The sequence below is a fragment of the Nelumbo lutea genome, chromosome 1, assembly GCF_056320005.1.
Source record: "Nelumbo lutea isolate HS-2025 chromosome 1, American lotus-T2T, whole genome shotgun sequence".
Classification (NCBI taxonomy): Eukaryota; Viridiplantae; Streptophyta; class Magnoliopsida; order Proteales; family Nelumbonaceae; genus Nelumbo; species Nelumbo lutea.
In genome coordinates, this window is record NC_142684.1 from 196,142,555 (window position 1) to 196,286,733 (window position 144,179).

The 144,179-nt window shown below is 38.3% G+C and overlaps 5 protein-coding genes and 1 pseudogene across 12 annotated transcripts; 3 read left to right on the forward strand and 3 right to left on the reverse strand.

Annotated features, from left to right (window-relative positions):
• Positions 1 to 13,803: 13,803 nt before the first annotated feature.
• LOC148880174 (AAA-type ATPase family protein) lies at positions 13,804 to 55,399 on the forward strand. Of its 6 annotated transcripts, XR_016104487.1 has the most exons (17): positions 13,804 to 14,157; positions 14,274 to 14,613; positions 14,695 to 14,786; positions 14,928 to 14,947; positions 23,140 to 23,193; positions 23,328 to 23,568; positions 23,652 to 23,747; positions 24,079 to 24,194; positions 24,321 to 24,401; positions 25,147 to 25,270; positions 39,378 to 39,427; positions 46,279 to 46,369; positions 46,618 to 46,708; positions 51,112 to 51,147; positions 51,234 to 51,331; positions 52,659 to 52,751; positions 54,938 to 55,399. XR_016104487.1 is itself a non-coding variant. In XM_088961995.1 (16 exons), exons 2-15 carry the CDS (start codon positions 14,276 to 14,278, stop codon positions 52,713 to 52,715), a joined length of 1,494 nt encoding a protein of 497 aa, XP_088818121.1. In that variant the 5' UTR covers positions 13,804 to 14,157; positions 14,274 to 14,275; the 3' UTR covers positions 52,716 to 52,751; positions 54,938 to 55,399. The 6 variants fall into 6 exon arrangements, 3 of the variants coding, with proteins under 3 accessions (XP_088818121.1, XP_088818119.1, XP_088818120.1); XR_016104486.1 differs by lacking the exon at positions 52,659 to 52,751; XR_016104485.1 differs by lacking the exons at positions 46,279 to 46,369; positions 52,659 to 52,751 and adding an exon at positions 54,553 to 54,674.
• A 610-nt stretch (positions 55,400 to 56,009) lies between these two features.
• Positions 56,010 to 70,403, reverse strand: LOC148880175 (Peptidase family M48 family protein). Its single transcript, XM_088961996.1, has 4 exons — positions 70,273 to 70,403; positions 69,061 to 70,025; positions 68,789 to 68,940; positions 56,010 to 56,518 (listed from the first exon to the last, which is right to left on the reverse strand). Exons 2-4 carry the CDS (start codon positions 70,006 to 70,008, stop codon positions 56,269 to 56,271), a joined length of 1,350 nt encoding a protein of 449 aa, XP_088818122.1. The 5' UTR covers positions 70,009 to 70,025; positions 70,273 to 70,403; the 3' UTR covers positions 56,010 to 56,268.
• A 6,391-nt stretch (positions 70,404 to 76,794) lies between these two features.
• On the forward strand, positions 76,795 to 97,355 carry AUR3 (ataurora3). Of its 3 annotated transcripts, none has more exons than XM_088961990.1 (7): positions 76,795 to 78,272; positions 78,368 to 78,610; positions 78,707 to 78,802; positions 79,324 to 79,538; positions 79,625 to 79,697; positions 79,774 to 79,867; positions 97,072 to 97,355. In XM_088961990.1, exons 1-7 carry the CDS (start codon positions 78,114 to 78,116, stop codon positions 97,113 to 97,115), a joined length of 924 nt encoding a protein of 307 aa, XP_088818116.1. In that variant the 5' UTR covers positions 76,795 to 78,113; the 3' UTR covers positions 97,116 to 97,355. The 3 variants fall into 3 exon arrangements, with proteins under 3 accessions (XP_088818116.1, XP_088818117.1, XP_088818118.1); XM_088961991.1 differs by lacking the exon at positions 97,072 to 97,355 and adding an exon at positions 85,591 to 85,901; XM_088961992.1 differs by lacking the exon at positions 97,072 to 97,355 and having other exon boundaries at positions 79,774 to 80,161.
• A 6,390-nt stretch (positions 97,356 to 103,745) lies between these two features.
• Positions 103,746 to 104,156, forward strand: LOC148880177 (uncharacterized). The gene has a single exon (XM_088976240.1). It carries the CDS (start codon positions 103,746 to 103,748, stop codon positions 104,154 to 104,156), a length of 411 nt encoding a protein of 136 aa, XP_088832366.1.
• An 11,062-nt stretch (positions 104,157 to 115,218) lies between these two features.
• GT18 (glycosyltransferase 18) lies at positions 115,219 to 117,329 on the reverse strand. Its single transcript, XM_088961997.1, has one exon. It carries the CDS (start codon positions 117,130 to 117,132, stop codon positions 115,672 to 115,674), a length of 1,461 nt encoding a protein of 486 aa, XP_088818123.1. The 5' UTR covers positions 117,133 to 117,329; the 3' UTR covers positions 115,219 to 115,671.
• Positions 117,330 to 118,200: 871 nt separating this feature from the next.
• On the reverse strand, positions 118,201 to 119,699 carry LOC148880179 (NADH dehydrogenase [ubiquinone] flavoprotein 1, mitochondrial pseudogene; annotated as a pseudogene).
• Positions 119,700 to 144,179: the final 24,480 nt, after the last annotated feature.

Below are 144,179 nucleotides of genomic sequence, written 5' to 3' on the forward strand. Positions count from 1 at the left end.
TGATGTCCAAACTATTGAACTCGCTGGAACCTATTTTTTTGGTATCCCTGTACGGTCATCTGGCCCACTTGTTTATTTAGCTCGGCTGGCTTGTCGTCACGCTAGTCAAATATGGTTTTGTAATTTTAACTTATCGAATTTTTCTTTATATGATTCTTGGTCGAGTTGTCGATTGATCTTTAAAGAACTTTAGCAAACTCGTAATTACAGCTTGAAACACTTTGCTTCAAAGGTAATACTTGTGCAGGTTATCTATATTCCTGTCCTGGGGTACTGCCTTCCCTTCGAGTGTTTTGAGCTTGTACGCATTTCCACCTATAATTTTGGAGACCCTGTAAGGGCCTTCCCAATTCAAGTTGAGCTTTCCTACATAAGGCTCGAGTACCATAACTTTCCTGAGTACCAGGTCGCCAACTCTAAATTGGTGTCTCTTTACTTGGGCATTATAGTACCAGGCTATACATTGTTGGTATGTTGCAATTTGAATCTAGGCCAGGTCTCTCACTACTTCTACTAGGCCGAGATTTGCTCGTAGATCTTCTTCATCGGTCTCTTTAGCGAATGCCTCAAACTACAATGTTGGTACTTCCATCTTTGTTGGTGTTACTACCTTGGTTCCATACACCAAATTGAAAGGTGTTTCACCAGTTGTTATTTTAACAATTGTTCAGTAGGCCCATAATACACTAGGCAACTCATCCACCCACAAACCCTTAGCTCTAGAGAGTCGAGCTTTGAGGCCACAGAGAATCGCCTTATTGGTTACTTCAGCCTAATCATTAGCTTGGGGGTGAGCAACTGAGGTGAAATTCTGCCTTATTCTCATTTGTGAGCACCAATCCTAGAATTTGATGTCTTCGTACTGCTTCCCATTGTCTAAAATCAATGCTCTTGGTATGCCAAACTTGCAGATGATGCTCCTCCAGAAGTAGGTTTGGACATTGCGAATTGTTATGGTGACGAGCAGCTTAGCTTCCACTCACTTTGTGAAGTAGTCTACCACCACCACTAGGAACTTTTTCTGACCTTTCACATGTGGGAAGGGACCTAGCAAGTCTATGCCCCATTGTGCAAAGGGCCATGGACTTGTAAATTATTTTAAGTCGGTCGTAGACTGGTGCAGAATGTTGGCATGTCGCTGGCACTTATCACATCATTGTACTAGCTCATTGCATTTGCTTTCATGGTGGGTCAGTAGGTCGCAGGGCTCTGCCCCACCAAGTGTCCTCCACATATTTGTGACGCCGAGACCATGTACCTAGAAGTGGAGAAGATAGCCTTCGTGTTTCAGGTAAGGCCTCTAGTAAACACATAAGTGTTGGCAGACTTGTTGGTCGAGTGAACTTTTATTCCCATCCTAGGCCAAGCCCCCGAAGAGGATGAGAGGCCTCAGCTCACCTAGACTTTGTTCGTGGATGGATCCTTTAATACCAAAGGAAGCTAAGCTAGCCACATACTTCTCACTCCAAATGACAACAAGTTGGAGTATGCGCTGCCATTCGAATTCCCTGCCTCCAACAATGAAGCCAAGTAAGATGCCCTATGTGCCAACCTACAACTTGCAAAAGATCTCGGAGCCAGGTATATTGAGGTCTTTAGTTACTCACAGCTAGTTGTGAACCAAGTGAATAGTTAATATGAAGCCAACGAACCAAATATGGCTAAGTACTTGGTTAAAGTCCAAGAACTGATGAACCATTTCTAGCGCTTCACCCTACACTAGGTCCAACGGGCCGAGAACACAAGAGTCGATGCCTTATCCAAACTTATAAGTTGTTCGGGATCGGCACTCAGCCGCATAATGCACGTTGAGAACTTAGCACGGCCCAACATTGAAGAGAAGCAAGTGTATCCCATCCAAGCTAAGCCCTATTGGATGGACCCCATTCTCGTCTACCTACAATGCGAGCAACTGCCATCCAACAAGAATGAAGCAAGGAAGGTCTAATGACAATCAACCCACTACACCTTACTTGAAGACAAGCTATACAGAAGATCCTTCACTCTGCCTTACCTCATATTCCTCTACCGAGAGGAGGGCGAGTACATACTCCAAGAGATCCACGAAGGCATTTGTGTCAACCACCTGGGGGGAAAGCCCTAGCAAAATAGGAACTCAGGCAATGATACTTTTACCTAACCATTCAAAAGGATGCTATCGAGCTAGTACAGAAGTGTGACCGATGCTAGAGGCACTCTAACATCCTCCATCGCTTGCGATGACCCTTTCGACTTTCAATTGCCCCTAGCCCTTTGCAAAGTGGGGAATGGACCTCCTCGGACCATTCCCCCCAGCCACCAGGAATAGGAAACACCTCGTCATTGTAGTAGATTACTTAACTCAAGTGGGTTAAAGTCAAGCCCTTGACAACCATCATGGTTAAGACAATCCAAAATTTCTTCTAGAAGAATATCATTTACCATTTTGGCACCCCCACATGCTCATCACAGGCAACAGCCAATAGTTCAATGACACAAGGTTCAGAGAATAGTGTGGAAGTCTGGAGATAAGACAATAATACACCTTGGTCGACTACGCCCAAACCAACGAGCTAGCTGAGGTCACCAACGGAACCATTCTGGATGGACTAAAGGCAAGACTAGACAGAGCTAAGGGACTTTGGGCAGATGAGTTATACAACATTCTGTGGGCCTACTAGATGACACCTTGGACTGCCATGAGTGAAACTCTCGCCAACATGACATATGGAACAGAGGTTGTCATCCCAACAGAGTCTGGCTAGCCAACGCTTCGAATCGAGGCATACCAAGAAGCTGGGAACAATGAGGAGTTAAGGAACAACCTTGATTTGTTGAAAGGCGTCCGAGAGCAAGTTCAAATCAGGACCGTGGCCTAACAGCAATGAAGATACTACAACTCCCGGTTTAGAGAGCGTCACTTCAAGGAAGGTGACCACATCCTCAAGAAGGTTATGGTTCTCGAGCTTAATGTCGGAAAGCTTGGCCCTAAAGAATCAAGCAATTGATTGGCCTCGATACCTTTTCAGCTGGAGTACATGAATAGAAGACCAGTACCACATACTTAGAACTCCAAGAACCTCTGGATGTAATACTAGTGATGTAAACATGGCTAGTGAAACTTTTGTGAATAAAATGTTCAAGTTCCTCTTACCTCAGCTTGATTCACCCTAGTGTAAACGTTCTCATTTTATCCAATCACTAGGACCCTTCAGTCGAACAACTGGCTATATCACACAACCTTCATTAAGGTTATACGCTCGGACTAGACGTCGGCCCAAGGCACACAACTCTTTAAGAGTCATATGCCTAGTCGTCATTTTAGCTAAGGCACAGACATCCAAGACCTTAGCCATTACTAATGAGAAGCCTACGACATTGGCCTCGATCTCAAAGACCTTCAAAAGAAGCAAGTCTTTGTGTAGGCAAAAGAGCTAATATTGGCCCATTACTTAACACAAAACACGATTAACAACACACTAAGCAAATAGCGCTACTCCATCAAGGCAAAGGCACTCTGCGACCTCAGCCGCGTACCATTCGCTGGGATCAGCCATACGTGAGTTTGGTCTCTAAGTCCCTAAGGAAGAACACGCTAGGCAGGTTAAGACAATCATCTCCCTTCCTTTTTGCTAAGGAAGAGGGTCCTTTGACATCGACGACAAGAGTCAGCCTCGGCATAAAAGCCTTGAGATGAAATGCCTTAACGAGTAGCTAAGTCAAGATTTGCGAATTTCTTTGCAAAATCTACCCCTTTGGGGGAGGCATCGACCCCTTGCATGAGAGAAAAGAAAAGGCAAGAAAAAGAAAGAAATGACATAGTTTTGACAAGAAACTCAATATGGAAAAAAGTTCATATATTCATTCAATTTTCTTTAAAAAAAGATGGGGAGGTTGAGCCCTTACAAAAAGTATATCAAAACAAAAGAAAAAGAAATAAAAACTATCCAAAGGTCACTGAAGAAGGGAGCCTCGGCCATATGCAAGCATCCTTACTCAGCCTCAATGTCAACATGCTCGCCGGTCGCTACCTCCTACTGCATGGGTTTTTGAGCACCACCCTAGCCCTCCACCTCAGCTGCCTATTGGCTTGGAAGGTGAGGACCCACCTGGTTGACGTCGAAGTCGAGGGAGAATGCCAACACTTGAGCCCAAGTGTCCTTGATCCCCTCTAGATAAGAAGAGGCACCGAACTAGGCTAGTTCCTCCTTGTGGGCCTCCAAGGCCTTCTACTCCTCCATTGCTCCAGCAGACACCTCTTGAAGCCTCTTCTTTGCCTCGTCCAGTGAGGCCTTGATGGCCCTTAGCTGCCCCTCTTGGCCACCATGTTGGCCTCAAGCTTGTTATGGTACTTGTGTTCCCCACAAGCTGTCTCAGGAGTGGCCTCTCAGTCGGCCCGCACCTCAACCAGCTGGCGTTACTAACCTTACCTCGGCAAGCTTGTCAAATAGCATGTCTCAGACAGCCTAGGGGAAAACTTGGATTCACAACTAACGATCCCAAACAGGAAGCATGCCAGTGATCAACGTGTGACTGACGCTTGCATTGCTCAAAGAGTCAAGTCTTCTCAGCCTCGACATTCCCCTTAGGCCGAGGTGGTTCCTTCTCGCTCGATCTCCATGAAGGTCCCTCGGTCGGGCCCTTCTTGGACTTTGCCATCACAGCTTGTAGAAGTCTCTCCTTCAAGTCGTAGTCCATCTCCACAACCTAAGAAGACGACGAATGTTAGAAGAATGACAATGAACATTAAACAAGTGACACAACTAGTCGACAACAGGAGTACCCATACCAAAGGGGCAGGACTAAGGCAAGCCAACACCAAGGCCTCCTTTGCCACTAAGGGTCCCACATGAATCATCCCAATCAGCCAAATCCAATTCATCACGGTCAACTCCTCCTCGTTGTTGTACGACCTGATCCTCTCGGATAATGAGTTTGGCATTCCGCAATCATATTGGAAGGATCACCCTTGTGGATAGCTAATTAGGATAAACTTCTTCTTTTAGTTGTGGACAGACGATGGGTTTTCCACTTCCCTACCTCGTTGGCCTTGAAAGTACCACTAACCTTCCCCATTAAGATGCTTCCTCAATGCGAATAGACCCAGAAGACTTTCAAAGTCACAGACACATCTCGAAGGCAGGCCATCACCAAAACAGGCACTATGGTTCTAATGAAGTTTGGATCAAGTTGGCTAAGAGAAACGTTGTAGTAGTAAGGCAAGGTTATTTGTAAAAGGGGGTAACTCACCTCAAGGTAAGCATATTCAGAATCCTAAGAGAATGATCCTTGGTTATTAAGGACTAAGCTTTGAGCTCTTGTCTCTTTCCTGGTTCGAGCCCTCTTAAGCACTCGACTAACTTGACTGTTAGAGTCTTCGCCCGTGAGATAACACCAGGGCCACTGACGTGTGCTCTTCTCTTGTTTACAGATTGAACATGTCGGCCTTAGACACTAGTGAAATCACCTTCTTTCTGACCTCATATTTGGTAGCAACACTCCTCATTCAATTTCCTTTCACTAAGTCTTATATTTAGGGGTTTAGGCTATTAGCTCCATTCTTTAATTAACTATATTAAGAAAAAAAATAAGTGTGATAAAGAATAATTATTTTTATTGATGAGAGAAATAAATTATAAATCTAATATTAACCAAAAAATGGAATTGTTTTTCCATTTGGCAGCAGGTCAATAATTCAAACTTTTGGGTTATATATATTAATCTTTGATTTCATAATTAAATAATAATAGAAATTAAAAAGGATAAAAATATACAAAGTACACAAGTACAAAAAATTATAAAATACATTTTAAACACATATCTAATGTCATATATTTATCATATTAAACAAAAATAAATGTGACAAATAAAAATAATTTTTATAAACATCAAAATATAAAAAATTACAAACATATCATTTAATATTATCATCATGAAAAATGGCATATGCATAAAAGAGATACTTACTAATATCTAATATACACCCAACCATGAAGTGTTCTTTTTTTTTTTTTGTAAACAGCTATGGGTGTCTTCTGTTTTTTAAACAACTAGTGTCGTAAAATGACCCAAATTTTGAGCTTTTACTTTTTCATCCATATCACAATTATTGTTTTTGTCCTTTCCATTATTTCCTTTTCAAGGCACTGTGAAGAGTCGATGAATTTTAAGTGTCTATAATCAAACGTATAGTTAAATTAATAAAGAATACATATTGTATTGTTTTCTTTTGGTTCCACACATTCTATTAAATTATTTTTTTACTTATCTAAATATTCCATAGCCTTTAGTCATACCAACTTTTTGGGAAATAAGAGAATAATTAGGTCCCAATTTTGAGGGTTGCTTTTATACGTGCGACAGGTCGTCCAAGAGTTTCATGCTAATAGGGATCTGGGGTGTCAATTGGACTGGATTTGGTCCAATCCAATCCATCCAATGTGAGTTTATTACAAATGGATCAGGTCTAATCCAATTTAATAAATATTTTAAATTATTTTGGATTGGTCCAATTCAACGCTTGGACTGTCCAATCCGTTCAAATTAATTTTAATTTAGATTTCTTTCAATCCAAACCTGGTCCATTGATACCTATACTCTCATCTTATATCAATGAGCCAGATACTAGCTTAATCCAACCCAATCCAATATAAATTTATTATGGATGGACCAGGTCCAATCCAATCTAATAAATATTTTGAACTGGATTTGACCAATCCAATATGTCTTATTGGTCCATCCAATCTATTCAAAATGATTTTGGATTGGACAGGGTCCAATCCAAAACCGATTCATTGACACCTTAGGGCCCTACAAATAGACCCAAACCTTGAAAATATGTACGTCCCCCCAAAATATTGAAAGTCCCACTAAAATAAAAAATATATATTTATTTTTTCTTTAAAAAAAAAAATTGTAATAGACCCAAACCTTTCCACCCATTTCTATCAAACCTTAGCTTCTCTACTCCGCATCTCATTTTTATTGTTTAGCTTGATTCCCCGCAAAGAAAATTCATGACTCTGCCATTGTGTGCCGATATATGGGCCTAGTGGGTCGTTCTTGCTTGGCCCAAAACCTCTCAAAAGGGAAATCTAACATGATCCACGACACAAGCCCACTCGTGCTGAATCATGGATGGCACGATTTCTCAGAAAAATTAAAAAAATACAGAATGTAAAATAAATTAACAACATAAGCAAGAAATTTAAAAATCTTAATTGCCACCATGGCTCCATGGTGATGGCCAATCCGTCGCGTAGCCCCATGAAATAAAAAACAAGGACCATTCGTATGCTTACTCACAAGTCACAACTAGCCATTTGATATATGCATTGATAAAACCTGTCAAAGAGTAATGATTAATAAATTGAATTAAAAATGTTTTAAATAGCAAGGGCTTATATTGAAAAGAAAAGTGTGATGTCTTTTTATTAGTAAATGGGGGAGGATAATGTTGGACAGTTTTGTATGCCCTTAACTTCAATCAGAATAATGTATATTATGAGTTTATTGTAAATGAATAAAATTACATATTTGATTCATGTTCCCTTTGTGTGTTTTTATGTAATACCCTTAAACTGGACATATAATGAGACTCGTGTTAGTTTAGATTGTTCACAGCTAGTGGGCCGGTCTGGGGAGACCTATCCTGATAAGGCTGACACTGATGTGCTACTAAGTCGGTTGGGGTGGTCTGTCTCAGCTGCTAGGGTGAGATCCTAGGCACATGTAGTGTATGATCAATTGAATCTTTGAACCGGACTAGATTTCCAGTATTGCCCTGGACCTTGGAGATTAATGGGCAAAACTGGAAAGTTACACCTGACTAGTATGTGGTCACTCAATCCTAGTAAAGCTTAAAATTCTTTTATTTAAAAGCCAATTTTCATCAATAAAATGGTCGGTAACACAAATATAGTTTATGTTAAATTTACATGTCCAAACATTAGAAATAATTGTAACTTTAGAATTAAGATTTGATAGCAAAAGAAAATAAATTTTATTTGTATGAATAAAAAAATTTTAAAGCACCCGATCTAATAATATTCCTATAAACTTTTTTATATTGTAGATTTACAGAATTACACAACCATTTTTCATGCTTAGTATCTTCAACTAATAAAAATGGTTGTTCTACATGTACAAAATACTTTGTTAATTCTTGTCTCATTTTTTCTTGTGAATATTTAAATGTACCAAAACTCCCCCTCCCAATTTGTGTTTGTGTTGTTCCTCTCCCTTCTTCTTCTTCTTTCTCATGTGAATATTTAAATGTACCACCCTTGCTACAATAGCTAAATTCTTTTCTACATTTTTGGCAAACTGCTCATTTTCCCTTCCCCTTAATATCCTCTACTTTAAAAATTTTCCAAACTAGGCTACTCAACTTAGAGGCCCTATTTTTCTTTTACCTAGCACAGTACCAGGGGTGAAAGTTCCACTTTCATCAATATCAATAACATTAGTGCTAATACTATAATGATGCCATTGCATATCGTCAATAGTGAACATATTGGGAAATCGGTTTTGGGAAGAGCCAACCATTATTTTTTAATTCTAAAAAGATAAAAACTAATTTAATTGGACTTGCCCGGATTGTCGGTTCAAAATCCCAACTTGATTTCAACGACTAAAGCCTTTCAATGTCTAAGCCTCCTAAATTAAGATACTTGAGCTAGTTGAGCAAACTTTCTTCTAGTTGAAACTTCAATAAAGTTGAGACTTGAGAATTGAAGAATCAAACAAACAACCAATCAAAGTTACTCAAATTGCAGAGAATGTATGAGTATCAGAGAGAGACACACACAAAAGAGATTAAGGCAATTCTTGAATTGGTGTGATGAGATTGGTGGAGGAAAGGGCTATTTATAAGATTTGAACATAATTCAATTGCCCAAAATACCCTAAAAACTAGTTGTTGGGAGGGGTATTTTGGTTATTGTAAAGTTATTTATAACTTTACCCAAAAAGCCCCCATACACTAGTTGTTATATAAATACTGGGGGGCATTTATGTCATTTTTCTCCTCTCCATAAGCAAAATACATAAATACCCCCTATATAGCTATTTATAGCTATTAAGGGGGGTATTTATGTAAAACCCCCCGAATTGGGGGGGAGGGGGGGAACAACTAGTTTTTGGATGGGCCGAGCATAGCTCACTACGAGCCTTGCGAGCGGCATTGTTCTTGTCGTGTCGTGTCGGCCTGTGGACTACGAACCCCTAACCCAGCACGACACGAACCATACTATCGTGTCGGGCTGGGCCAGGCCGGTCCAATTTCATGCCGGGCCGCGGGTGGCCCAACCCAATTTACACCTCTACCCATGCATGGATGGATTGGGTTCAAATTCTCCCTTTCTTTCCAATCCATCATTACCTCGTGGTGTCAATACTTTAAATATAATTACCAAGCTATTCTCTTCATTCTACCAATGAAGTGAAGAGTAAGGAAATGGCTCAAAGATGGAGACCTTCGTTGATGTCAAAACTCAACATTGTTCTTAAGGTTATATTTGGTTGCAATGAGAAATTATTTCAAAATTTACCATATTTTATTTGATTATAGTGTATATATATATATATATATATATATATATATATTTTAAAACAAAGCGGTCAAGAAATTTTCTCCTTTTTTGATTTTTTATTTCATTATTCCATGTCATTTTTTAAAATAATCAATGAGATGCACTCTCCGAATAACCTAAATAATCTTTTCTCCTAAAATTTCTCCTATTCTATTTCCCCCACTTTCTCCTAAATTATCTCTAATTTCTATATATTTTCTAAATTATCTCTAACTCCTATTTATCTCCAAAATTATCTCTAATTTCTATTTATCCTCTCCCCAACTTTTTATTTATATCTATCTAGAGAAAGTTTTAATTAAAAAATTTTAAAAATATTTAAATATTGTAACAAAATTATATAATAACTATAAAATATTTATTAAAAACACAAAAAATAATTTTATATTTTTACAAAATATATCACAAAATTATGTATTAACTATTTAAATTATATTTTCAGAATTATCAATTTTAATGTTTTTCAAATATTAAATAATATTAATAGATTTAAATAAATAAAATTCACATAACAAAAACTTTTAAATATTTTATAGATTGCCTAAACATTTAAATAACTAAATATTTATCATAACTAGATTTTAAATAGTTAAAATAACAAAATTATGTAATAAATTTAAAAAATTTCTTCAAAGTATAAAAACAATTATAACATAGTATTCAAAAATATAATATATTACAAAATTAATAATGAAATTATGTAATAGTAGTATAAATTATGATTTTATGGATAACTAGATTCAATAAATAATTAATATTTTAAATTAAATATTTTATATATTATTTAAGTATTTAAATAACTAAACATTTTAAATAACAAAATATCTAACATAACTAGATTTTAAATAGTTAAAATAAAGAAATTATTGAATAAATTGAAAAAAAATATGAAAAGCAGAAAAAATAATTATAACATAATATTAAAATTAATAATAACTTAATATTTTTATATAATATTGTAAATAACTAATTTCACTTATATCAAGTAATAACATGAGAATATAACTTTCAAAAAAATAATATTTATTAATAATAGTTTTAAACTCTTAATCTGCATTTATTATATAATTATATACTAAAATTAATATTTATTGTATTTAAGTAATTTATTGTTTTTTGTGATAAATGTATTTTCAATGACTTTGTATAAATTTATTTTGTTTTGTTATTTAACAGAAAACATTCAATAATTCTTGGAGACTAAGCTACTATTATTGAAATTTTAAATTTAATTTATTGTACTTATTGTATTTTTGTTATAACTTATTGATTAAAACTTATTAGAGATTAAACTATTATTTGAGATTATACTATTTAGTGACTAAGTTAATATATTTTTAGTACTTATTGTATTTTTGTAATTATTGTGTTTTTTTATTATCAATATATTTTCAATAATTATGTGTTTTCTCTATAATTATTATAAATTAAATAATTGTTAATTATTAGAGATGAGGCTATTAACTTAGTTAAAATTATGAGTGTTCATGAGTTGGTTCGATTCAGTAGTAGGTTATTTGGCCAACCAAATTGACCTGGTCAGGTTGTGGAGTTGGTCAACTAAAACTGACTGACCTTTTATGAAAATCAACCCACTCAAGTTGTATCAGTTTGGGTCAATTTCTTGGTTTGTCTAGTTAGTTCAAAGGATTTAAACTTAAAAATTAAATTAAATTTTAAAAATTATAGCTCAATTATTTTTATGATATAAAATATTTTAGACTAAGAAATATGGGAAATTTCCTTTTCCATATTGAACCATAGTTAGGTCGTTCGGTTTTGGTTAGTTTAGAAATGAAAAAAGCGAAATTGATCCAACTTGGTCGAATTGGGAAATTTTTGAACCATAGCTGACCTAAAATCGTAGAAAACTAACCAACTCGAGTTGAGTTGATCGGGTTGTCAGCTTCATCTGTTTGATGAATAAACCTAACTAAAATTAATTACTGTTATTTTTGTATTATAAAAAGTTTATTGAAAGTAATATATAAAATATGAATAATTGTTAATTATTTAAAACGTTGAAAATATTATAAACAATTGTATAATCTTACGTGTTTCTATTTGGGTCATTTACTAGAACACACCTTATAGTTTTACATATTTACTTAAACCTATTTTATAGTTTTCATTTTACTAAAACATACCATATATTTTACAGCTTATTTACTTAATCAACCTTTCATTAAGGAGTGTTTGTTTTGCCATTAAGCCCATGATTTTTTTATTCCATAAATACCCTTAACACTTTTTTTGTATAGAAAAAAAAATTGACCAAATATTGCCAAGAGAGTGGTTGTTCGTGTCTTATTAAGGGCAAAAATGATATTTTATTTTTATTTTCTTTTGATTAAATTTATTTAAATGAACAATGGGGTCAATACTGTCATTTTCCACCATCATCTAATGGAAAATTGATTAAATCCATTGCAAATTATAAGTGGTGTTTTAGTAAAATGCTAACTATAAGGTAGATTTTAGTAAATCCATGAAATAATGAGGGGTACTTTAATAAATGACAATTTCTATTGTTTAGTTTTTGCTTAATAAATCCTATGCATAGCATAGGTCCCCGCTAGTAAATAAAGTAAAATAAGACCTAAAGCAGAATAAAATATAACCCAAAACAAAATTAAACCAAAATTTGTATTCTTTTCATTGCACTATCATGCATTTATACTTGTGCAAATAAAATTGCATTGCAACCAAACACAACCTAAGTTACTGGTTTGTTTTCACGTGCTCCTTCTCCTTTGCCCCCAATTCTTGTGTATGCATAGTTTCATATCCAAATATTGCATACAGACATGGTTTTAAAAAACAAACCGGTGATCGGACTAGTCAGGGGTCTTGTTATCGGTTCGAACGATTGGCCCGTTCTGACAAAAAGAATAAAAATTTGGAAAACGGTCAAAATCGTTCAAACGGTTTGAATGGCTAACCGGCCAGTTCAACGGTTTGCTAACCAAAATCAACGGTTTTGGGGAAAAACAGAACCTGTCAAGTGTTTGGTTCCCGGCTTTTCCGGTCCGATCGTCTAGTCCAATCTTGTTTTGAAAACCATGCATACAGAACGATCTTTTACAGAAATATCTCCTTTATTGTAATCATTAATTTCACTCATATAACTTGTGTTTGGATTGTTAGATTGGAATTTATATATAAGTTCAACCATGTAGTAATTGAAATTAGGGTTGCCGGCTGTAGATCGGGTTGCCCAACTTAAAACGAGACCAAGAAACAAACAATAGAAAGTTGTATGAAATAACATTTCTTTTAAGACATTCCTTTGTAAGGAAGTTGGGCTTTAAAGCTTTTGTTTTATTTATATAGGAGTCTTAATGTTTCGGTCAATAATAGGGTTCATTAAGAGTCACATAAGCTAAGCAATAAAAAAATGCACAACTGTTGGAGGATCCTCCAACTGAGGAGATTCATACAAATTGAGAAAATAGTTTTATTAATAAACAATTTAATCAAATAATTGGACGGATTAGGCCGGGTTTATAGTCAACCCAAGCTCGACCCTAAAATTTAGACTTAAAGCCCAAGCTTGAGGTCAAGCCCAATCTTCTTAACTCGAGTTTAGCCTGCATTGTAATTTGATGCACTTGGATTGGTCAATAAACCCACTCTAAAATCATATATGTATATATGCATTTATGCAAATATGTATATGGATATATATGTGTATATCTAAATGCATATGCAAATATGTATTGACAATATTGGAGGTTTGGGAAGGAATATGGTCGAATGGATTTGTTTTGTTTTTTAAGCTCTCTCGCAGACCTAGTCCTGGTTCCTTGCATTCGTCGATTAAGCGAGTCAACGAGTTTCTGAGATTGAGCCATGGTGGCGGTTCAACTATCCTTGTCTCGTTGTCAGTTTAGGTAGTTATTAGTTTTTACCGGTATGAAGTATGAACCATGAAGATCCTGAAATTTGAAATTTTCGTCTTAGCTGCTAGCATCATCATGTCTGCTGCCGCCGTTGCACTCCAGAGAGGGCGGCCCCGCATGAGATTTGGGAGTTGAGACTCGAAACTTCTTCAAGCGTCCAAAGTCAAATAGATCCGATGGCCATTATTGTCCTTTCACCGAATCGTGTGGTGAGATTACTACACGATTGAGAGTTAGGAGCTTACCGTGTATGAGTAGGAACGATGGGAGGAGTACGAATCTACGATCCTAACAACGAATTAATGGTCAGTCATATTCGTCTCCGAGAAGAGTTCGCAAATCGAAAGCGCTGAGAATTGAGAAAACGAAACGTAAGAAGAGGAGGCTGTCAAATGACATAAATGCCCCTTACAAGGATACGTGTCCTCGTTGCAGGGCATTTCCAGGATAATTCACTCCGTGTAGAGTACTATATACGCGTCGCAGAGGATCCGGATTCCGGACTGGCCACGCAAAAAAGGTGGCTCGATGTAGTCATAAAGAAGCCCTCAGAGTCCCACCGTCGGCTCTGTTCTTCTTCCCTCCTCTCTTGATTCGATCGCTTCTGCTTCTGAGTGAATCTCACTGACATTTCATAGAATGAATTCTTCTGGAAGTGCTCACAATTTGTTATTTTTTATGCGGTAAAGATTTTTTTCCTTTTTCCTTTTTGTCTTCCTTCTTGGTGATATTCTTTTTCATTTTTTTCCCTTCAATTGTTTCTTCTTGCTCGATTTCAATCTCAACCTCCATGCCACAGAAATGAGTTTCTTCAAAGGGTTTATTGATTCTCTGGGTGATATCTTCTCTGGCCCGGGTTCTGCTAATGAACCTCACTCAACTGCACCTGCAATCGCCCCTGCAACTTCCGACGATCAGAGAGAGAGCCCCATGGAAGGCGCCGCTTTACCTACCGCTTCGAATGAAAGGACCGCATGCAAGCTTAAAGGCTACTTTGATCTAGCCAAGGTTGAGATCGACAAAGCCGTTCGAGCCGAAGAGTGGGGTTTGAGCGATGAAGCTATCCTCCACTATAATAACGCTCAGCGTATATTGCTTGAAGCCAATGCCACCAGACCACATTTGTACATCTCCTCCAGGTTAGCAGCGATTCCAATTCTGCGTAGTGAACTTGATTTGTAGGTTTGGTTTTTTACTCTGTTACACTATTCATGTTCCAGTGAGCAAGAGAAGGTGAAGACTTATCACCAAAAAATATCCAAATGGCAGAAACAGGTTGCAGAGAGACTTCAAGTCTTAAATCGTCGAACAGGTTCAGTGTCATGCCTCACTATGATTATTTCTATTGCCATTTTGTTGTGCTATCTTTGTACTGTAACACGATATGGGACCAAGAGATGATTATATTTCATTTTGTTGTGCATTTTCCCTCTCTTCGGATTTTCGGTTTCAGCTGGGATGTCAACAAACAAGGTATGGATCAGTCTCAAGGAATCCAATTATAAATCTTTTAGCTCCTTTTCATTCCGTTGCCCTCAAAGTTTTTTTTTTTTTTAAAATAGAAAACCAAATTCTTAATCATTTGGCGAGAGTGCAACTGAAGAAGTCACAACATTTGGCATCGTCTTTCATATAAATTTGAATTTTTCTGTGTCTATGTTCTTGCACTCCAAATCAAGAAGAATTCTGGAAGTTGTTAAAGGAAACCAAGTGAGCTCACAATTTTGTTAGGAGAAGTTTTTGATACATGTATATATCACCTACTCCTATCAAGTATTTGAATGATCATATACAATTAATCATGAGTTAGGTTGCAAGATAAGCCATTAACTCACGAGTCATGGATATTCTGAGGTTACATCCACCAACAAGAAATTTAAGATTTATGTAAATAATTAAGTTGTGTCATCATTATCTGAAGAGTGCAGCTTAAGAAAGTATTCATGATTTTCTTGATTGTCAAGGGTTTACTGACAAGAGGTAGAAGTTGAAGAGGGAATGCTGTTAAACCATTCAGGGGAAAAGAAGGGAAAAAAGCATACTTTTTATTGATCTACAAAGGGAGAACAGCAGAAAAAAAAATAGCACTAGAACATGACGAGTGTGTTACATTCACAAACTTACAACTTTCTCCACACTCAACAAGCATAATGCACCAATAAACATCTAATGATGTCACTAATTGGGAGACAATATTTAGATACTTGGTACATGAAGCTGAAGCATTATACTTCTTTTGAGGTAAGATGGGTTTGGTTGGGACCTTTTTGGTTTATTGGAGTTTTGCTTTTTTTAGATATTCTACATGGAACAAGAATGGGATTCATTTCAAAAGGCAAGGAAACAAACTTGCGGGAATGTGGTACAAAAGAAGGCAACTGATTTGTGGTTGAATGCAAGAGGAATAGAAAAGGTTTCTTCATAGCTTTGGCTGAGCACTTCAATAGGGAAAGAAGGCAACTAGTAGGCTACAGAGCCATGGATGGGGGGAAGTTAACAGATTACTCCATGAGTTTTTAGGTCAAGGATGTCAAATGAAAAAGCAATCTTTGTAAGGGAGGAGGTACATTAGAGCAACAACAGGGTAGAAAGGAGTATTCATAGTAACCCCCTTTGGTAAATGTAAAGCCCTCATAGACCTGGTAGAAAATGAAGTGGAAATATTAGCTCTCAATATTTGGTCTGAGATTGGATCCTTCACAGTATTCAAATGGAGTCCAACGTCTAACTCCAAGGACTTCTTTGTTGAAGATGGTGTTGTGGTGCGTGTAATAGGCCTGCCATTCCATCAGTGGAAACAAGAAGTGGCAGAGTCTATAGCTTTATTGTGTAGAGGACGCTTAGAAGGAGCCTTCTGCGATGATCTTCATTTTGTGGCAGTTCTGCTAAGTGGTGTGAAGCCTGAAGATATCCCATGAAAGATAGAGCAAAGATCAAAGGGGAACGTCGTGTCCATTTGGGGGGCCTCCTTCATTGAAGCAGGGTTGTGGAAGGAGGCTCATATGGAGGGAGGTGAGGAGGAAGAAGAAGCCTTACGTGGATACTCGAGATTGGATAGTTCAAATGGGAAGGAAATTTACACTAAAAAGGGCCAGCCACTTTTGGGAAACCAAAAAGACTTGGGGCAATTGGAGGGTCAAAGGCGTAGAGAGTAAGGAAACCCCCTAGCACATGACAGATCTTATGTGCAGGTGGTCTCAGAGGAAAAGGACAAAGACCTTCAAACGGGTAAAGTTGGGGAGATGAACCGATGACCTTAGGCCGAACCAAAAGACAAGGTGTGTGGTTCGATGACTAAAATAGGGGGCATGACTTTTTAAAAAGTCATGTGTGCGAACAAACACATATGAGTGGGCTTACTCGATTGGAGCCCAATTCTAGTGGGTCGAGGACAGACTTAATTGCAACCCACACAATACCCATTGAGCCTTTTAAAACTTTCGAGCCCAAGGCCTAATCTAGGTTAATGGGCCAAGGGCATCCTTAAGTAATCATGTCACTGGTAGGGTGGACTTGTTGATGGATAGTAGTAATCATCTATCTTCTTCTCCCTTGAGTGCTCCCTGTTGGTCACACAACCTAGGTGGAAAATCTTAGTCCTAAAGCTCAAAGCTCTCTGCAATGGATCCCTTCTAAGACAATGAAGCATCTCTCCTCTAACGGGCACAATTCAAGGTGCATCAAATGAACTGATATCAATAAGATAGAGGTCGAAGACTGGTTGAATGAAGAAGATAGTAGTGATGATTCCGACGATGATGAAACTATAAGTTTGAGTAGTATGATCTTGAAAAGCAACAAGAATCTACTCGAAATGGAAAGCTTGCATTACAAAACTTCTGTTTGTAGATGAAGAGCTAGAAGACGAAGGTTGCTGGGAAGCTCGAAATGGCGAAGAAATTGCTTCTAAAGTTGCACAAACTACACTCCCCTTCGCCGAGGGAGCTGGCCCTGATTCCAAGCAGCCACAAGGTTTATGTGTAGAGGGACAAAACTCTGTTGAGGGTAATCTAGATAAGAAAATACTGAGAAAGGAATTCCAAGTGGGTAGGTTAACCAAAAGTGTTTCTCCCACCATTCCCACTTTGCAACATTTTCCCGAAAGGGAAAAGGCCTCAAAACCAAATGAAACCTACCAATATTTCAATTCTAGTGTTCCTTGTACTCTTCCTGTCTTACCAAGTATGAATGTCAATTCGTTTTTGGGTATTGGCTTGTATGCTGTGCTTGAAACAGATACACTAGCTTCTCACCTAGGAGGAGATGACGCAAGAGAAAGGGTGATAGTGGAAGGAAAAGATAAGGTGGTGGAAGGAAAATAGTAAGGGGACAAGTGAGGAGGCAGATAGAATTTGAAACTGATTTAGAGGAAATTAACCAGAAGGAAGGGTTTGTGGAAAGCTATTGCGGCAAATTGAGAGCAAGTGTTGCAAAAACTTATCTCGTATAAATAGGGAAGGAAGTAAAATAGTAGAATCAACACCACAAACTGAGAAGGGGGATCAAATGGTTGGAAAGGTTGGAGAGAAGGAAGAAGCTAAAACTTTTATTAGGAAGGGTGAGGGAAAAAGGGAAAAAAGAAGAAAGAAGATCTAAAGTGGAAAGGCTAATCTCGGACGTCGAGGGAGATTTAGAATTTAGTGGTAGAAGGGATAGGAAGAAGGGCCTAAAATAAGGAGACTGAGGCTTCTTGTTGGGTGTGATGCTATTGCATTGTTCCCATGAAAATTATTAGCTGGAATGTAAAAGGCCTAGGGAGTGCAAGAGAGAGGAGGGTAATCAAAGATCTACTTAGAAGCGGAAAACCTAAGATTTTGCTATTACAAGAACCCAAACTGATGGAACTAGATGGAAGATGGGTTTAGAAGTATTTGGAGGTCTAGAGGTGTAGGTTGGACTTCAACACCCTCATGGGGAACTTTAGTGGGTATTGTCACACAGTGGAAGGGTGATGCAGTGGAAGATTTGATAGGTAGGTTCTCAATATCCATTAAGTTCAAGAATGTAGAGGATGGTCGTGTATGGGGTTTGACCAATGTCTATGTCCCTAACTCCTATAGAGAGAAATGAAATGTGGGAGGAGTTATATGCAATCCAAGGGGCTATGGGATGACCCCTGGTGCCTGGGTGGGGACTTTAATGTAATTAGATTCTCTAAAGAAACTAGTAATCCCCAACAGGCAATTACAATTAGCATGAGGAAGTTCAATGGATTCATTGAAGATTATGAGTTGAAGGAAGTCACACTTTTGCAAACCAGATTTACTTAGTCCAACCTTTAGGAAACCCCCATGTGTTCGAAATTGGATAGGTTTCTCTTTAACTTAGCTTGGGAGAGAAGTTTGGAAAACTTAGTTGCCAGAGATTTGCCTAGGGTCACTTCTGATCATTGCCCTATCAAGATAGGTATGAAGTTCTTCACTATTGGACCTTAACCTTTTAGATTTGAAATATGTGGCTAACCCACTTGGATTTTGTGAATGAAGTGAAGGAATGATGGGGTGAGGAGATGAGGGGGGTAAGATGGAAGGGGGTTAGGTTTCATAAGAAACTAAAGAGGTTACGATCCAAAATAAAAAAAAGTGAAAGGGATCATTTTGGAAGACCCAAGGAACAAAAATTGAGGATGATAAAGGACTTGGATTTGAAGGAATATCAAAATGTTTTGACTAAGGATGATAAAGGACTAAGGAGACAATTGAAGAAGGATTTGGAAGAGGTACTACTGAGGGAGGAAATCAATTAGAGACAAAAATCTAGGCACAAGTGGATTAAGGAAGGTGACGGGAATACTAGATTCTTTCATGACCTGGCCAATGGGAGGAGGAGAAAGAATTTTTTGACCAAGCTAGAAGTAGATGAGGAGGTGATTACCAATTAGGATGACACAATTGGGAAGTTTGTTAACCATTTTAAATCGATTTATAGAAGGGGTTTGATTGAGAGAGCAGATGTGGGAGGGATGGAATGGCCAAGGTTGGATAATGAAAAGGCAAGATGCTTGGAAAGGAATTTTGAGGAAGAAGAGATCAAGAAGCTGTCTTTCTAATGGATAGATCCAAAGCTCCAAGCCCAAATGGTTTAACAGTGGCTTTTTATCAAGATTGTTGGGAGGTGCTAAAAAATGATTTATTTGAAGTATTTAAGGAATTTGTAAGCAACCACCTACACCTAATAGCCGTGGAGCCAATGCAACAGTTTTTGCTCTAATCCCTAAGAAGATTGATGCCAACCACCCAAAAGATTTTCGGTCTATTAGTCTGGTGACAAGCATCTATAAAATCCTGGCTAAAAGTTTTCCCTTCTATCATTAGCCAAACCCAAGGGGCTTTCATTCAAGGACGACAAATAACAGATCAAGTTTTAATTGTGAATGAATGTGTGGAGGAGATGAAAAGGTCTAGGCCAAGAGGATTTGTTTGTAAATTGGATTTGGAAAAGGCCTATAACTCGGTGGATTGGTAGTTCTTATCAAAGGTGATGAGGAACTGTGGGTTTGGGGATAGATGGTATAGATGGATACTTGGGTGTATTAGTTCCTCTTACTACTCTATCTTGGTTAATGGTGTGGTGAGGGACCTTTTTCCAGCATGCAGGGGTGTCAGACAATGGGATCCCCTCTCTCCTTTCTTCTTTATTTTAGTAGCTGATGTGCTTAGAATCATTACTAAGGCCGATAGAGAAGATTTTGTTAGGGGTTGGAGAGTAGGGAGGAGCTAGATCCCAGTCACCCATCTTCAGTTTGCAGATGATTTGATGATTTTTTTTTTTTTTGTGAAGGGGCTGTGAGTGAAAAGGTAGCTAACTTAAAGGAGCTAATCAAAGGTCTTGGAAGAATTTCTATCTGAAAATAAATTTGGAAAATAATTGCATAGAGGGTATTAATTGGAGGTTAGGGAGGTCGAAGCTATTGCGGAGTGTCTTGAGTGTTCCATCTCTTCTTGTCCTATGTCCTACTTAGGGCTCCCATTAGGGGGCCTAGGGGCAAATCCTAGGGAGAGTAGATTTTGGACTCGAGTGCTAGAAAAGTTGGAGAAGAGATAAGCTTCGTGGAAGAAGAATTACATCTCTTTGAAGACAGGATCACCTTGATAAGAGCTACATTGGCGAACTTACCCACATACTTTCTGTGTCTGTCTTTAAGATACCACTTAGGGAAGCTAGGAGGTTGGAGAAGCTAACGAGAGATTTCCTGTGGGAACCAAGACAAGGAAAACAGGATCATTTGGTTAAGTGAGAAATTGTGTGTAGAAGTAAAGATGAGGGTCTTCGGGCTTCGGGTAAAGGAGGGGTCCAAAGAAATAAGAATAGCAACATTATTTCCTTATTTTCAGGACCAGTGGGAGTGGGTGACTCCACAAGAGTAGAGATACTAGCTGCTGTATGAGGGATTCAGATTGCAAACCAGCTTGGGGTGGAGCATTTATTAATCGAAGGTGACTCACAGGTGGTGGTGGGATGGCTTCTGAACCCGGATTCTGCCATTTGGAGTTATAGAGACCTCTTTAAAAAAGTGAATTGGCTGACTAGCAACATGACAGTTAGTGTTCAGCGGGTGAGCAAATTGGCAAATGCTATAGCTAATTCATTAGCCGAACAAGGGGTTTCTTGGGACTGTTTGTTTTGGACTACCTTGTAACTTATTCAAAACGGTTTTTAAGAATTTTCTTTAGGCTTTTCTGAAGAAGATCGTACCCCGTGCCTCTGCTCGGGTCACTTGTAACTCCTATTTTCTGTGATTAATAAATATCTTCATTCATCAAAAAAATAAGTAAAGAAGATGGGGGTTTGGGGATATGGAGGGTGATTGAAAAAAATCGAGCTTTGTTGGGGAAATGGCTGTGGCGGTTGCTTTTGGAGAGCGGGAACCTTTGCATGAAGTGGTGGGAAGCATTCATGGTTGTTCAGAGAATGGGTGGTACACTAGTGTATCAAGGCGGGCTAATTTGGCAGCACCTTGGAAGGCTATTCACAACACTCTTCCTCAATATCTCAGGTTTGTCAGGTACAGAATTTATTCTGGTAATGCTGTCTGATTTTGGGAGGACATTTGGGTGGGAAATACCCCCTTACAGGACCTTTTCCCTTTGTTATTTTTTTCTGTTTCATTGTATAAAAAGAGGCGGTCTCAAATTTTTTCTCACTTTTGGGAACGCCCTTTTCTCCTAATTGGGATTTCAGGTTTTGTAGGGGATTAAGGGATGATGAAATTGACTCCGTCTTTAATTTTCTTTTCTCCTTAAGTCAGGTTTGATTGGACCCTTCCAAGCCAAACAAAAGGGTGTGGGCCCATAGGCCCAAAGGGACTTTTACTTGTGTTTCTTACTTTAAGTCCATTTCTCAGTCTTCTATTCAACAAGTGTTTTCTTCAAAGGAAATTTGGTGCAGGTCGGTTCCCCTAAAGATTATGGCTTTGTGTTGGGAAATGTATTACGGGAAAGTTAAACACTTTAGATAACCTACAAAAGAGAAGACCATTCCTTTGTATTTCTCCCAACTGTTGTACCCTTTGTAGAGATCATGGGGAGGATTGTTACCATCTACTAATATCTTGTCCATTCTCTACAGAGTTATGGGCTTAGCTACTCTCATTGTTTGGGTGTAGCTGCTGTGGAGATGTGCTCAAGCAGCCTTGATTTGGAATTTATGGGAAGAAAGGCATGCTAGAATCTTTTAAGAGAAGGAAAGGAGCAGCCAGGAATTGAAGGCTGTGTGTTGAATAGGGCAATACTTTGGTTGAAGACATAGGAAATGTTTCATCAATTCTCCTTAAATGACTTTTGGAGAAACTGGTCAGCAGTAGCGAGGTGTTCTTCCTTTCAGAATAAAGTAGTTACAAGGTGGTTTCCCCCATTTGAAGGCTCATCGAAGCTGAATTTTGATGTCTTGGGCAATCATAAGTTATCTGGAATGGGGGGTGTTCTGAGGAATGAGTTTGGAGAGGTTGTTCTGCTCTACTTGGGTCCTCTAGGATTTGGTGATTCTGTTAGGGCAGAACTATTAGCTTCTGTGCAAGAGATGCAATTTGCAAACCAACTGGGGGTAGAGCAACTAATTATTGAAGGGGATACCAAGGTGGTGGTTGGATGGTTGATAAACCCTGAGGATACTGTATGGTGCTACAAGAATGAAATTAAGAAATTTAATTGGCTGGCAAGGAATATGTTGGTTTCTATACACTGGGTGGGGAGATAAGCAAATGCTTTGGCTGATGTGTTAGCCAAGCAAGGGGTAAATAGGGAAGAACTATTTTAGGCTCAGCTGTGGTTTATGTAATCTATTCCTAGTTTCCTTGTAAGCTATTGGGAGAGGCTGCAGCTTGCGCCTCTCCAAGGAATGTTGTATGAGATTACAAATCTAAATCAGCTACTGAATTAATAAAATTTCACTATTACTCATAAAAAAAGAGAGGGATAGCTTATTTGCATTGCATGATATGCAAGAACCTATGTCAAACAGGATACAGGATTAACTTCGCTTTGTGAGCACTTGTTTAAGCAAGAAATGTCAAAACCAAAGTTTCTTTTTATCCATGATATTCCATGTCTTTCAAGAGGTAAGAGAAATCAGTGCTTGTTCGCAATGAGATTTATTTTATACATCTTTGATTACTGTTAACTTGTTATTCCGTTCCCTGATTGTGTCCAATGTTAAATTCTTCACAGAATACTTTAACCCCTTCTCAAGCTCCGGTGATCACTTGTGCTCGGAAAGATATAGTATGGAAACCTCCCTCTTTTAATAGAATAGTGTAACAGTGACGAGGATAGAGGATATGGGATTACTATTAGTGTTGACTTGTTAGATTTGATTATTCTGTTCCCTAATTTGTTTACTGTTATATTCTTCACAGAATACTTTAACCTCTTCTCAAGCTCCAGCAGTTTCATCAGAAATCTCTTGTGCTCGGAAAGATATAATACGGAAACCTTCCTCTTTTAATAGAAACAGTGCAACAGCTAAGAGATTGACAAATAATGCTGGAAGCTCAAAAGCTGTTCAAGAACCTGGTAATGGGTATGATGCAAAACTGGTTGAAATGATAAATACAGTGATTATTGACAGAAGTCCTTCTGTTAAATGGGAAGATGTTGGTAAGAAAAATATAAGTTTTCATCATCTATTTATAGCTATAGATATCAAACTTACAAATTTATAAATTCAATTTCTTGTACAGCTGGCCTTGAGAAGGCAAAGCAAGCATTATTGGAAATGGTCATCTTACCAACTAAGAGAAGAGACCTCTTCACTGGGCTTCGAAGGCCAGCTAGAGGTAATTGTTCAGTGTCACTTTTAGATGCTCCCCCTCTCCATTTGAGCAATATATATATATATAAATAAAAAGAAATCAATAACAAATCTAAATGTATGAAGGACAAAAGGAAGATAGAAACTGAAGTGCTAGGTTCGCAAATGCAAAAAGAGGAGAAAAGCCATTTGCAGAGTGAGAGAAGTCTTACGGTTTATCATTGCCCTGGTGACATTGCTCTGGGAAGAGCATCAACCAAGACTTTGGATGATTCATCGCCAAAAATACTATATTGTAGGTTTATTACACCTAAGTGTTCTTAGACTTTTAGAAGCATTTTTGGTTTGCTTTTCAGGTCTGCTTCTTTTTGGCCCACCTGGCAATGGGAAAACGATGCTTGCCAAAGCTGTTGCATCAGAATCAGAGGCAACATTTTTTAATGTTACTGCTTCTTCTCTTACATCGAAGTGGGTAAGTTCCTGTCTAGATTCTACCTTGCCTCCATCACCAATAATTTATACAGTTGGAGCAGTGCTTATATTTTTCTTTCTTCAAATTGGAAAAGAAACCTAATAAGTTTTGCTTGTACTTGAAAAGGTAGGAGAGGCTGAAAAACTGGTCCGTACTCTTTTCATGGTTGCAATTTCCAGGCAGCCATCTGTAATTTTCATTGATGAAGTAAGTTGTATACTCTAGATTCTTTTTTCAGGACCAATTCTTCCAGAGTTTCTAACTGTTATTGTTCTCATCTGTTGGTTATTTTGAAAGTGGTTTTCTAATTAGCAAGCAAAAGGATTATTACCTGTTATTTGAACAATCTTGAATATCTATTGGTATTTATTTGTATTCTTGGATGTCTGTTATTATATTTGTCCTCTCTTGATTAAGTGGTCAACATGTGTTCATTATTTTACTTCTGTATTTAGTTGCCAGTGGCAGTCCTTAATAGATAAAATAGGTTCCCATTCACTTAATTCAGCTAAGCCTTGCCTCAACTGCTTGGCATCAGCCATAGGGATCCTGCTTCACTATTCCCCCCTGTCCAGGTCATATTTTCATAGATCCTCAACTAGGCCAGCCAAATCTGCCTAAGCTTGAATATTATAAATCTATTTTCCCAATCTGGCAACTCTTCTCTTTCCTCTTCTTTGTGTGGTACCAGTTATATCACTCTCAGCTTTATGCTTATTTTGTTCTTAACTTATGGTCTTTCTTGGTTGATTTTATTTCTTAGACTTGATGTGTTACCTTTCTTGCTTCTACTTGAACAAAGGCATCAAGTCTTATGCTGTTTCCAATGATGAATTGCATGCTTATGATATCAATATATTCTTTTGGAAATAATAAGATGATTTCTTGTGTTTGTATATGGTCTTTATTCAGCATTTGCTGGCAAGAGTTTTCATTTTCTATTGTTGTACAGATTGATAGTATTTTGTCCACAAGGTTGGCTAATGAGAATGATGCAAGCAGAAGGTTGAAGTCAGAGTTCCTAATCCAATTTGATGGTGTGTCATCTAATCCAGATGACCTGGTAATTGTTATTGGTAAGATACACTTCTCATCCCTTGCCTTCTGCATGTTAACTTTAAGCATTTCTTGTACCGATATTAACAGGAATAGTTGATCTTTTATTACTTGAAGGATAAGTGCTTTTACAATGCTTTGAGAATTCACAAGACTCACAATGAAGAATCGATAGACTAATTCCTTTAAATAGCTCTAGAAACAACTGACTTAATGAATAAAAGGACAAATGACCCAAACGACTATGACATAACATAATACGACTAGTGGACTCTGAAACAAATGCAGCTTTTTTAAGTTGTACTTGGCTCTACTCAGGCATGTCTAACAGTTAGATCCCATTCGCCTCATGGCCACTCCTAATCACCTTCTGAGATTCCATGTCCTGAAAAACACAATATGAAGGAAAAAAAGTCACATTGCAATTCAGGGATTTAGTCAAATTACTAACTGAAAGCAAATTGGTATTAAGTTTAGGTACATGAAGAACATATGATAAGGTCAGGGCATTAAAGGTCTTAATGTTTCCTTTTCCCATGATAGGAGCTAGGGAGCCATTAGCAAGTGATATCTTGTCCTAGCTAGAAAGAAGTTCGTAAGAGGTGAATAACTATGAAACACTAGTCATATGGTCAGAAGCACTAGAATCAGTTATCCAAGGGGTTTTATGAGTACCTGAGTCAGAAAGATGATGTGCAGGGGCACAAACACCTGAGCTGAGTGAGCATATGCAAAGGAAGGAATAATCTCTAAAGGAAATGTAGCAGTGGAGTCCAAGTGATTGATGATCTAGCCATACTTTTCATATTCAGCCCTGGCAGTTGCAAGTTGTTCTCCCACTGAGTTCTCTCCACCTTGTCCTTGTTCACCTTGTAAAGAGGTGGCTACATTTGCATTTCCACCTTTTCTAGTTACACCCCTTTTTTCCACTATTTTCTTTCTTGAATTTGGTAGGAACGAGCTTTGGATGCAGCTTCCAACATGTCTTTAGTTGTGTCTTTAGTGTGTTTAGGCTTCCTATAGTATTTGCAGATAACATCTTTCTTTCCAGTGCTAACCTTCGGCTTCATCCCAGCATTAGCATAGTGATCAGCCTGTGGCTCAACAGACTGAACCTATCTTCTGCTCTCCTCACTACTCACCATAGCATATGCCTGAGACAAAGTCACCTCATCCTTTGCTAAAACATTCTGCCTCACAATACCATACTCCGAGTTGAGTCTAGTGAGGAACTCAAAGACCCGATTTCTCTGCACCGACCTCCTATATGTTTTTGCATCCTTTGTGTAGAGAACAGTGATGTGGGCCCCACAATTGTGGTCCCACTCTGTCCGTAGGGTAGAATGTAGCTAGTCACAGTTGTGGTTATTTTTCTATTCTGTTATCTCTAGTTTCAGTTTTATATTGTTTGTTATTTGTTAGCAGTTATGATGTAAACACCAAGGGTAGATATGTCCTTTCATGTAACTAGCATAACCTATATATACTAACTTAAAGTGGTGGCGGCAGAATATTGACATTCTGTCTTCTCCTAAAATTCTGTGTTCTATTGCTCTTCCACCACTCTTTCCTCTACATCTTCATCACATTCTCTTCTCATCGAACCTGAAATCTCTTAGTGATCAAGATTGAATAGCAGTCTTGACAATCTACATGGTATCAGAGCAAAGTTAGGGTTTTTCATGTGATTCTAGTACCAGCCGACCACATGAGAATCTCCTAGGACTGAAAGCTGAAGAGGAGTTTGCAAACTGGTTCTTGGAGATCGCCAGAGGTACTAGCAGCTGTTGGAAACTTGCTAGGGTTGCAGAGTGTTGGTGGTCAGGAAGGATAAGAGAAGACTAGGGTTCAGGTAACCCTAGAAGGCAGCGAACAATTTTTCCTTGTAAGTTGTTACTTTTTTAACAAAAGTTTCCGAACCATTCTATCTCTTTCTCTCTTCGATTTCCTAGGGTTTTACAGCAAACCCTGAACTGAACCGTGTTCTCTCTACTCTAGGGTTTGAAAGTGATTTGCGACAAGCCCTAGTGGTTGACTGAACCCTGTGATCTACCTAGAGCTACTCTTAAGTTGATTGGTAGGTCCGATCAGATTCTAGGGTTTCTTATTACTGCAAGCTCATCTATTCAGTTTGGACTGTGCGACTGAATTGCTTCCTTTCAGGACTGATTAAAACCCTAACTTTCCCTAGCATATCAGTTTTGTTTTAAAGCTATTCTCAAAGTTCTAAGAGGGTTAGAGATCTACGGACAGCTACTGCTGTGTTGGCTAGTTGGTTTCAGATCAGAATTACTTCGGTTTTGTGCACATACACTGACAATACAGATCGGGCCTATACTGTTTTGATTGTGATTGGTGACTCAAGTACTGTTTTTGAGACTTGACAGAAATGGAGTCTTAAGATTCAAGCAGAAGGCAATTTTGGGAACAGTAGTTATGGTGGTGTTTCTGAGATGGGTGGTCAGATTACGACCGTAAAGTTTGATGGATCAAACTATTTGGAATTGGCCCAATCAGCCATGATGGCTATTGGTGGAAGAGGTAAATTAGGGTACCTCCTACGAGATATGAAAGAACCTTCCAAGGGAGACCCGACATATACAAAGTGGATGCAAGAAAACTACTTGGTTATGACATGGCTGTGTAATTCTATGCAGCCTCATATTAGCCAGAACTATTTGTGGGCAAAGACAGCCAAGGAGATATGGGATGTTACGAAAGAAACTTACTCCCAACCCCTTAATGTTGCCAGAGCATATGAATTGAAATGTGAAGTGAACACCCTTAAACAAGGAGAGAAACCGATATCAGTCTACTTCTCTACCTTGAAGTCCCTGTGGCATGAGATTGATCACTTAGAGACTCGAGTGGGAGAGTCCCAGAGATGCTTAGACCCATAGAAAGCACATTGAGACAGAGTGTTTGAGTTCCTGGCGGGACTGAACCCAGAATATGATATTGTGAGGCAGCAGATTTTGACTAGAGACAATGTGACTCTCTCTCAGGCCTACTCATTTGTACACAGTGAAGAAACCAAAAGGAAGGTTATGATGCAACTTGTATCAGCCTTTGTAGCGGCTACACCCAAATCAGGGGGTGATTCAGCGATGTGGGCCCCACAGCTGTGGTCCCACTCTGTCCGTAGGGTAGAATGTAGCTAGTCACAGCTGTGGTTATTTTTCTGTTCTGTTATCTCTAGTTTTAGTTTTTTATTGTTTGTTATTTGTTAGCAGTTATGATGTAAACACCAAGGGCAGATATGTCCTTTCATGTAACTAGCATAACCTATATATACTAACTTAAAGTGGTGGCGGCAAAATAATGACATTCTGTTCTTCTCCTAAAATTCTGTGTTCTATTGCTCTTCCACCACTCTTTCCTCTACATCTTCTTCACATTCTCTTCTCATCGAACCTGAAATCTCTTGGTGATCAAGACTGAATAGCAGTCTCGACAATCTACTCTTTGTACAACCCCAAACAACAGTCTCCATTAGATCAATCTCTTGCCAAAGAGATTTCAGTATAGAGAAGTAGATTGCTAAGGGCTTCTCCCCCCCGTTTAAGATTATTCACATCATGCTTCAATTTGTAGGCTCGAGCAACATTAAGCTTTTGGGAATAGGTCTCTGTGACATTGGCCCACACTTCTTTACAGTTTCCATCCACAGGTAATGCTGACTAATGTGTGGTTGCATAGAATTCACTAAACAACCCACTACTATGTGGTTTTCCTGCTTCTACCTTTCATAGGTAGGATCATCCTCCTCGGGTTTCTTCTTGCTTCCGATGATATAACCCCATTTTCCTCCACTACACACATGTATCTTATTAGATTGAAACCAAGCTAAATAATTGGTCCTGTCTAGCTTCATAGTAGTAACAACCCCAAAAAGATTCTCCACTGACCCCCATGTCTAAACCCAGAATATGTGAAATATTTGGTTTCTCCTCCAGTTTGCTCCATTGAGTAAATGGATGCAAATGAAAATCAAATTAGGGCTTTACTAGGCTAGATTTATTGTTCTAAGGAAAGAACAACCTTTCAACCCTCAAAATTAGGGTTTCACAGGGTCCTATGGGATGGAGAGAAAGAGAGAAACTTCAACCGCCACTTCCAGAGGTTCTAGAATTCAATCCAAACAAAACCGTCCTTAAGAGAAATCAAAAGGCTTAGCTCTGATCCCCAAGTGCCTGGTTCAAATTGTCTCTACGACCTGTAACAAGGTTTCTCCAGTTATCTAGGGTTTTTGGGAAAAATCTCCAAGAACCTGGCCTGAGCTTCAACTAAGGATGAAAAACCTCCACAAAACTCTCCAAAAACCTTCCTAACTAGGCTGCATAAGTAGCTGATTGATCAACCGATCAGTTGCCCATACACACTATGTATGGGTAAAGAAAAGAGAAAAAGTCTAAAGTGAGAACACGCTTTGATACCAAGTTGAAAATTGCACCTGCAGTAGTTCAGATAATGCAATAAAAGAAGAAAAGAGAGAGAGAAAGAAGAAGAAAGAACTTTCAGCAATAGGTTGTGGAAGAAGAAAAGAAGGGAAGAGAAAAGAAGAATTTGGACCTCTCTCTCTAGCCCCCTTTCATCACTTTTATTAATAATTCTAAGTCTGAGAACAATTACTTAGATGCCCTTAATGGGGTGACCAGCACTAAAGAAATAATTAAAGAAAATAAAAGAAGGCCCATAAGGCCCATAACAGAGAAACATAACTTTTAAATAGTATTTAAAAGAAATAAAGAACACTAAGGCCCATGCGGCCCAATCTCACTGCATTAATGTCCTAAGTTTGTTATTTTTCTCATTTCTACTCTTAAAGGATATTTTTTCTTTTTAATAATAATAATAATAATAATCATGATGATGATGATGATGATGATGATGATTGTTGTTGTCGTCGTTGTTATTGTTGCTGTTGTTACTATTTGCATAGATCAAATCAACTAAATTGTTTCCTTTCTTTTTAACTATTGGATAGCCATAAATTTAATATCAATTATGTGGATGATTCTTCGTATGTGTGAGCTTAGGAGCTGTATTCGAAGTAGTAGGGAAGAGAAGAAGACCTCTGAAATACTGTGAATGTCGAACTAAATAGCTCAGTCAACAATACTGTTATTTATATTAGAATGTAGTACAATGATACAAGGAATTACTGGAATGCCCCTGATTAGTGATGGGACACCCAGACAACTTAAATCATTAAACAGGCTTAGGCCCATTAACACAGGTCCAGTACAGGATAACTTAAAACTTAAGTATAGGCTAATAAGAACTCTTATAAGCCGAACACTCATACATAAAGAGACTTCAATCCAACACTCCCCCTCAAGCTAAGCATGGATATCAATCATGTTTAGCTTGCCAAGTATGTCCCTGAACTTTGCTGCTGCCAGCCCTTTAGTCAATACATCTGCAATTTGCATCTCAGATGGAGTATAAGGCACACAGAGTTCTCTCGAGACAATTCTCTCTCTAACAAAGTGTCGATCAATCTCAATATGTTTTGTCCTGTCATGCTGCACGGGATTGTTGGCAATGTTGATGGCAACTTTATTGTCACAATACAGCCTGAGAGGACCTTCAGCCTTAATGCCAAGCTCATTAAGAAGAGTTCTGAGCCATAAAAGTTCAGCAACCCCGTGAGCCATAGCTCGATATTCTGCTTCTGCACTTGATCTAGCCACTACATTCTGCTTCTTACTACGCCATATGACCAGGTTTCCTCCCACAAATGTATAGTAACCTGAGGTTGATTTTCTGTCTCCAACAGACCCAGCCCAATCTGCATTAGTGTAGGCTTCAATTTCAAGTTTACTGTTTTTTCTGAACATAATTCCCATCCTTGGGCAAGTTTTCAAGTACCTGAGAATTCTTTCAACTGCTCTCATGTGAAGGATCTTTGGTAGATGCATGAATTGACTGACAACATGTACTGCATAGGCAATATCTGGCCGAGTAAGGGATAAGTATTTCAGCTTTCCTACCAATTTTTGGTATCTCTCTCTATCACAGTAGTCCTCACCCATTGATTCTTGTAGGCCATGGTTTTGTTCTATTGGAGTGTCTGCTAGCCTGCATCCCATCATGCATGTTTTCTCTAGGAGATCTAGCACATATTTCCGCTAACATATGTAGATTCCTTCTCTTGATCTAGCAACTTCAATCTCAAGAAAATATCTCAGATTTTCCAAGTCTTTGATCTAAAATTCTAAAGCTAGGAACTCCTTCAGTCTCTTTATCTCTTCCAAGTCATTCCCGGTAATCACCATATCATCCACATAAACAATGAGTGTCGTAAGCTTTCTATCCTGTTTCCTTGCAAACAAGGTATGATTTGCACCACTCTGAGTGTACCCCACTTTCTTCATGGCCATACAAAGTCTCTCAAACCATGCCCGGGGAGACTGCTTCAAATCATATAATGCTTTCCTTAGTTTACACACCTTGCCAACATCATAGCCTAGTGGAGGTTCCATGAATGCCTCTTCATGAAGATCATCATTTAGGAAGGCATTCTTCACATCCAGCTGATGAAGTTCCCATGAGAAATTTGCTGCAAGTGACAATAGAACCCGGATTGTGTTGAACTTTGCTACTGGGGCAAAGGTTTATTTGTAGTCAATTCCTTCCTTTTGAGTAAATCCCCTTGCCACAAGTCTGGCCTTGTACCTCTCGATTGACCCATCCTCCCTGTGCTTTACTATAAATACCCACTTGCACCCAACAATGTCTTCCTCTCTGGCAGGTCCACTAATTCCCAAATTCTTGCTTTCATTAGGGCTTTCATCTCTTCATTCATAGCTTCTTTCCACCTTGGATCAGATGTTGCCTTTGAGTACCTAGAAGGAACACGTACAGAGGAAAGAGCAGACACAAAAGAGTGATAGGCATGAGATAATTGTGAGTAAGAAACAAAATCAGCTATGGGATGCCGGGTGGTACAAGAACGGACAGGCTTACGAAGAGCATTAGGAAGACCCAAATCCGAAGTATGTGAGTCAGAATTACCTTGAATTGCAGAGACAGATTGATCTGAGTCTAATTGGTTGCAGTCATGAGGTTGAGAGCCCTCTTTTCTTCTGTTGTAGGTAAGTATCTCCTTCTGTTGCCTACTGGAATCTTCAGGAGCAGCTACTGCATCAGGTGTAACTGGCACATTTGGAGCCTTACTAGGATGACCCGGAATGTCACAGCTAGGAGTATTGGAAGGTGATGGAAGACCTGAGTCGGATAGGGGAACAAAAAAGGAGGGAGAATGAGAATCCTCTTCCAATCCACTAGTCTCCCCTTGAAGAGGATTCTGAGAAGACTGGAAATAGGGTTGAGACTCTAAAAAGACTACATATCTGGTGACATAATTTTTCTTGGAGACAAGATCATAACACTTGTAACCCTTTTGTGTAGGAGAGTACCCGAAAAATATTCCCTTTGTAGCCTTAGGATCCAACTTGGTTTTCTTTGGATCCTTCACATGTATGAAACATATACAATCAAAAACCCATGGGGGAAGAGGAAATTCTAGAAGAGTGGGACACAAAATAGAGAAAGGGGTCTTCATACCCAATACCTTAGATGGCATCCGATTTATCAGGTATGATGCAGTGAGTACAGCTTGGGACCAGTATTGCTTGGGCACTTTGTGCTGGAATAGTAGGGATCTAGTTGTTTCCAATAGATGTCTGTTCTTGCGCTCAACAACTCCATTTTGCTGAGAGGTGTTAGCACAGGATGATTGGTGTAACATGCCAGCATCTTCCATGAATGAGTTTAGGGATTTTTCAAAGTATTCAGCAGCATTGTCTGACCGAAATTGCTTAATCTTCTTATCAAATTGTGCTTCAATCATCTTGCAAAAAGCCATAGTTATCCGTGGTACTTCATCTCGTCCTTTTAACAAATAAATCCATGTGCACCGAGAATAATGGTCAATAAAATTGATAAAGTAACGGAAGCCATCAATGGAAACAATGGGTGAAGGTCCCCAAACATTAGAATGAACCAAATCAAAAGGAGCTCGAATTTCATTACTGGAAGTTGGATACACTGTTCTACATTGTTTTGACATTTGACACATCACAAATTAAACTCTGACTTGGAATGCCCTTAAACAATTCGGGAAGCAACATTGCTAATGAAGAGAAAGACACATGACCTAGCCTAGCATGCCACAGGTGCAACCTAGCTATTGACTCCACACTTTCCGGACTAGTAGCAGCAGAAGCTTGTAGGGCTGAGCCGATGTCTGCATCAAAATATTAGAGGCCTCCATACTCATGACCACTCCCAATCGTTGTCCTCGTCAATCTATCCTAGAAGACACAATGAGTAGGGAAAAAAGTTATACTGCAGTTTAAATTTTTTGTAAGCTTTGAAACAGACAAAAGGTTAGAGGTAAGACTAGGAACATGTAGGACTGATTTAACAGAGAGGTTCTGGCTTAGGTCAACCACCCACTTTCCAGAGATGGTGGAGAAAGACCCATCAGCCACTCTCATCTTATCTCGGCCAGACAACAAATGATATGAAGAGAATAAGGACATATGGTCATATGGTCGGTTGCTCCGAAATCAATCACCCAAGAAATGGAATCAATGGAGCTAGTTGCACTAAAGGTAGTGACTGTACCTGATCTGGCAAGAGAGGTGGAAGCAAAAGAATTGTTTTTTTAGATGGGCTAATGCTCGGCTGAGAACCTCTACCTCACTAGCCGTGAAGCCCAAAGTACCAGCTCCAGAGGAGTCGGCAACCTGCCCTATGGAGGAAGAAGACACTGTTGGAGTACTTTGTGAGTTGTCACCACTGTTGTTGTTGGTGGCAAGATTCCCACTTGCCGTATGACCCTTAAGTTGTCTCTTGTCCTTTCTCAATGCAGCTGGCTTCAGATGAGGATACGGGACCCAACATTTTTCTTTTGTATGTTTCTCACCACCACAGTGGGTGCACTTGAGGGACTTCTTGTCTGGATATCTGTTTCCCTTAGTGGAGACTAGGGCTGAATGTTCTCTAGATAGTTCAGTTGGCTGTGTCTAAGAATCAACTTGCATCTCCTTTCTCCTGACTTATTCATTTCTCACCAGGTAATAGACATGGTGTAGCTCCTGTAATTCATCTCTCTCTAGAATTTGTGACCTTATACCCTCATACACTGGGTTTAGGCCAGCCAGAAACTTGAAGGCTCTGCTCTCTTCAATTTGCTTATCATGTCTCTCATTGTCCCTGACATTTTCCCAATCCAATATCAAGTGATGATCAAGATCTTCCCAAAGGCCTTCCAGAGTTGCGAAGTATGTTGCAACCGTCATATCTCCTTGCCTTAGAGCTGCAATGTCTTGGTTCAATCTGTAGATTCTAGCATTGTTCTTCTTCTGGTTGTAGGTCTTAGTTACCTTTTCCCAAATCTTAGCAGCTGTAGGGAAATGATGAACAGTTCTGGCAACCCGAGGAGTCATGGAGGCCAACAACCAAGACATGACTGTGGCATTTTCCTTGCGCCACACGGCATGCTCAGGACTGCCGACTTCAGGTTCCTTCTTGTCCCCGTCTAAATAGCCTGTGAGATCACGGGAAGTAATGAAAAGCCTTGCTGAGACGGACCACTCTCTGAAGTTATACTCATCTAGCCGCACACTTGTAATCTGCAAGCTATGCTGATTAGGGTTTTCCAGGTTTGAGAACCTTGCAGCAAGTCTGTTATCTCTAGAGGAAACTTCTCCGGATAGTGAGGACATCCTGACTTCAGTCTTAGAGTAGATGGCTCTGTTTAGAGCTGGCCGAAGTGTTCATAGTGCTGGACAATCAGGTGCTGGTAGCTCGCTAGGTAAACTTCACTTGAGCTGAAGCAGTTCGGGTACAGCAGCGAGATGTTCTGGGCTGATAACCGACCTGAAATTAGGGCTCTTTACCACTGTGCTGTGCAAGTCTTGCTGGAGCTTCGAAGCTGCAACTGTAGAAGAAGCTCTCCCCCTTTCGGCTAGTGCTAGGACTGCTGAAATCAGTCCTCAACTAGGTCTGTCCTATAAAGACCTCTCTTAGTAGTTAAATAGCTACTATTTGCTGGAAATAACCTAGTAGGACATCTGCTTCTGGGTCTTACTTCCCTTGAGCCCTACAACCAAGGGAAACCCTAGGTTCGAACTTGCTTTGTTCTCTGTACAACCCTAGGTTTTCACTGCAGCAACCCAGAAAAGAAGAAAGAAGATGAAAAGACAGCAAGAGAAGAGAGAGTGTGCTGGTTGAAACTAGGGAGAAGTTAATTCTCTTATACCATCTGAGCTTAGGAGCTGTATTCGAAGTAGTAGAGAAGAGAAGAAGACCTTCGAAATATTGTGAATGTCGATCTTAATAGCTCAGTCGACAATATTGTTATTTATATTAGAATGTAGTACAATGATACAAGGAATTACTGGAATGCCCCTGATTAGTGATGGGACACCCAGACAACTTAAAACATTAAACAGGCTTAGGCCCATTAACACAGGCCCAGTACATGATAATTTAAACTTAAGTATAGGCTAATAAGAACTCTTATCAGCCGAACACTCATACATAAAGAGACTTCAATCCAACAGTATGTTTCCTTTCTACTAAATTGGTTTTTTACATGAAATGTAAAATGTTTATAATTGTTAGTTGATTAGTTATTATTTTATTTAATGTTTAAATTTCAAAACTTATTGCTTATAAACTTTTAGTTTATGGATATGTGTAACTTCTATCATTTTAATTTAGTATACTATACGCTATTTTCATTGATTTACAAACTTTAATTAATTGTTGTTCTTTGTTTCATTAATAAAAGTTCTGTTACTGATCAAACTTCATACCTAATAAAGGATTTGTTCATTTTTGGGAGGATATTTGGGTAGGAGACACACCGTTAAAGGATTTGTTCCTTTCGCTATTTTCTATTTCTTTGTACAAAAAAGAGGTGGTTCAAAATTTGTCTCACCTTTGGGAACACCCTTAGATCCTACTTGGGATTTTGGGTTTTGTAGAGGACTTAGGGATGATGAAATTGATTCTCTTTCTGCTTTGCTTGGTTGTCTAAATCAGGTTTGTTTGGATCCCTCCAAGCCAAATAAGAGGGTTTGGACTCCTAGACCCAATGGAACCTTCACTGTGCTTCTTTCTTCAAGTCCATCTCTCAACTTTCTACTCACCAACCCTTTTTGTCAAAAGAAATTTGGTGTAGGCCAGTTCCCCCAAAAATTATGGCATTTTGTTGGGAAGTATTCCATGGGAAAGTAAACACTTTAGATAACCTACAAAAGAGAAGACCTTTCCTCTGTATTTCTCCTAATTGGTGTATTCTCTATAGAGCTCATGGTGAGGATTGTTACCATCTATCAATATCTTGTCCCTTTTCTGCAGACCTTTGGGCTTGGCTACTTTCGTTGTTTGGGGGTAGTTGGAGTCTACCAGTAGAAGTTCACATGCTCTTCAACCATTCTACCTTTTATTGGCCTACAAAAATAGGGAGAATTATGTGGAGATGTGCTTGTGCTGCCTTGATTTGGACTCTTTGGGAAGAAAGAAATCTTAGATCTTTCAAGAAAAGGAAAGGAGCAGCCAGGATTTGAAAGACTGTATGTTAAATAGGGCAATACATTGGCTGAAGACTTTGGAAATCTTTCATCAATTCTCCTTTAATGACCTTTGGAGAAATTGGTCAGCAGTAGCGAGGTGTTCATCTCTAAAGGACAAATCAATTACAAGCTGGTCTCCTCCATCCGAAGGCTCACTAAAGTTGAACTTTGATGGAAGTAGCATGGGTAATCCAGGTTTATCCGGAACAGGGGGGTGCTTTGAGAAATGCGAAGGGAGAGATTTTGTTGCTTTACTCAGGTCCCTTGGGATTTGGGAACTCCATCAGGGCAAAACTTTTAGCTGTTGTACAAGGGGTGCAATTTGCAAACCAGCTGGGGGTACACCAACTAATAATCGAGGGGATTCCAAAGTGGTGGTGGGTTGGTTAAAAAATTTTGAAGAGGCTATGTGGCGATACAAGAATGAAATGAAGAAATTTAGTCGGTTGACAAGGAATATGTTGGTCACTGTACAGTGGGTGGGGAGATCAACAAATACTTTGTCAAATATGTTAGCTAAGCAAGGGGTAAATAGGGAAGAATTATTTTGGGCTCAGTTGTGATTCTTGTTTTTCTTTCCTAGTTTACTTGTAAGATTCAAGGAGGGGCTGCAGCTCACGCCTCTCGCTGGGATGATGTATGAACTCACTCTAAATTTGCTTATGAATCAATAAATTTATTATCATTCATAAAAAAAAAAGTTCAGTTACTGATCAAAAAGAAAAAGGTCATTGTTTGAATCTGAGCCAAACTCTATACATTTACAAGGATATTATATGAAATGTTGAGAGCATAGAAGCTATCTCCCCCATTTTAGAAACAAGTACCATAATACAAAACCACCCAAAATAATTGACTCATAAGGCCCCTTGCTTTGCTAAAGTACCAACCATGTTATTGGCTGATCTTTGCACGCATTGAATTTGCACTTCCATTCTATAGACCTCGTTAAAAATTTGAACCTTTTCATTTCATTTCTGTAGATCCATAGAGTTTCCTTTCTATTCTGTAACCACCCCACCACCATCTTTCAATGTCCCCCCATGATCAACTTATTAATGTTTAACTCTTTCTTTCTACACTCCATTCAATACATTACTTTCACTACACCTCTTACGTCCCTAATAACTCCCACTCCCGATAGCCCTAGATTTCCCAAGCTACTCCCATCAAAATTAAACTTGATATAATCTTCTTCAAGAGGTGGCCAAGATTTGGGTATAGTTTCTTTCCTGCTGAAAGGTCATCAGTAGAGATGGAGAGAAATATCCATTGTTTTGATCCAATTTGCTACTCTAACTGTAACACACTCAATTACTGCTTCTCTTGTTCTCTCTTTCTTCTAAAAATCTTTGCATTTCTTTTCTCCCAAATTGTCCAAACTATTGCTGCCCTTGTTGTTCTCCATATCACCTTTCCTCTTTTATTTGGCCATCTGAAAGTTGAAGGGGAAAAGAGTCCAGCCATGTTGGTTGGGACATCCCACCTGCACCCAAATAAGGAAAAGATCTGAAACAGTAGTAGCAAATGAGCAGAAGATTAGTAAATGGGAAGAAATCTCATTGCCATCCTTGCAGAGAACACACCAGTCTAGGGACAAGCACCAAGAAGGCCTTCTTTTTTGGAGAGTATTGAAAGTTTTAATCTCATCATATTCATAAAAAAAAAGGTTTTAATCTCACCATGAAACATCTCCCAAAAAAACACCCAACCTTGGGAGAAATTGGGTCACACCAAATTTCTTTAACAGGAAAAGGTTGCACTAGAATGGAAGGAGAGCTCAACACCCTAAAGGAGGCACAAGAGAAAGAACCCGGAGAGGGTTAAGGATCAAATCCTATTATCAGGGCTAGAAAGGTCCAAACACTGAGTCTAACAATTGCAGCAAGAATAGTGACAGAAGGAAGTTTTGAATCATGAATACCCCTTTCTAAACCTAAATCAACTAGTCTCAGAAGAAGGGACCACAAACTTAGGAACTATCTCCCCATTTGAAGCAGATAGGGGAAACAACCTTTCAGTAGAGAGTCCCCCAGCCATGTATCCTTTCAAAACCTCACAGATGTACCAACATAAACATTGGGAGTGTAACTAGAACTTGGGTTTTTATTAACTAGATTTAAACCTCCATTATCTTTTCAAACATACCAATAAAATCAACAGATAATTTATCCAATCCCACTAAACATCCTTGTATAATTTAATCTTGACCCCTTGAATCTACTTGGAGGAAGAAACAAAAGGGATAATGTAAGTATTAGATATCCAGGGACAACAAATAGCAACTTGATTGGCAAGTTGAAAGCCCCTACCTACGATATTCTACAAGCTTTAGTTTAACGGTTCTTATGTAAATTACCTCTTCGAGTATAGTGTATATTTGCTTTTCATTACTTGTCTTGGATTTGAACCTTGTTCTTTAGTTGTTGACTTGCATTATTTTTATTTTTGCTCATTGCCATGAATAATCCCATTTTACATGAAAGGAAACTTATTTGAGGTTATTTGTAAATATGTTGTGTTAATCCAGGTGCAACTAATAAGCCGCAAGAATTGGATGATGCAGTTCTTCGGAGATTGGTTAGTATCATATGGCTTTTCTCTTAGCTTAGACAACAAGACCTTTAACAAAAGACAAGAAGACCTTTAACAAGACCATATAAATAACCACACCACTTACAAACCATAGACTTGACAAACAGACTCGAGCAAAGAACAAAAAAGCCTCGAAAAACCTAGCACATGGGCTTAGTCTTCACCCACATTCTCTTGGTTTGAACAATCCTTGTTCCAAGCCTCGCCTCCTCTCCCCAATGCTTTTTTTATTCAGCTTTTCTTCCCTTTTTTCCTCTCAAACTCCTCAAAGGCCCTTCTAGCAAACTCCTCACTGCTCCAAAAAAAACCCAAACTCTTACCAATCATTATCTCTTTGTCTACTAACTTCTGAAGAGTCATGCGTCCTGAGACATTATCCTTAATCTCATTACTTTGCACCTTCAGAATTGTCCCAGAATCATGGCCAACACTGCTCTCCTTGTTGTCTTTGTGATAGAACAAGAATTAGAAGAAATTGATGTCTTTCTATTGAGAAAGTAGTACATATATATACAACCTTGTAGATACTAAAAAGGAAGAAAATCGTACAGCCTTGCAGATACAAAAAGGGAATAAAATCATACAGCCTTACAGATACAAAAAAGGAAGAAAATCACACAGCCTTGTAGATACTAAAATAGGAAGAAAATAAAAGAAAGAATAATTCCTATAATCAAGCTATTCCTAATTGGGCTAATACTACATATTTACAGCCTATAATTTCGTAACACTCCCCCTCAAGATGGAGCTTAGATGTCAATCATGCCCAGCTTGTTACAAATATAAGAAATCCGAGCTATATTAAGAGCTTTTGTAAAGATATCTCCTAACTGCTCTCCAGTCTTCACATATGCTGTAGAGATCATGTTTTGTTGAATTTTCTCACAAACGAAATGACAGTCTATCTCGATATGTTTAGTTCGTTCATGAAAAACTGGATTCGAAGCAATATGAATCGCAGCTTGATTATCGCACCATAGCTTCGTTGGAACTGTGACTTTAAGACCGACCTCAGTTAAGAGTTGAGAAACCCACATAACCTCACCCGAAGCTTGTGCCATTGCTCTATACTCAGATTCTGCACTAGATCGGGACACCACATTTTGCTTCTTACTCTTCCACAAAACCAGATTACCACCAACGAAAACACAATAGCCAATAGTGGACCTTCGATCAATCTTGGAACTTGCTCAGTCCGCATCAGAAAAACACTCAATGTTACTGTGACCATGATTCCGATACAATATCCCTCGTCTAGGAGCTCCTTTCAAGTAACACAAGATTTGTTCTAAGGTTGCCCACTGTAGGAGAGGACATAAATTGACTTACAATACTAACTGAGTAAGCAATGTCTGGACGAGTCACTGTGAGATAGTTCAACTTTCCAACTAATCTTCTATATCGTTCAGGATCATCAAAAGCATCTCCATCCTTTGTGAGTTGCTGGTTAGGAAGCATTGGAGTACTGCATGGTTTGACTTCCAGTTTCCCAATTTCTGTTAACAGGTCCAAAACATACTTCCTCTGAGACAGGAAAATGCCTCTTTTACTCCTTGCCACCTCAATCCCCAAGAAGTATTTTAGGTGCCCCAAATCTTTAGTATTGAACTGGCTTTGCAAGAAGGATTTCAAGGATGAGATTCTCTTCGTGTCACTCCCAGTGGTAATATCGTCTACGTATACAACAAGTAGAATGATGCCAAATGTGGACTGTTTATAGAAAGCAGTATGGTCAGATTTGCACTTCCTCATCCCAAACCTCTCTATTGCCTGATTGAATTTTCCAAACCAAGCTCGAGGACTCTATTTTAGTCCATACAGCGATTTTCGAAGACGACAAACTTTCCCAGACTCCCCTTGAGCAACAAACCTAGGTGGTTGCTCCATATAAACCTCCTCCTGAAGAACTCCATGCAGGAAAGCATTTTTAATATCAAGCTGGTAAAGTGGCCAATCATATGTAGCTGCCAGAGAAATAAATAATCGATCTGAAATCAATTTTGCCGCAGGGAAGAAAGTATTAGAATAGTCCACTCCATATGTCTGTGCATAGCCTTTGGCCACCAGGCGAGCCTTTAGGCGAGCCACTGATCCATCAGAATTAAATTTGATTGCAAAGACCCACTTGCATCCAACCGCTTTCTTCCCAGCAAGTAAATCGACCAGATCCCAAGTACCATTCTCAGTCAAGGCATTCATTTCCTCAAGCATGGCATCATGTCACCCAGGATGGGATAAAGCCTAGTGAACAGTTTTGGGAATCCCTACAGAATCAAGAGAGGCAACAAACGAACAAGTACAGGACAAACGATCATAGGTAACATAAGAGGAAATTGGATAAGTACACTGACATTTACCTTTCCGAAGAGCAATAGGTAGATCAATATCACTGGGCATTGGATCTGATGACGAAGAAGAGACCGGTGCCGGACTTGTCACAGGAGGATTAGGTCGTCGAGAATAGACTTGAGTAATAGGTAGTTTTGGTTGAGAAGGTGGTGGTGGGGGTATTGGAACAACATTAGCGTCTGGACCGGTGACATGATACACTAGTAGATCATCATCCTCTTGTGGACACACAGGTGTAGATGGGGCAGTAAAGAAAGGAAGATGTTCATGGAATGTAACATCAGCAGACACAAGGTACCTGTTCAAGAGAGTAGAAAAACACCTGTACCCTTTTTGGAGACGAGAGTATCCCAGGAAGACACATTTTAATGACTTGGGGTCCAATTTGGAAACCTGTGGACGAACATCACGAGCAAAACAAGAACATCCAAAGATACGAGGTTCAACAGGAAACACAGATTTATTAGGAAACCGAATCTTATAAGGGATCTGATCATGGCATGCGATTAATCAAAAAACACGCTGTAGAAACAACATCAGCCCAAAACTATTTAGGAACATGTGTTTGAAATAAAAGAGCCCTGGCAGTTTCAAGAAGATGTCTATTTTTTCTCTTAGCCACTCCATTTTGAGATGGAGTATCAACACAAGATGATTGATGGAGAATTCCATTCTGAGTCATGTAAGTTTGGAAGGAATCAGAGAAATATTGTTTGGCATTATCACTTCGTAATGTTTGTATAGACACATCAAACTGGGTTTTTATTTCAGCACAAAAGGTTTTAAAATGTGAAAGCAACTCAGAACGAGATTTCATTAAATAAAGCCAAGTCATACAAGAAAAATCATCCACAAAGGTAACAAAATATCGAAATCCAGTCTTAGACATAATAGGACAAGGTCCCCAAACATCTGAATGTACTAACTCAAAAGCATGACTAGACCTTTTATTAACTCGAGAAATAGACGATAGACGATGATGTTTTGCAAACTGACAAGACTCACAATCTAAAGAAGATGCATCATGAAACTGAGGAGATAACTTCTTTAACAAAGGTAAAGATGGATGCCCCAAGTGACAATGAGCTTCAAAAGGAGATAAAGTACTGGAACAGGCAATGGTCTGAGGTTCCTGGGTATCCAAAATGTACAAACCTCTTGATTCTCGTCCTTTACCAATAATCCTCTTCGTCATAAGATCCTGAAACAGACAATGATCAGGAAAGAATGAGATACAACAGTTAAGAGTACGAGTGAGTTTGCTAACAGATACCAAATTAAAAGAAAATTTTGGTAAACTCAATACAGATGACAAAGAAAGTGTTGGTGTGGGATTGATAGTGCTAGAACCAAGGACAGAAGGAATAGAACCATCTGCTAAGGTGACTGAAGAAGGAAAAGTGTGATTGGAAAGTGGAAAATAGACTAGGATTACTTGCCATATGATCTGTTGCACCAGAATCAATGACCCACTGAGAGGAAGAAGAAAGAAGACATGTATTGGTTTTACCTAACTGAGAGGAGTTCTTTAATGCCTCTTGATACTGGGTAAATTTCGCATACACATCTGCAGAAATTGTAATGGTCTGATTTGACGATGGATGAGGAGCATGACTCGTAATTACAACATGAGCTGATTGAGACCCAGAAGACTTCTGGTTTTTCTTTAGCAATTTCTGGCAAGTCCTTTTAGTGTGTCCTGGTTCATGACAATAGTAGCAAACTACTCCCCCTGTGGCCTGAGTTCCAGCATTCCAACCACTATTACTGCCACCTTTGCTATTATTCTGAGAACGAGACCAGCCAGTTGATCCACTATTCTGACTGACAAGTGCACTAGGTTGTTGTACAGGTGAGGTATGGGAACCGGTATCTGTACGAAGGACCCTAGTAAAGACCACTTTTAAAGAGGTAATCTCAGGATTAGACAAAATCAGTGACTTAGCACCATCAAATTGACTTCATAAGTGCGCTTGAAATTCATGAAATAGGTCTGAAGAGACTGATCCTGTTGTTCAGCCTGATAAAATGTCTTGCAAACATAAAAAATACGGGAAATATTTTCTTTACCAGAGAACAAAAAAGCCAAATATTCCATTAGTTCTTTTACAAACTTGAGAGACATGACCGATGTACTCATTCTCAATAGAATTGAGGATTTTCAAAAACAATTGAGCGTCAATCCTTAGCCATTCAGTGCGTGTCTCATCAGTAGGAGGGTCCTTAGTCAAATGGTTGTCCTTAGAGATACTCCGTAAATACAAACGAACAGTCTTACTCCAGTCTAAATAATTAGTTTCGTTTAGTTTTTGTTTAGTGATCTTAGACAGAATGGGGATAACACTAGGCATAGCCAAGTTCTTTTGTTCAACCGCCATCATAAACACAAGAAAATAAATTTTTAACAACTAGCAAAGCTAATAAAACAAAATCGGCAGCAGATGCAACACCCAAACAGCAAGAAACCACAACTGGCAGCACCGAAATATCAACTGTATAAAAAGAACAAAGAAGAAAGACTTTCCTGATGGGCAAACAAACACCACAGGAGTAACACCGAGGCTGCTGTGCTACTCTCCGACCTGTTGCAGACTTGAAAGCTCTCTCCCGATCGAAGTGAAGAAGAGATGGGCGAAGGTGGGTAGGCCGATCTGGGATTCCGCTTCCACTGGTAGGGGTGGTGAGATGCAGATGTCACTCGGAATGGGTGACCTAGAGATCGCAGCTGCTGCTCACTTGGGCAACGTAAAGAATTCCAAGCTGCTCACTTGGGCAGCAGAGGGAAGAAAATCAGAAATTAGTTTCAGACTGAAATTGGTGTCTCCAGCTCTGATACCATGTGATAGAACAAGAATTAGAAGAAATTGATGTCTTTCTATTGAGAAAGTAGTACATATATATACAACCTTGTAGATACTAAAAAGGAAGAAAGTCATACAGCCTTGCAGATACAAAAAAGGAAGAAAATCATACAGCCTTGCAGATACAAAAAAGGAAGAAAATCATACAGCCTTGTAGATACTAAAATAGGAAGAAAATCAAAGAAAGAATAATTCCTATAATCAAGCTATTCCTAATTGGGCTAATACTACATATTTACAGCCTATAATTTCGTTACAGTCTTGAATCTCCTTCCCCAGGTGGGAGTCCAAAGGTTTTACCTTCTTAGTCACCCCCCTAGAATCGGCTCTAGGAGTCATAAAGCCTCTCTTGCCTCTTCTCCTGTAGACCCATTTGTAGTTTTTAGTAGGTCCTACCCCCACTAGACCAAGCTTCAGCCTTGAGAAGGTTTTCATTACATGCACTACATTGGGATTCTTTATGCCGCACGGTTTCTTGCAAATCTCTTCATTAAGTGACTCCTTCTATTCAATCTTGCCCCTTCGACCCAAATCAACACCCAATCTTCCAACCTACACCTCCTCAAAACAGAAGTCACCAACTTTGCTGTCAGAGACTGTCTCCCCTATTTTTCCCAGCCTTTCTCCGTCCTCAATTTCTTCAGTGACTTCAGCACCTCCCTCCCAAACTTCCTCATCCCCTTCTATCAATTACTCGTGCTTGACTGAGGTGATTTCTTTAGATACCACCAGTTCTGCTGATTCCAAACTGTGCCTGGATTCTTGAAATGCCGCATCCACAACCTCAGGTTCATGCAAAACACAAACCACCCTGTATTTCCTTCAGCCTGAGAGCAAAAGTCCGTACCTCCATCTGAAGAAGAAGACTGGTGCCTAACATTCTCCACCCCTGTTTGACCAACTATCCTCTTATTTCCATTTTTATCAAACTCGGCAATCATCCAAACCCACCTTTCCCCCTTTTTCTCAGTCAAGCCACTCCTTCCTGAAACCCCGCTTCTTTTAAATCTTGGCATAATAAGACCCAAACATTTTCTTGTGTACCTTCTCAATCTTCCTAATCTGATTGGCCTTCCCCTTATCAATACACTTGACATTCAAGGCCTGGGTCTCACCTAAATCTCCAATGGGTCTAGCCTTCAAATTGGATTTTCATATTCCACCAACATTTTTTTTTTATCAGCAAAATTCCACCAACATTTTTTCCTTAAAGCCATTGGTGTGTCTCGCCTCCCCTATCTCCTTATAGACTTTACTTCTGAATTAACTGATCCTTTATTTTGGTTTATTTTAACCATCTTCAACTGGGTCCCATCCAGTTTTTGATTTTTCAGATTCTGCCATCCACCACCTTCATTATGGCCCCTCAAAATATTCTCTTTAATTTTTCCTAAAATTACCAGGAATTCCCCCATTGTCTTCCTCTGTCTCTCCCTGTCCTTTCGACTTCTCACTCTGTTCACCAGAGCAAAATGCTCTCTTACAGTTAGGCTCCTTCCAGTCTTGGATCCCCTGCTAAGCATAGAGAAACCCTTTATGCCACTGAAATTTAGTTACTAGATGCAACTCTTTTTTCTAATGAATCATATTAAGTATTAACTAGTATAATGCTCTGAATTTGACCAGGCAGAGGGGGCGTACTCCAGGACTCATCAAGGCTGTATCAATCTCCAATGATGGAAGTTCTGGCCAATAAAATTATTTAAAAAGACAAAAAGTAAGGAAAAATAATATTATAGTAAAATCCATGACTACCTCTTATTTGCTAATCCAAAATTTCAAATCAAGTTCAAAATTAAAAGGAATGTTAATTGAGAAGAAAAGTGATACACACACACACACACCAAAATGTTATTGTTATTAATTTATTATCTGTAATTTTTAAGTACTTTTATGGGTAAATTGTCACTCCCAATATGACTTGTATTTGCAATTAACACATAATTTCTGTAAATATTCAACCAGGTGAAGAGAATATATGTACCTCTCCCTGATGAGAGTGTTAGGAGGCTTCTTCTCAAGCATAAACTCAAGGGTCAAGCATTTTCCTTACCTGGTAAGAGTGCTTTCATCCATGACTAATGTCTACTTTTCTAGTAAAATTCAAATACAGTGAAGCATAGTAGATAAATAAATCCTTTTCCAAATTCAGAACATGAAGATGGACATGATGCCTTCCGTAAGTTGACACCATTATTCAATTTCTAACTTTAGGGATTTGTTTGTTGGGTGTTTTCTAAAACTCACCCGCTTATAAGAATAGATGACGCCTAAAGGCATATCATATACATTTATACTCCTTGCCAGTTGGTTCGTCTCTTTGTAAGCATGTGGGTATCTAACTTAAGTTCTTCTTCTACAATGTTCACGCAGTCTTTGCAACAACGATGCAAGAGACCTTACCAGCAAGCTAGCTGGCACCTTCAACTTCCCCCACTTTACTGAAATACCTAAAACTACCATTGATTTTTCAATAGCTCCAGGGACTTTGACAAAATGTTTAATGTGTTGTATACCTCCCTTGCATCTAGTCTCTATATAATTCCAAGACAAAGTGGCATACATGACCCATTAATAATTCCTAAATGTCAAAATTTGTCCCGACTCACTTCACCATCCTTGACCATTTTTTTGCAAGACAAAAAATGCCCCCCCCCCTAGTATATGGTGCATGCTAATCCACCATCTGCCATTTGTCCCCCTCTCTATCAACTAGTCTCTTTATCTTTCTCAGTCCACCTTTTATCCCCTTTCTTTTCTCTTCAACACAATAATTGACAAAGGTTGAGGGCAATCAATCTACAAGAAGCTCTAATAGCTGTGGAGTCTTAACCAAATTTTATCTTTATCCTTTATGGCTTCCTTTGTTGAGTTCATCCTCTCATTGGTCTTTTAAATTGCGTTTAGGAAACTGGACTGGACCGGCCAATCAGACCAATTGAATCGTGAATGGGCCTATATCTGGTTTGATCATACACTACAAACCTGAATAGGTAGAAATTAGAAAACTGCTCAAAACCAGCTAGCCGGCCAATTTAACCAGAAAACTGGTGAAACGGTCCTGGTTTCCTAAAACTGCCCAGGTGTCAAATGTGTGGAACTTTCAAAATGCAAATGGCAAGATTGAAGCCCATGACCTTTTGATCCTTGGTCAATTACTTTAAAAATTAAAGAACTGGCCATCTATCCGCCACATTCAAGTTAAACTTTATTTGTATAATATATTATTTATAGTATTTATGTGTCTTGTGGTATATATATGTATATTCCATGTCATCATGATTCGATCTTCTGGTTTGACCGCAGCTGAACCTCTGACATGTGAACCTCTCCCCTTTCTAGTTCTATATCCAGTCTAGTTCTCTGAACATTGGTTATAAAAAAGAAATCCTAAAACAGAATAGAAAAAAATGGTTGCTGCCGCTCTTTGGTTTGTCTTTTCTGATCGAATTGGGCTTGCCTATTATTCTTGTTAGAACTGTCAATGGGTTGGGTCTACCCAACAGGCACTGATACCTCTGAGGCATACGCCTCATGCACATTCATTTCATATAAAAAGATAGAAAAAAAAAAAAAAAAAGAAAGGAAAGGAAAAGAAGAGAAAGGGAAGGGAAAGAAAGAGAAAGAGAAGAAAAAAAGAGAAAGAAAAAAGAAAAGGGAAGGGAAGAAAAGATAAGGGGAAGGAAAGTGGGCGGGGGCAAAGCTCCCGGGCCCCCTTTGACAAGGCCCTCCCTTTCAACTAGTGCTATGCATCTTCATTATTCTTAATATAAAAGAATTTTATTAAAAATAATCTTAAATGAGATCCCCCTTCCTCTTCTTCCTCCTCTTTCCTCCTCATCCCCCTCCTCTTAAGGAGGCTTACACCTTGTTCGGGAGGCTTACGCCTCTTACGTTTCGAACTACACCTCATGCCTCTAGGTAGTGAAATGCCTCGTGTCACGCCTCCACATTTTAAAATATTGTTCTGAGCCAATTAAGACCCAAACTAATTATATAGTTAATAATATACAAAGATTAGTTGGATTTCATGTAATTTTTGTTATATTCATATAAAGTATATAAGATAACTTTGGTTAAAAACACTTTTTTTTTTTAAATTATAGGGACCTCATAAAAAAAGTTAAATACCTGACAAGACATATAACTCTTAGAATTCAATGGGTGGTCAGGTTGGCAAATACTTTGGATGACTCTCTTGCTAAACAAGGGTCCTCCAGGGATGGGTTAATTTGGGCAGCTATGTAATCTGTTTTTATGATCCTTTGTATTGATTAGGAGAGGCTGCACCTTGTGCCTCTCCAAGGGAAGCTGTAAAGTTCTATTATGTATGCTTGATTGATGAAATTAATTCTTCAACTATAAAAAAAAAACACTTTTTTTCAACATATAAACAGTTTAGTATTGTAATGTTATTTTTATTTAGTTTATATTACTAAAAATGAAGTTCTGAGTTGTCATTATTATAGGTAATTATAGATGTCAAGTATAATTGGTTCGGACCCAATTATCCTGATTAATATTTGGTACAAAAAGTTCTGGTTCTATCTTATAGAACTGATTAATTAGTTACAAAATGTTCTAATTCTTGTTCATTTCTTTGTTACAAATACATGATTCCTTTCTTAGGTCAAGTAGTTCTTCACGGAACTTGGGTTCTATGATTTCATTTAGTAGCTGCAACTGTAAAATTCCAACATTGTTGGTTGAGAATAAAATTGATGAATTTACATTTGCTTGGGTCGATTGAATTGGACCACTTTGTCATGAGTAACAACAAGGATGAAATGAGTTATAGATTTTTTATTGGTAAAATGAATGATAGTTCTTTCAAGCAATTTTATCAGCCATCTACCTGAGAATTGCAGGATTACTGGTTTACTTCTCTTAGAAAGGGATGAAATCCTGGTATCTGTTGGAGTAGTTTGAGTTATTTGCTTTGTAGGAAAAGCAGCTTGGCAGACACATTTATATATATATTTTAAAGCCCCTTTCTGTGTGACTCTGCCAGACTGCTTATATGGTGGCAGTCAAGATGGATATATTACTTTAAGGTCTTTACATATGGCTTTTACCCAATTTACTCACCTGATTTTAGATAAAAATGGAGCCATTGCTTGGTGATGATAAAACATAAAACCTCAGGCTGGCAAGCATGAGACTGTGGTTTAAGTCTGAGAATAGCCACTTTGTGAAAAAAAAAATGCTTAAGGTTAGGTCCATATCTAGTTCACACCTCTCAAGACCCTGGATAGTCAAGGCCAACAGTGGGTGATGGCCCTTTTTAGAACCAAAAAGGGAAAAAAATCAAAGGGTATTGTTTATGAGGGAAAAAAGTGCAGTACACGGTGATCATGTTCCATTTGGTCCTCTGTCCAATAGCTTTTTCGTGGAATAAAAGGAAATTCTCTGAATCTGATATAAAAGGATTTAGCCCATTCTTATTCAAATTGCTTTGATGATTTTGTCACTTGGTTAGTAAAGTTGGTACACAGGGATATAGCCATAAATTCATATTTTCTGTTCTACATTTGATGAATCATCTCTGATGCTGAGTCCGGATATGCTCTTCACAGAGTGCTCCTCACAGCATGTACCAGTCACACATCGGGAACACCTCCCTTGTATGTTATTATTCATGGGAGATGTTCCCAATACAGGGCCAGATGTGTCTGTGAGGAGCAGATCCCAATTCCTCTGATGCATGGTCCTTGGAGGAATCCAAGGGAAATTTTTGCAAAGTGGGGTTGGGGGGGGGGACCCAATTTATCATGTCAAGATAGTGGAGCTTTGACAAGGTGTTAATAAGGTGTGCTAGGATCATCATGATCGTCATCATCTAAGCCTTGTCCCAACCGGGTCGGCTACGTTCCTGTTTCAAAAATTTCACTAGTCCATTCTGTTCAGTGTCATATCCATTGTTAAATTATGGATGCTTAAATCATTTCTTCTAACCCCTTCAAATGTAACAGATCACTTTTTCTAACAGGTGCAATAAGATGTGCTAGGATATACCATATTAGATTTTTCTGGATAAAACAGCATCAAGAGTTGAGAAAATAATCTGAAGTAGTGGTATGTTAGGAAGGTGGAATTATTTGGTATCAGAGTTTTTTTTTTGGATGAAACAGCATCAAGAGTTGAGAAAATAATCTGAAGTAATGATGTCAGGAAGGTGGAATTATTTGGTATCAGACTGTATTAATTTGCCCTTTTTTGATAAGTAACTGTATAATTGCCTTATTCTATAATTCAGTATGTCCAATCCAGATTTTAGAGTTACATCAACAAGAACGATCATGGAGAAACCCTATATTTAGCCTTCTACTGAAGAAAAACCCTGTATTTTTATCTTTTGTAGATGACACTAATAATTATTTCATGCTGTGGAAGTGGAAACAGTAAATACTCTAGTATAATCTCTGACCATAATGGTTTTTATTTCTATTTTTTTAACAGGTGGAGATTTGGAGAGACTTGTGAAAGAGACAGAAGGTAACATGCTTTCTCGGTTAAATGTTTTTTAAATATCTACATCTTCTCAAATTCAGGACCCTATTAATGGCCTTTTAAATGCACAGGATATTCTGGAAGTGACCTACAAGCCTTGTGTGAAGAAGCTGCAATGATGCCCATCAGGGAACTTGGTCCAAACATTCTCACTGTCAAGCCAAATCAGGTAGGACTTGGAACTGCAGTTAACTATTCTGGTTAATAAAAGCCTAAAAAGGCAAGCAGGAAGAATGGATGGTGATGAAGGTCAATTCTAAGGGGATTTTTTTTTTTTGGGGGGGGGGGGGTGGGGGGGGGGCGGTGAGTAGAACAGATAAGCTAGGTAGGGGTTTTTTTCCCGATAATTGTTAAGGTAGGTTGTTTGGTGAGAAAGTCTAGAAATCCCAAGAATCTTCCACATGGTAATTTACCTTCCATGCTGAAAGGGATTTCTATTCTTCTCTGCACCCTTAATTCGTGGGGAAAATTTGGGCAAAACAGCACCTGGCAGAATTAGGATCATCCATGGGGCTTCCTTACTTGACCCAAACCTCCCCTTCTCTCCGGGGGGGGCGGTGAGTAGAACAGATAAGCTAGGTAGGGGTTTTTTTCCCGATAATTGTTAAGGTAGGTTGTTTGGTGAGAAAGTCTAGAAATCCCAAGAATCTTCCACATGGTAATTTACCTTCCATGCTGAAAGGGATTTCTATTCTTCTCTGCACCCTTAATTCGTGGGGAAAATTTGGGCAAAACAGCACCTGGCAGAATTAGGATCATCCATGGGGCTTCCTTACTTGACCCAAACCTCCCCTTCTCTCTTTCTCCCCCCACCTGGAAGCCCAATCAATGGTCATCCCTGTGTTGATTTTAAAGGAAATAAAATATTCTATTGGAATCATGGGAAGAATCATAACTTCTCTATATATATCTAGAATCAAAGAGCATAGATCAAGTCTTCCTTTTCCTACATTGGTCAAACTGGGCATTGCAAAATGGTTGTAACAAGGAACGTCTTCAAACTGGGCATTACATCGGGACCCCACTACTAGCTTGGGGTCCCCTTCCTAATAGATTGTTGTAATGTAGGGATTTCCCCAGTCTCAATCTTTGCAAAACTGGCATCAACTCTGCCCTAATGGAGTCCCCAAACCAGTAGGGCCTGAATATAAAGCTAAAACATTGCCATCCTTACCTCTAAGCACACCTCCAATACCAGAAGTCCCTGGACTATAGCAAAACAGTTCAAAACATTGAACGTGCCTGAAGCCTTATTAGTCATGAATAACGATGGCATTGTCCATATTGAGCATTCTTTCTAGTCCCTCTCTCCCCCCCAATCACCACCAAATTATTTAAATGGAGTTAGTAATTATACTGAATGATTTCAGTATTCATATAAACCCATATCTTTATTATGGATAGTCATTATATTCTCAGATCACAAAGATATGAAATTATTTGACAAAACCTACATTCCACAATGTTCTTGACTTATTCATCTGTGGTTTTTGAAGATGCAAACAAATTTGGTGGTTCAAACATGGAAAAGTTCTTGCATCTTTCACTCCTGATCATTCTTACTCCATGTGTGTAGACTCTAGTGTAAGGTATTGGGATTACATTAAGAAAATTCTTCTATATTTCAATGTCAAGTTATCACTGCAACTCTTAGCTGAGATGTTAATACCATTGACTGTTGTTGCCTTCATTAATTGACCAGATTCTAAAGCGGAGATCATTTCAAAGAATTAACCAACCAAATGATTACAAAGAAAAAAAAAAGTAATTGTATAGTTCCAATATCTGCTAAACAGTTAACCAATACAGGAAGGAAAAGAAAAGGAGGATAAAATACGAGGGATTCTGTTATCAAAAAACGAAGGGGTTTTGACAAGGAAAGATAAAAAAGGAAGGTTTGTTTGAGTTTGGTGTACTGAGTAATAATATGATTATGTAAGTGGATAGGTGCATCTAGAGTGTTGTGTGTGTGGGAAATGCTTGAGTAAAAGGTAAATTTTATAGGATGCCTAATCGCCTATGAGACTAGAGATTTTGTATGGAGCAGAGTGTCCAATACATTAATAAAATGAGTAGAAGAGATGAGGATAGTGAGATGGTTGGGTGAGGTTCTCCCCAGACCCCGAATTGGCTGAAGCCTTGTGCACTGGGCTGCCCTTTTAGGACTAGCTGCAATAGATGATAAAACAAGATGATCTAGGCATGTATATGGAAGGCCACCTACTGTACCAATGCAAGACTGCAAATTGATGGTTCTAGTGGAGCTAGAAGAAAACCAAAAGCACAAGGTTGAGGTACTAAGAAATAATTCTAGGGGCTCAAGATTTGTTTGGGTGTATGGCCTTCAATATAGTAGGATGGTGAAACAGAATTTGTATGGCTAACCCCATAAAGACAGGATTAAGTTTTCATGTGTTGTGTTGATGTGGTTACTCAAGCATAGCTTATATTGCAATTTGATTATTAGTTTTAATAAATAACCAACACAGGTGGTAGCTGAGGTGGTTTCTGCTTATTTTTAGTAGTCAGGTGCATGCCAGATCAAATGACCAGTTTGTAATCAAGATAGCTGAAGCAAATAATGGCATTTGCACAAGAGCCTAAAACCATGGAAATGTCGGAGATTATTGCAGAAATGATATATAGCACAACTGAACAGCTAGACAAGTTAAACCTTGTGCAAATAACTTTATTTGGACCAGGCTTCTCTGCAACATTCATCTGTTTGGAATATGTTCATCTGTTTGCAGAACATGATAAAACATAGTACCATATTTATAGTTATGCATTTTGCTATGTTTCAGTTTTTGTTCTCTGTATTTGTGTTATACACCAGCATGTGTCTCACACATACCCCCTCCCTGGGTACATTTCTCATATTTACTCAGTACCTTCATCATGATGATCATTGGTTGTATTTAAATCTATGAAATTCTTCACAGCAATACAATGGAATTGGATCATTTTAATTAATGTAATGGGGTTTATTGTCTTTCAAGTAAATGAAGTGGTGCAAGAGAATTCAAGGACTAGTAATTTCTTAAGCCGTTGCAATTTTCAAGGCTTGAGTTTGATGAGGAGGTAATTATGGTGTAAGCTTGTGAGGTGGGTGGGTAGTTAGCAAAGTAGTTTTCTAGAGAATTGTTACTTGAGTTTGAGAACTCCTTGCCTTGATTGTCTGTCATCTCTTTACTTTCTCACCCTCTCTTCACCTGCACCAGATAACCTTAAGTTTCTCCAACTAGTGTATTTCCCCCATTCTCATGCAATTAGTTCTTGTTTGTGACTGTATTTTAAGGTATTTGCATACATATCAGCCTTCTGTCATTCTAAATTCTGCTACTTGTTTTAGGATTTAACTCAATAATAAAATTCTTATTCTTTTTTAAGGTTGATACTAGAGTGAGTACTCACTAGCGATGGTGGGCCTCGGTGCAACAGTTGGATTGCTCCATTGCGACCTAGGTGACCAGGGTTCAAATCTTGGAAACAGCCTCACTGTATGTGCAGGGGTAAGGCTGTGTACATCAGTCCCTCCCCAGACCCCGCATTAGCGAGAGCTACATGCACCGGGCTGCCTTTTTACTAGAGTACTCACTAGCATGGCTTTTTCCAGGGAGATATTCATTTTCAACCTTTCAAGGAACCTTTGCTTGCAATTCCAATGCCTATATGGTTTTAATTCATTTATGTTTTCCTATATATAAATAAAGTTATTCGTGCGTACTGTGTTTATTTTATAGTATTTGCTAATATGTTTTCTGACTTTTTACAGGTGCGCTCATTGAAATATGGGGATTTCAAGAAAGCAACGACTGTCATCAGACCTAGCCTACAGAAAAACAAGTGGGAGGAACTTGAACGGTGGAACAAGGAGTTTGGCTCTAATTAAATGCTGAAGATTACGTAGAAACTTAGATTAACATGAAAATCCGAAATTGCAACCTGTTGATGGATATACAGTAACACATTATTACTCATTAGATGAGATCCTAATCGACCCGAGAAGAATGCAAGTTGAGCAAGTTCAACTACAATTGTTCGTTGCTGTGGAAGTTCGACTTGTTTTCGAAGGGGGTTTTTCTTAAAAAAAAAAAAAAGAAGAAAATGAAAAGGAGGGTTCTGATTCAGTTGCATTATGTAAATGCTGTATGTACTGCAATTGCCTCACGATATTACATTTTTTGTATCTTTTGGGTAATAAAATGCAATTCTAAGCTGTCTATGTCCGTCAAAACTCAAGCATCCTCAAATTCCATCCATTATATTCCACGTTAAGAAAGTCAAGTCGCGTGGAAATTAGCTTGGTTCCATTTTGAATTTTTTATCAAAAAAGTTGAAAGGAGGGAAATCCGAAAGAGATGATTCGTCGGTCACCTTGACCTTGAATCGGCCGATACATATATCGTATTGGGGCCTTTTCGATACAACTTATAGGGTGCAAGTAGTTCAAGGGGTAGACTGGCCTTAAACTGGTCCATTTGAATCAGATTAAAAAAGATTAAAAAAACCCAAAAACTACAATACCGATCGATATTTTGAACCTTGCTTGAATCAAGTCATCAAGTCAAATATCAAATCCTACATACAGAAAACTTCTTGTTTCATTTTTCTTTGGAATTTCTTTGACTTATGCTGCTCATTGTTTGGATCACCGGAGCTATCTGAAGGGCAAATAAGATTGATGACCGACAGGAACTCTGGACAACTATAAAGTTTAAACTTAATCCAGTGTGGCCGGAAACAAACATCCATGATCTATCATCTGTCTTTTCCCTAAAAACAGAAGAGAATTTGGTTGGAGGCTTTATCAGAATTCAGAAAGATGGAGAACAGGCTAAAAAGAATTCACAGGTCGCAATCGATGATTACACTTGATAATAAAAAACCACGTAAATACACATCTTGCATGAGGAAGAAAAACTGAAAGTAGCACGCGATCTATACTGGTTGATCAGAAACTCATAAACACATAATTTGACTCCCACAGAACTTTTTTATCCAGAGCCTGCTCCCTCTATGTGAAGATTACCATTTTCATGGCTTTTATTTTGAGTAAGTTGATTGGACATGTTACTTTTACATCACCCGGATGAATACAGAATTTCATAGGAAACCTTCAACACCACGTCCTGCTCTAACTTCCCTGTAAATAGACATTGCCTCTTCCATCACTTTGGCTTGGGTCAGCAATTGCGCTCTTTTTCTTCCAGATGGGTGAGTGGAAAGATAATCTCTCAAAGATGATTCACCTGTGACCTTTCCCAGTTTCTCATACACTTTAGGTGCCACTCGTGGGTCATATCCAGCTGAAGCAACCAATAGTAACCCAATGTAGTCTGCTTCCATTTCCATCCTGGTAAACAAGCAATATTCAAATCAGTACTCAGGCAACAATTAACTTACAAAAAAAAAAAATTGTAACAGATACCTTCTAGAATAACAGAGGAAAGAAAAAATATACGTGCATCAAAAGAATAGGCTGATCGCATAGGTTAACAATCATCTCCTGAAAAGAAGAGGCAACATAATATGATTCCCTAAGCTTGTGGGAAAACTTTCTTGTTACTCTATTTCAATTGTTTAGTCTGACAAATGGAGGTTATAGCGTTTATCTCTCATCATTCATTGCTTCCATATTCAGTGATATATTTTAATCTTCACCAATCTCTGTCTCACTGGAGCAACTAAGGATAACAATTCTCTGGTACAAAATTTACCATTGCAAATAACTAGAAGGTCTCTTCTACATTTTCTGTTTCAGTGCATCTCCAAATCTTGCTTCTCTAATAGTGTCATCTCAACCCCTCCCCACCACTCTTTTCCACAACGCCCATATACTATCTTGTTTATTTTTCTGTTAAAGTTGAAGGTGAATATAAACAGAAAGGGCCTATATTGGCTCACTTTTCTGAGCCAATTGGCTATGCTGAATCTTTAAGTGCAGAAATTTCTACAGGAGCTAAGATTAACAAAGCTAAAAGCAATTGGGCAGCAGAAACTTGGTGGGAAAAGGTGATTCCCAATTGGTGGTAAACTGGATGAACAAAAATAGCATTGATGTTGGAGTGGCAGGCAAGCCTTGAGGAAAAACAGATGCATTGCAAGAGAAATAGAGGTTACTTTCAGATGGGTTAATCAATCAGCTATTGGGTGGTCTAACACCTTAGCCAAACAAGGGGTTTCTAGGAAACAATTGATTTGGGCACCATTGTAAGAATGATATATGAGGGATTCAGGGCTTGGTGTGATCCAGCCAATTTAGTGGGATGCAAGCAAACTTGTAACTATAATATCATTCTGATATAATAAAATTTTGCAGTTGATGATAAAAAAAGGTGAATATAAGAAGAAATTAGTTTAAGAAACAGTTGCAATTGCTTCAAATATAAATAAGACAGGCAAAGTCAATAGATAGGTTAACGAAATCCAACTTCTGATCTAATGATCCAAAAAAAAAAAGAAAAATCGAAGTTCTCATTTACTCTATATTCTTTCCTCATTTTATATTTGGATGCACATCAAAAGTCTGCCACATTTGGTATTTGAATAAACCATCCAAGTCCATGCTGCCTAATGTCCATTTCTATGTCTCATATCCATCTAGATTTTGTTATAGTAATCATTTTCTGTTTTGAATTAAATTTGAGGCTAAGGCTGTGTTTGGTTCAATGCAAATAAATTTGCACTGATGCAAAACCATGGCAGTGCAAATGATTTGAATGTAAATTCTGACCTATTTTTGTTTCAAAATTTAACTTGTTTTGTTTGATTGCAGTACAAATGAAGTAATTAAGGCATGGAGCAGAATAAAGTAAAATCTAAATCAAAATTAAACAAGAATTTGCATTTTTAGCATTTGCACTCCCATGCATTTGTACTTGCTCCATTTGGAAGGAGTACAAATACAAATATGTAGAGTGCAAAACCTTTTATTTTATATTATTTGGTATGTATTTGTACAGTACATATTTGTATTTGTACTCCATCCAAACTGAGCCACTAGTGCAAATAAATTTGTACTGCAACCAAACACAGCCTAAGTAACAATTAAACAAGGTAAAAAGATGAAAGGGATTTTCCAAATTGGAAGGGTGAATAAAAATGAAAAAAGAACCCAAATTCTGGTAAGAGATAGTAGAATACCATTATGGAACATTTAGTCATGCCCTGTGTCATAGAGATTCAATTTTGTCACACTTGTTAGTCCAATATAATACCTGTTATTTTATGACAATTATTTTTCTGTACAAGTTAAATACACAATTGGAGCTTGGGCTCATGAATCCTATTTTTAAGGTATATCCAATTTGGCACACCATATTCATGTCAGAATCTAAGGTGGCCTTTGATAAATCTGAAATCTGAAGTCTGAAAAGTTAAAAAGATATTATTTATGTCTCAAATCTGAAAAGAAACATAGATGCTTTTCTACTTTTTAGAGGCTCTTAATAGACAAGGTTGTTTGTGTTGGATCAATGCTTCAGCATCTGAAATTCCCTGATTTTACTATTTTACCCCTAAAACAGACTATTTGGTAATTTTGAGTTCAATTTGCACTATTCCATAAAAAATAATTTATTAAATTCAAAATAATAATGAAAAATATGAATAAATTATAAAAAATAAAAAATAATTTATTAAAATAAGAATAAAATTGGAAAGTATATATAAATTTATAAATTAAAAATAAATTATTAATAATTAAAATAATAATAATAATAGTAATAAAATCTATGAAGCAATTAAAAAATATTTAATAATTAGCAAATTAATATCTTAAAAACTAATAAAATATTTAATAATTAATAATTAATTGTACATCAGTTGCAGCCATGTTTTGTTTTACATTGTTGCAGTGGTGTTTTGTTTTACATTAGTTGTAAAGGCAGAGAACGGGGTGGAGATGACAACAGTAGCCGGAAGTGGAGGAGAGAGAGAGAGAGAGGGATAGAGAGGGAAATTGAACGATGGAGAGTTGCAATGGATTCGATCAAACAGCTCAAGTGGCTAAAGACAGGGGTGTTAACCGCCACTATTGAGAGTTGCAGCGGCAATGGCAGGAAGATAGGGAGAGAGAGAGGGTACACCTATACGAGCAAGGATGATGAGGACAGAACCGACGATGCACTTCTTTGGTGTAGAGACCACGATTAACATTATTTAGGCAAGTTCTCCATCGCTGTCTACCCTTCTCATTCGATGGTAACATATCAAATGGGCTTCTATCGGGTTTATGGGGATATAATATGTCATTATTAAAAATATTAGGGATATTTTAGACTTTTGGCTAGGTCTGAAATGTATCTGACCGCGTTTAATGCATGGCCTGGGTCTTACGGTTTCAAATCTGAAAATGCATTTCAGATCCTTTTTTCAGACTCAAACCCAAACATAGGTGGCGTCTGAAAAGCAACATTTTCAGACTTTAGAGATTTGAAAAGTGTTATCAAACGCCACCTAAGAAATGAACCCAGAACAGTGCAGCATGGCATTGTGAAAAGCTGTTACAATATCAAACTTTTTGAAGGAGCCTAAATTTCTAGCACATCCAATTTGCTTGATCAGTAGCATATAACAACAATAAGATATAATCATTAACATCAAGGAAAACCTAAAGCACAAGATTGGCACTCCATTACATTTATCAAATACAATTAACCATTTCAAATCCAAGGGTCTTCCACTAGAAGAACCGGTTATACATATGATAGGAATCGATCAGCACCCTTGAAGACTTATTCTAGAAAGAAGGCCTTACAACAGATCCTGATATGGCATAGTGATGGTACTTGGGATTTGGACTGAATTGAACACCAAAGGTATTTTTGCTATTTTATAATTTTCTGTAGGGTCCAATAATAGGGTTTGATTTTCTAGTTATAGTTTGTTTATGTTTAAAAATTCAGAGTCATTGCATAAATAGGATTAGAGTTATCGAGTCTTCTTTGAGTTTTTTTTTTTTTTTGATCAGCAAGAAATTTTATAAATAAAGTAGCAAAGGCTACAATCAGCTACAAAAGTTATAGGTAGCAGATAAGCATTAATCTAATCTGCACCCACAAACAATCAGTTACAGTTCTGCCCGGTACAATGTAGATCTATTTGCCCCTTGTTTTGTTAGGGTATCCGCCATCCCATTTACGCTCCATTTGACCCAACCAAACTGAGAGTTGATCCTCCTTGTAAGTATGTCAATTTCTCTGAAGATAAATTTGAGCTTCCAAGGTACTGAAGTGATGTTTTTAAGGCCAAGAAATTACCAGTAGTGAGTCTCCTATTTCTAAGTGTTATTCCTATCTGCTCAGCCATCTTTAGACCTTGAAGTAGGGCTAGAGATTCAACCTGTATTGAGTTACCAAATACCTAATGGTCCCGAGAAGAGTGCCACCACCACACCCTGATGATTTCTAATCACACCTCCCATGCCTACCCTTCCTGGGTTACCAAAAGAACTCCCATCAAAATTTAGTTTTAGTTTGTTCAATGTCAGTGGGGGTGGCTTCCATTCCTCACTCACAATTACTTTGGGTGCATCTGTTAGTGCTACTTCAGCCCAACTTCTTAAAATCTCATTCGTGGAGAAATTTTTGAATAGCTCCATGGTCTTCACCCAATGTGCAGTTCTAATTTTTATGGCGTCAATCACTTCCTCCTTTGATTTACTTTTTTCGGGGAAAATTCTTAAGTTTCTTTCCTCCCATATAGTCCATACTATAGCTGCTCTTGCTACCTTCCATAAGCATTTTCCTCTTTTCTTCAGTTGTCTCAAGAAGGAGGGGCTGAAAAGACTTACCACATCCTGTGGGGGAGCCCATCTGCATCCAAAGAGAGAACAAACAACATTCCAAATACCAGAAACAAAGGAGCAAGATAAAAGTAAATGGGGTAGGGTTTCACCACAATCCAAACAAAGGACACACACACATGAGTGTTAGACAGTTGTATGCCCTTAGCTCCAATCAGATTGATGTACTTATGACATTTATTGTAAATGAATAAAGTACATATTTGATTCATGTTATAGTGGTGTATTTCTATGTAATACCCTTAAACTGGGCACTTAATGAGACTCGTGTTAGTTTAGAATGTTCATAGCCGTTGGATAAGTCTAGGGAGATTTATCCTGCTAAGGCTGACACTGGTGTGCTGCCAAGTGTTGGGGTGGCCTGTCTCAGCTGCCAGGGTGAGACCCGAGGTACATGCAGTGTAGGTTTACTTGAAACCCTGAACCGGACCAGATTTCCAGTATTGCCCTGGACCTTGGTGATTAGTGGGCAAAATTGGAAAGTTACACCTGACCCCTAGACTCGATTATGATACTGCACTAGGTGTCGGATTGGGCTGTCTTTGATATGCCAATCAGTGAGATCCTTAGAGGGGGTCAAAACCTGGGTATGTTGGGACAGTCCGAGAATTCATCTGAGTGGGTGATCATAGTGATAGGATCAGCCCCTTTGTCGGACAAAGGTAATGATCGGGGATGCACTCTCTGATGGAAACCAAGACTGCCGGCAGCCGATTTCAATAGTTGAAATTTGTTTTGCAAAATATATTTTATATACGGATATAAATATATATAGTACAGTTTCTAATTGTTTGCAAAAGGTTTTAATTCCTGTGATCCATGTGAACAGAGAATGCAGAACTGTTCCTTGCAACCGAGAGAGAGGTCCTCTCTTGTCGGGCAGTGTATGATCATTATGGGCTGAGAGGTTAAGTGTAAGACCATTGAGGGTAATACTTGATGGGCTAATCTTGCATCTGCCCACAGTCCCTGGGTGTTACAAGGTGGCTTGGCCCAAGGACCACTTAGTGTAAGTGTTGGGCCCATAGAGTCCATGTGATGGGCTCGGGGGGTTCACTGGGCTTTCTAGTGAATTTGGCTAGACCTTGTAACAAAGGCTAGGCTGAACCCTTGTGGCTGATGTATAGATCAATGCTTGGGTCCCACGCCATACAAGGAAGCCCAACTGGGCAGCAGTTTGGAAGGCTAAGTGAGCACATATACTTATTGGGCCTAAAGCCCATTTCTCCTTGCCACCGTCATAACTGCCAGTTCGATCTCCTCTTTCAAGCAGAAACGATCAAGATTGGATCTTGATATCAGCCTTTGGAGAAAGGCTGATCCAAAGTTGTGCTCATAGCCCCAGCGAATTCTTGTGAAGGGTTCGGTTCGTTGGACGAACAATGCTGATTCTGCTCCATCCTACACTGCGCCATCTTCAGTGGGAGCTGTTTTTGGTTCCTTCCTTGGGTGTGAACACCTCCATTGGGAGATATTGTTTCTCCGTATCAGGTATATCCCTCTCCTGCTTCTGTTTTCAGATCTAGTTCGATTTATGGTTCAAGATTGATCATTGAAAATGCAGATTTTCTAAAACAGGGAATGTGATTCCCAGATGAGGGGAGAGGAAATTTTTGAAATTTCGCCCAACCTACCTGCAGGGTTCGGCCATCCATATGATGGATCTCTCATCCCTTCAGAGAGAGGCATTTATTTGGACTCCTTTTTTGTAGCACATCACAAGTGTTTACCTTCCCTAAGAACACTTCCCAACATAAAGCTTGTACTTTTAAAGGGATCGGTTTACACCATATTTCTTTCAAAGGGAAGTTCACCCCCATAGGGTCAGAGTGAGTGAGCAAACCAAAGAAAGATGCACAAGAAAATAAACCATCAGAAAGTGGGGACCAAACTCTACTATCAGCTATAGATTGGTCTAAGTAGACCCTCTCAAGTGTTGAGATTAAAAGCACTAGAGACTCACATTCATTTTCCCTCAACCCTCTTCTGAACCCAAAATCCCAAGAGATACCAAAGTCTGAGAGCAAACCAAACCTAGCAACAGGTTTGTTTTTAAGGTTTGATAAAGAGTAGAGATCTAGGAATCTAACCATAAGAGGCATATCCCCAACCCAAAGGTCTTCCCAGAATAAAACTTTATTGCCACATCCAACATCAAATCTGATAAATTGAAGAAAGGTTGGTAATACCTCATAAATTGCCTTCCAGTGAGAGTTTAGAGCTGCATTGGAGGCTAGTTTTGCATCCCAGCCGTTAACTGCTTCACCATGAATGCTCTTAATGACCCTATGCCACAACCTATCTTCTTCACAAGGGAATCTCCACAGCCATTTCCCTACAAGGGCCTTATTTTTCTTTAATAAGTTCCCTATACTTAGGCCACCGTGCTCCTTAGGGTAACAAACTTACTTCCACTTCACTAGATGATCCTTCTTTTCATCGCCAGGTTCCCACAAAAAATCCCTCATAATCTTCTCCAATTTCCTAGCTATTTTTACCAGGATCTTAAAGGTGGAGAGGAAATAAGTGGGTAGGTTTGCTAGGGTAGATTTTATCAAGGTGATTCTTCCCCCCAAGGAAATATAATTCCTCTTCCACATTGCCAACTTCTTTGTGAATCTCTCTAACACTGGCTTCCAGAAGTTTTCAGCTTTCGAATTCCCCCCCAAGGGCATACCTAAGTATTCTGGAGGCTAGCTTTTCACTTCACAGCCTAGCAAATTTGCCGATGCTTGGATATCCCCCTCCCCCATGTTTATTCCAACTACACAACTTTTTCCCCAATTCACTTATAGTTTAGAAGCCTTTTGAAACTTATCCACCAATCTTTTCAGGTTCCTTACACTGGATTCATCCAAACTTTCACAGAAAATGATTATATCATCAGCAAATTGCAAGTGAGACACCACCATTTCTGATCTACCCATCCTCCAACCTTTAAACTGGTTATCTTGGTCAGCCTTGGTGATTTGCCTACTTAAGACCTCAGCCACAAAAGTGAATAAGAATGGGGATAAAGGATCACCTTGTCTGAGTCCTCTTTTAGCCTGGAAGAAATCCTTTGCTACCCCATTCATCAAAATAGAAAAATGTGTCGAGCTAATACATTCTTTAATCCACATTCTCCATCTTTCACCTAAGCCCATCTTTTCCATTAGATTCAACGGGAAGGCCCAATCCACCATATCATAAGCTTTTTCTAGGTCCAATTTACAAATCAAACCTTTGCCACCTTATTTTTTCTTAGCTGTCACACATTCATTTGCCACTAAGATTTGATCCACGATTTGTCTCCCTTCTACAAAAGCTCCTTGGTTCTGAGATATAACATAGGGCAAGACAGTCTTCAACCTACCAGCCAAGACTTTAGCAATGATCTTATACAAGCTACCCACAAGACTTATTGGTCTGTAATCCTTAGGGGTTTTGGCCGCCTTCTTTTTTGAAACTAAAGCAGTAAAAGTTGCATTTGCTCCAGGTAATAACTTCCCTTTTTGATAGAACTCCACAAATACATCCATTAATTCATCTTTCAAGATTTCCCAGCAGTCCTGATAGAAAGCCATTGAAAATCCATCTAGCCCCGGAGCTTTAGATTTATCCATCGAGAAAATTGCTTCGTGTACCTCCTCTACACTGAAAGCTCTTTCTAGGAAGGTTGCTTCGGATTCTGGCACTCTGTCCCACGATAATTCTCCTAATTCTGCATTGCTTTCCTCAGAAGAGGCAAGGATTGACTTGAAGTGATCCACCAAGCACCTTTCAATTTCCTCCTTTGAATTTAAATAGGATATGACAATTTAGTTTCAGTCCTACTAGGATTATTGAGCCTAACGGTTTGACTCCTAAGACTATTATGAGTCTAACAGTTTGACTCCTAGGGTTATTATGAGTTGTGTCTATAAATATGTATGGACGTTTTACACAAAGGCAACGAATCATATTGAGTTTTCTTCAGCTTATGCTAGTTATGGTGAGTGATTCCCATGCCCTAGAGTGATTCTAGGCACCCTGTGAGTGATTCCAGGTATTTTCTCTCTTCTTTCTCTCCCTATTTTCTCTCTTATTCCTTCAAGAAGCCATTACAGCAATTGACAGCCATAAAACTCTGATCAAGAAGACCATTCAACATTCTCTAAGGACTAGAACTGAGCTGGTCCTACATCAACATAACTACCATCCAATGAAACTAGTCCCACATTTTTTTAAATGTTGTATCAAGATTAAAGATGGCTTAATGACAGGAACATGTTGACCACTTGTATTAGTACCTTGCTCCATGAGTATGGCGAGGAACTGCTATCAAATGAGAAATGATATGCCCATAGTGGATACTTGCATCAAACCCTCCAATCATATGTGATTAAAAAACATTGAAAATCCAAATTATTATTTTTTATCAGTAACACAATTTCATTAATTATCACAATAATTACAAAGAGGAAGACAGACTCTTATCTTCCAACTACATTAAAATCCAAATTAATTCAAGGGTTAATTACTTATATATACCCTGTACATTTGAGAAACTACTTATATATGCCCTGAACTTTGAATAACTTATACATGCCTTGTTGACTGGCCCCACATAATATAAACAGGACCTCTATCATTGCACAATTTAGGGCCGTTAATAGCTCACTCAAAAATAATTTATAATATCAAAGTTGCCCCTAAATGTTCAAAACGTTGAGCAAATCATTTCCCCTCTCTTCATCATCCTTGAATGAACCAAAGCAACAAATCTTTTCCTCTCTCTTCTCGAACCACTACACATAAATTTCTCCCAAGAAGAAGAAGAACAAGAAGAACAAGAAGGAGAAGAGAGAGAGAGAGAGAGAGAGAGAGAGAGAAGAGAAGAGAAAAGAAAAAGAAACAAAACCCAAAAACAACTTTTATCTTCAAAACCCAAAACCAAAGTGAAGCAGAAAGACAATGCACACACAGGGGGCCCATGGCATTTTGTACAAGGGCTTCATCCCTACAATGCGCACAAAAGCCCTTTATCTATCATTTTTTGACATAAGGCCAACTCTCTTGTAGTTTGAGGTTAACAGCCAATGAATAGAAGAACGGATGACAAATTTTATTAGAGGTTGGAGATTGAAGAGAGCTCAAACAAGGGGGAACGCTGGAACAGAACGAAAAGTATGTATATTTATACACATAGCTTTTAACAGGGAGGAGTGTTAAAGAAACTATTGGTGGCACTCACGGGATTGCATTTAAGGACCAAGATTTTTTTTTTTTTCAAATACATGGAGAGGGACTCAAAAGCTTCAAGTCCTAAAAAGAAACTAGAGATACAGGGGAAGGAATTTTGGGGATTGAGAAGCTCATCTCCACCACATTGCTATTAATTGCAGTTTACAGGTCACCTCAAGTTTTAGTACAAAGTTTGTATCCAATACCATATCCATTCATGTCCTTGCGTATCTGGGTAACATAGACTACCTCTTTTTTTATTTTTTTTATTTTTTCATTGGCCTCCATTTATCTCTTTCACTATGAATTACAAATGGTTCCAAAGACACATTAGGGCCAACACTTCAACATTTTACAATGGAATACCCTTTCTCAGATGGATATTAATATCCTAACATATGATGAATTCCAATAGTTTTTCAAACAATGCCTGTAAATTAGATAACTTTTTCAATTTAACCAGAATAAAGTTTCAGCTTCCAAGCTGTCTTTGACAATGGATAGGTGGGAGAAATCACATCTTTTTTTTTTCTCTTCTCAGGCTTGGAACGGCTTTTGGGGATTAATTATAGATTTGGTAATTAAGTGTAGAGAACAATTCTGATTATGTTTATGTTTTGTTTAGAGATTAATTATGTCTTATTATTCGTCTTACTAACCTGCATCAAGTAAGAGGAAGAGCGTTTTGGGAAGTTTAGGAGGGGTTTCCAGCTCTGAACAATAACTCAGTTTTTTTAATAAATACAATAAGTCTAGTTTCAAATCCGAGAATGTGAAACTAAGGACAAAATGGAAATGGGTTTAGAGAGCAACGAAAGCTGAACTTACAGAATAATGTAAAAGTGAGAGGAGTAATTAGGATTGAGTAGAGTTTTGCAGTTGCTGGACTGAGGTTTTAGTGGCAGGAATTCTATACAACAGTAAATTTTAGTAGTTAGAAACTTAGAATCACTCTAACAGAACAATAGATCAGCACCAAAAGGATGAGAGATCAGCATCTTCAGTAGTTAGAATCACTCTAACAGAAACAATAGAACAAAAAAACATTTTATTGACTTGTGTAGAAAAAATAGGGCCTTGCACATTTTTACAAGTGAGGGGAAAATGCGGTCAGCCCTTTTCCGTTTCCTACTTTAAAACCAATAACAAAATACTACGAAGACACTGACTGGAACGGGACAAAGTTTGCTTGACAACTAATGACTCTGACTCACTAGCATGATTCCCAAAGTCCCAATCCGAAGACTAAATCCTAACCTAACCAGAAAAACCAACTCCTAATCTAATTAAGAAAATTGCTGACTCAAGTAATCAGAAAATCGTCATCTTCTAAAGCAGTAAGCTTTACTCCAACTATATGGAGTCATCTACATAAACCCTATTTCACCGTTCTGTTCTGTTTAATGCTCAATTAATAAGAAAATAACTACTTGAAATTACAATAACATCCCTACTATTGATAGATACATAAAAAGTCAGAAAATTCCAAATTTGGCATGTTGGCTCCTACAGCAGTCTTTCTTTTTCTTTTTTTAAGTAAGCATTCTAAGAAGAATCCTAATATAGGTAGTCAACCATTATCCAAGATGCCTAAAGACTTGCCGAAAATAACATTGAAGAGAGAGAGAGAGAAGAGGAGCTTATTTTGGTGTATATATCTATTTGTACATTAGAGGCCTTTTGGCTACCTCCCCAAATCGAAACCCTTTCTTCTAGCACAAGGGATCAAAGGCCCCTCCCCCACCCATCCACCCTCCACTATGATGTGGACAAGAAAAAGCATGTAGAAAAAGAAACCACCCTGCAACTTTTGATATAAACCAGGAGAAGGGCAGCAACCCTGCAATAGAAACCAGAGCTAAACCATTTAAGATCTTATAGACCTTCCTAGGAGTCCACCCGAAAGAGTGAATGTTTATATGTCACCCTAGCACCTGGATCTCCTTCTAAAAATTATAAGGTTCCCTCTCTTTTACCTTCTCATCAACTAATGAACTAAATCTATTCAATTTTCTATTTTTTTTAATATAGTTGAACACGCTTTCTTAAGTATGAAACTGATAAGTTACTAATGCTTTCATGTTTTCTTATCCTTATTGCATTTGAGTGCAGTATGCCTTGGCCATGCAAACACTCAACCTTCATTGTGGTGTTTATTTTCAAGTGCATGAACCCAACATAATATAAGAAAGATCAAATGATCAAATATTAATTTGTTAAGCCAATATAATATAAGAATGAATTATCACTCTTTTTTGCAGTATTTCAGTGAGTGAGACAGCTTATTGCAGCAATTGGACAATTTATTAAGGAATAAATAAATGCAACTATTTTATCCTCTTTAGGCAGTCTCCAAGGGAATTGCTAGATCTCTCATAAAAAATCTAATAAATAAATAACTGAATGATGAATCCCGGGAAGTAGTCTGGAAGTAAACTAACAGCAACATTGCATGATGAAAATAAATTCAATTAAGCAACATTAGTTGTAGAATGCATGTATTAACTCCAGTAGCTTGAGAAGGGGATTTCTGAATTCAAGTTTTCAACAACTAATGCCCCAGCAAAAACACCAATAAGGAAACACTTAAAAGATTGAAACCGCGCAAAATACCTTCGAGAGAAAGGAAGCCTGAAAAAAAGATGTGACATTGTGTTCACAAGGTCCGGCATGGAAACAAACTGGAGAAGAATCAACTGGAAGATGGCAAACCACAGATTCTTTGTGATCCCTTCCGCTGCATGCCGAGCTACAGCATGTGCAACCTAATTAAATTAATTAATAAATAACCTACTCTTGTTTGTATGATAGGTTGGAAAGGTTAGTTTTTGCAACATCATATGAAGATTGCTACAACATAGCTAAAATTTAACCAGAAATTATACCTCATGTCCAAGTATGGTAGCTATCTCCGCATCTGACCTGAAATGGTTAAGCAATCCCGTGAATACTACTATCTTCCCTCCAGGGAGGCAGAAGGCATTGACAACAGAATCATCCACCACCAAAATCTCCCAATTCAAACCTTCCAGATGCTGTGTCGCAGGCTGTGAACCCAGCACCTGACCCTTCTTCCGGCTCTTTTCAACCCACTTGTCGTCGAGAATCTCGTCCTCACGATTCCACCCTTCTTCCAATTTTCCTTCTGGACCGCTACTCAATGCAAACAGGGTATCTTGAGCATTCTTTTCGGACATGCCAGTACTCTCCGACGCATAGCCAAGATCGCTCCACACCTGCTCATGCCTTAATCCTCTCTGCAACGCTTCAATTATGTCTTTAGCTATCAACCTCACACGCACACTCTCGGGGTGAATCGCAGGGAGAATCTTTCCCTTGAATGCAGCCTTCACCTGCTGGAACTGAGCTTCTCCCATCTGTCTCTCGATGCCCTTCGACAATAGAACGAAATGGGTGCGCTTCGTATAAGGAATCGTTTCCAAATTCCCATAGTAGACAGTAACAAGAACACCCGTACCGACCACAACAACAACCAGCACGTTCCTCGGGTTATCAAACCATCGGCGAGGCCCTCTCGGTCTGAAGTGTTGAACCTGATACCGGTCGACATAGTAAAATCTTTTCCCACTATTGAAGTAGACATCCTGCAGGCCCTTTTTCCCGCAAGCATAGAACTTAGGTTTTCCGGAAATTAAAGATGAAACAGAAAACCCAGAGACCCTGCTCTTGTTACTTGTACCAGAAAGCAAAGACGGAGTAGGTTGCTTGAGTCCTCCATGCGTTGTCTCTCGAATCGGAGCTCGGGCTATGACCTTGGAGGCAAAATCTCGAAACGCATTGATTGCAAACTTTGCTTTTCTATAAGAACCCATTGTCTTGAAACTACAATCTGGAAAAGTTACAGTAGACCTTCGTCAATATTCAATAAACCGATTTTTTTTTTTCTCAATCGCGTTCTTTGACGATTATTCTCTCTGGAAAATTAGGAGGAAAAAAGGAAAAAGAAAATCAAATTAACAACAATGAACAAATGGCAAATTTAAGGGTGGAATTTTTATTTCTTTTGGAGCATTGAAGAATTATGTGTAAAGAAACGAGGAAGACACGAGGAGGTGTCTGGAAGTCGCTTTACATACGAGATACGACCGTGAATTAGGTGTAAAGAGAGTCGAGCCTCGACCTCATGGCGCCAGTGGCTAGTTGGAGAAGAGATGCCAGTTGCCTAAGTCCCTGGACGGACAATTTCCGGGCAAGTTTGAATTCGGTCAAGTGAGGACCGTACACCAGTAACCCGAAAGGCAAACCGACTACGTCACTTGGGGCGTACGTTGCCGGTTGCCGCTCTTTTGTCCGCAATTTGCGTCAGATAGGGCTGTTCATAAGAAGACCCAACCCGACCAACCCGGACCGATCCAATCCGAGTTGGCTGGGTTTTCTTCAATATCGGTTGGTTTCGGGTTGTAAAAAATTATAAACCGATGGTTCGGGTCGGTTTCGGTTTTCACGCGTGAAAACCGAAACCGACCCGAATCGAACTGACTTAATAGTTAGTAGTTAGTTCCTATTTATTAGTTACAACCTACTTAGTTCCTACTTAACTAAGTTGTCTCTATCCTAGTTACAACCTAACTTAATTTCTAGTCTTCTAGTTAGAAATGACATTAATGGCAAGTATTGTAAGACAACTAGACAATGAATTATTTTGAAAAAGTTTAAAGAAAATAATCAAAGGATCATGGTTTCTATGGTCTTTAATACAGTTTGACTTTCTATTTTCTTGATAACTTCTATTCTAACTTGGTCCGCCCCCCTTAGCCCCTTAACTCAAGCACAATCTCTAATACAATTTGACTCTCAAGCATGGTTGAACTTAGAGCCGAAACCGACCCAAACTGACTCAAACCAACCAGGTCGGTTTTGCTTAACACAGGGTCGGTTTCGGTTTCAATTTTAGGTAACTTGACCAGGTCGGGTCAGTTGGAAAAATCTCAGCAAACCGACCCGTGAACAACCCTAGTGTCAAGTAGGAGTGTTCGGCTACAGGGCAAAGCCCATTTAAGCAGCATTTACTACCTTCCATTGAGAAAATCTCCCTACTTGTATGCTTTATTTCATGAAAAAAATATTCCCAATGCAAGCTTGCAAAATGCGATTAGAACGGTAGAAGCTGACGTCCAAATATGAGGCATTCATTTTTTCGATTTTGAGAGGGAAAGCTTGGTGCAGCTTGATAAGTTTTTTATAAATATATTTTAACTTCTCAGATGGTCAAAAGATATTGATGGTGCGTGATCTGGTCATTCTCTATTGGATGGCAGCTTGGACGTCAGTCACTTACATGGCCAATTGAACTGCAAGAAAGTACAATCAGAGGACTTGGGGTGCTTTACCCGGTGTGGGCACTCCGATGCTTAAGTTAGTAGAGAGTGTAGTTGCGAGCTTGATAGCTTGTGAGTAAGAGAGCTAGAGAGCTAAATCGTGCATACCTTATGAGATTGAAGGTGATGCTCTTATATAGATGAGTTGTCGTAGGCCTTACGAAATATGTCCGAGATCTTTGGCCCGCATTATCTAGAGTCCATTTCGCACCCGAAAATGGACTTTGTGTGAGCTGATAAGGGCTTATCGATTTCATCCGATCCGAGTGGGATAAGGATAAGGCTCGCTGACATGCGGTGTGATTCCGAAAAGGTCAGAGACAGTTGGCTAGCTTTTAGAAGTGAGTTACATGGCACCTCGATAGGTAAGGACACCACGAGCTGCTTGGACCTTGGTCTTGGTTGAGGTACCCGAGATGCCCAAGCTAACATGGGCAGCTAAGGTGCTGGAAAGTGTTGAGTTGTCATCTAGTCGTCAGGTCGCTCCACGTGTCCGCATGCTAACAGGTTGGGCCAAATTACCCCTCATCAGATATATTGAGCTTTTGGGATATTGTCTTTAAAATAAAGACCGTTTGGCAAGTGGTTCAATCTATTGGACTTTTAAAAATGTCTTTAGACTTTAGAGACTATCTATCACGCAGAAAGACTAGGAAGTTTCATTTGAAGCTTCTTGAAATTTGGCATTTTTCAGTCTTTTCGAGTCTTTCCGCACATGTATCTTCTCATATTTTCAACTTTTGGTTATCAAGTGGAAAAAGTTGATTTTCAATCTTTCAACCTTGTCAAAGCCCAAAAGACCACGCATGAGGACTTGCCAAACGATGCCTTTGTTAATGGGATTTTTGTTTTTATTGGCTAAAATATATATGTTCTTTTTTTCAAATTTATATGTACCCATCTTTTAGGTAGGTAAGTGCAATGTTTTCAACCTGGCATTGACCCGACCAATTGAAATGCTCGAACCGTCACCTGGTTAAGATTTCAAGACCGATTTGAGTAAAACCCAAAGAAGGTCAAAACCGTCTGACTCGGATGGTTGGACCATTGGTTCATTTGACCCGATGACTAAGGTTGCATACTAATTGCATATGCAAACTTCAGGGAGGTCGTAACTTTGCACTCCGATGTCAGATTGAGGTGAATATTTTTAAATTTTGGATAACTTTCAAGATTTATGTGTCCCAAGGGGCCGTAGGCGCCTTCCCCTGTTATTTCTAAAAGAAAAACATTTTTTGGCCTAAAATTACAATTTTAATATTTTTTACAAATATAAAATTAAATATAAAATATTTCATATATTACATGTAAAACATAATTATACATTATTTATTGATAATATATATTTTTATACATATCTATACACATATTTACATGTGTATACATATATATTTGAATTTCCATATGGCTGATGTGGCATGGTTTGACCCATCCAACATGGCCAGTTGAATTGATGACAACAAACTAGAGGCAAAACGATTTGACCTCTGGGTCAGTTTTTAAAACACTGAGTAAGTCAATACTTGGATGGGATAAATTATATTTTTTAATAATGGATTTGTATGGTTAAAACAGTTATTATCTTATTTACGTAGAAAATAAAAGAATGTAAATAAATTACTTGGATAAATAACTTCCTGAAAAGCATCGGGGCCGTAGAAGTGAAAAATCTTATATTTTATATTATTTTCTATACATTTATATTATACATATTTTTATTTACTCCCCCAAATTAAGCCTAAGTGATTGGATGAAAAGTAGGATTAATCCGATACATGAGCATCTAGCGTAAATGGTTATTATCTAGTGAAAAATGACCCCAAAATAAAGCCATTTTTACCTACATGGCAGGTCAACATTTTAACTATTCAGGTTAAATAGGTAAAGTAATGGTGCAATAAATTGTATATATAATTATACAATTTGGGGGACTGATACCCCTTTTTAAGGTATTTAAAAACTCTTTTTTTTTAATAATTAAATAACATAAAACTAAACCTTATTGTAAAATTAAAGAAAAAAGATGTACATAATTCAAAGTTGTGATATTCGATACACCCCTTTTCGTGTATTGGGATGCATGAATGCATCAATACTTCGAACCATGAACCTGTTATATGGGATTTCAATATATGTTTTTCATGCCTTTATTGTTTATGAATAATATATCTTTTTTTCTTTGCTCGAGACTTACACCTTGTTAATGTGAGACCTAACAACTTCACCTCTGCCTTTAGATTTCTAAAACCTTGTCTATATGTTATATGTTATTTTAATATGCAATTGTTTATGTTAGCAGTCAGCCTAGTGTCCCTTGCTATGATATAGAAGGGATAAATCTACGATGCTGGAAAGATGTGATAGTGGATGAGCTTTGACCAATCACCCCCCCACCCCACACACAAAAAGTCTTACCGCTTTTATGATGTTCGTTGATTGGATATATGGTTACAAATCTTATGGTACTATGTATTTTCGGTATCATTTTTAATTGACTAAGAGAATGCTAGAAAATTGAAGGAAAGTCTCACTATTTTTATCCCAGCCAAAAAAGGGAAAGTTGGTCGGGTTCATACTTTTCAACCCCCAAGCCCCAACCTTAACCCAACTCACAGTTGAACTGGATTCATACTTTTCAATCCAATCCAACTTTTTTTTAACAAACCCAACCCTACTTTTATAGGGCTGGGTTCCGGTCATGGTTTTAAAAGACGATTGAGGCGAGGCGAGAGGTGTATGCTTCAAGGCAAGGCAGCCAAATTTTGCCTGGCCTCAGTAGCCACAGTCTCAGAGCAAGGGCGTAAGCCTCAACTTTAGTGAGGCATAGGCCTTTGGCCTTTCGCCTCAATTTACATGAGGAGGTAGACTTAAGTTAAAGGGGTTTTGGGTGGGGAAATTGGAATATAGTATGGACAATTTTGGAAAAATTAAAAACTCCAAAATGTAGGGTTTCCATTGACCAAAATCTCATTTATTTGTTTTCATTTTTCAATCGATATTCTACTTCTCATACCGAACTCAAGATTCAAGAAGACAAGAATATTGGACAAAATCAAATTATGCGACTGCATACAGGTCCTCCTCCTCTTTCTTCTTCTTTTTGAATATTGTGTATAGGTTCTCCTCCTCCTCCTTTTCACATTTTTCTTATTATTTTGTCTCAAATTATCAGTTAGGTGGGGTGATAGATTTATAGGAGGTCGGAGACTCAGAGGTGCTGGCATGCTACTTTCTTTTAGTTTCACTTTCGGATAGTAAGTGTTGTGATAACTGATGAGATGCATGGGTACATGTTGCCTTGTTGTCATAAACTCATAATATATATTAAATCTGGATTCATTTTGTCATCTTCCATGAACACCTCTTGCCACAACCATTAATGAAGTTTTATCATGACAACCATGGAAATGAGTCTAATTCATTTCAATATTTGTCTAAAACTTTTGAAATTTCAAGATTTGTCTAATTCATGTATATTTAATAAGTGCAGCCATAAATTTGTTTGAAGAAAAAAAGTAAAATTCCTACACCTGAACAATAGTTACTAGTTAGCTTAGAGTCTTACACTTCATAGTTCATACAAGTAATCTTGATGAAAAGATTTGAACAATCAGCAATTGTTGAACCATTGATACATTAAGTGACAATCGACAAATAATTATCTAAAACTTCAATTATTTATTTATTTTTGTGATTTTTAAGTTTTTAATTTGAGGCTTATACCTCACCTCTTTAACACCCAACCGCCTTGCCTCCGCTTTTAGCCTTTTAAAACCTTGATTCCGGTTGGTTTTGAGCTAACCTGCCCCAAGTTACAACACTTTAAGGGAAGTAAGGATGCAATTTGAGTGATTAAGGTGATTTAAAAATCAATTTAGGTCTAACTCGTTGACATAGACATTGGGCCTGTGCCTGATCCATTCCGAAGTTCCAGTTCGAACTTAACCCAATACAACTTGAGACAGATCTGAATTTTTTTTTGATAAGTGTGCCAGATTTGAGCTTGGTTGGGCTTAGGCAGTTTGAAAGATAAAATTTGAATGCATTTTACACGTCTGCATTTTCGGGAGTTTTCTTTACTTCAATTTAGGGTCAAATAAATAAAATACAAATTTCATGTATAAAGACATAAATTCATATTTTATACATACGTGCATATATAATTAGAGGATGATGTTTTATATAAATAACACGCATAATAGTGCGTATTACTGCATTTATACATATTTGTACATGGGGTGATTTTAGGTTACTATATAAGTGTTATGATAGTATAAAGTATATATAAACATGTAATTATACATGTATTGTACATCATAAATAAATAATGTGTACATTATACTAATGGTTTGGAACAAAAACCAATTCCAACTTAATTATTAACCAAGATACAACAGAAATACTTGTGTGGTACATTATTATGGGTGTTAATTTGAAGTGGAAAGTAAAAAAAATATTTAAAGTAAAGTTGTACAAATAAATGTTTAAAGTAACAACGGTCAATTTGTAAAGGCCTATACACAATCAGTTGATTGATTGGGTTCTATTAGATAAGTCTGACCCCGCTAACAGCTTTGAAGTGTACGAGCAACTGAACAACATAACGTATAATTCAGCTTTGAATTATATGGGTAGGTGTTAATGGAATCGTGGGCTTATTTTTAAAACCAGTAATAAAATTGGTAACTAAAAATGAACCAAAGCCGATTAGTTAATTGGTTGGCTGATTCGATTAATCATTAGTTTGGTTCGGCGGTTTTTCAGTTTTTTATATTTATAATATATATTATAAAAAATATATAAATATATAATAAAAAATTAGAAATATATATATATAATATTATATTTTAAATAATATATTATATATTATGTATTACAAATATATATTTATTAATTTATAATATATAGAAAATAGAATTATATAAAAATATATATAATATACATAAAATATATACAAATATATGTATACAGATCGGTTTAGTTAACTAGATTTTCGGTTTGATTCAATTTTTTGATTTTTCTTGTTCACCACTGGTTTTGCATGCACTATCTCTGACCCCTGCTCCATCCTTACTCTATACTCTAATAGGGCTTAAAATATTAATCCCATTCTCGTTGTCCTTATGTGAAACAAAATCCCTGAATTTGTCCTATCTCCAACCAATTTTTTTGGGGGGAAATTTCTTAAATTACCCCTACTATTTAGCTAATTGACAAACTATGCCCTTATTATTTAACTATTATCTTAAACAACCCCTTCTAACAATTGTCATATTCTTAAATCCTAACAAAAAGGATGAAAGTCCCATTTGCCTTTGGTTTCTTCCTCATTTAACCTAATTCCAAAAAAACTACTGTTCATTCTCCCCTTCCTCCCTCTATAGTGGTGATGCTAGATTAGTAGTCCCTCTCTTAGAGAAAAATGGCACTGTCGTTACAAAATTGCCGACGTGGTATTTCTGAAAATTGGAGATTTTCGAAGGTTTGTCGTCACAAAATGGCACTTCCGTTTGGTTTTCTGCTTGGATTTTCGAGCACCAAACGTCCCCTTCCCCAAAACCTCAGCCAACGCCCTCAATAGATCCTCCATATCGAAAACCCTACCTGCATTTCCAAAGAAGATGAGCCTCTTGTTCGTTCTGAACACCAAACGTCCCCTTCCCCAAAACCTCAACCGATCCTCCAGATTGAAAACCCCACTAGCATTTCCAAAGAAAATGAGCTTCTTGTTCAAAATAATAGGTAGATTTTCGTGTGTTGTTGTTGCCACCACTGTTGTTGGAGCTACTACCTCTGGCTTGGCGGTGGCACTGCTTCATTAGGACAAGGAGCAATTGGCGAGTTGCAGAGGTAAGTGCTAAGGAATGAGTCGACAACTTTTGCGGATTCATCGGAATCGGGCCATTCAACTGATTGAACGAGACATTGATCTGATCGAGATTTGTTAGCCTCAGCTCCAATATCGGACCAATCAACTTGCTGACCCCCAAGACACAACAGATATGGGCGGTGATTCTTACCCAGATTACAATATTGGATTTAAAAAAAAATTATGCACGTAGTTTTACGTGTATATGATTTTAATGAAACATTATGGGGTGTTAATGATAGGGGTAGAGGTAGTCAATTGTAGAGAATAGATGGTTTAAGGTACAATAGTTAAATAATAAAAGTATAATTTATTAATTAACTAAATAATAGGGATAATTTAAAAAATTTGCCCTTTTTATTTTTTAAAATCTACCTAAAATTATATTAAAGTTACATATCATAACACCGTCCGTCCGTCCCCTATCACAAACCGCCCCGAACCCAAACCCGATCGGCGGAGTGCGTCGGAGCCCCAACGGGGACGGGTCAAATTACCATGTCCACGGATGCAGTCCGTCAAAACTTGAAAGCAATATAGTTTTTGAATTTGAATCACAAGTCACAACAGACTTCCCTCGCATTCCGATGCGGCTTCTCTATCCTCTCTCATCTTCTCATCGACACAGGACGATGCTAACAGATTCTCAGATGTAACATCGAGCGGCTTCTCTATCCGCTCTCATTTCTTCGAATCCCAAACCCTAGCTCAGATCAGATCAGATATCCACATGGATTCCCAAATTCAAGAATCCAGTCGAACGAATGAACAAAATCAGCACCGGCAACAACAACCATCCCGGAAGCAATGGTCTTTGCATGATTTCGATATCGGAAGATCTCTCGGGAAAGGGAAGTTTGGGAGAGTGTATCTTGCCAGAGAAAAGAAGGTACCCACGATTCAATTTTCCATCATTTCGATTTAGACTTCTGATTGTAACTCTTGTAATCACTATAACACCGGGGGCGCTGGTTGTGTTTTCAGAGCAAATATATAGTTGCACTTAAGGTTATATTCAAGGAACAAATTGAGAAGTACAGGCTGCACCACCAGCTGAGGCGGGAGATGGAGATACAGAGTAGTCTCAGTCACCCAAATGTTCTCCGTCTCTTCGGTTGGTTTCACGATGGTGAGCGAATCTTCTTAATTCTCGAGTACGCACACAGGGGAGAGATTTATAGGTTGTTGAGGAAGTCCGGATACCTATCCGAGAAGCAAGCAGCCACTGTAAAATTCTTCCAGTTTATTTTTAATTTTATCCTTTTCTCCTTTGTCCTTTCTATGGTTCTAGGGTTTTCTTATTTTGTTTCTTCCGTAACACAGTATATTGCGAGCCTCACGCAAGCGCTAGCTTACTGCCATGACAAACATGTAATTCACAGAGACATCAAACCAGAGAACTTGTTGCTGGATTTTGAGGTACTCTACGGAGCCTTCTATTTTCTCTTTTATTTTCATTTTTTCAGTTGAAACTAAGTAGCATAATCAGCTCAAAGAAAAAAAAAACACAAAATGGAAATTTACTAGATTACCTATCATTGTTTGGCGTGGATTATAAAAAAAAAAGGAAAAGAAGATCATGGTTTGTGCTGAGTTATGTAAGCAGAGATTCTTAAAATTGCCGGTGTTTATTGTTTTTGGTTTCTCTAGACCGCAGATGTGTTTATTGCATCATCTTATAAATTAATTTTTTCACTCAAACTTTCTCGGGTGTGCCTTTGATTTTACCTGAAATTGTCTTTGACTTGACATGGGACTGACATGCCTGCACTATTTACTTTAGATTATTAGACATTACTTCTTATATTTGATCATTGGAATAAATTAAACTTAGCTTGCTCAACCTACAATTATCCAAATCTTTGATCATCCAATAAGATAGGATGTATTGGACGAATGCTGCCCTGAATAAGTGTTTTAACCATATTTTATGATTGCAGGGCCGACTAAAAATTGCCGACTTTGGATGGTCTGTTCAGTCGAGAAGCAAAAGACACACTATGTGTGGAACTTTAGATTATTTAGCTCCAGAAATGGTTGAGAATAAAGCCCATGACTACGCTGTTGATAACTGGACTTTAGGTGTACTTTGTTATGAGTTCCTTTATGGGGTCCCTCCATTTGAGGCTGAGAGTCAAAAAGATACATTCAGAAGGTGAGGATGGGGTTCAAGTATCTTGTGGATTACATGGAACTTTGATGGAGCTATGTAGGTTGAACAAATTGTTGATGGGATTACAGGATAATGAAGGTTGATTTGAGCTTCCCTCCTACACCCCATGTGTCTGCAGAAGCAAAAAATCTCATTAGTCGGGTGAGTTTCCTTCTTAGTATCCTTATTTTCTTATGATGTGGCATTTAGTATCTTGATCTTAACAAAAATTGTGCAGCTTCTAGTGAAGGACTCTTCAAAAAGGCTTTCCCTTCAGAAGATCATGGAGCATCCTTGGATTGTTAAGAATGCAAGCTCTATGGGTACTTGCAGTGAGTAGTATTACCTAGAACCCCAGTCTGAGTTGTCTGTTCCAAGGGTTAGAATGCTTAGACATGTAACTCGGCAAATAATTTCCTCATAGATATGTAAAAATCTGCATAATACATTATAAAGGTTTTCATTTACTTTGTATTGAGTATGATCCTTCAAATCATGCTCCTTGTTTTCTTCCTCTTCTTTCTGTTTTATATTTTATATGCTAAAGGCCTAGAATACAAAACTGATGTATATGTTCTACATGTTTCTTTGTCTTAGAATCAGTGTTTTGAGTATCTTTTAGTTTCCTATCTGCTAAGTTGTTCTTGTATGGAGACCAACCATGTGTTTATCTTAATCTGGGAATTTGCAAGGCTGTGAACTCTTTTTAGTTTTTGGTCTTATTTAATCCAATAATTTCTGCATAAATAACCAAATGAACACTTTTTCTGCAGATCTGTTTGTAATGGGTATGTTATTCTTATTTATAGCAGCATGTCATTGTCAATCTTTGGTTTCTTTGGGTTGGCACCAAAATGGGTACTATTGGACATTTTTTTAAAAGGTACTTGGGGTGGGGGGAGGTTAAAGGATCAAAAAGGAAGAAGAAAATATTACATCAAACAGCTAGGCTACTACATGGGATATATTCCTGGCCAAGGGCTGCTTTATCACAGCTTTCAAAGTAGCCCATTGTAATCATAGGGGGAGGTCTATTTTCTTCATGGGTTTAAAGTATTGGAAAAGCAATTTTAAGAGATGTATTGCACATATTTTGTATAGGCGTAGATATGGGGAAAATATTAAGATACACATGGATATGCTAGGAAAACACAAATAAATCATATAAATACATAAATAAAGCTAAATCTAAGTCTCAAATGACAATTAAATAAAGTCTATACACATGAGGTACACATAAGAAACATATATTTTAATAGTTTGTGTGAAGTGTGTACTGTTGGGATATGCCAAAGAAACATTAGGAAATGGTAGAAGAATTAAAATATGATCTAAATTAAGAAAATTACTAATTTAAATGAACAATTAATCAATTTTCTTTTTTAATTTCCTGGTTAATATAATATTAATAAGAGAAGTCATAATAACTGAGTATTAGAGTGTATGCAATTAAAAATTGTCGACTCATTAAAAAGTTAAAATTAGTGTATGCAATTTTGAAAAATTGTAGTATTATATCTTAATGAAAGAATCTTTCTCTTTCATGTAGTGACTTGTATCAAGTTTTAATAGTTGCATTTATGTAAATATAACTTTTAGCACCGTTAATTAATATGGAAATTTAAATTTGAAAGTAAACAATTTATAGGTTTGTAATAGTTTATTTTTAATTCATAATAGCTGAGTATTAGTTTGCAACAATTGGTTGGTTGGTGGACTGTGGACATGCTGGAATTTTCTTGAAACCCCTTCTTCAAGAAAGAATCAGTTTGATGAGCGATGACTGTCGAATAAGACTACAATTAGGCCTAGTTTTAGTGTTCAATTAACAAAGAAAAATTGGAAAGAAGAAGAGGATAAGTGAAGAGAGGAGAGGAGGAGAAGAAGAGATCAAAGGGGAGATTAGAAAAGAGAGGATTAATTGATCTACCACCCCTCTCTTACTATTTATATTAATCTTCAAATAAAGATAAAAGGGCTGAAATACCCTTACTGCTTACATGGAAAAAAATAAAAGACTAATAATTAAAGACTGACTCAAAGGCTTGACTAAAAATAACTACCAACTACCAACTAACAACTAACTGCTAACTAATAGTCATACAAGTACAGTAGTGGGTACCACATTAGTGTTCTCTACACTTCCCCTCAAGTTAGGAGTAGATGTTTGTCATTCTCAACTTGCATAGATCCGCTTCTAATTTCTTGGAAATTGCCATGGTGAGAAGATCGGCAAGCTCCATGTTGGAGGTGATATATGGAAGACATACTTCTTGAGATTCAACCATTTCTCTAATAAAATGTCGATCCACATCAATATGCTTAGTTCTGTCATGTTGTACTGGATTATGGGCTATATTAATAGTAGCCTGATTATCACAATACAACATTTGAGGTTTCTCATAAGCAATACCCAATTCTTCAAATAGTGATTTTAACCATAGTATTTCAGCCACACCAATTTCCATGGATCGATATTCAGTTTCAACACTGGAACGAGAAATAACATTTTGTTTTTTATTCCTCTAAGAAATAAGATTACCTCCTACAAAAGCACAATATCCAGAGGTAGATCTTTTATCATCAACACAACCGGCCCAATCCGCATCTGTATAAACTTCTGTTTTCATGTGATTATTATCCTTAAATAGTACACCTCTGCCTGAGCACCTCTTCAAATATGCCAATATCCTTTGAAAATGCATTTACTGACTAACAACACTGACTGCATAGATGATGTTTGGTCGTGTGAGACAGAGATAAAGGAGTTTTCCAATTAACCGCTGGAACATAGTTTTATCTTCAAGAGGATCTCCACCTTTTGCACTGATCCTGTGGTTCTATTCAATAGGTGTGTCAGCTGGCTTAACACCCAACTTTCCTGTTTCCTCTAACAAATCAAGGACATACTTTCTTTGAAAAACAAAGATTCCATGCTTGGTCCGAGCTACCTCAATACCCAAAAAATATCGTAGCTCTCCTAGATTCTTTACCTCAAGCTCTTGATGAAGAAATTGCTTAAGAAACTCAATCTCTCGGTTATCATTTCCTATCATTACAATATCGTCCACATATGCAACAGTAGAGTTAAGGAAGAATCCGCTTTCTTAATAAACAGTGTGATCTGACTGAGCTTGCACATAGCCAAACTTTTCAAAAGCTTGTCTAAATCTATCAAACTAAGCTCTGGGGGACTGTTTTAGTCCATACAAGGCTTTATTCAGTCGACGAACCTTCTTTTCTGTCTTTGTACTGTAAAAATTGGGAGGCAACTGCATGTACACTTCTTCTTGCAAGTATCCATTGAGGAAGACATTTTTAACATTCATTTGGAACAATGACTAAGAGTAATTGGCTACAAGAGATAATAAAACTCTGATAGTGGTCCTCTTTGCTATTAGTGCAAAAGTCTACAAGTAATCTATACTATAAGTCTAAGTAAATCCATTTGCAACTAACCGGGTCTTATACTTTTCAATGGAACTATTATCATTATGTTTCATAGTAAACATCCATCTACATCCAACTGGTTTCTTCCCTTTAGGTTGATTAACTAGCTTGTAGGTATTGTTTCTCAGAAAGGTGTAGGGAACACTGACGTGGGCCCTACAACTGTGGTCCCCACTGTGTTCGTAGGACAATATGTGTAATTATTTGTATCAGTCATGGTAGTGTCAGTTGGTGGTTAGTTTATTTCAGTTGTTATTTATTTTAGTTTTTATTTGCTTTATTTGTCATGTAAGTACTGGGATAGATATGTTCTTTCTCCTATGTACTGAACATAACCTATAAATATTAAGAGAGTGGCGGCGATAGATCATTGGAATTTGTCTTTTCTTTCAAACCTTTGTGTTCTCTAGTTCTTCTCCTCTTTTTTTTTTTCTTTCTTCCTCTTACTTTTCTTCTACTTTTCTTAATCTGAAATTTATTAGGATTCAAGGCTGATTGTTGCCTTGATCGTCTACTTGGTATCAGAGCCTTTCTAGGGTTTCTCATGTGAGTCTAGTAGCCGACCACATGAGAACTATCTAGGGTTGGAAGTTTATGAAGAAGTGTTCGTTGGCTGGCTGATTCTTGGAGGTTACCAGAAGAACTTAGCAGTTGTGGAAGACTTGCCACGACTTGCAGAGTATTGGTAATCAGGAAGAATTAGAGAAGGCTAGGGTTCAGGCAACCTTGGAAGGTAGCGAACAACATTCTCTGGGTATGTCTTATTTGTTTTTAGAGATTGCTATCAGTCAAGATAGGTTGGACCTATCTAGAAGGAGCGGTCGAACTGTTTTAGGGTTTTCTCTCTGTTCTAGGGTTTGACATTAACCTTGTGACAAACCTAACTGTTGGGCCGGACTTTTTTATCTACTTGGAAAGTGTGGCTGGGCACTTATTTCAGACCTACGATTGAAATCCTAATTCTGTTCCAGCATCTTAGATTGCTCTTTAAGCTGGTTTCAGACCTATTTTTGGTTTTGAGCACTTTTAGGAGGTGAAAAACTTGTACGGACTGCTTGGTACTGTGGTTGCCGATTGGTTTCAAATCAGACTTGCATTAGTTTCATGCATATACTGTGATTACAGATTGGTTTCAGATCAGACCTGCATTGATTCCATACTGATTTCTGGTTGTGATTGACTATCCAAGTGCTGTTTTTTGTTGAAGTGATCCTAACAGTTCGTAACTACTGATTATTGACCAAAGATGGAGTTTAAAAATCAGGGAGAATGTAGTTTTGGGAACAACGGTTATGGTAGTATATCTGAAACTGGGTTTCAGATTACAACTGTGAAATTTGACGGGTCAAACTGCTTGGAATGGGCTCAATCAGCCATGATGGCTATTAGGGGAAGGGGAAAACTAGGCTACCTCTGGGGAGATGTGAAAGAACATTCCAAGGAGGACCTAATGTATACCAAGTGGGTTCAAGAGAACTACTTGGTTATGGCATGGCCGTATAATTCTATGCAGCCACATATCAGCCGAAATTACTTGTGGGCAAAGACAGCCAAAGAGATATAGGATGTTATGAAAGAAATCTATTCCCAACCCCTTAATGTTGCTAGAGCCTATGAACTGAAGTGTGAAGTGAATAGTCTTAAACAAGGAGAGAAACTAGTTATTGTTTACTTCTCTACCTTGAAATCCCTATGGCATGAGATTGATCATCTAGAGACTTTTGAGTGGGAGAGTCCCAAAGATGCACTCTCATAGAAAGCAAGTCGAGACAAATAGGGTGTTTGAATTTCTGGCAGGCTTGGATTCAGAATATGACATTGTGAGGCAACAGATACTGACCAGAGATAGTGTGACCCTCTCTTAAGCATACTCCCTAGTGCATAGTGAAGAGATCGAGAGGAAAGTTATGATGCAACATCAACCCCTTTCCCTAGCCCTGGCAGTTGTTAAACCTAAGTCAGGGGGTGATCTAGAAAGTGACAGGAAGAAGGAAGATAAACGAGACCTGGTATGTGAACATTGCAAGAAACCCAAACACACAAAAGATACTTGTTGGAAGCTGCTTTCTCATTTGGTCCCAGCAAAACTGAGAAATAAGAAGGATAATGCTCATGTAGCTGTGAATATTGATTCAACATCCTCGTCAGGCACAAAAGGCACACCCCTAGAGACCTTAGTCACGGTTCAGGCTGCCTTAATACAGTTGGAAAAGGAAGTTGGGAGTTTAGCTCAGCCATCTCAGTCACCATCAGCCCTTGCCACATCTGCATTTGCACATTTAGGTATTCGAGCCTCAGCCTACCATACTTCAGCTCTAGGTAATATTGAACATTGTTGGGTAATAAATTTAGGTGCATCCGACCATATAACTAGTTTGCCATCATTGTTCACTATTTATCACTTGTCTTCCGGTAGAGATAGAATATCTATTGTTGATGGCTCTTCTGTTCCCATTTCTGGCAAGGGTGACATTAAGTTATCGGATACTATCTCTTTATCTTTTGTCTTGCATGTTCCAAACATACTAACCTGCTTTTAGTTAGTAGTATTACCAAGCATATGAACTGTTTAGTAACCTTTTTCCCTGATTGACGTGTTTTTCAGGATTTGGATGCGAGGAAGGTGATTGAGATTGGCCGTGAGACGAATGGGATCTATCTATTCGGAGAGAGTTCTCGTTGGGAAGAGCTAGTGGATAAGAAGTCCTTTGTTTCTCAATTTGTGAGTCCGGTTATGCTTTGGCATAACCGATTATGTCATTTATCTTTTCGGTCCTTGAAAAGTCTGTTTCCTGCTTTATTTGAGTCTGTTGAGTTGTCCAAGTTGAGATGTGAGAGTTGTGAGTTTGCCAAACATTGTAGAACAACTTAATATTTGAGTAATAAAATGAGTGATTATTCTTTTGATATTGTTCATACTGATGTTTGGGGCCATATCACATCTCTTCTATGGGTGGGTATAGATATTTTTTGTTATTTATTGATGATCATACCCGTTTTTCTTGGGTCTATCTTATGTGTTCTCGAGATGAGGTTCCCACTCTGACCCAAAACTTTCATCAGATGATTCTCACCCAGTTTGGGGCCAAAATCAAAGTTCTTAGATCCGATAATGCAGCTAAGCCATTGACCTCTTACCTCCTTAATCATGGAGTTATTCACCAGAGCACTTGCCCTCATACACCACAGCAGAATGGAGTTGCCGAAAGGAAGAATAGGAACATCTTGGAGGTAGCTAGAAGCATTAGGTGATGCTATCCTCACGGCCGTATATCTCATTAATCGGGTTCCTTCCTGAGTTCTTGATATGAGAATCCCTTTCTCCCTTCTCTACCCAGATGAGTTGTTTACCGTTCCCCTTAAAACCTTTGGTTGTACCTGTTTTGTTCAGCTTTTCTGCCCCATCATTCCAAATTTGAACTTAAGGCCTTCAAATGCATTTTCCTCGGTTATGCACAAACTCAAAAGGGTTATTGTTGCTATGATCTTGTTTCAGGGAAGAAGTTTGTCTCCATGGATGTCACATTCTTTGAGGGGACACCCTATTATCCTAAGGTTTCTCCTCAGGGGGAGAGTAGTGAGAGTGGGGATTTGGGTCTCTTTTCTCAGGGGGAGCGCAGGGGGAGTGGGGTTGTTCCTTTATCTATTCCATTGGGTGATGAAGGCTGTAATGGTGAGGGTGGTCAGAGGGATCAGGAGTTGAGAGTTTATCATAGGCGATGCAGGCAGGTTGATTCTAGTCATCGGCAGTCTAGGCCAGCTCCAGTTTCTTCTGTGGCTCCAGATCCAGGTATTACAGTCCCAAAGCCCATTGAGACACCTTCCACTGTTGCCACTTCCCCTCCTGCGGATGACCTTGACCTCCCTATTGCCGTCCGTAAAGGGAAACGACATTGCACCACATCTACAACTCACTGCATTTCCCTATTCCAAGAACAATGCAAGAAGCCTTATCAGTCAAGAGTGGAAAGATGCAATGCAAGTTGAAATGGATGCCCTGTTGAAAAATAATACTTGGGCGCTAGTTGATTTACCCAAAGGAAAGAAACCAATTGGATGTAGATGGGTATTTATTGTGAAGCATAATGCTGATGGCTCCATTGAAAAGTACAAAGCTCAGCTGGTTGTAAAGGGGTTCACCTAGACTTATGGTATAGATATTTGGAGACCTTTGCCCTAGTAGCCAAGATGACTACCATCCGAGTTCTGTTATCTCTTGTAGCAAGTCATTTTTAGCCCTTGTTCTAAATAGATGTTAAAATTGCTTTTCCGAATGGGGACTTATAGGAAGAGGTTTATATGTAGTTGCCTCATGGATTCTATGATACAGAGATAGGTAAGAAGGTTTGCCGACTGAACAAGGCATTGTATGGTTTGAAGCAGTCACCTAGAGCCTGGTTTGATAGATTCAGACTAGCCATTGGAAAATTTGGTTATGTATAGGCCCAGTCAGATCATACACTGTCTATTAAGAGGGTGGACTCCTCTCTGACCTTGCTTGCTGTATATGTGGATGATATTGTAGTGATAGGAAATAATAGTAATGAGATTGAGTCCCTCAAACAACTCTTTCATCAAGAGTTTGAGGGGAAAGATCTTGGTACACTATAGTACTTTTTGGGTATTGAGGTTGCTAGATCTAAACAATGGATCTTTATCTCTCAGAGAAAATATGTTCTGGATCTGTTGGCGGAAATTGGAAAGTTAGGTGTTAAGCCTGCTGATACACCCATTGAACAGAATCACAAGATTAGTGTAGAGAGCAGGGAGCCTTTTGAAGAAAAGTTATGTTCCAACGGTTGGTTGGAAAACTCCTATATCTCTGCCTCACTCGGCTAGGATATCAATTATGCAGTTAGTGTTGTCAGCCAGTACATGCATTCCCCTAGAACTACTCACCTTCTTGTGGCATATAGAATATTATCATACTTGAAGAGATGCCTGGGTAGAGGTATACTATTCAAGAACAATAATCACATGAGGGTGGAGGTCTATACAGATGCCGATTGGGCTGGGAGTGCTGATGACAGGAGGTCTACTTTTGGATATTGTGCCCTTGTGGGAGGTAACCTTGTCTCTTGGAGGAGTAAGAAGCAGAGTGTTGATTCCCGCTCTAGTGCTGAAGTTGAATACATGTCAATGGCTAATGGAGTGGCTGAAATCCTATGGTTGAGATCACTACTTGAAGAGTTGGGTCTTGATTATGAGAAACCCTTGATGCTGTACTGTGATAATCAGGCGGCTATTAATATAACCCACAATCCGGTGCAGCATAATCGAACTAAGCATATTGAAGTTGATCGACATTTTGTGCGAGAGAGGGTCTCCTCACAAGAAGTGTGTCTCCCGTATATCACATCCACCATGCAACTTGCGAATATCCTCACCAAGGCTGTACCAAGGAAGAAGTTAGAGGCAGACCTATCTAAGTTGAGAATGATAAATATCTATTCCCAACTTGAGGGGGCGTGTAGAGAACACTAATGTGGGACCCACAACTATGGCCCCCACTGTGTTCGTAGGACAATATATGTATATTTGTTTCAGTCATGGTAGTGTCACTTGGTGGTTAGTTTGTTATTTCAGTTGTTATTTATTTAAGTTTTTATTTGCTTTATTTGTCATGTAAGTATTGAGGGCAGATTTGTCCTTTCCCCTATGTATTGAACATAAACTATAAATACTAAGAGAGTGGCGGCGGCAGATCATTAGAATATGTCCTTTTTTCAAACCTTTGTGTTCTCCAGTTCTTCTCCTCTCTTTTCTTTCTTCCTCTTACTTTTCTTAATCTGAAGTCTATTAGGGTTCAAGGCTGATTGTTGCCTTGATCGTCTACTAAAGGCATCCATTTCTACCTTCATTGCGTCCTTCCACTCAAGAACTAACAGGACTTCCTGCACTGTTATAGGAATGATAATATCAACAATGAATGCAAGAAAGGACTTGTAAGAGGGAGACAAATGATCATAAGACAAGAACTATGAGATACAATGGGTTGTGGATGAGGTGCAATGACACTTGCCTTTGGATCCACAGAAGGAATTGGGGCTGGCTTGGATTGTTGATGACTGAAATCAACCTGCCTCCACCGTTTGTGATAAACTCTCAAATTCCGACATCTTTGACAATCTTCCCCATTACATCTCTCTTCATTCAATAGAACAAGTAAAGGAACCTCTGATGTGTTAATTCCAACCTCATTACTCTCCCCGTGAGAATAAACCCTAGGATAATAAGGTACATCCTCAAAGAAAGTGACATCCAAGGAAAATATACTTCGAGGCTTTAGGATTAAATTTGGAACATTGAGGGCCAAGAGTCTGAACAAAGCAAGTACAACCAAAGGTTTTAAGAGGGATAGAGAACATCTCTTTATCAAGATATAAAAGGGTGAATAGAGGTTTCATGTCAAGAACCTGTGAAGGGATTCGGTTGATGAGATATACAGATGTGAGAATAGCATCTCCTCAAAAACGCATAGGCACATTGGAGTTACACATAATATTTCTAGCCACCTCCAATAATTCCATGGTCAAGGAAATATGAGGCTAGTGATGTTTTAAAGTACTCTTTCGCATTATCGGATCTAAAAATTTTGATTTTTACCCCAAATTGGGTTAAAATCATCTGATGAAAGATCTAGGTTAAGATATGAATCTCATCTCGGGAACGCATCAAATAGACCCAAGAAAAATGGGTATAGTCATCAATAAACAACAAAAAATATCTGTACCCCCCATAACAGTGATGTGATAAGGTCCCCAAACATCGGTATGCACAATGTCAAAAGGAATACCACTTCTCTTATTATTCAATGAATATGTTGTTTTACAATGTTTTGCAAGCTCACAATTTTCACACTTTAAATTGGACATCTGGATGGATTCAAATAAACTAGGAAACAAGCTTTTCAAAGACCTAAAAGATAAATGACTCAAACGGTTATGCCAAAGCATAACTTGACCAACAAACTGAGAAACAAAAGACCCCCTAACTTCACTATCTTCCCAGCGCGAATTTCCTCCAAGCAGATAGATCCCATTCGTTTCATAGCCAGTCCCAATCACTTTCCTTGACTCCAAATCCTGAAAAACACATCGATCAGGAAAAAATGTTATTGAGCAATTCTGGTTTTAGTAATACTACTGATTAAAGGCAAATTAGTGCTAAGTTTAGGAACATGCAAAACAGAAGACAAGGAAATTGCACTAGACAACTTGATGTCTCCCTTGCCAGAGGTGGGAACAAGTGAACCATTAGCAATAGACATATTGTCTCTACCAGAGGATAAGTGATAGGTAATAAACAATGAGGGCAAGCCAGTCATATGATTAAATGCACCTGAGTCTATCGCCCAACAATGTTCAGTGTTACCTGGAGCTAAAGCATGATAAGTTGAGCCCCGTGTACTTGAATGAGCAAAAACTGAGGTGGGAGGAGCTGATGTTGTAACTGATAAATGAGATGATGATGCTGAATTACCAACTTCATTTTCCAACTTGGTCAAAGCAACTCAAAGAACAACTAGAGTGTCTAGTGGTACTGCTTTTGTGCCTGAAGAGGTTGCACAATTAGTAGTAACAACCATATTAGCATTCCCCTTTTTATTTTTGAGTTTTGTTGGAACTAAATGAGGATGTAACTTCCAAAAGGTTTCTTTGGTATGCTTAGGTTTCTTGCAATGTTTTCATATCAGGTCCCTCTTGTCTTCCTTCTTCATATCTCTCTCTTTATCCCCCCAAACCTAGGTTTAGTTGTTGCCAAGGCTGATTCAAGAGGGGGATGCTGCAACATAACCTTCATTCTACTCTTTTCACTGTGCACTAGAAAGTAAGCTTGTGATAAGGTCACACTATCTCTTGTTAGAAGTTGTTTCAAAATGTCATACTTGGAATTCAGACCAACTAGGAATTCAAACACCTTATTGGTTTCAATCTACTTTCTATAAGCTTGTGCATCCTTATGACTTTCCCACTCAATTGTTTCTAAGTGATCAATTTCATGCCACAAGGATTCCAAGGTTGAAAAATAAACCGAGACTGGTTTGGCATATATTTGAAAAATAACCCCTAGCAACATTGAGGGGTTGGGAATAGGTCTTTTTCATGATATCCCAAATTTCCTTAGCTGTTTTTGCCCATAAATAGTTTTGGTTGATATGTGGTTGTATAGAGTTGCACAGACATGTCATAACCAAATAGTTCTCTTGAACCCATTTGTCATATATTTGGTCCTCCTTGGCTAGTTCTTTCACATCACCCAACAAATAACTTAGCTTTCCTCTACCCCCAATAGCCATTATGGCTGATTGGGCCCACTCCAAGTGGTTTGATCCATTAAACTTGACATTGGTAATCTAAAAATTATTCTCGGGTATGCTACCAGCACCACCAATCCCCAAAAAACTTTCCCCTTGGCTCTTAAACTCCATTCTTTGTCAAGGAAAGGGTCAAAGAATACCTCTTTTATCACTGAGACTGAGTAATTACACCTAGAAGTTGCTAACAACTGAACCTAAGGTAAAAAAACAAACCTCTTTTGTTACTAAGATTGGGTAATCTCACCCATAATTTGCTAACAGGTGAACCTACTTTACCCTTCTAGGTCGGCAATCCACCCAAAAAAAGAACAGCTCTGATAATCTTCCAGAGAACTAAAAACACCTTAATGTGCAAGGTTGAAACTGAACTATTTGCTGCCCTAGAATTGGCGACAGTCAAGAAATTAGAGTCTTAAACCTAGAACTAGTCGTAGGTCAAGAAACAAGCAAAGAACTAGATCAATAACTAGAAAAGGAGATCTTTCTTAATCAGAAAAAGATCTCTCAGCCGCACCTCTTAAAATAACTAGAAAAAGTATTCTTTTAATAGATCAATCATAAAGAACAGTCCAAGAAAAGAAATCTCTTAGCCGCACCTCTTAAAATAACTAGAAAAAAATGATCTTTTAATATATCAATCTCAAAAACCCAACCTACATCAGTGAAACACTGGCCGCCACCTTCAAAATCAAGTCTGAACCCTAATCTTGAAAGTTCTTCCTATTGTCTAACTCTTCCTGATTGCTGGCCATCCTCCAATGCTAGCCGCACACTGCCAACAATCCTAGGAAGTTCTTATGTAGTCAACCATATTAGACTACCACAAGAACTCCTAGGTTGGCTCTGATACCATGTAGTCGAATAAGACTACAATCAGGCCTAGTTTTAGTGTTCAATTAACAAAGAAAAATTGGGAAGAAGAAGAGGATAAGAGAAGAGAGGAGAGGAGGAGAAGAAGAGATGGAAGGGGAGATTAGAAAGGAGAGGATTAATTGATCCGCCACTCCTCCCTTACTATTTATATTAATCTTCAAATAAAGATAAAAGGGCTGAAATACCCTTATTGCTTACATGGCAAAAAAAAAATAAAAGACTGACTCAAAGACTTGACTAAAAATAACTATCAACTAATAACTAACTCATACGAGTACAGTAGTGGGGACCACATCAGTGTTCTCTACAATGACTTAAACATCTTTAATATTACTAATGAGGCATCAGGCATGTATCATGCCTCTGGTAGAAGTGAGGTAAACTATCATTTAACAATTGATTTATAGTTTTACGTAATTATGAGATATAAAAAGTGAAATAAACAATGATATATAACTAACACTTATATTAAAATAAACAAAAAAATCGAAAGAAAAAAATCCTTAATAACTTACCTTAAATTTTACATTTGTGGTATCCAATTTTACTATACAGCCAAAATAAAAGATAAGTGTTAAACATGTGTGAGAAGTTCAAACCCGAACAACTTGCTGTAGCCTGATCAAACCCACACATTGGTAGGTCAAAATCCATATATTATACTGGGTTGCCTTGTAGTTGCAAAGATATAAAAATTGATCATTATTATGCTTTATTGTTGCCCTTTTTGATAAATAACTTAAATTTTATTAAAACTTGAGGTAAGAAGCTTTACAGGCATCCCTTATAGAGGCCTGAGATGCTACCTTTCAATAAAACAACAAAAACAAGCTCATCCCCTACTTAGCTAAATAAAGCATCCACCATCTCATTTGCTAATCTCCTCACCCATTGTATCCTCAAGTTCATATCTCTGAATTTCTGATAAGCCATTTGAACTTTTTCATTTCACTCCTATAGCACCAAATTATGCCCCACCACCATTTTTGAATCCCCTTCAATCACTATATTTGCTATGATGCTATCTTTAGCTCATTAGTGATCTGCACTCCTTGTATTGCATCAAGCAATTCTGCTTTGAGAGAGTCACCCATACCCACAGGGCCAGAAAACAACGTTATAAGTTTACCTTCTACATCTCTCAATACTTCTCCCATTCCAAAAGGGCTTGGATTACCTCAACTGCTTCCATCAAAGTTCAGTTTTACAAAATCTTCAGTTGGAAGCAATCAATGAACCTCCACTCTTTCCTTTCTAGAAGAACTCTTGGCAACTGTTTTCCAATTTCTCCATACATAATCAAATGAAAATTGGTAGAGCAGCTCCAAGTCTTGATCCAATGGAGTGCCCTAACCATCACACAAAGGATCAAATAGCATATAACCAATTAGTAGAGATGCAAGAATTAGATCTTCTCTTCTGTAGCAAGTCCAAAGTATTATTACTGTCCATTTGATGCAACAACGCCTAACATCAATTTTTCCTCATGCTCTCGCTCATGCTCATATATGTTTCCTTATCCTTTTTTAATAAAACCTTAATTATAAGATAGGACTTACACAGTCTACGTCAACTACGTCACATAATCACACATTCCAGGATTATCCATCCAAAAACCATCATGGGCTGCTTGATTACCTAATCTAGAGACATTGCATGTTAACCACTGAAGATTTTTAACAGTCCACCAAATAAAGATTGTTCCATGGTAAAGTCACTGCTTTGCCAGACAAATTAATACATAGAAGGGAGGCAAGCTCAAGTTCAGCAATAACATTTAGCCAACACTTCTAGTAAAAGAATGTCTGGATGGAATAGTTTTCAGCTTAGCTTCAATGGCTCCATGGATGATCGAACCATATGATCTCCAAAGGTATCACTTTTAGTGCCTCCACAATTTATTTTAAGAAATTCATGAAGAGATTTTCTCCATATCTTGCTTTGGAAACCTGCAGTACTGGGAATTGAATGAAAATTCACAAAGATAAAGTCATTGATAACAGAGATTAGTCTCGACTACACTCCTGTTACCCAATCCACAGGATTTACCTTGCTATTAAAAAGAATCTCATATTGGGCCATCCAAATATAGCAAAATACATTGGCCAGCCAATCCAAAAATATCATTTGATCCCAACTTGAAACAAATTACAGATTCTCCACATGAAAATTTAACATAAATTAAAAAATAGACAAAAAATTAAAAAAGATCTTAAAATTTTATTTTATATGAATTTTGATGTATACAATTGTTTATATATGCAATAGTAAAATGAAATAATATAATAAAATTGAAAATAAAATTATATATCATATATATATATATATATATATTACTATCATATAATTATTGTATATAATATATGGCTCGAGCCTTGAGGACCTGTACCATGCTGCGGGCCAGGCAGGTTCATGGGCCAAGTCTTAGGCTAGATCGACCCACGAACCGAGCTATGCTATGTTTTTTAAAAAAAATAAAAAAAATGAAAAATTTTAACATAAATTAAAAAATAGATAAAAAATTAGAAAAGATCTTTAAATTTTATTTTATATGAATTTTGATGTATACAATTGTTAATAATAAAATGAAATAATATAATAAAATTGAAAATAGAATTATATATATTAATATATTTTATAATTATTGTATATAATAAATGACTCAAGCCCGCATGGGCTTGTGTCGTGCTGTGGGCCAGGCTAGTCTGCGGGCCAACTCTTAGGCTAGGTTGAGCCACGAATCGGGTTAAAGTTGGCCTAGTATGCAGGCTAAGTCTTAGGCCAAGCCGGGCCACGAACTGGGCTAAGGCCAGGTTGGTCTGCATGCCAAGTCGGGCCACGAACTCGGTTATGCTATGTTTTTTAAAAATTTTGAAAAAATAATGAAAATTTTAACATAAATTAAAAAATAAATAAAAAATAAAAAATAGATCTTACAATTTTGTTTTATATGAATTTTGATGTACACAATTGTTTTTATATGCAATAATAAAATGAAATAATATAATAAAATTAAAAAGAAAGTTTATATATATTAATATATTATATAATTATTGTATATAATATACGGCTTGAGATTGCGTAGGCCTGTGCCGTGTCACGAGCCAAGTCTTAGGTCAGTCCATGCCACAAATCATGCTAAGCCATATTTTTAAAAAATTTTGAAAAAAAATGAAAAATTTAACATAAATTAAGAAATAGACAAAAAATTAAAAAAGATATTAAATTTTTATTTTATATGAATTTTGATGTACACAATTGTTTATATATGCAATAATAAAATAAAATGAATAATATATATATATATATATATATATATATATATTAATACATTATGTAATTATTGATGGGCCATGAATCGGGCTAAGCCATATTTTTTAAAGATTTTGAAAAAAATAATGAGATAGCCTTTACCAATCTTGTGTTGATAATACATAAAGTTTTATTTATTTGTTTATTTATTTTACTAAATTATTTAATTAGTTAATAATTTAATAATCTAACAAATTATTATTGCTAGCAAAGACCTAGAATTGTATATATATTTATATATATTTACTCTTTCACTTGATTGTTTATTTATCCCATTTATTTTATTAAATTTATTTATTTATTAAATTAAATTAATTATTGTTTAACTGTTTACAATTATTCCACTGTATAAAACAAAAATATAATGACAAAAGGCATCTCTCCCTCTTTCACTCTATTGCGTGATGACCCTGATTGTTTATTTATTATTTTGTTATATTAAATTAAATATATTATTGTTTATAAATTTTTATTTATTTTAAATAGATATTTTTCCAATCAGCAAAGTGCACCCCACGGCATATCCCAACCGGGGGAGGTGTGGGGTGCACTCTTTAAGATATTTAAAAATTAATTAATGTCATTGGCTCAAAGCTTGGCCTGGGCGTGGCTTATCATAGGTGGTAAGCCCAGTACGACCCATGTCACCACTACAGCCCTAATCCACCACCTCTTGCACCAGGAAATTTTTCACCACCTCGTTTATTCTCTTTTTTGCAATCATGGCAATGTTTTCTTCTCTTTTCTTCTTTGTTTTTTTTTTTTTTAAGTCAATTGAGGCAAGATTACGTCTATGCGACGACCGTAGGTAGTAGTGTAAAGTGGGCCTGTGCCGTGCCGTGCTGTGTTGGTCTGTGAGCTGTCATGGGTCGTGTCGCCCTCCAAAGTGAAAATTCTGGGGGTTGGCCTGGTACAGCCCATGGCCCAGGCCTGTATGGGCCTGTGCTGTTTCGTACCGTGCCACGGGCCTAGGCCGAGCTGGCCTGTAGGCTGTGTCGTGGGCTTGGGCCATAGGGTAGGCCTTGGGCTTGGGTTGAATTAGGTTAGATTGAATGGATATGGTTATGGATTACGAATTTACGATTAACCAAAAAAAAAAAAATAAAAGTGTAAAACAATTCAAATAGGAATTTTATTTTATTTAAATTTGAATGAATAATGATACAAATTACAAAGCATACAAATATTGAAATATACAATGGTTGGATATTTCATACTTCATATTTGGATGAATGAAATATGAAAATGGAGTAGATTAATAAAATATAAAAAATACAATATAGTTACAAATTGAAAATACAAAAGTACATTAATAGCAAATAAATTAAATAAAATTAAAACAAAATTTACAATAATTTGAAAAAAATAAAAAATTGTGGGTTATTTGTTAAATTTTACAATTTAAACAAAATTTACATGTACATTATGATGAAAGTATTCACATTTTCATCATCTGCTTCAGGTGAAATATTTGGTGTATGTAATGGCATCGTGCCCTCCTTTGTCTTGTAATTGTAAAGGCGTAATTTATATTTTGCATCATGAATGCATCTAGCCAACCTTGATACTTTGTACCTGTAGGTCCTGCACTAAAACAACTAGACAAGACTCTAATGGAATTGTAGCCTGTAGACATCGGAGGGATTAGTAGATCACGAATCACATGCTATGGTGGCCTATCGGGATTGGCGGCAAGAAATGTGCTCTGACTTCTCCTAATATTTTTAAAATTTATTTTCCATTATTTCAATAATTCTTTGAAATTGTGGGTTATTTCTTATTCTCATGTGTAAGACAATGTTTGGTCATATGGCTTGTATCATCCTTGCTATATTAGTTAAAGTCTTTTATACATTTTTGACAAATTGCTCTTTTCCCTTTTCTTTCAGCATCCTCTATTTTAAATATTTTCTAAATCGGGCTATTAAACTTGGGGTTTTGGAAAGAGTTGACCATTTTTTTAAATTCTAAAAAAATAAAATTAATTTAACTGGACTTACTTCGGATTGTCGGTTTAGAATCTCAACTTGATTTCAACAGTTAAAGCCTTTCAACGTGACAACGTCCAAGGCTCTAAGTCTTCCAAATTGTTAACTTGGAGAATTAGACAATCAACCAATCAGAGTATCAAGTTATGAGTAATGGGACTATCAGAATTCACTCAAATTGCAAAGGATGTATGAGAGACTGAGAGAGGGAAGACTGAAGAGATTAAAAGAATAAGAGAATTGTTGAATGTTGATTCTTGAATTGATGTGATGAGAAGAATGGTGGAGGATAGGGGCCATAGGGCTATTTATAGGAATTGAAAATAATTCAATTACCCAAAATACTCTAAAAACTAATTGTTTTTTCGGTGTTGGGAGGGGGTATTTTGATCATTATAAAGTTATTTATGACTTTAACCCCCCCTAAACTAGTTGTTATATAACTGTTATGGTGGTATTTATGTTAAAAATTCCCCCAAAAAGCTGAAATTAACTGTTGGGGGCTTGGGAGGGGGGCCAACAACTAGTTTTTGGATGGATTTAGCGCGACCCGCTATGGACCCTGCATGCCATGCTGTGCTCACCCGTGACGAGCCGTGGTGTGGGCTGTATCGGCACACGGGTCACGAGCGGCATGGCACAAATAATATCATGCCGTTTCAGCCCGTGGACTATGAATCCCCGGTCCAACACAGCATGAACCATCATGTTAGGCCTGTCACGACCCATGAGCTACCATGTTGGCTAGGCTGGGTCGGTCGAATTTCGTGTCAGGCCGCGGGCGGCCTGATCCGATTTAGACCTCTAGTTGTAGGACAGACCCGATACCAACTTGTACTTGATTACGACAGTGACACTGGTATGTTTGAAAATCACTGCGTGTCTCGGGTTTGTATCTCAACCGAGGCAATGCTTTCAACACTTCAATTCTCACATTTGTTGCATTTTCCTGCCCTGCAGGAAAGAACGCGCTCACAAACGTACCAACGGCAATAAAGGTAAAAAAAGGAACTGAACTGACCATCAGATAATTTTTTCCATGGTTCAAAGTAATCACTATGCACCGAAACGCCAAATCTAAGATTTAAGGGGTTTTTATTTAAACATTTGAATCCCTCCTAATATATTTTTTTCTTAAATTCTGCGTATAATTCTGTGTATAATGTCGTAGGACAAACCCATGATACATGAATTCTGTGTATAACGTCTATCAATACTTTGAATCTGACAAGGACAACACCTTAAATTAGCTTAAAAAAATCTAAGTGTAGCGATGTGAAAACATTTTTTCCTCACAGTAAGAAAATATTACCAACCATCAAAGGCTTCATAACTGCCTCAAAAGTAACATAAACCTTAAGGCTGTATTTTATTTGAAAGAAAAAATAGGAAAATGAAGGAAAAAGTAGAAAGGATCATGATGAATTCTTTTCTCAGCCTACAACCTATGACTACTTCCCTTCAACCAAAAAGTAGGGCAGCCAGAATTTCAGCTTATCATTCCAAGTCCAATTGGTCCAGTAAATGCTTTACTTAATCTCTCTATGCACCTACCAATGAAGGCCCCTGGTTCCCACGCTGTAGGGGTGACAATTAAATGGGTTTGGGTTGACCTTCGGCTCAACTAGTTTGACCTGTCAATCCGTTAACGATTCATGTATATAAAATTAAATAGGTCGGATTCAATCCAAATCCGTCATAATCCAACCTATTATTTTTTCATTCATTAAGTGAAGCATATATCAATTCTAAAAAAATATAACATAAATTATAAGAAATAGAAAAATATAGATAATAACATAAGTTATAAAAAAATATAGAAAGAATTATGGAAAAACACAGAAAATGAACAAATAACATAAATTACAAAAAATAAAGAAATACACAGAGAAATAATAAAAATTATAGAAAAACATAAAAAAAGTAGAAAAATAATAGAAATTATAAAAAATAAAGAAAAACCAGAAAATACATTTAAAAAAAGAACAGAAATTGTAGGATAACATATAAAAATGTAGGAAACGAAGAAATATAAAATAAATTACACAAAAATCAAGGATCTTTTTGGGGCTTTTTTGTTATAGCGGTAGAAGTGGTTAGCCATTGTTTGTCATTCAATCCCCACTAGACTTGTTCAATGGGCTTTGTCATTGTGTGTTATAAATTATTATCTTTCAAACCCTATTTGTCATTGTGCCAGCATTTGATTACAAAGCAGGGAGAGCCTGGTTGGGATCTGATTTCACACCCATCTGACATCTCACAGCACTCATTTATTAACAGAATCATCAATAATCTCATAGAGTCATTATCATTAGCCATGATCCACGCATGAAATTAAATTTGTAAATTGGTAAGCTTCTTTACAGCTATTTGATGACGATCAAAAGTCTGAGTGAGGAGTCGGGATCAGCTCTGAGGAAGGAAGGTGATGTGGGGTTACCCAACCCAGTCCACAAGCGCCAAACTTGGGAACGAGATCCGCTAAGCAGAGGTTATTTTTTTCCTCTCGTACGGAGCCAATTGCAGAGTGCCCACGCGTCCCCACAAAACTTTCTGACTACCCTCGTACGGCTCCCATCTCAGGCGTTCGTCTCCACCTACCTCTAGGCAGTTCAAGTATAAATAGGGGTGCCCCTTCTAGGTAAGGGGGATGGAATACAATCTGCATCTAGACTTGGAACTGATCTCAAAAGCTATATTCTAATTTCCCTCTTTGCACTCCGTATTAACTTGACCATTGGAGACTCTACTTCGGGCTCTCACTCGGGGCCTTTGACACATTCTGCCTTGCGGCACCTCGGCTTCTATAGTACTTGGAGCTCTCTCCACCTCGGCTTGCATACCTCAGCCTCGGCAACAAGCTCCCCGAACCCTCGAAGCCTTTGGAGTCTAGGGGCGAAGTTACTTTGTTGTGCTCGACCATTCCGAGCATCAACAATTGGCGCCGTTTGTGGGAAGCGCCACTAGGACATTCCCTAGAAGAACTTTAACAAGCTAATAAGTCCCCAAGCTCCAACCAACCAACATGGTACGAAGAACAAGAAAAACACAAAATCTTGTCACCAATGAACAGTTACAGGCCGTTCTTGACCACCTGGAGTACTTGACATGGCGAATCAAGTAGAACTACCCCCAGGCAGGAGGCCGAACTGCCGAGGAGTCAACACAGCCGGGCCGGCATGGTCCACCAGCTAATCGGTCCCCAGCTTTGGCCATGCATAGCGAACTGAGCCCTCAGAGTCTAGTAGTAGTCGCCCAATTGATCCGCTCTCCCGAACCACCAGACCTCTCAACCGAAAAGAGAAAAACTCCAGACCTCCCAGTCGAAGGGAGGAGGAGCCATAACGATTGAAGGATAGCCGTGAGCCCTCCAAACAGCATCACCGACGCCGAAGTGCCAATCCAGGGCCGAAGGCCGGCGTTGAGCCTCTTCCCCTCAAGTCTCGGACCTCCGGGACGTCTTGAACGATTGCTGCGCTAAGTGCGAAGCACACAGTCACAACTCCAAGCACTCTGGAGTTCGCGCCGAGCACCACCATGTTCTTGAAGACCGAAATGGCGCGCATGCCATGCTCGACCCCATGTTCTTAGAACTCTGAGCCGAGCACTCTGGAGTTCGCGCCGAGCACCACCATGTTCTTGAAGACCGAAATGGCGCGCATGCCATGCTCGACCCCATGTTCTTAGAACTCTGAGCCGAGCTCGGTGCTATCAAAGCCAAGTTCCGATAGGTTAAGGAAGGCCGTACTGACACCTCGGCCGGGCAAAGCAATTGCCCAGTGAGAATGGATGCCTTCTCCTCTGATATCGTCGCCGAGCCTTTGCCCCCGAACTTCAAAGCTCTCGCCTTGGAGATGTACGATGGGAATACAGACCCGAACGACCACCTGGAGAGCTTAAGGGCACTCATGATCCTGTACGGATACTCTGACGCCTTGACGTGCCGGACTTTCTAGGCGATCTTCAAGGGAGCCGCTCGGTGGTGGTTTTCTAGCCTCCCTCCTCGATCCATCACCTCATGGGAGCAGTTTTCCAACATGTTCATCACCTGCTTCATCAGCAGCTGGCGCCCCCAGAAAAGCGTTGTCTCTCTGATGACTATCAAGTAGAAGCGAAGAGAGAGCCTATAGTCATACATCGACCGCTTCAAGAAAGAAGAACTTGAGGTCCGTGACCTCGACCCCCTAGTCTCTATGCATGTTGCCATCAGCGGTCTCCTCCCCGGCTCGGCCCTCAAGTGCTCCGTTGCCAAAAGTTAGCCAAAGACGAAGCTGGAGTTCCTAGAAAGGGCCTAGAAATATATTGCCATCGAAGAGGCTTCGGCTACAAACGCCCATGAGAGAGGCACAGAGCACCGGGATGGAGCCCTTGAGAAGATGAGGAAGACGGGGACCAGGGCTGCAACAACAATAATAACAGTAAGAAGCCACTAACTTCGGCCTTGGCTTACAATTAGTACATGCCACTCAACTCCACATGCACACAGATTCTAATGCATATCAGGCAGAAGAAATTAATGAAGTGGCCTAAAAAGTTGAAGAAGAACCCCCGCAGGGGAACCCCCAAAAATACTTCTAGTTCCATCGAGGTACCGGCCACAACACCGAGGACTGTTATGATCTCAGAAACGAGATTGAGTTCCTCATTCGTCGGGGCCACCTTAAGCAGTATGTCGGAGGTGAGGGGGGCGCCTTGTTCTCTCAGCAGTAGCAACACTAACAAGCAGCAGGTGTCATCAACATCATAGTGGGAGGCATGGCCTCGGGTGGAGCCTCAACCTCGGCTCGCAAAGCCTACGCCAGATAACTGAACATCCAAGGGCCAACCTCCAAGAAGTAGAAGCAAGAACCCCTCTTCTTCACGGATGAGGACCTGAAGGGGGTAGTAGTCCTCCACGATGACGCATTGGTGGTCTTGGCCATCATTGCAAACTTCGTAGCCAAAAGGATACTTGCTGACAGTGGCTCCTCAGCTGACATCCTTTTTTATGAAGCTTTCGAAAAGATGAAGATAGCTTCGGAGCGCCTCCAATCAGTAGATGCCCCACTAGTCAGCTTCTCAGGTAGCATCATCAAACCAGAGGGCAATATCTCTCTACCAATCACAGTAGGGGTGGAGCCCTAGTAGGTGACAAGGATGACAGAGTTCCTGGTCGTGAAGATCGGCTCACCCTACAACGCCATCATTGGGAGATCAACTCTTCACACACTTTGGGCAGCCATGTCCTCCTACCACCTCACCTTAAAGTTCCCCACCGAGCACGGCATCAGAGTTGTTCATAGGGACTAGCACGCCGCCCGTCAATTTTATGTGGCAGCACTGAAGGGCAAGAATAAAGAAGCTCTGCCACTAGAAGGGCTTGGCCTTAGGGAGGAGCCAGCGAGCCGAGGCCAGCCGGCCGAGGATCTCATCTCGGTCCCCCTAGATGAGGATGAGCCCGACAAAATAGTCCCCCTAGATGAGGACAAGCTGAGGCTAGCCTATCCGAACTTGTAAGTTTTCTCAGACTTAATGCCGACATCTTTGCTTGGTCTGCCGCTGACATGCCTGGAATTTACCCCTCGGTCATTACACAGAGGTTGAGCATGGACCCGAGCTCTAGGCCAGTTCGACAGAAGAAGAGGAACTTTGCATCAGAGCGTTGAAAGGCCATTGAGGAGGAAGTTGAAAAGTTACTCAATTCCGACTTCATCCGAGAGGTACACTACTCTAACTGGTTGTCAAATGTGGTTATGGTAAAGAAAGCTAATGGGAAATGGCGGATCTGTATTGATTTTACAAACCTTAATCGAGCATGCCCCTAGGACAGTTTTCCTTTGCCGAGGATAGACCATCTCATTGATGCCACTGAAGGGTACAAGCTACTTAGCTTCATGGATGCCTTCTTTGGTACAATCAGATAAAGATGCAGCCGGGTGATGAAGAGAATACCTCATTCATCACCAAACATGGCACACAGCTACCGTGTGATGCCCTTCAGCCTCAAGAATGCTGGGGCCACCTACCAGCGCTTGTCAACTAGGTGTTCAAAGAGCATATGGGGAGGAACGTCGAAGCCTATGTGGATGACATGGTAGTGAAGAGCCTAAAAGCCGAGACCTTCATCTCAGATTTAACCGAGGCCTTTGACACCTTGCGAAAATATAACATGAAACTCAACCCTAGCAAGTGTGCCTTCAGCATCACATCAGGTAAGTTCTTAGGTTTCGTGTCACTCAGAGAGGCATTGAGGCCAATCCTAAGAAGATAAAGGCCATACTAGACATGGCACCTCCGCAGATGGTGAAGGAGACCCAAAAACTCATCGGTCGAATAGTAGCCCTAAATCTCTTCCTATCAAAGTCCACCGACCGCTGCCTACCCTTCCTCCGTGCCATCAAGAAGCTGAAAGAGTTTCAATGGATGGAGGAGTGCCAACATGCCTTTGACGAGCTCAAGGTGTACCTCACTTCGTCTCCCCTCCTCACCCGATCGACCGAAGGGGAAATCCTGTACTTGTACCTCTCGGTCGGGGATGAAGCCGTTAGTTTAGACCTCGTCAAGGAAGATGGCATGCATAAGCTAGTATACTATGCAAGCAAGGTTCTCTACGACGCCGAGACCAGGTACCTCGAGATAGAAAAGTTGGCTTTTGCCCTTGTGATTTCGGCAAGGAAACTCTGGCTGTATTTCTAGGCCCACACTGTAGTGGTCTTGAAGAACCAGACCCTCAAGGCTGTCCTTGCCAAGCCTGAGATCTCGGGGCGCCCGAAGAAGTGGGCCATCTAGTTGTCTGAGTTTGACATCCAATACCAGTCGAGGTTCGTGATCAAAGTACAAGCCCTGCCAGATTTAATAGTAGAATGCACCTTCAACCGAGCCCTTTGCTAGCCCCCAGAAAATGCTAAGGGGGATTATGTGAACGACGAGGCTCAACCTCGATAGAAGCTCTTTGCTAACGGCTCTTCCAATGCTAAAGGAAGCGGAACATGCCTCATTCTCCTCACCCCAGATGATGTTTCCTTGGAGTACGCACTAAGGTTTGACTTCCCAACATCAAATAACAAAGTCGAGACGAGGCCCTCCTCACTGGTTTGCAGTTTGCTAGGGACCTCGGCTCCTCACACGTCGAAGCCTTCAGCGACTCTTAGCTGGTGGTGAATCAGGTGAACAATGAGTACGAGGCCAGGGAACAAAGTACATCTAAGTATCTCGCCAAAGTCCAAGATCTAGCTCGCCACTTCCAATGCTTCTCCCTGCAATGGGTCCCACGAGCTGAGAACGCAGCGGATCCCCCAACCAGATTGTTCACATCGAGAAGCTACTTCGACCCTCCATTGAATAAGTCTAAGTACTCCCCATAGAGGCCAAACCTTCTTGGATGATCCCATCGTCAACTTCCTATCAACTGGACAGTTGCTCGAAGACAAAAATGAGGCAAAACGACTCAGACGACAAGCAACCCACTATACCTTGTTGGAGGGAAAGCTGTACCAAAGATCCTTCACCTTGACTTACCTCCGATGCATTCGTCCCAAGGAGGGCAACTATGTGCTACAAGAAATTCACGAAGGCATTTGCGGTAACCATCTCGGCGGGAGAGCCCTAGCCCAAAAAGCCCTAAGGCAGGGCTAGTTCTAGTCCACCCTCCACAAGGACACATCTAGATTGGTGCAAAAGTGTGATCCATGCCAAAGACACACCAACTTATGCCACAGGTTGGCCACTACTCTCTCGACGCTCAACAGCCCATGGCCCTTTGCCAAATGGGGCATGGACCTCCTTAGCCCCTTTCCTTTGGCCACGGGAGGCAGAAAGTACCTTGTTGTTGTAGTAGACTACTTCACCAAGTGGGTGAAAGCCGAGCCCTTGGCTGCCATCACGGTGCGAGCCATCCAAAATTTCTTTTGGAAAAGCATCATTTGCCGCTTCGGCCTACCCTACATGCTGGTTATCGACAACGGGAAGCAATTTGATAATGCCAAGTTTCGGGAGTAGTGTGCCTCCCTCGGCATCAGGCAATAGTACACCTCGGTAGGCTATTCTCAAACTAACGGCCTAATCGAGCAAAAGGCCTATGGGATGAAGAACTAAACAGTGTACTCTGAGTTTACCGAACTACGCCTCAGACATCCACGGGAGAAACTCCCTTCAGCTTAACCTACGACACAGAAGCAGTAATCCCAGTAGAGATTAGCCCGCTGATACTCCGAGTTGAGGCATACAATGAAGCCGAGAATGATGAAGCCCTCAGAGCAAAATTAGACATGTTGGAAGAAGTCCGAGAGCAAGCACAGATAAGGGTAGTCGCTTACCAACAGAGAGTGGTCCACTACTACAACTCCAGGGTAAAAGAAAGACACTATCAAGAGGGAGAACTTGTCCTCAGAAAAGTCATGGTCCTCGAACCTAGAGTAGGGAAGCTAGGCCCTAACTAGGAAGGCCCATACAGAATCAAGCAAATCGTCAGCCCCGACACTTTTCGCCTTGAACACCTAGATGGAAGATCTAACCTTGGACATGGAATTCGGAGAACCTCCGGATATACTACAAATGATTGTAACATCTTTTTGAAATTGTGGAATGAATGAAGCAAATTTCCTCTCTAGCTCAATGCTCAGTGTGTGTACCTACTAAGTTCTTATAATAACTCTTTGGCCTCATGATTGGCAGGGGCGCACAGCCTTCTTCAAGGGCTATACCTCCTCACTAGACCGACGCCAAGAATTAATGAATAAGTAGTAAACACCTTAGCTATGACTTAATGCGTCAGAATACACCAAGATGGCCGAGGGCCCCATGTGCCTCAGCACCCCACCTCAGTGGCGGCTAGCCTCCTAAACTTTCACACTTAGCGCTACTAGCAAAGGAAGATAGCCTCATCGGAGCGTTATGCTCGACCTCGTCGAAACAAGTATGCGGGGATACGAGAGCCAAGCAAACTTCGGCTCTGCCTAGGCCTCATAGAGCCAGACGAGCCTCAGCTCTGTCTTGGCCACCCCCCCAATAGGGCAGGCCACCTTGGCCTCGCTGAAGCTAATGCGTAGGGATATGGGTGCCAGGCGAGCCTCGACTCTACCTAGGCCCCGTGGAACCAGACGGGCCTCTACTTTGTCTTGGTCACCCCTCAACACTTAGAAAAATGGGAGGCAGGCGAGCCTCAGCTTAGCCTCGGCCCCCACTCTCATGTCGACAGGTCATCTTGCTATTTACCCAATGGATTTATTTTTTTCATTAATTTTTTTGCACAAACCAAATGAACTAAGTTGTCTCCTTTCTTATAAATTGGTCAATTTCTAATTTGAAAACATTGCATTTTGAAACATGAAAGGTAAATTATGATTAGTTATTGTTTTATTTATTTAATGATTAAAATCTAGATCTTTTTGCTTTTAAACTTCTATTTTATGGTTGTTCATTCTATAATTCCAACTTATTATATAACTACTAAGTGTAAAGCAAGTGGCAGTTTTTGATGATGATGATGATAGTAAATAATGTGTTTCCAATTTTTTTTTTTTTTTACATTTTGTTTATATTTCTATGTTTATAAAAATTATTCTTATTTGCCACATTTATTTTTGTTTAATTAATATGGTGAATATACGATATTATAAATGTGCCCAAATGTTGTCTATATTTTTTGTATTTTATACTTTTGTTTTTTTTCATCTTTTTTAATTATATTATTATTTAATTATGCCATCAAGGGTTGAGCCAAAAAGGTTGAATTGTTGACTTGTCGCGAAACTGGAAAAAGGTTGTTTAAATTACATTTATCTCCTTACAATTAGAAAGGGACCAAATTCAAAAATTCTCCAATTTCAAAGTGTTTAAATTACATTTATCTCACTCGAAGCCTTGGAGATTATAATATTCGAAACGTCGATAGGGTTTATATCTCCCTTGTCGAGAAGCTCCCCCTTTCTCCTCATTAGGGGTGCAAATGGATCAAATCAAGATCCAATCAAATTTGGTCGGATTTTTAGATTAGATCGGATAATAGGAGTATAGGACCCTGTTGAAAACCAGACCGAACTCGAATCAGCCCCCTATCTAATCCGAAAATATGTTTATACTGAAATTTTGGGTACATTTCTTAAACTACCCTTATAGTTTAGTTAATTGACTAAGTATTCCCTTATTGTTTGAATATTGTCTAACGCTACGCCTACTGTTTCTGACAATTGAGTAACTCTATCCTTATAATTAGCATCTGTTAATATTCTATTAAAACTAGTACACACATGACATATAATTTTTTAGAAACCCAATTTTACCCTTCATCCTTCTCCTCCTTCAGCAGCATCAAACCAAGCTGACTCGGTCCATAATTAGTGATAACATAGCCCCCTCCACCTCCGGCCCCTCTCACTCTCACTCACTCTCACTCACTCTCTCACCCTTATCGATCAAAAACACCGCTATTGCTACTGCAACTTCCAGCAGCCGCGGTGATCTTCTTCCTCCACCCTCTTCCTTCTCCCTTCTCCCTCTCCACCTCCCCTGTAAACAATCCCATCTCAGATCTGAGTTCTTGATCATGCAATACCCACCTCAGAGAAAGGGATCGATAAACAAGAGCTTCATCACCGTCTTCGGATTCAATTTGTATATCTCTAGGATAACTGAAGTTCTACAAGAATTTATACACATTCCTATATCTCCAGGATTCCATTTGTAAAGCTCCCAACTCAGACAAGCCCAATGCTGGATGTAGGTAATTCGATTATAATAGGTCAATGTCTTTGAGCGTATAGGAAAAACTTAATCATGACTCCTCAGTCTATGGTTCAAGTTGGGTTGAATGAAGCCGTCGGTACTTAGGGGCAGGATTATAGTTAGAGGTTTGGGTGGTCGCAAGGTGCTACCATGCTAGGAAGACCAAAAATGCAGCGGAGGGGATGGTTAAATTTCGATGGCGATGGGTGGTCCTAGATTCTAGTTTGGTGATAGATTTAATGTAGTTGCAAAGGCAAGGAAAACATGGGGGGAACGGTGGAGAAGAGAGAGATCAGAGGAGAGGGAGATCAAAAGACTAAACCATTGCTGCCAAGAGTTGTAGTGGCGATGGCGGAGATGAAAGGAAAACAAGGGATGGGGAAGGTGTTCAAATGGCTAAAAGAACAGAAGTGTAGGTGATTGGGTATCGAAAAACGGGAAAGAACGATGAAAAATCTCAAAGGAATGGAGGGAAGTTGGAGTCACTTGCTTCCATTGTCAAGTCTTTGTTGCCACTGTCGAGAGAAAGAAGGTGTATAGTGGATTCTGTGTTGGTGAAGAGAGAGACAACAGAAGATAGAGAGAGAGAGAGAGAAGAAACGAGGGAGAAAGAGGTGAGAGGGAGGTTGTTGCCATTGTTATTTGGTCGAGAGGTTGAAGATGAAGGTGAATAGCATCTCTTGGTGATCTATAGTCAGTCATCGGTTTCCAAGTGATCGACTTGGGAAAGACTAATTGATTTGATCGTGCAATACCCACCTGGGAGAAAGGGTTTCATTTGATAGAGGACAGTGACGATTCCTCTTCCTTCGATGAGGACAGAGACAGAAAAGATGAGGTGGGCAACCTTTCAAGACCCAACAGTGATGGCATCGGAGGTGAGGTGACTGGACCTGGGTGGTGAAGACCAGGAAGATGAAGAAGAACAGGAAGAGCTTCCAATTTGACTTAAGGGCAAAACGAACATTTTAGCCCTTTCATCAATATTTTAACAACAATGGCAATTTTCCAAAACAGTAGGGGTAGGTTAGACAATAGTCAAATAGTAGGGATATATTTAGTCAATTAACTAAATCATAAGGGTAGTTTAAGAAATTTGTCCTTGAATTTTATAATATTTATTTTTTTATAAAATACACACATATATATATATATATATATATATATATATATATATATATATATATATATATATATACTGAAGAAAATACTTGTATTTTTTATTTTTTCTTTATATAAATTATTATATTTTTAAAATTTTTCAGAAATTAAAAGGATCGGGTCATATTCGGATATCCAACATTATTGACGGATTCAAATTCGAATATGTGTTTGTGAGATGTGATCGGATCTTCAACTCAGATTAGATCTGATGTTTGTGTTGTCCAATCAGATTCGGATAGGCTAGTGTGGCTGGTCAGGGACAAATTTTCTGTCCTAAGGGGACAACGATGTGAATTCCTAGTCGTCAGTGTCCTCAGTCAATCTAATCTTCTTCTTGAGGAGTTGTTGACTGCCACATGCTTCGAACCTAACTGTTCTCTCAATTGGGTTGGATGGGTTGGGTTTGGATTGGGTCAAAGTACTTCAGGTTGATTTCGGGTCAGGTTGAATTTTGAGTTGGGTTGTCAAATGCTAGACCCTAACCCTAAATATTCGGGTTAGGGTTGACCTAGGGGTCAATTCAGGTCATCCCAAAAAATAATTAAAATTAAAAAAAAAGAAAAATTACATGAAAAATGTCAAAATTAAAAGAATTAACCTTAAAATTCCAAATATAAAATAAAAAACTTAAACATTTAACAATTTAAAGAGTAAACAATAAAAAGTTAAGACTAAATAAAAAAATTAAAGAGTGAAAACTTCTAACAATGCATAAATAATCCAAGTTAAACTTGACAATCGGGTCAACGAGTTGACCCATGACCCAACCCAACCCCAGTTTTTCAGATCGGGTCACTTTCACATTCGGATAGCTAAATATGAGACCCTAACCCTGTTTTTTTGGGTTGGGTTGGGTTAGATTCGCGGGTTGGGTAAACTATATGCTAGGTCTATCTACTACATCAGCTTTTCTCTTCTTCCTTATTCTGCTCGCTATTGCTTTCCTTATCCCTTTTCTTCTCCAATCACCTCTGTTGTGAATCATCCCTATTCAATTCTTCTTCCTTGTTCTTCGGAAATGAATAGTCAAGGAAAGTGAAAGTGAAAGTGAAGTCATGATGAATTATAAGTTTACATACAGAAACCACAACAGAAAAAACTTTCGCCATTGGGGCTGATGAGGCGAGCTCTCCTGCTGCAGGAAAGCTAATATATGTTTGTTCTTTTTATCACTTGGTGTCGTGGTGTAGTTGTTTACATAATTATTATTTTCTTTGCCAAGAGGCCAAAAAATCATTATATTATGAACCTCAACCAACATCCACTCAAATTGTACCTCTAATGTGTATGATATGAGAGAGAGCGCTGTTAATTAGGACAACAGTTTTGATTTGGCCATTATTAACCTAACTAAAACTGAATTGACTCTACCAATATATATATATATGTATATATATTAAAATTATATATATTTTTAAATATAATTCTTTTAATACAAAAAAGTAAAAAATTTCTACATTTTTTAGTCTAAAATATTTTATATCATAAATTCATTTTTCTAATAATACCATTGTAATTTATTAAATTTAAATTTAATTTTTAAATTTAAATCTTTTGAACAAACAAATCAAACCGAAAATAGACCCAAACTGATACAACCCGAGTTCGTAGGTTTTCACTAATGGTCAATCGTTTTGGGTGATAAAACTTCCAACCTAACCAGGTCACTTTGGTTGGCGAAACAGCCTGAAAATACAATTATTGAAAATAAATTTAATTTATCTACATTAGATTGAACATTTATAGCAAAAGTACACGATTATTGAAAATAAATTTATAAAATACAATAGATATCTAATAAAAATATAATAATTACTGAAAATATATTAAATTAGTCAATAAATAGTGTAAACTCAAATAATAGTTTAATCTCTAATAAATATTAATCAATAAATTATAAAAAATACATAATTACTAAAATAAATTTATAAAAAAATTACAATAAATACGATAAATTAAAATTCAAAAGTTAAATAATAGTTGTTTAATCTCCAATAATTATTGACAATTTACTATTAAATAACAGAACAAAAATAGATTCATAAATAATTATTGAAAACATATTTATCAAAAGAAACAATAAATAATTACTGAAAATAAAATAAATATTAATTTTAATATACATATAAATATATAATGAATATACACTATTATTGAAAATTATTACTAATAAATATTAATTTTGTTGAAAGTTATTTTCTATAATTATTAATTGATATAAGTGAAATTAGCTATTTACAATATTGTTTACTTATTTAAATTTTAAAATATTAATTATTTATTGAATTAATTATAATTAGTACTATTATTACATAATTGGTCATTAATTCTGTAAAATGTTAAATTGTTATTGATATGAATATTCTGGAATCTAATATAATTATTTTTCTACGTTTAAGATTTTTTTTTAAAATTTATTACATAATTTCGTTATTTTAGCTATTTAAAATTTAGTCACGTTAAATATTTTGTTATTTAAATATTTAAATAATATGTAAAATATTTAAAGTTTTTCACCGTTTGAATTTTATTTATTTTAATGTTATTACGTAATATTAATTTATCTACATTAGATTGAAAATGTATAGCAAAAATACAAGATTATTGAAAATAAATTTATAAAATACAATAGATATCTAATAAAAATACAATAAATATTGAAAATATATTAAATTAGTCAATAAATAGTGTAAACTGAAATAATAGTTTGATCTCTAATAAATATTAATCAATAAATTATAAAAAGTACATAATTACTAAAGATAATTTTATAGAAAATACAATAAATACGATAAATTAAAATTCAAAAGTTAAATAATAGTTGTTTAATCTCCAATAATTATTGAAAATTTCCTATTATATAAAAAACAAAAATAGATTCACAAATAATTATTGAAAACATATTTATTAAAAAACACAATTAATAATTATTGAAAATAAAATAAATATTAATTTTAGTATACATATAAATATATAATAAATATTATTTTTTTAAAGTTATTTTTTATAATTAATAATTGATATAAGTGAAATTATCTATTTACAATATTATTTATTTATTGATTTATTTAAATTGTATTGTTACTTAAATTTATTTTCTAATATATGTATATATGTATGCATACATTTATATATGTATATATCTATACATGTGGCTATATATTAGTATTTTTAAAATATGGTTGAATATGTTTGAATCTTTTTTAATATGATTGTAATTTTTTAATTATTTTAAAAACAAAAACAAAAACAAAAACAAAATGGTTGACATTATAAAAAATCACGAGTGGGGAGAGGCTCCCCGTCCCCGCCCTACCCCATTGCCATTCCTAATTGTATGGTAATGTCCTCTTCATTCTGAGATGAGAATGAAGCTTCGTAGGCAAAATTGGAGAATTTTTCCGGTTTTCCTCTCACTTGACTTATCATTTTTATTGGGGTTTGATTTTGATTATTTTTTATTTGTTTGTTTGATATCCATACTACCTATAAAAGAGTGAATGCCCTTTCTTTTTAGAATTTTCACTAGATGTTTTCTACCCCTTGTCTAAGCATACAGTGGGCATAAAGAGGATATATATGTCCTTTACTTTCATTTCAAAAACTGCCTACTTATAATCGTATAAGGAAAGGTCTATTGTCTGAAGTAGGGGGTGAGACCAAAGAAGTTGATATTTAGAGTCTCTATTTACTGGAGAAGAAAATTCTATTAGAGAGGTTGTTGAGAGTTACCGAGGAGGATAATGAGAGGTTTTTGTTGAAGCTCAAAAACCAGATTGATAGGTATTAGACTCTTTTTTTTTTCTTCATTTCTTTCCCTTTTTTTGCTTAAAAACAGGACTGATAGATATTAGACTCTTCTTTTTTTTCTTCATTTCTTTTCCCTTTTTTTTGCTGAACTGAATTTTTTCCTTAGAATATACTTATCGAGTTACTTTCTCTGCATCTGGGTTGTGCTCAGAGTTGGACTTGATATTCTCAAAATGGAAGTCCAAATGCAGAAGTTTATGTGGGAAGCAAAGCTTTGGCAACAATTTTCAAATTCTCTATTAACATGTTTGAGGTGAATTAACTACATTTAATATTTTAATAATCATGTATTCATGTATAGTTTCGTTTGACCTATAATTTTCGATATTGCCACGTGCAAATATCCGTACACGTTTACTAATTAATATAATAGCGCAAAAAAAAAAAAAAAAGCTGGTGCATGATAAAGCCATGTGAAGGTAATCGAGTTATGAGGGGGGAGATGTGAGATGCACTCAACACAGACCACACAAAATACCAGGCTTCATGATTTCACTTCTTTTAAGTTTTAATCATGGCATGTTGGGCTTGGGCAGACTGGAGAGCAACTCAAGACGTCGTCGGTGGTTTGAATGATGAAGGATGAACCCTCCACCCAGCCCCAGCCTATTCTTTTAATCAAACCTACTTGGATTAGATCGACAATTGGGATTTGCTATCTCAACTTATTCAATTGAAACTGATCAAATTAACTCTCTATTCTCCAGTTGAACGATTATCGTCGCAAACTAAGCTTCATATTCTCTCCTTTCCTGTTGGGCTGTAACCTGTAATAAGTTTGTTAATTACTGGGTTATTATTCAGATTTCTTGTCGGCAGGTATTTACCATAGCTCCTTGTCGGTGCATCCATCCATTGAAATGCGGACTCTGTGTACCTGCCCCTTCCCCCCTTCTTCCTGTACAACACACAGAGACAGAGAATCGACGTATCTTCTCGATTATTGACTATGATTGTTGCAGAAATGAAAATTTCGTTAATGCGGTATGCGGAGAAAAGTTTAAATCTAGTCTTATTGGTTTAATTTTCTAGGGTCATCAAGAATTATTCTCCAAGTAAATTCTGTGGCACCCACTTAAGCTCTTTCAACGACATTTAAAATAAAATAAATGAACAATTTAATAATTCGGTTCATTTTGATCTTATTTTATACACGCTTTCTCTTTGTTGTCGGGATCCTTAGTTTACCAACATCTCAAGCAGTCTACCAACTCATTCCCTTGACTTCACAAGCCTTAGATTGGAGGTTTTCTAGGTTCTTCTTCCCCTTCTGTTTCAAGCTTTCTTCCACTTATCTATTAGGCTGTATTTGATTGTAATATAAATAAATTTGCACTAATGAAACTATGACAGTGCAAATGATTCAAGTGTAAATTCTGACTTATTTTTATTTTAAATTTTAGTTTATTTTATTTAATTGCAATGTAAATAAAATAAATTAAGACACAAAGTACAATAAAATTTTAGTTTATTTTATTAGTGCAAATAAAATTGCTTTAATATTTTTTATGTCATCTAATGATATGATATGATGGTTTTATAATCTACTCTCCCACCATTGACCACTGACACAGGCCACCCATTCATCACTTTTTATTCCCCCACCCTCTTTAAAACAAAAAAGTACCTTTCGATATCAACCCCCTCCCCTCCCCAGCAAAAGTGCTACTCAGACTGGTTCACTGAATTTAAACTATTCAACCAAACTTTAACAAAGGTAAATAAGCCAAAGAATAGAGATAACCCATGGCCCCATGCTCATCAAAGGGGAGCCTCACTAATTGAAAGTGGGCCTCATTACTCCATATAGGTCCCCATGTGAAATATTAATTTTTTTTTTGGTATTTTAGGTAAAGTATATCTATGGTGAAGTTATTAATTAACACCAATTCCCAAGCTTCTGAATTCTGATCCTGACTCCTCTGAGTGATCTTTGATTATACCCCATAGCCCTTCATATAAATCTCATTAATGGAATGTATATGGCTAACAATGCCAAAAAAAAAAAAGAGATCCGTCCAAGCTCCATAGCTCTACATTGAAATTAAAACTATAGCAACAATAATACAGAAACCTTCATCATAAATACTCAAATTAAATTTATCAAAATTCACATGACTATAGTGAAATAATATATATATATATATATATATATATATATATACAAAATTACAAATTCAATCTCCAAAAAAAATCCAAATATATATATATATATATATATATATAACATTGCCTGCATATGTAATCCCACGTGGCATCATAAAAACTGTAAAATAACTAAATTTAACTACCTTCCTTCAATATCCCACCCACCTTACCTTCTGAGTTCTGCCATGCATGCCATGAAATCGATCCAAAATTCTATCTAATTTTCTCTCGAACTATTCTAAATTATAATCTTAATCTTTCTCTTTTTGTAAATATATATCATCTCTCACCTCTTGGACTCACACAAAATAAATAGTTTATTGGCTTCTCAGTCTTCTTATTCTCAAATTTCCCAGCATTTATTTGATTATTTCCATCTGGTTTGCTCCCTGAATCTTTTTAACACCCCATCAAGAGTAACATCAAATGCATCCTTGATACTCTCCAGCCCCTCTTTAGGCTCTGCGTAAACAAACCTGGGTATGTAATCGATGATCTTCTCTCTCATTCTCCTTTTTTCTTCTTTGCTAAACCCTTCAAGCACTTCTCTAATGGATGTCCCGTTCTTCACCTCGTTCCGGTCTATGTACACCGAGTAGCTCTCCGATTCGCCTGGCAGGAACCACTCGTACTGATAATAAGCCGTCCTCTTCCAGAAAAAGACCGGGATTGAACCGGCCACCATACAGTCGAATATGGAACGTCTCGTGAAGCTATCCCCTCTGGGCTGTAAACAGAATTCCGAGTTCAGGAACGTCTCGAGGATCGCCGAAGTGCCGTTCGAGCAGCGACTCCCGGCGCAGTCCACGATCTTGCACGAACCCGACTCGCTACGGCAGTGTCTTAACAACAGCCCCCTGAAGTCGTCCTTGAATACGCCACGTGTAGCTCCGGCGAAGCAGAAGAGTGTCCTACGGTTGCGTGTCCGTACGTAATCCTGCCACTGCCGTACGTCCGAGTCCGTTCTCGGATGGAATCCAGTGGGATACGGAACTCCGATGTCGAAGTAGTCCCACGGGTTCCGTTCGATCAAGAGCCGTGTAACGTTCTTCATCGCGGGCATGTAGATGAAGCTGGACCCCCAATCCTCGTCCTTGGACCGTCGGAAGTCCCAGCTGATGCGACCCAGCATGATGAAGTGATCCCAGCCGTTCGACCTCCTCCAGAACGGTTGCTCTTGGACCCACTTCAACAACATCTCACAATGGAAATCACGGTCGCGAGCGCTGTAATTGGACCACAGATACTTACCGACAGCGAGTCCGGCGTAGAACGGTACGTAGAATGCTGTTGCAGATTCGGGGTCTAGGGTTCGACAGTGGTGGGCGAGCATCCGATTGTGAAAGATGATCTCCGAGGCAAACTGGTCAGTCCAGTACCACGCTGGTGTCAAATTCTCCGGCACGATTCCAGCGAGTGCCGTTGCTCTCCGGCCGAAACCATCGTTGGAAAGTGCGTCGCATCGAGAGTGCCAAGGATTCAACCGTTCGCAATTCTCGGTAAGTTCTGTATTAAACATAGTGGGGAGATCATAAACATAAACCTTACCATTATCACATGCGTAACTTGAGACGTCGGCTACTGTGGCGGTGGTGGTAGTGTCCTGAGAGGAGAAGTACCGGAAAGAAATAGAGACGGGGACAGAACGAAGCATGAAGAGAAGAAAAAGCTGGAGGAAGAGAATGCTGAGTAAGAGCCATGTTCGAGGATGGGTAGAGGTGTAGATGTGGACCGAGTATAGAGCGTTCTTGCGGTCTGTGTAATCCGGGGTTTTGGGTCTTTTCAGAAATTGGGGTTCCGGCGGCGGGGGATCGGATGTGGGAAGCATCAGAAGCTCTATAAGGCGACTCCCCCGGGTTTTCCGGCGAAATTGGACCGGAAAGATTGACGCTTTTTGTGGGAGGTTTCCTTTTTCGAGGGGTTTCGTTTCTCAGACCCTGCGACACGAGAGAGAGAGAGAAAGCGAAAATGGTGGTGGACTGGAGAAATCAGAAAAAGAGCGTTATAAAGCGGTTTTATCTGGCCCGATCGATCGAGCTGAAGAAAGCCTGTTGTGTTGAGTGATCGACCCAGAAGACAGGGTATTGAACACGTGTCCGGTAAATCAACCGGATAGAGGGCGGAACGGGCAATGAATGAAAGAAGTCACAATGGAGATGGTGCCGTTACGTGGCTGTCGGCTGTTGATGGCGCCACGTGGAAATGGTAGGATAGCCTATGTTTCTTGGAAGGACAGGACGGAATCAATAAAAAATCAAAATTGTAGAAAAGGAAAAAGGGAAGGGATAACGGACGCCATGCGTGGTATAAAATAGAGTAGAATGAGAAATGGGTGGCGTCCGCTGAGCTGTATTGATTGAGGAGGGTAGCTAAAGTACGAAATGGGAGGAAGTGGCGGGGCCCCAGACCAAGTAGTCTCAACTTGCAACTCGCAAGCGCTACGGTGAATAATCGCGTCATCGCCGACACTAATCGTGAAGCCGTGAAAGCGAATAGGCGACGATGCATTTTAGACCATAATCATCTCACTCATTGCACACTTGGGCTATGTTTGGTTTGATGTTATGTCCCAAAAACTCATACAAAGTTCTTCATACAATTAGAACATCAATAAAAGAAACTGGTATTCATAAGAAGTATTTAACAGTTGGTCGATTTTTTGAGAGAGTGCTGGTTTTCCCAATCACTCACAGCATACTTCACTCAAAGAAAAGCATACCACCCCTCGTCCCCCAAAGCCCCTTTTTATAATCTTTTGATAGCATAACTGACTCCCCCTATAAATGTCCAAAAACTCTTCTTATTCATAATTGATATAGCTATAAATGCCCCAAGACTCTTCCTATTCCCTTCACCTCCTCCATATATGCTCCATGTCTAATCATCTCCCCCTTATGCTGCCTTTTCTTTCTCCCAGCATACGTAAGGTTAATTGGGGGCCTATTATTACCCGCCGCCCAAAGTCTAACCTTATCCTCAAGGTTAAAATGAGAAAATTGGTTTCAAAACAAGTCAAAAGGCTTCCAATAATCTTCAAAATCAGGCAGGCCCAGTCAATGAATAAGCACTTCCAAACCAGTAGCTCCAAGCATAGTGGATGGACGCACACTGCGCACTGATATGTCCCTGCACAGGCCAAGCAGCAGCTCGCCCAATGTACAGATGGTGTGTCTACTTTGTCACCTCTTGAAGCATGTCTATTTCCTCCAGCTTTGCGTTTCCAACCTTCAGCCTCTCCATGATCCTCCACAGCCATCCTGTCCCCTCCCTGCATAGTGTGCACTGCCCACAACTTTCATGCTTGTAGAAGTAAGAGAGCCTAGCAATTGCATCCACAATATCAGTTGACTTGTCCATCACAATTACAACAGTTGTCCATAAACCCGTTTGGACAGCCTTGAGTGCATCATAATCCATCAACACGTCATCACATATGTGCTTTGGAATCAGTGGAATAGAAAAACCCCCTGTTATCACAGAAAACAAATTATCCCACCCCCCTCTAACTCCTCCACAATGCCTCTCTATCAGCTCCTTCAATGGAATACTCATCTCCTCTTCAATTGTACAGGGCTAATTCATGTGGCCTGAGACACAGAATAGCTTTGTCCCAGAATTGTTCTTCCTGCCAAAACTAGCAAACCATTCAGGATCATGCCTTAAAATGGTGGGGGAAAGAGCCACAGTGTCAACATTTGTAATAGTTGTTGGACATCCATATAGCGCTGCATTAGCTGGAAAAGGAGGCTTCAACCTTGGTTTTCCTTGTTTTCCTTCAAGGCTTTCCAACAATGTCGTCTCTTCTCCACAAATGTAAGCACCAGCCCCATAGTGGATATGAACATCAAAATCATACCCAGATCCACATGCTTTTTTTCCCAAAAGTCCAGCTTGATAAGCTTCCCTCCTTGTCTTCTCAAGGTTTTTCCGCTCATTTAAATACTCTTCCCTTATGTAGATATAAGCAGTAGTGGCCCGCATACCAACCCCTGCAATTAAGCAACTCTCAAGTAGTTTATCTGGGTCATGGCGCATAATTTCTCTGTCCTTACATGTTCCTGACTCACTCTCATCAGCATTGACAACAAGATAAGAAGGACGGCCATCAGATACTTGTGGCATGAAAGACCACTTCAGGCCAGATGAAAAACCAGCTCCACCATGGCCTCGAAGACCAGATTTCTTCATTTCATTGACAATCCAATCAGAGCCCTTAAGTACCAAGTCTTTAGTTCTATACCAGTCACCCCGCTTCATGGCACCTTTCAGGAAAGGGTCGTGCAACCCATTAACAAATGCTTCTTCAAGGACTGATTCCGACAGGTCACGTAGGGGAGTGGAGAGCACCTCGAATTGGCAACGATATCCCTTAACAGTAATACCATGCCAACGCATCACCCTCTAAACAGACAACTACAGCTCGCAGACGCTCCACAAGAAGCAAGCCATTAATCTCAAAATAGCGCTTCGCGTGAAAAAGCCAGCCATCTGGATTTTCCCCATCAAAAATAGGTAACTCCAACTTCCGAGGAAGTGAATCAGAAGTATGTTCCGGGATTGACATTGAAGGAGACGTAGGGAAAGCTGCACTCTTCCCTTTGTAGACAAAGGAGCTAGCAAGGTTTGTTGCTGAAGCAATAGATCAAAACGTCTTACCAAGTCTTGAACGCCTCCTTCTAGGGATGTGATCTTCGAAAGTCCAGCTGTTATCTCATCGCGTAAGCCATCCACTTTAGAATGCAGAGAAGTCAAGCGTTCTTCGAAACCCTCCACCTGCAATGCCACTTTCTTAGCTGTCACCATGGCCGAGGAAAGACGAGCTGATACCATTGTTATGTCCCAGAAACTCACACACAGTTCTTAGACCCACAACAGAGTTCACACAACTAGAGCATCAACAAAAGAAACTGGTATTCATAAGAAACATTTAACAGTTGGTCGGTTCTTCGAGAGACCGCCGGCTCTCCCAATCACTCACAGTATTCTTCACTCAAAGAAAAACATACCACCCCTCATCCCCCAAAGCCCATTATACTCTTCTGATAGCATAACTGACTCCCTCTATAAATTCTCAGCTGGCCTAGTTATAAATGCCCCAAAACTCTTCTTATTCATAACTGATATAGCTATAAATGCCCCAAGACTCTTCCAATTCCCTTCTGACCTCCTCCATAAATGCCCCATGTCTAATCATCTCCCCCTTATGCTGCCTTTTCTTTCTCCTAGCATATGTAAGGTTAACTGGGGCCTATCATTTGAATGAAAAGGTAGAAAAGGGAAGGAAAATATAGAGAAATTTTTATAAATTTTGTATAGATTTTTCTGCCTTTCTCTTTCTTTCTTTACTTTTTTCCTTCAAACCAAACACAATCTTAAAGTCTGGAACGTGGTAATGATGCATTAGAGCATAATGATCGAGAAGGAAAGAGAAACAGGGTGGCCAGTAATTATACTGCTTTGCTCCAGGTGGCGCCATTAGAAAGAATGATGGAAATTAATTGAATACTATATAACAAAAAATAATAATCACTCTTAATAATGGTGCATTGTGCATCAATATGCAAGTTGGGCGTTGAACGGAAAAGGGAAACAACTTGTTTAGAAAATTATGCACGCACACAAAAATAAAATTTGCCTAGAAGTTAAAACTTATGACTTTAACTTGGTTGAAGAAAGGTGGCTGCACTTGCCACTTGGGCATTGATGAGGGATAATATGGCTCGAACATTGACAAGATGACATGTGGAGTGATTTTATAGATTCGGTAACATCTTGAACACCTTAGTAGTCCAAGTCACCGTTACTTAGCTAAGACCGGGGCCCAAGTAGCTCGCCACACTCACTGACTTACCGAGGTGCCACGTAGCCTCCTTCTAAAAGCGAGCTAACCATCTCCGATCTCCTCAGGATCACGCCACATGCCAATGGATCTTATCTCTATCCTACCCAAATCAACAGACCTGGACAGACCTGGATAATAAGCCTTATAAGCTTACACTGAGTTCATCTTCGAGTGCAGAACATACTCTGGGTTAGATGGGTCGGTTATCTCAGAAAGGTTTCATGAGGCCCACGACAGCTCGTCTATATAAAGATTTCACCTCCAGCCTCACAAGGCATGCACGAATTAGCTCTCACTTGCTAGTATTCACAAGTTATCAGCTCTCTACAATCTCCTATGCTAACTTAGCACATCGGGTAAAGTACCTTGGGACCTTTGATCTCTTTTGCCTTGTAGTTCGACCAAGCCACGCAATAGTCCGACGTCCAAGCTGCCTTCCAGTAGGGAGCGGCCAGATCGTGCTACATCAGACATCATTGTCTTAACTCAGTTTTATACATGCAATGAAATAATCCATTGGTTCCCATATTGAATTTTAAAACAAGTTCAGATTTGCTGCATTTGATGATTGTGTTAGGTAGGACTGCTCACAAAAAACCGAATTAAATTGAGGAAATTAAATCAAAAAATGTGGTTCATCAAATCCACCAGTTTATGCATTTATATCTATTAGTAGAATGGCCCATGCGGTGTATGGGACATTTGAACCAAAGAATGATACCAGAACCATATATAGATCTTAACCAAGATGGGTGTAGCCACTTGTTTGATTCTTCACTTGTGTTAGTGCCAATCTGTTTGGTTGTCCTAAAATAAAATCGTACTTCAATTACTTCATCTTAGTTGAGTGTGAGTGGTAATGTTAAAGAAAACAAAACTAACATAAAACATGATCAAGGATTCCATTTGACATATAATGTAATGTGTGTATATAAGTACGCAAAAACTCCATATTGCAACATTAGCACAATGGCTTAGAGGGCTATGGAACCAACATAATGCTTTGTGCCAGTCATAAATTAAAATCCAAGGATTGATCCTATTGGAACGGTGTGGCATAGATTCAATTCAATTAAAGAGCCTAGAAGCAGGGGGTTTGCTTTCAACTTTCTAGTGCAAGATGTTGAAACCAAACCTAGAGGATGCCAAATGCAAACCAGCACGAGGGTTTTACTCTTAGCTTGCAAGTGCATGATGTTGAAAGCAAACAACTTGGATCTTCATGTAGAACAAGCACTAAGTTTTGGTATTTTTATGGTGTCTTTCGTTGATGGTTAAGAGAATTAGGTGTGTGAGAACTTACAAATTACAAAACACAAAAAAAATGCTTAGAAATTACAAATACAAACTTGATTTGGGAAAATGTAAACTTGCTAAAGACACAAGATTAAACATTGAATTAAACCCAAAGATGAAAAATTCTTGAAACTTATAAATCAAAACTTATTAAACCAACACCCTAATTGCTCAAAATTAATTAAACAAAAATAATTATCAAAGAAACTCAATTTTAAACTAAAGCATGATGTGAAACCAAAATTCCTATTGCATTTTCATAACTTAAAAGAGTGAAAGAGATAATAGAACTTTGCAGTTGTGATAAAGATGATATTGAGTACAATTTTGGCATATATTGTTGTTGAAACTTGTTAAGATGAAAGGCAAAAAACTGAGTATGATAAAAATTGAAGAGTAAAAACACTTAGAACTCCACTAGTTCCAAGTGTCTAAAAACCTATATTATTTCTATACACATATTTTCCAATCAATCATCTAGAGGTGTAAATTGGGCCATGCAGGGCCAACACGACATGACCCGCATGTGGCCCATGCAAAGTGCAAGCCTTGTTGTGTCGGCCTACGGGCCGTGCTTCCCTCCCCTAAGATATTTTGGGGGTTGGTCCGACACAACCCATGTCCCGAACCCGCCCGGACCCATGCCGTGTCATTTCATGGGCCGAGCCTTGGGCCAGGCCAGGCCACAAACCAAGTCAAGTCATGTTTTTTTTTTTTTGAAAAAATAATGAAAATTTTAACATAAATTAAAAAATATATACCAAAAATTAAAAAAAGATTTTAAAATTTTATTTTATATGAACTTTGATGTATACAATTGTTTGTATATGCAATAATAAAATGAAATAATATAATAAAATTATATATACTAATATATTATATGATTATTATAGTATATACATAATATATATAATATATATAAATATATTGGGTCGTGCTGCAAGCTAGACCATGCCAGCATGCAGGCTACAAGCGGCATGGCCCGCTCGATCGTGCCATGCCAGGCTAGGCCAATTCAAAATCGTGTTAGACCATGTTGGGCCATGAGCGACAAGACCTGATTGACACTTCTACAGTCATCCCTTATTGTTGGTTTTTAAGAAAATAAATTAATAAACATGGTTACAGGAGTAAAGCATATAAATGATATAATAAATAGTGAGGGTAATTTTTGAAATAAAAATCAGAATGTCCAAAACAAAAACTAATGGACTTTTAAACAATGACAAAGCAAATAGAAATAATGGTGAGGGGTAATTTTGAAAATTAAAATCAGGGAGTTTTGATGAATGGAACGATTACCATTCCCATTTTTATTAATGGTCAATAGATATTATATATATATATATAATTATCTATTTATAATATATAATACATTATAAATATATTATATATATCTTTATAGTGTTTATAATATAATATGCATATCTATAATATATATGTCTATATATATATTTATAATATATGTTATAAATATAAAAACCAAAAAACCGAAGAACCAAAATTGATCAATCGGTGGTCTCGGTTTGGTTTCGATTTGAACAAATGCAAAAACCGATATGACCAATTCGGTTTCAAAAATTTTCCCATTGTTCAGTTAAATCAACCGTGAGTAGGGGTGAGCATGGGTCGGTTCGGTTCCATGGTAGAACCTAGAACCTACCTTGTAGGGGTCGATTCTAGGTTTTTAGAATCGGAACCTATCCTATGAAGGTCAGTTTCAAGGTTGGTTTTGGCCTTGGCGATTCCGGGATCGGTTCTAGGGTCTACTCATGAACCTATTCTTTCTTTACTCTCCCCCTTCAAGAAAAAAAAATGAAACATGTCCTCCAAAAACATGACTTTCAACAATGATAATATATAGTTTAAAACTTAGGCCCCGTTTGGTTCCTGGGAATAGGGGTCTAGAATCGAAATTGGAATGGGCTATTCTGATTCTAACTGTTTGGTTAAATGGAATCGGAATCCCATTCCCATTCATGCTGGAATGGCATTCTTCCATTTAAGGGCCATTTCCTACCCTTCCCTTGGGAATGAAATCCCATTCCTACTGATTTCAATTCTCATTCCTGTTTGAACCAAATACACTATGGGAATAGACCATTCCAATTCCGACTCCGGAGGATTTTGATTCCGGTTCCGATTGCGAACCAAATTGACCCTTTATATTATCTTTATTGATTAAATTGATCATTTATATTATCTTTATTGATTAAATTGAGTAATTTAATATAGTTTATCATAATATATTAATATATGGTTGAAAATTTGTCACTATGATTTAAATTTTGTAAATATTACCTTTTACATTATTTATTATACACATACAAATATTAAAATGAAAGCAAATGATCAAATCACTTAAGTAACTCAATGGTCAAGTGAGACAATGAATTTTGTAACCATGAGTGCTTGGTCTCAAATCTTCAAATTCTTAAAACAATATTTTGGGGTTTCTTTAAAGACAAGTTTGATTCTAAGGTCGGTTCCACCAAGGCCAATTAGGGCCGGTTCATCAGGTCGATTCAGGTAAGATAAACCCCTAGACCCTAGAACCAACTTGGGTGGGGTCAGTTTGGAACCAGACCCTACCCTATAATAGATTGGGTAAGGTCGGTTCAAGACCGATTCCATTCGGATCCGGGTAGAACCTAAATTGTTAAATGTTCAAGTTTTTTAATTTTATTTTTGGAATTTTAATGTTAATTCCTCATGTTTTTTTTTGGGATGATTCAATTTGACCCATGGGTCAACCCTAACCCGAACTTTTAGGGTTAAGGTCTAACACTTGACAACCTAACCTGAAATTCAACCTGACCCAAAATCAACCCAAATTATCTTGACCCAACCTGAACCCGACCCACCCAACCCAATTGCCAGGTCTTGCCATGGTTGAAGAATATGATTGGTCATTCACGCTAGCCATAACCTAATTCTAATAACAATATTTAATTTTAAGTTTTTGGTCTTAGAAATCAAATATATTAATTAGGACTCTTTGTCTGAGTGCTAAGAGGTTCTTCAATATGAATTATTTTTCTTGTTGCCGGTTCCGAAAACAAAACACAACCAGCTGATCAAAATAAAAGTACAGAAAACATGTTTTTGGTTATATGTGTGCTATTATCCTCAAAACTCAAACAAACAATGTGTTCTTAAATTTTTGGTTTAAAACCATGTTTTTATCTGGTTATTCATGCTCCATAAATCACATAATTTCTACACTATTTACAAAGTTTATTTTTGTTTTAAAAATGATTATTTTGGTGGTTTTAAATGTGTATTGTTTTCTTTTTTAAACAAAACCAATTTGTGTTTGCTTTACAAACCAAAAATTTAGTTGTAAAAAAACCCCTAAAGAATGAATTATAGTTTGCTTTAAAAAAGAATGACTTGTTACTTTGTATTTTAATCAATAAAATAGTCATATTATTAAGCTCCCAAATTAATACTCTAACCCAAAGGTTCGAAGTCGAAGTACGTTTTCTTTCGTCTCCCTATGAGTCGAATTTTCTCCCCTTCCCTGTAACCTTCGACATCCCCCGCCGGCCTCTGTCAGCGTCTTTTGCTTATACCCAAATGGATCGAATAGTGCAACCAGAAGAAGAATTCGAAAATGAAATTTATTAGAGCTTTGCCAACATCCTACAGGATAAAACCTCCATGAGATTAGTAGCCAAGAAAGAAGATGTAAGCAGTGGAGAGGACTACGAGAAGTGCATGATTATCAAGATGCTCACAGATAAACCTTTCCGATTAGCAGGACTCAAAGAGTATTTATGCAAAGCGTGGTAGCTGAAAAGTGGATCTGATATAGTTGATTATGGAGGTAAAACCTTTATGGTTAAGTTCCTTTCAAAATTTGACTGCGACAAAGTGTTTGATGCAAGCCCATGGAACTTCAACGGTGACTTCATCTTAATGGCTAAATGTGAAGCTAATAGAGCTCCGTCCTCTTATCAATTGGATTCTGTGGGAATATGGGTGCAGCTGTCCAACCTCCCGGTAGAATATTTGACGATTGAAGTTGCCAAAAGCATTGCTTCCACTGTAGGAAAACCAGTCAATCTAGAACCAGATGTCAAGAAATGGTGCAAGTTTGCTCGCATCAAAGTCCAAATGAGCATTTATCAGCCACTAATCAAAAGTGTACCCTACGCACTCTTCAATGGGGAGGAGATCACTGTCCCTCTTGCTTATGAACGTCTACCCCGATTCTGCTCGCTATGTGGACTACTTGGACATGAGCTTGAGAGATGTAAGATCCGGTTCGATATTATGGGAAAGATCGAAGAAAGCAAATCACCAGAATTCAGGAAAAGATTGCAAGTTCTCCTAAAAATTAATTACAGTGAGAAGTTAAGAGGAGGATCAGTGATTAAGAGTCCGTCAAAGGTATTGGATTTTAATCTCATAAGAGATTAAATCCGATGGGTTTGATTGGTCAATTACATAAGAATTGCACTTGCACACTTGGTTGAAAAATCAGTTTTCTCTTATAAAAACCCAGTTTTGAACTTGTCCCACATTGGAAAATTATAAGTTTTGTTTTCAGTTTTTCAATAGGAGCTGATTTACACCTTTTAGAATTAGTAGATGAGAGTATGAGGATTTGATACCGCGCAATGCACGCACACGTGCGTGCGCGTGTGTGCGGCACAATGAGGTGCTTTAGAGGTGCACTTTATTTGCACCTGCGTGGTTCATGATGGATGGATCTGGTTTTGGTGTGTTGATGACCGTTGATCACCGTTGTGGTCACAATTCGATCGGGTGTGATCAAGAGGCACAAGTCAAAGTTAACAGTCACCAACTGTTAACTACTTTTTAAACAATCATAATGTTTGAAATTGTGACTGTTCAATGTGCATTCTCTAAACCAGCACCCACCTTTTCCTCATACCTCTTCACAAATTATTTAAGGAGCATGAATCAAATTCCAAAATACACAATTTCGAAATTCACTCTCTCTCTCTCTCTCTCAGTCCGATATGCTACAGTCTCACAGAAGGTTCTAAAGATGGTGTCTTCAGACGCACCTCACAACTTCTCCTCCAAAGTTACAATGACTCCTTATTCTCCAACAATTTTAGAACGTTATTCTGCAATGGAGGCGAAAGCCTGCATGACTTCGATCAAGATGATGAACCAAGATCTTGTTCGACTAGACCAGTTCGATGGAGCAAATTTCAGCCGATGGCAAGACAAGATGATCTTCTTTCTGACCACACTGAAGCTATACTATCTACTGGACTCGAATCTGCAATCACTTTCTGAACCCACTGACAAAGACTCAGAGAAACTAAAGAAGGAAAGAGCAAAACGAGAAGATGACTCACTTCTGTGCTGATGGCACATACTAAATGCTTTATTAGACTGGCTCTACAACTTCTACAAAGAACTTACATCTCCAAAAAAATCTGAAAGGCCCTGGAATTCAAACACAAGGTGCAAGAAGCAGGTACGAATAAGTATCTTATTGTAGAATACTTTGACTTCACCATGAATGACCATAAACCCATACTGGAGCAAGTTCATGAATTACAGGTGATAGTCAATAAAATTCGATCCCTTAACATCATCATTTCTAAATCTTTCCAAGTGGGAGCAATCATTGCCAAATTTCCACCCTGTTGGAAGGATTATAGGAAAAAGCTTCTGCACAAGGCTGAAGAACTTACCTTGGAGAAAATTCAGCAACACCTTCGTATCGAAGAAGAGTCTCGAATTAGAGACAGTAGGGATAAGACCATAACTGGTATGCTGAACTCTAAGGTCAATTTTGTGGAAAACGGATTGAATAAGACTAACGCTGCATTAAAAATACAGAAGAATGATGGGAACATCAAGAAGGGGAACAATAAGAAATGATCCTGCTATGTTTGTGGAAAGAAGGGGCATTATGCCCGAGTCTGCCGGCATCGAAAAGGCGGAACCAAGTCTGCAAACATGGTAGAAGACAATCTCATGGCCATGATTTCTGAAGTCAACATGGCAGAATCGTTTTCTGGATGGTGGTTTGATTCAGGCACCACAGTTTATGTTTGCAAGGACAAGCCCTTGCAAGGACAATTTCATGGTCATGGTTACTGAAGTCAACATGGCAGAATCGTCTTCTGGATGGTGGTTTGATTCAGGCACCACAGTTCATGTTTGCAAGGACAAGCCCTTGTTCAAGACATATGAAGAAGTGACTGATGGCCAAGAGGTACAGATGGGAAACCAAACATGTGCCAAAGTTGCTGGAAGAGGCAGCGTAGAGTTGAACTTCACCTCTGGAAAGACATTGACTCTCTTGAATGTTCTCCATGTTCTTGACATTAGAAAGAACTTGGTTTTAGTAAATCTTGTTTGTAAGAGGGGATTCCAAGTTGTCTTTGAATCTGACAAACTAATCATATCCAAGAATGTGATGTTTGTTGGAAAGGGATATGGTTGTAATGGTATGTTCAAATTAAGTATTAATGAAGGAAAAGTTTTTGCTTATATTGTTGATTTTTTCTCTTTATGGCATGATAGATTAGCACACTTGAATTTTAAATCCATAAAGAACATGAGCAAACTAGGTATAATTGCTTACAATAATGAATCAACTGAAAAATGTGAAATATGTGTAAAATCTAAAATGGTTAAGAAACCTTTTCCTAGTGTTGAGAGAAATTCTCAACTTCTAGAACTAATCCATTCTGACATCTGTGAACTCAATGGTGTATTAATTAGAGGAGATAAGACATACTTCATAACATTTATAGGTGACTTTTCTAGGTACACCTATGTCTACCTTATGAGAATTAAGGATGAAGCCTTTGACATGTTTAAACTATATAAGACTAAAGTTGAATATCAACTAGAAAAGAAAATTAAAATCTTTAGAAGTGATAGGGGTGCTGAATACTTTAAAAATGAGTTTAATTCTTTCTGTGAAGAATTTGGAATAATACATCAGTGTTCTGCTCCCTATACCCCTCAGCAAAATGGCCTAGCTGAAAGGGAAAAATAGAACACTTACATAAATGATAAACTGCATGTTGTTAAAAGCTAATGCACCCTTAAACCTATGGGGGGAAGCATTCCCAACAGCCTGTCATTTACATAACAGAATTGTTTCTAGAGTTAATAACAAATGCCCATATGAATTATGGATAGTAAGAAAGCATAATTTAGCATATCTAAAAGTGTGGGGGTGCTTAGCATATTATAGAGTTCCAGATCTTAAAAGAACCAAATTAGGACTCAGAGCTAAAAAAAGTATGTTTGTTGGATATGCAGAACATAGCAAAGCCTATAGGCTTCTAGACTTAGAGTCCAACATAATAATTGAAACTAGAGTTGCTGAATTCTTCGAAAATAAACTGTGTTCTGAATCTATAGAAAATGAATCCACAGAAAATGACAGAGAAACTCAGATCTCAATACCTATTGATAATAATGAGACTGAAAAAAGAAATGACACAACTGTAATACATACATTAGGACTTAGAAGAAGTCAAAGACAAAGAACAGAGAAACACTTAGGTTCAGATTTTATCTCTACTCAGTCAATTGTATTTTTGGTTGAGGCTAATCGAGAAAAGATTTTAAATAAGATACCTATTGTCTTAAACATTGAAAATGATCCAAAAACCTATAGTGAGGCCATGACATCTAGAGAAAAGATTTTAAATAAGATACCTATTGTCCTAAACATTGAAAATGATCCAAAAACCTATAGTGAGGCCATGAAGCTATAAATGATGAAATGGATTCAATAATGTCAAATAACACATGGGTACTAGTAGATCTGTCTCCAGGATCAAAACCAATAAAATGTAAATGGGTGTTTAGAAGAAAATACAACACTGATGGAACTGTACAAACTTTTAAGGCTAGATTGGTAGCCAAAGGATTTAGTCGAAAGGAAGAGATTGGTTACTTTGACACCTATGCACCAGTGGCTAGAACAACTTTTATTAGAACACTCATAGCATTAACATCCATTTGTCACTTATCTGTTCACCAAATGGATGTTAAAACCGCTTTCTTAAATGGTGATTTAAATGGAGAGGTTTATATGGAACAACTAGAAGGATTTGTTCTTCCTGAAAATGAGAAGAAAGTCAGTAAACTGGTTAAATCACTATATAGATTAAAACAAACATCTAAACAGTGGCATGAAAAATATGCTTCTTGCATCATAGCTTTTGGTTTTAAACATAATAGTGCTGATAGATGCATCTACTCAAAATTCACTGAAAATTCTGGAGTAATTGTGTGTCTTTATGTTGATGATATGCTTATTATGAGTACAAATATGGTTGGCATAAATGAAACTAAATGCTACTTATCCTCTGTCTTCAAGATGAAAGATTTAGGAAAAGTAGATATCATCTTGGGAATAAAAGTTAAAAATCATAATAGGGACTATGCATTAAGCCAATCACATTATATTGAGAAAGTACTTGAGAAATTTAAGCATTTAGGGTTTAAAGAATATAGCACACCACATGATTCTAATCTAAAGCTAGTAGGAAGTACTAGTAGAGCAATTGCACAACTTGAATATGCTAGTGTAGTAGGGAGCTTGATATATGCTATGTTTTGTACATACCCGATATTGCATTTGCAGTAAGTAAACTCAGTCGGTTTACAAGTAATCCCGGTGTAGAGCACTGAAAGGCAATTGAGAGAGTTTTTGGGTATCTCAAGAGAACATTGGAACTTGGCTTGTTTTATTGTGATTATCCAGCTGTACAAGAAGGGTACACTGATGTAAGTTGGATTACCGGTAATGGAGATAACAAGTCCACATCTGGATGGATTTTTGTCCTTGGTGGGGGTGCGCTCTCTTGGGCATCCAAGAGACAAACTTGTATATCTCACTTGACCATGGAATCCGAATTCATAGCCTTAGCGGCTGCTGGAAAAGAGGCTGAATGGATTAGGAATTTATTATTTGATATAAAACTTTGGCCTAATCCTATGCCTCCAATTTCCATTTACTATGATAGTGAGACAACTCTGTCAATGGCCTACAATGGTACCTACAATGGTAAGTCCAAACATATAAGTCTGAGACATGAATTTGTTAGGCAACTGATTCAAAATGGAGTCATCACTATAACCTATGTGAGGTCAAGTAAAAATTTGGTTGATCATCTTACCAAGGGTTTAGCCAGAGAATTGGCAAGAACGACAACCAAAGAGATGAGATTAAAACCCTTTACTTAGTCACCTGTAATGGTAACCCAACCTGAACTGAAAAACCATCGGTATTGGGTTTAATGGGTAACAACAAGTTACAACAATGTGACTGTTAGCACTGACATTGAGAAATTTTCCATCACAACATAAACAGTGCTGTCCGTTATGATGAGAGGTTGAGATAAATTCTTAAAGAAGTTCTGAAATGTGTCAAATAATGGAGCACATAGTGGAACTTCACCTATGTGAACATAGAAGTGGTGCCGCTTCTCATGAGGGTTTGGGTTCGCTCTCGGGATTGGTCATGAAACCAGGAAAGAAGCACATGGTCATAACAGTGTTGAGCAAAATTTGAAACTCTTGTAGAAACTGGACATTTTTGTGTGTATAGGTGTCTCCGGTCTGTTTTGAGAGTAATTGGTTTAAGGTCTTACCACCAATAACTTTGACAAGGCTCTGAGATAACTATACTAACAAGATGTTTAAGTTGATAAACACCTTTTGTATGCATAACTGTGTCATAGTAGTTTGGATTGAGAGAGAACTATGTAATTGATCAATCAATGTAGGAGATTGTTGGATTTTAATCTCTTAAGAGATTAAATCCAATGGGTTTGATTGGTCAATTACATGAGAGTTGCACCTGCACACTTGGTTGAAAAATCACTTTTCTCTTACAAAACCCAGTTTTGAACTTGTCCCACATTGGAAAATTATAAGTTTTGTTTTCAGTTTTTCAATAGGAGCTGATTTACACTCCTTAGAATTAGTAGATGAGAGTATGGGGATTCGATACCACGCAACGCGCGTGCACGCTTGTGCGTGCATTTGTGCGGCGCAATGAGGCGCTTTAGAGGCGCTCTTTGCTCGCACCCACGTGGCTCGCGATGGACGGATCTGGTTTTGGTGCGTTGATGATCGTTGATGACCGTTGATGAGACCAACAGTCACGATTTGATCGGGTGTGATCAAGAGGCACAATTCAAAGTTAACAGTCACCAACTGTTAACTACTTTTTAAACAATCACAATGTTTGAAATTGTGACTGTTCAAGGTGCATTCTCTAAACTAGCACTCACATTTTCCTCATACCTCTTCACAAATTATTTAAGGAGCATGAATCAGACTCCAAAATATACAATTTTGAAATTCACTCTCTTTCTCTCTCTCTCTCTCTCGCTCTCTCTCTCTCAGTCCGGTCTGCTATAGTCTCACAGAAGGTTTCTCTGGAGATTCTTCAACTTTGCTAGTTGCAGATTCTCGCCCAAGACTCTGTTGTATCCTGTGAACAAATTTGTCTGTAACCCAACAGCAAACTCAGTAAAACTGAGTGGGGGCAAATAACGTTCTAAAGACAGTGTCTTCAGACGCGCCTCAAAGCTTCTCCTCCAAAGTTACAGTGACCCCTTATTCTCCAACAAAAGGAGCGTCAGAATTCATTGAACATAGATAAACAATGTGCGGATTTTCTCTCAGAGGACACTGAAGCTGCAACACGAACCATACTATAGCAGACCCGGTACCAAACGAAAATTCGGTACAGGATGAGGGGCATAACAGTCATTCCATTTCTGTTGAGAAAATAACTCCGGCTGTCTTTCCATGATCCAAGGAACGTGAGCCTTCAAATTTGGAAAGTAATGATACAAGGGAGCAAAATAAGGATGAATTGGCGTCAGTTACAAAATCTAAGTTGGCTGACCCAATTAGTAAATATCAATTAATGGAAAGTCAAGAGAGTGATGGGCTGAACAGAAATAGGAAGTCAAGGGAGCCTAAAATCTCGAAAGAGAGATTTTAATGAAAGAAGATTAATATTGATGGCCAAAATTGGCGTTAGTTACCCAATTCGGGCCTAAAGTAACAGTTGGGACGAAGAGAATCAAAGTTGGACTCGTGTTCCGATGGGCGGATAATTGAGACTTCTGAGGCTAAGGTGGTCGGCCAGCAAGCACCACCACAGGAACCATGAGTTTTCTAATCTGGAACTGTCAAGGGAGAGGGAGCCCCTCGATAGTTCGGCACTTTAAGAAGCTCCTTTCTAAGTACAATCCGGTTTTCTTTTTCATTTCTGAAACAAAGTGTGATGAAGTTAAGAGTAGAGTTTTACTTCAATTTTGTCTTGTTAATTATAATGTTCATATTGTTGAGTCAGCAGACTTGTTTGGAAGTTTGTGGTTTGGATGGATCAAACGAGTTCAAGTAGATGTGCTTTTTGATAATCCCCATCAAATTGCTATCCGAGTTTGTAATTGGCCTTGTAATGTGGAGTGGGATATGCTTTGCTATTATACTCACCCCGGCTCTAATGGCAGGAACCAGTTTGCACATGGCATGTATGCTTTTGCCGAATTCACAGATCGCCTATGGTGTTTACTGGGTGACCTGAACTCCATTATGGACCCGTTTGAAAAGTCTGGGGGGCGAAGACCTAATGCTCGGCGTCTAGGTGATTTCCATGCAGTCCTTGACAGAATTGGACTAATTGATTTGGGTTGGTCCAGACCAGCCTTTACTTGGTCAAGCCAAAGATCCAATGGACATTTAATCTTGCAGCTTCTGGACCGGGTACTTGTTACAGCATATTGGCTCCAAACTTTTCCACTTGCTATTGTAAATCATCTTCCCATGATTGCTAGTGACCATGCACCCCTACTACTAAAACTCCTACAACCCTTCAAGGGCCGAAAATGTTTGAAATTCGAGGAGTGCTGGATGAGAGAAGAGGGTTTCTTGAATGAGTTCACAAAACATTGGAACCCTTTTACGGGACCCTACTCATATAAATGGGAAAAGGTAAAGAAAGAAATGCAGATTTGGGGACAAGAGCGGTGTGGTTACATTGCCTCAAATATCAACGTCTTGAGAAGGAGATGGCTCTGGTACAGATCAAGGACAGTGTTTCACGAGACACAAATAAAGAACTGGATTTGAGAAGACAACTAGAAGTTTGGTTGGACAGGGAAGAGTGCTACTGGAAGCAACGTACAAGAATTGATTGGCTTGCTAACAGAGACAGAAACACTAGATATTTCTATGCTATTGCTTCCAATTGAAAAAGAAGAAACACAATCCATTGGCTGAAAGATTCAAATGGTAGGTGGACATCTTCTGCAAACTGCATCATGGACACATTATCTCATTATTTTCGGACTTTGTTCCGGTCGAACAACCCAGATCTTATTGAGTTCCTTGATTTGGATGTGCAAATAATAGAAGCCCAAAATGAAATGCTTTGTAGCATTTCTGAAGAAGAAGAAATCAAGAGTGTCGTCTTTGCTATTGGGGCACATAAGGCTCTAGGCCCCGATGGAGTCCAAGCTTCTGTTAACCAAAAATGTTGGTCAACAGTTCGAAATGAAGTGGTGACATTGGTGCAAAACTGCTTTAGGAATCCGGAAAGTATCAAGGAGATTAACCAAACTTTTCTCTGCTTAATTCCAAAGAGCGATAAAGTTGAGGAGGCCAAAGATTTTAGACCCATTGGACTCAGTAATGTCTCATACAAAATCATTACTAAAATCATCACCAGAAAAATGAAGTCTCTCCTTCAGCAGCATATATCTCCCTTCCAGGCAGCTTTCACACCGGGTCAGCAAATCACAAATAACACGGTCGTCTGTAAAGAGGTAATTCATACTATGAAGAAGCAGAAAGGTAAGAACAGCTCTTTATGTTGAAATTAGATCTCACCAAAGCCTATGATAGAATCGAATGGGATTTCCTGATAAAGGTGATGCAAGCGCTTGGTTTTTCTTACCCTTTTTGCAACTTGATATACAATTCTATTGCCACCACTAGCAATGTAGTTATGGTTAACAGCTGTCTTGGAGAATTCTTTACTCGAGAGGACTCAGACAGGGATGCCCTCTTTCCCCATACCTTTTTATTCTGTGCACAGAGATCCTATCTCGTCTGTTGAGCTCAAAACTGGAGAATAGAGAAGTCCATGGCGTTAAATTTGGCAGAACGGGTGTAAGAAAAAATCACTTGCTTTTTGCTGACGATGTTATGATATTCGGGAAATGCTCACTTGTTGAAATTCATTGCTTGAAAGATCAACTGCAACTCTTTTGTAATTGGTCTGGCCAGGAATTCAATTACCAAAAATCAGCCATCTATTTCAGCCCCAACACCCAAAGAAGGACCCGTGACCGAATTCAATGCATGCTTGGGGTTTCTTCTCTAGGAAAACAAAGTCTCAACCTTGGTGGGCTTATGTTTTGCTCTCGAGCCTTAATGGCTGACTAGAACTTCCTGCTAGAAAAGATTAAAAGAAAGCTGCAAGGGTGGCAAGAAAATATTTGTCGCAAGCTGGCCGTACTGTTTTCATCAAATCGACTCTTGAAGCAATTCCAATGTATCACCTGCAACAATTCTTGTGCCAAAGAAAGTAGCCGATGATATTAATGCTATTTGCAAAGATTTCTGGTGGGGAAAAAAGGAGAGAGGGAAGGTATACTATCTCAAATCGTGGGATAGTATTCTTAAGCCTAAAGAATGGGGAGGATTGGGCTTGGTTGATGTGGCACAGAGAAATAAAGCTCTTTTATCAAAATTGTTCTAGCGCTTTTGTAAAAACCCAGATTCCTTATGGGCGAAGATACTCCATGCGAAATACTTACACATGAATCCTTTAGGAGCTCTACGAAGAAGGGTGCTAACTCTCCAACCTGGTCTAGTATGCTTGATTGCCAAAAAGTTCTGTTAAAAGCCTACAGTTGGATTATAGGCGATGGATGGGATGTTAATGCTGGTTGTGATCCTTGGATACCTTTAGTTTATGGAGGCCCGGAAAGTATGGAAGTATAGCCTGGACTTGGCCAAGTGGCAAATTTTATCCACCACGCCTCTATGTCATGGAAAAGAAATGAGTTAAGCTCAGTTTTTGATGACGATACTGTCAATCGTATAATTGGAATTCAGCTCTCAAATCCAGGTACTGCAACTCATGATTTACTAGTCTGGACGGCCACATCCCATGGAGAATTTACAACTTCTTCATGCTTGAAGGTACCAGAAGCTGAAATCCCAGGAACTTCTTCTATGTGTGTGATTGACGATGAGCTGTATTGGAAACACTGGTGGAAATGGAAAACTATTCCTCCCCGTGTCAAGATCTTCATTTGGAGAGCATTGCATGATTCATTACCCACTAAAGTCAGTCAAGCAAAACACCGGGTTATAATTGAGATGGAGTGCCTGCTTTGTAGTGCAAAGAGGAGAGTTTGGAGAATGTTCTGATTTCTTGCCTTGCTATCTCATCGATCTGGTTTGGTTCCAATTTATGTATGTGCATTGACTGTAATTCGAACAAAAGTATAGCGCAGAGGTTAGCTGAGTGGTGGAAATTGGATCAAACTCAGCAAGGACGACATGTCCTTTTGAATGCTGTTGTGCTGATGCGGTTCATTTGGTGGCATCGAAACAAGAAGGTTTTTGAACATCAACCTTTCAACCCCCAGTTGGTTCTCATCAGAGCACATGCCTACACCAACTCCATTCTTCAGACAAGTCGAAGCTCTCCCCATCACTAAATGAATAACAACTGTCTAAAAATGTCCCAAGACATTGGAGTAAACCTCCCCAAAACTGGATAAAAATTAATGTTGATGGAGCTACGGGTACTGAGGCTGCGGGGGTTGGTATTGTGCTCCGTGGTCAGAATGGAGCTCACCTGTTTTCTAGAGCAATCCCCTTGCAGCCATGCACATCACTTGAAGCAGAAGCCTTGGCTTTCCTCTATGGACTGGAATTCGCAATGGAATTAAATCTTCGTAATGTGATCATTGAAGGTGTTGCTTGAGTTATAATTCAGCTTCTGTTGGTGGAAACAGTTCATCCACCATAGAAAATCAGCTCGTAATAGCTGACTGCAAAGCTATTTGTCACGCCTTCCAATTATCTCGGTTTCTTTAGTTAGGAGGACTGCTAATACAGTGGCCCAATGCTTAGCGCGCCAGGCTTTATCTTGTAACGGACCACGTACTTGGTCTCTCTGCCCTCAAGTGGCTATCTCTATTGTATCCTCTGATATTACTGATTCAAGATAATTGAATTGATCCGCTTTTGTCTCAAAATAAAAAATAAAAAAAAGCTCCCAAAATAATGTCTTAACATGCAACCTATTTAATCACCCCAAAATTTCAGTCAGTCATGATTACGATCTCTCAAATTAATGACTTAGCATTCAATTCAATGAATCCAGATTTGTTCCTCAGATAGCAAAGCCTCACACCACCTTCAAAAAATAAAAAAGAAGATTAAAAAACCTAGGAAAGTTTTAAAGGGTACAATTACGAGTGACTTACCAGAAGCCACAAGGTTTTTGAAACATCATCAATCTCCTTAATATCCAATGTAAAATGATGTAAAGATGAACATTTTTAATGAAATTTCTCTAATTTTAGGAATAGTTTAGCAAGTAATGTTCAAGATTACAAATTAGTAATGATGATGATGGTTGTAAGTAGGGGTGTCAATTGGACTGGATTTAGTCCAATCTGATCCAGTCTAATGTGGGTCCATTACAAATGGACCAGGTCCAATCCATTTCAGTGAATATTTTGGACTATTTTAGACCAATCGAATTCAATATTTAGACTGTTGAATCTGTTCAAATTTGTTTTGATTTAGATTAATTTTAATCTAAATCTGGTCTATTGACACCTATGCTCTTATATTCTATCAATGGACTAGATATTGGCTCAATCCAACTCCAATTCAATACAAATTTATTATGGATAGACCAGGTCCAGTCCAATCCTATAAATACTTTGGACCATTAAGTCTGGAATGGTCCAATTCAATATATATTCTTGGTCCATCCAATCCATCCAAATTGATCTTAGTTTGGATGGGTCCAATCCAAAACCAGTCCATTAAGAACCCTAGTTGCAAAACTGAAATTGTTTCTGATAAAAATACAATAAAAATGAGGACACCAATAGTGATTAATATGACGGTTAATTAAGATATAAGAATGATGATAAAGATAATGACGATAGATATGTCATGGTTAATTGGTATAAAAAGCAAGATGATGAAGTTAAAGATACAAAACCTAAAACTACTGAAGTTTCAGTAAGGCTGTGTTTGGTTTGAAACAAAAAGTAGGGAGGAAAGGTAGGGAAATCTACACAATGTTCCTTTAGACTTTCTTGTTTTTTCCTTCCTTTCCCTATCTTTTCTTTCAAACCAAACACAGTCCAAGTGAAAAATAAAGTACCCTTCAAAGTGGAGATCGGATTTTGTCAGGACAAGCCCGTGCCCATACCGTTCCAACTTCCTTTTGCAATCTTGTATTGGAAATATCTCCCCATGAAATAAAGCACATAAGTATAGAGATATTCTCAATGTAAGACTGTAAAGACTGCTCGAACAAGCTTTGCCCTGACCGAAGCCAAACTCTTCAAAGTATTTCCATCTATTTGATAATCTTAACAGATTATGTCAAGTAAAAACCCTTGAGCTGTGTAGGGGGGTTGAAAGAAATTAAAAGGTACCAGATGTCTCAAACTTTCCCTTTCTTTCCCTGTCTTTTCTTTCAAACCAAACATAATGGATTATGGGAAGCTTGTTATGATGCTATAAGCCCTATTGGTGGTGTTTGAAATTCTCGTATTACAGCTATCCACCTCCTAATATTAAAAAATTCGATGTCTAGTCTGGTTGGTGCGATAGCAACCATTTTGTTGATTTGCTAAATGCTCCTACCATCCAATGTTTGATAGCAAAACCACCTCATGCACCGTGTTCATGTTTAAAGAGGTGTGCCTCTTGTACAGGAGTAATGACGACAAGCTACAGCTTTGCTCTTGATTTAGACCTCACACAATATGAACTTATTAGTGGTGGTGAGAATCCATCCCGTCCAATGGTTGGTTCTGTACTCCAGTTGGGTGACAAGGCATGTGAGGTTAAGAAGTAAGAACATTGTAAGGGTCCTCTGGGTCACACCCAAAGATTAATTTTCATTTCTTGAATTAAGGCATGTTTTGATTTGATATGTCCTTACTATGAAAAGATCAAGGAGATTCTTCCCTTTCTCATGGAATGGTGTACTTGTTGGATTGCAGCTTTTTCTCCTTTTGTGTGGGTCAGTGATTTATAATGGAAGTGTTTACTTTAATCATCTTTCAATCTTCAGTAACTCCGCTGGTGTGTGTATCAATTATTACAATTCTGGTCTCTAAATCTGCTGGATATAAGACTATAAGAGGATAGAGTTGTGTTAGGTTGGCAGACGACACTAGAATACCAAATTTTCATCACCATAGATCTGATGGTGGAGTAGCCATAGGCCCTCGTTTAATCCTCAATATGTTGGAATATTCAATGGCCATGTGACAAGCCACATGTTGATGGTTGATAGTTGATGGTCATCTCCATGCAACACTTTCACACACAATCATTTATTTTAAATAATTACCTATTTATTTATTTTCTATAAAAACAAATTTTATTTGATTGCTTATTTAAAAAGTTTTTTCATGCATGGAGATACCATTGTTGTTGGATGATTTGGATCCATATTCCAGCTCTTATTGGGTCAATGGATGTCCATTTGACCCAGTCTAGACTGGGTGACCAAGTGGTTAGATCCTTGGTCAAGTTGAGACACTTGTCTCAAATCTGTGGAGCATAAATGATAAAGCTTATCTCAATTGGTTATTCAGATAGCTATTGTTCCTAATATCAAGGAACTTAACGTTGGAGGAGCAACTATTTAAGGGATTTCTCCCAAGTGCTTCTACACAATGAGATAAGGTTCTTTACCGAATCCTCTCACTTTTGGCTCTAATCAGATTCAGCTACTCTCTCTTACATGTTGTTTCAGAGATTGGTGTCTCGGGTCCGATACTGTGAATCCTCTTTGCATGCAGGTAAAAGCGCCAGTGACTTTAGCCATTGGATCTTACACGCACATGGTGCATCACTGGTATCAGAGCGTGGTTCGACTGGTATAGTGTTCAAAACATAGGCACGCCTCACCAAGTCATATATCGTCTTTTAAGATCCGAAGGAGAAGAGAGAGAAAACAAAAACCACTTTGATAGTTTCCTCTCTGCCTCTCTACCTCTCTGCCATCGACTCGTCTCATCTGCGCAATCTTCACAGCAACGAGGGTTTGATCTTCGAAAACTCTGTTCGAAAGCATCACCGAGTGACTGTGAGTCCCCTGTTCGACTGCCTATCTCCGGTGGCTCCGGCAACTCCGATACAACAAAACCCTCGGCTTCGATCCCACATTACTGCAACCTCCGAAGCACCTATTCAAATTTTTTTTGGATGAATGCAGGCTCCAGTGACATCTTTCTCTGGCGGCAGACTCTTATTTCAAGTTTTCTCAAGCGAATCTGCTGCTCGAAAAACTACTGAAGCTTCATTCTTTTTTTTTTTTTGTGGACACATCTGCAAGATCTGGATTGAACTCATGACATTTGAATTTTTCCAGATCTTCAGAACTTAACAGAGCGGCGACGGTAAGAGCTCCACTCATCCATCATTGATCGTCGATTGAGCGCCGAGATTTGAAGTTTTGAGGCAAGAAACCCTAAAGGGATTTAGGGCATTTACTGTATTCAATTAGTGAGCCAAAAACCAAGTTTTTTTTAACCGGGTATTAGAATTTCATTTATTTATTTATTTATTTTGTTCATTTTTGCATTCGTTGATTCTTACTATTTACGGTGGGAGCTGGAGAAATTAATACGTTTTGCATAACAGCTAAGTACTCCATTTGCATTTACTTTATTTATTTAATTTTGGCCTCTGAAATTGAATGACAGTCCCGTAAATTACAGCAACTAATATTGCGCTTGCTTTGTTTATATCTGGAATACTGTTGCTATTTTTTTTTTTTGAATCATGTCTGCTACTGCCTTATCCCAAAAACTCAATAAAACTGAGAAACTGAATGGTACCAATTATGCTCTTTGGAAATGTAGGATTAGAAGGATACTTGATGAAGAAAATGTTGATTATGTTTTAGATAAACCTATTCCTTCTAAACCTGATGATGATGATTCTTTGGTTGTAATTCATGAATATCAAAAATGGGAAAGGGATAATAGGAAGGCAAGAAATTGTTTATTAACCTTTATGGAGCCTGACATAGAAGTTGTGTTTGAAGAACACAATAATGCTAAAGACATGTTTGAAACCATTAAAGAAACATATGGAAAAACAACTAAAACCTATGTTCAATTGTTAATTGAAAAATATTATGGTTGTGAAATGAGAGAAAATGATTCTGTAGTAGATCATGTTAGTAAAATGAATGTGATTGCTAAGGAATTGGTAGCCACTGGGAACCCTATTCCTGATAAAATTCAAGTCTCCACCATTCTCAATAGCCTCCCATTTTCTTGGAATTTAGTAGTGACAACTTTGAACCTATCTGGAAGAGAAGTTAACATAAAAAACTTACCTACCTTGTTAGGATTGGAGGCTGAAAGGAAGAGGAAGAAATCCCAACCTTCATCCTTAATGGTTACTCCCAAACCAACTAAAACTTCCCAAATGGTGGAAAAGCCTAAGGGCAAGTTTTTCAAAAATGCCAATGGGAAGAGATTTAACAAGAAATTTAAATTCTCAAAAGGATTCAAGAAGACTAAGGGTAAACATTGTTTTATATATGGAAAACAAGGTTATACAAAATATAATTGCCCAGAATGCAAGAAGAATAAATCAAATAATGAAAAAGGAAAAACTGAAAAGAAAGACATAGTGTGTGTAGTCTCTGAATCCTACTTTACTGATTCTGTTCTTTCTGATTAGTGCATAGATTATGGCTCCTCTAAGCATATTTGCAAGAATAAAGAGATGTTCCTGGAATTGAAAGAAATGAAGACAGGAGAACACATAATTTTCATGGGAAACAACACTTACACTGATGTGCTTGGAACTGGAAAAGTGAAGATCCCCATAAATGAGAACACAAAATTAATACTTAATGATGTATTGTATGCACCCAATTTTAGGATAAACTTATTGTTTGATCCTCTGTTAGATGAGAAGGGTTTTGATGTACGTTTCAGGGGAGAAAAAGTGACCATAGGAAAGCATGGTAAAGTTCTAATGCTTGGGAATAAGTCTGATGGATTGTACCATTTAAGTATTAATGAAGTTGATGCTCTTTCTAGTTATGATTGTGCTTATCATGTAAATGAAAATGCATACATATGGCATATGAGACTTTGTCACATAAACAAAGATAAAATGATGAGAATGAGCACCAATGGCTTAATTCCCAAAATAGAAATGAATTTTAATTATTGTGAACCATGCCTTAGTGGAAAAATGACTAGGATCCCTTTTAAAAAGGGAAAGAAATCAGAGGAATTATTGGCTATAATACACTCACTTTGATGTTTGTGGCCCTTTGAATGTAAAAACACATAGGGGTATGAAATATTTTGTAACTTTTATAGATGATTTCTCCAGATTTGGTTTTGTGTATCTGATTAAAAGAAAATCAGAAGTCTTAGAAAAATTTAAAGTGTATAAAACACTTGTAGAAAACCAATTGGGTAGAAAAATAAAAACTCTTAGGAGTGATAGAGGTGGAGAATATATCTCTAACCTATTTAGTGACTTTTGTACACAAAATGGAATCATACACTAATTAACCACGTCTTTCACACCACAACAGAATAGAATGTCTGAAAGGAGAAATAGGACTTTATTGGAACACACTTTTGGGGAGAGGCCTTAGGTACTGCTGTATATATCCTAAATAAGGTTCCAACTAAAGTTAATAACTTAAGACCCCATGAAATGTGGACTGGTAGAAAACCAGACCTGACTGACATCAAAATTTGGGGGGCTAGTGCCTATGTAAGAGTGCCAAATCAACGAAGTAGCAAGTTAGATAATAAGAGTCTAAGATGTACCTTTATAGGGTACAATGATAATAGCAAAGGGTATAGGTTTGCTAATCATAAATTTGATGGAACAATTGAATTAATAGAGAACATGGATGTTGTTTTTCTAGAAGATCAAATTGAGGATAATAAACATTTACCCAACTTATTTGAATTAAACAAAGAAATTATAGAATCTAAGACTACACCTGATAGGCAAGCTTCACCTAATAATGACACATTAGAAAGAATTCAAAGAGAAAGATTTCCTTCATCAAGATTAAAAGATTATTATACCTACTTGAATGAAGAGTCTCTTGATGATCCAATTGACTTTGAAGATTCTATGGATGCACTTGATAAAAAAAAATGGTGTGAAGCTATACAAGATGAATTAGACTCAATCAACAAAAATCAGGTTTGGGAATTAGTTGATTTACCCAAGAATATAAAACCTATAAGGTGTAAATGGATATTAAAGAGAAAACTCAATGCTGATGGATCTATAGAAAAATATAAGACAAGATTAGTAGCAAAAGGGTACACCTAAGTAGAAGGAATTGATTATGAGGAGACTTACTCTCCAGTTGCTAAGTTTACCTCTATTAGAATCCTAATGTCCTTAGTTGCTTTTTTGGACTTAGAGTTATGTAATATCAAAACAACTTTTCTCAATGGGAAATTGAATGA

What these genes read in the sequence shown, in the direction of transcription:
- LOC148880177 (XM_088976240.1), top strand. Translation starts at nt 103,746, where the DNA reads ATGGCACCTCCGCAGATGGTGAAGGAGACCCAAAAACTCATCGGTCGA.
- GT18 (XM_088961997.1), bottom strand. Translation starts at nt 117,132, where the DNA reads ATGCTTCCCACATCCGATCCCCCGCCGCCGGAACCCCAATTTCTGAAA.
- LOC148880175 (XM_088961996.1), bottom strand. Translation starts at nt 70,008, where the DNA reads ATGGGTTCTTATAGAAAAGCAAAGTTTGCAATCAATGCGTTTCGAGAT. An exon ending in CTACCATACTTGGACATGAG is followed by an intron (nt 68,941 to 69,060) that starts GTATAATTTCTG and finishes TAATTTAATTAG; the next exon opens with GTTGCACATGCTGTAGCTCG. An exon ending in AGGCTTCCTTTCTCTCGAAG is followed by an intron (nt 56,519 to 68,788) that starts GTATTTTGCGCG and finishes CTTGTTTACCAG; the next exon opens with GATGGAAATGGAAGCAGACT.
- LOC148880174 (XM_088961993.1), top strand. Translation starts at nt 14,276, where the DNA reads ATGAGTTTCTTCAAAGGGTTTATTGATTCTCTGGGTGATATCTTCTCT. An exon ending in CTGGGATGTCAACAAACAAG is followed by an intron (nt 14,948 to 23,139) that starts GTATGGATCAGT and finishes AATTCTTCACAG; the next exon opens with AATACTTTAACCCCTTCTCA. An exon ending in CTGTAATTTTCATTGATGAA is followed by an intron (nt 24,402 to 25,146) that starts GTAAGTTGTATA and finishes ATTGTTGTACAG; the next exon opens with ATTGATAGTATTTTGTCCAC.
- AUR3 (XM_088961990.1), top strand. Translation starts at nt 78,114, where the DNA reads ATGGATTCCCAAATTCAAGAATCCAGTCGAACGAATGAACAAAATCAG. An exon ending in ACTTGTTGCTGGATTTTGAG is followed by an intron (nt 78,803 to 79,323) that starts GTACTCTACGGA and finishes TTATGATTGCAG; the next exon opens with GGCCGACTAAAAATTGCCGA. An exon ending in AAGCTCTATGGGTACTTGCA is followed by an intron (nt 79,868 to 97,071) that starts GTGAGTAGTATT and finishes TTGTACCTGTAG; the next exon opens with GTCCTGCACTAAAACAACTA.